General features: G+C 38.0%; 7 protein-coding genes, 2 long non-coding RNA genes and 3 pseudogenes across 22 annotated transcripts; 5 read left to right on the top strand and 7 right to left on the bottom strand.

The window, feature by feature from the left end:
- The first annotated feature begins 12,106 nt into the window (after window positions 1–12,106).
- LOC147484482 (putative LRR receptor-like serine/threonine-protein kinase At3g47570) lies at window positions 12,107–18,393 on the top strand. 10 transcript variants are annotated; one of them, XM_086581089.1, is made up of 4 exons: window positions 12,119–12,263; window positions 14,710–15,241; window positions 15,851–16,267; window positions 17,019–17,253. In XM_086581089.1, exons 2-3 carry the CDS (start codon window positions 14,827–14,829, stop codon window positions 16,252–16,254), a joined length of 819 nt encoding a protein of 272 aa, XP_086437215.1. In that variant the 5' UTR covers window positions 12,119–12,263; window positions 14,710–14,826; the 3' UTR covers window positions 16,255–16,267; window positions 17,019–17,253. The 10 variants fall into 10 exon arrangements, 7 of the variants coding, with proteins under 7 accessions (XP_086437215.1, XP_086437214.1, XP_086437212.1 ...); XM_086581088.1 differs by lacking the exon at window positions 12,119–12,263 and adding an exon at window positions 12,437–13,128; XM_086581090.1 differs by lacking the exon at window positions 12,119–12,263 and adding an exon at window positions 12,989–13,128 and having other exon boundaries at window positions 15,929–16,267.
- A 4,169-nt stretch (window positions 18,394–22,562) lies between these two features.
- On the bottom strand, window positions 22,563–23,708 carry LOC147484481 (uncharacterized). Its single transcript, XM_086581094.1, has 2 exons — window positions 23,570–23,708; window positions 22,563–23,511 (listed from the first exon to the last, which is right to left on the bottom strand). Exon 2 carries the CDS (start codon window positions 23,434–23,436, stop codon window positions 22,633–22,635), a length of 804 nt encoding a protein of 267 aa, XP_086437220.1. The 5' UTR covers window positions 23,437–23,511; window positions 23,570–23,708; the 3' UTR covers window positions 22,563–22,632.
- A 5,420-nt stretch (window positions 23,709–29,128) lies between these two features.
- LOC147484480 (protein CLT1, chloroplastic-like) lies at window positions 29,129–34,876 on the top strand. Its single transcript, XM_086581081.1, has 10 exons — window positions 29,129–29,644; window positions 31,383–31,528; window positions 31,963–32,000; window positions 32,171–32,286; window positions 33,040–33,139; window positions 33,223–33,258; window positions 33,404–33,454; window positions 33,579–33,702; window positions 34,148–34,273; window positions 34,436–34,876. Exons 1-10 carry the CDS (start codon window positions 29,247–29,249, stop codon window positions 34,600–34,602), a joined length of 1,302 nt encoding a protein of 433 aa, XP_086437207.1. The 5' UTR covers window positions 29,129–29,246; the 3' UTR covers window positions 34,603–34,876.
- On the bottom strand, window positions 34,717–43,790 carry LOC147484479 (uncharacterized). Of its 2 annotated transcripts, XM_086581083.1 has the most exons (5): window positions 43,705–43,790; window positions 36,247–36,290; window positions 36,040–36,169; window positions 35,762–35,834; window positions 34,717–35,160 (listed from the first exon to the last, which is right to left on the bottom strand). In XM_086581083.1, exons 2-5 carry the CDS (start codon window positions 36,275–36,277, stop codon window positions 34,912–34,914), a joined length of 483 nt encoding a protein of 160 aa, XP_086437209.1. In that variant the 5' UTR covers window positions 36,278–36,290; window positions 43,705–43,790; the 3' UTR covers window positions 34,717–34,911. The 2 variants fall into 2 exon arrangements, with proteins under 2 accessions (XP_086437209.1, XP_086437208.1); XM_086581082.1 differs by lacking the exon at window positions 43,705–43,790 and having other exon boundaries at window positions 36,247–36,426.
- Window positions 43,791–43,899: 109 nt separating this feature from the next.
- On the top strand, window positions 43,900–47,797 carry LOC147484478 (uncharacterized). Its single transcript, XM_086579755.1, has 2 exons — window positions 43,900–44,606; window positions 47,370–47,797. Exons 1-2 carry the CDS (start codon window positions 44,030–44,032, stop codon window positions 47,795–47,797), a joined length of 1,005 nt encoding a protein of 334 aa, XP_086435881.1. The 5' UTR covers window positions 43,900–44,029.
- A 1,215-nt stretch (window positions 47,798–49,012) lies between these two features.
- On the top strand, window positions 49,013–52,615 carry LOC147484477 (uncharacterized; annotated as a pseudogene). The gene is made up of 3 exons (XR_015206554.1): window positions 49,013–49,617; window positions 51,433–51,597; window positions 51,724–52,615. The product of XR_015206554.1 is annotated as an uncharacterized LOC147484477 (transcript).
- Window positions 52,616–64,454: 11,839 nt separating this feature from the next.
- LOC147484476 (uncharacterized) lies at window positions 64,455–71,366 on the bottom strand. 2 transcript variants are annotated; one of them, XR_015205066.1, is made up of 3 exons: window positions 71,031–71,366; window positions 70,488–70,574; window positions 64,455–64,783 (listed from the first exon to the last, which is right to left on the bottom strand). It is a non-coding gene; the product is annotated as an uncharacterized LOC147484476 (long non-coding RNA). The 2 variants fall into 2 exon arrangements; XR_015205065.1 differs by lacking the exon at window positions 64,455–64,783 and adding an exon at window positions 65,407–66,056.
- Window positions 71,367–72,810: 1,444 nt separating this feature from the next.
- On the bottom strand, window positions 72,811–75,790 carry LOC147484475 (uncharacterized; annotated as a pseudogene). The gene is made up of 7 exons (XR_015205554.1): window positions 75,758–75,790; window positions 75,331–75,508; window positions 74,706–74,924; window positions 74,399–74,496; window positions 73,620–73,795; window positions 73,211–73,299; window positions 72,811–72,998 (listed from the first exon to the last, which is right to left on the bottom strand). The product of XR_015205554.1 is annotated as an uncharacterized LOC147484475 (transcript).
- Window positions 75,791–94,826: 19,036 nt separating this feature from the next.
- On the top strand, window positions 94,827–99,343 carry LOC147484474 (nudix hydrolase 16, mitochondrial-like). The gene is made up of 4 exons (XM_086580361.1): window positions 94,827–95,288; window positions 95,589–95,703; window positions 97,185–97,268; window positions 98,855–99,343. The coding sequence occupies exons 1-4, from the start codon at window positions 95,218–95,220 to the stop codon at window positions 99,149–99,151; spliced, it is 567 nt and encodes a 188-aa protein (XP_086436487.1). The 5' UTR covers window positions 94,827–95,217; the 3' UTR covers window positions 99,152–99,343.
- Window positions 99,344–102,129: 2,786 nt separating this feature from the next.
- LOC147484473 (uncharacterized) lies at window positions 102,130–103,426 on the bottom strand. The gene is made up of 2 exons (XR_015205240.1): window positions 103,122–103,426; window positions 102,130–102,909 (listed from the first exon to the last, which is right to left on the bottom strand). It is a non-coding gene; the product is annotated as an uncharacterized LOC147484473 (long non-coding RNA).
- Window positions 103,427–103,584: 158 nt separating this feature from the next.
- On the bottom strand, window positions 103,585–104,929 carry LOC147484472 (sigma factor binding protein 1, chloroplastic-like). The gene is made up of 2 exons (XM_086579754.1): window positions 104,908–104,929; window positions 103,585–104,257 (listed from the first exon to the last, which is right to left on the bottom strand). Exons 1-2 carry the CDS (start codon window positions 104,927–104,929, stop codon window positions 103,821–103,823), a joined length of 459 nt encoding a protein of 152 aa, XP_086435880.1. The 3' UTR covers window positions 103,585–103,820.
- A 12,862-nt stretch (window positions 104,930–117,791) lies between these two features.
- On the bottom strand, window positions 117,792–118,773 carry LOC147484471 (nuclear transcription factor Y subunit B-2 pseudogene; annotated as a pseudogene).
- Between the last annotated feature and the right edge of the window lie 11,531 nt (window positions 118,774–130,304).

Here is a 130,304-nt window from a genome sequence, read left to right as displayed (position 1 = left end):
TGCTTCGCCTTGTAGAGACCACTTCACGAGAGCAACATCCTTCAGGTTAGTTTTCTGCCATTGTTGAACTCCTGTTTCTCGCATCGTGCTTAGTCTTTGGTCTAGAGCTTGTTAGGACGCTCAGCTAGTCAGTATTTGTTAGGTCTGTAAAAGATAAAAGAGAGATGTCTGACTCAGACGACACGCGATCTGATGAGGTTCGCGAAGTTTCTCTTGGTTGGGAAGATGAGGAAGATGAAGACGAGTCGGGTTGTAGGGTGAGTGAGGGTGATGATGGTAATGGTGGTGTTGATAGGGCTGAAAGTGGGGAAGATGATGCTCGATCTGCGTCTGTGGTTGCTGCCCCCAGCACTTCAGGTCGTGGTGAGGGGTCGTCGTCTAGCGGGTTACCCCCTAGAGCTGGCGACCGCCGTGCGTTGGTGGCATTCCCCCACCTGAGGGAGAGGTACGGTATAACCGTAAGCGGTCTGGAGATCCACGAGCCCGATCAGTACGCACGGGTCTTTAGCGATCTGTATACCCCTCCAAACTATGAGGTTATAATCTGTGAGGGGCAGCTGAGAGCGCACATGACAATCCCTTTTTCGAAGTTGGTCTGCCAGTTTCTGAACCGTTGTGGCATGGCGCCTGTTCAGTTTGTAGGTAACACCTGGTGCTTGTTTAAGGTGTTCGACCTGTTAAACGCAAGTGGTGAATACCAAATAGAGGTCGATGATGTTATCGAGCACTATTTGTTAAAGCGGTCCCGGTCGTATAACTTTAGCTTGCAAACGCGACCTACACTTTCGAGTGTTATGACCGGTGTGAGTAACGAGTCTTGGGATAAAAGACCGTTGATGCTGGTTGGGAACTTCTGTGCTAGGGGGTTCAGTGTGGATAATACAAAATGTGACTTCACCGGTGGGTGTCCGTTCTGTACTTGGGTGTTTTGATTCTCCGTTGGGTGAACTTTGTATTAACGTCTTTATTCTTGTTTTTTTTTTTTTTTGTCAGCAGATCTCGCTTTGGAGAAGGAAACCGATCGTCAGGAGATCGAGAGGTTTCGTGCGGTTGAGTCGAGCTGAGAAACAAGCGAAATTGCCAGGGATCGCGCATTTCTTTGAGGAAAGGGGAGGCCCCGCCATCAGGGAGAAAAGGGTAGCGCAGAAGGCGAGAGCTCGAAGTAAGGTAAACAAGGGCGTGTCAAGGAGGCATGCCATGGACAAGCGTAAGAGTGACTTGGTGACCAGGGAAGATAGAGACCGAGGTCGTGCTGGGCCGAAGCGACCTACTGGTGGTGCTGGGTCGTCTGGAGTTGGGTTGGGGAGAGGTGAGGAGGACGCTCCCTACGACCTGGATGACAGCATCTTTGAGATCCCAGAGAGTCTCGCCCAAGAGAAGAGGCGGCGATGCCGAGGGGCCGGTCCTGCTAAAGGTCGCTGGGTCGGGGGTGACCGTTCTTGGGGGTGGTTCTGGAGCTGGTGGTGAGGGACGTACCGGGGGGAGAGCAGCTTCGCTTGGCTTCGAGGCCAATGCGACTTTAAGCGTTACGGGGAGGAGAAACCGCGGAGGTCGCTCCGCTTCGGTCGGCCGAAAGGGCTCAAACAAGATGAAGGGAAAAGCTGTGGTGAGAGGTCGCGGCAAAGGTCAATCCGATTGGTGGGAACGGTGAACCTGGGAGGCATGACGATATACGTGGATGAAGTGGTGGTAAAAACGCCTTGTGAGGAGGTCGGACTATAGCTACAAGTCCGCACCGATAGCTGCTTGCTTGCTTGCTTGAAGGGATGACGCTGGACGGTGATAGGAAAGACCTAGATTTGAAGGAGCTTGAGTCGAATCTGAGAGGGATGGATAAGGCGATATGTCTGGTAAGTAACGCTTATGCTACGATCTGTGCTGTTGTGTATTGTGGGTTGTTGTTTAACGCTGTTATAATATTCTGTGTGACTTGTCGCAGCTGATTGCTGGGTACTAGAAATTGAAGACGGCTGCCAGATCGCTGAACTCGAGAAGACGGAGGTTGAGTCGCTGAGGGACGAAGCTTTTCGGTCGCGGTACATGCAACAAATCGGAGAAGAAAAAGCTGAATCTTGTTGAAGCCCCAGCTCACTGCCTTGACTCTGGAGAAGACCTTTGCAGTGAACGAGTCGCTCGAGTTGAAGCATGAGGTGGAGGCGTTGAGGGGCCAGCTAGTCGCAGCGAACACCTATGCTGAACGATGCAAGACTTCGACACTGCAGGCGAAAGAGGCATTTCTCGCCATCCGTGCTGAGGTGGAGGAACTGGAAAGAAAATTGGACGACCTGCAGGAGGAGTGGGAACGCGGAACTTCGGGAGAACGCTAAGGCGGACTACCCGAAGATGCTAGCACGGTTCCTGCAGGCGTGTCTTCCCCCTTACTGATGTGGTGAGTGATCAGCTGCAGGGGTCTGGCGAGCTAAATGTAGTCGCTGTCGAGGCAGTTGTGGCTTCTGCTGGTGATCCGAGCTCTGCCCCAGAGTGGAATGTCACTCTTGCAGAAAATCTTGATGATGTTGTTTGAAAGTGTGTTGGTGTTTGCAGTTGTAATTGGCCTCCGGCGTAAAACAAAAGCCGGGTTTCTGGGTTGACTTCGGGCATTTCGCTTTTTGTTTGTTTTATATGATAACTAGCGGCTAGCTATCTTTGGATTTCGAGTACTCTCGCCAGCCTTAGTTAGTCGGTTAACCGAGTTGGATTGAGTGTGGTTGCGTTAGTTCGCTAGTTTTCTTGTGTGAAGAGCATGTTGCTAGCTTTGATTTATTATCCTTGCGTAATGTATGCCTCCTTGCATTGTATGAATTTGTGTTTGCTACTGTGGCTGGCTGTTAGAGTGACATAGGTTGTGCGACCTGTGCCTTTGTTGATCTGCCTTGCATGCTAGTTGATTTAAATGTTCTCGATTGAGATGGTTGCGGGACGCTTCGAACGTTCTGTAATCTATGGTCGCCTTAGCTATAGTGCGTGCTTGGCACGTGTGCGGATATGAGCGGTTGGGAGATATGAAATGATGGCTGCCAGGTGGGTTGGCATTTGGCGTCTCGATGCCATAATGGTTTGCCTTGGGAAGAGACGTTTCGTGGGCATAAATATGCATGGTCCTGGGAGAGCAACGACATTTTCTCTGTTTGTTCTTCCTGCTGTCGCTGCTTGTCTTCCCTCTTGTGTTTGCTTTGCTTTCCTTTCCCGTTCACTCAGGTATGTTTCTCCTTTCTTCTTTTGAATTATGAAGACGGTCACTGATCTCTCTAACCGGCTTCTTTTTGCTTTCTGTATGTAGCTTCTCTTATGGCCAGGTGCTTCCCGTACGTTAGGGGAGGAGGGAGTTTAAGAGAGAGTTCCCCTCTGCTAATGGAGGAGATGGAGTTCCGACCTCATGTGCACGGGGATCATGGCAAAAGAAAAGTTGTGGCGTCGGGGGCCAAGAAAAGCAAGAGATCCAGGAGATCAAGTCGCTCGACTGGCGGCGTTATGTTCAGGTCGCCTCAGCGAGCAGAAGGCACCCATCGAGCTGTTGATGAAAGCGACGGCCTGGGGCAAGGTCGTGACATCGTTGGTGAGAGTTCGCTCCCTCGTGTCGGGGACGTGGGGAGCGAATTCTACTACGTGGGGAAAACGGGGAAGAAGCGTGCTATAAAGCGTTCTGATTGCAGCTTCCACTCGGCCCCCATAGCAACTAGTCTTCTGAAGGGGATCGTGTTAGACGGGGACAAAGCTGAGGTCGAGGATGAAGATATGGAGACGCTGCTGGGGACCATGGACATGGCTAGTTATTTGGTGAGTGCTTGTCCATCAGCTTTGCCACTGTGCTTCTTAAGTGATTCTGATTCTTATCTTGTACTTGTAGTTTCTGGCTGGGTATGACAAGCTGAAGAACGCTGTTCAACATGCCGATACTGACGCCAACTCCCAAGTCGAGCTGGGATGTCTGCGAGCTGCATGGGGGGCTGACAAGAAGAAGTTGGATGCGATGACGAAGAAGTACCGTGCTGCTGCTGATGAGAACGCGAAATTGGTTGCAGCAATGGCTGAGCTGCAAATGGAGGTAGCAGAAGTCACTGAGTACGCCAAGCGATGTCAGGGGGTTGCCCGTAAAGCTCAAAGTGCGTATACCACGGCCTGTAGTGAGTATGCCAAGTTTGGGAGAAATATTGTCGACTAAAGAAGGCGCAGGACGGGGCTCGAGGGGACGGTACGCGAAGTTGTTCTAGCTGGCCGGGCGGGGGCACGTTCCTCGACCCGATCTTTGCTCCCCAGGATAAACACGTGGTTGCGGCTCCTTGATGATGATGTCTCTTCTTTGTCTTGATAACAACTAGGTTTATGTGATAGTTAGTTGTGTCTGTCCTTCTCCCCTATGAGGGTTAAACATTAGAGCTGTGTTGTCAGGCTTGCCTGACCAGTTCGCCTTTGTTGATGTTGAGAACTGGTGTCCACAAAAGTGGCAGTTCGTTAATTGTTTCCTCTTGTTCCCCTGCCCGATCTGGATTTTCTGGGTAAACCCAGCAGATCGGTGGGCTAGAACTGGTTTTGTGGAGCTGATCGTGGAGCTCTTGGTAAATACCTGCTTAATATTATCTTTTGCTTGACTGCTTGTAGATATTACTCTGTTTATGGGGCTTGCTTCTGAGATGTATTCTCGTGAAGCGTTATGTTTGTGTCGTATTGCTCGGAAAAGCGATCTGGGTGATGTAAGTGCCCGATTAGTTTAGACTTAGGGGGCTCATGACCCGGTAAGTCCCTTAGGGCATTCTGTTCGCAGAGATCGTGTATATCCCCGAGGTTGTTGCTGTTGGAGCGCATGTAGCCCCCGGAGGGTCTTCGCCTCCCCGAGAGCGCGTTCGGAGGGTGATCCTAGGAGTATAGGTCCTCACTCGCGAGGCTTGGAGAGGCTAAGAGCCTGTAAGCTCCTGAGAGCGTTCTGCTCGCTGAGAGCGTGTGTAGCCCCTGAGGGCATGCTGCCCCTGAGAGCATTCTCGCGGAGTTGATCCTAGGAGTATAGGTCCTCAACTTGCGAGACTCGGAGAGGCTACGAGCCTGTAAGCTCTTGAGAGCGTTCTGCTTGCTGAGAACGTATGGATCCCCTGAGGGTGTGGTGCTCCTGAGAGCGTTCTCGCGGAGTTGGTCCTAGGAGTATAGGTCCTCAACTTGCGAGACTTGGAGAGGCTATGAGCCTGTTCGCAGTGCATATGTACTGACGGTGCTTGCGGTGCGAGTGGCTTGGCTTTGGAGATGCGAGTAAATGCCGTAGATTTATAATAACAATCTTAATTAACCTACACTTGAATTTACAGCAAATGGGAACATAATTACACAACATGCTGATACTACTGATAGAACTTTTTTAACAAGTACGTGTTCCAAGGTCGTGGTAATAATTTCCCCTCTTAGGTTCTGATCCAGTACGCTCCATTGCCTCCACTATGTAGGGGCCTTCCCACGTTGGTGCTAGTTTAGAGTCATCTTGGGTCTTTTTCAAGACTAGATCCCCAGGTTGAAAAGATCGAGGATGTACTCGTTTGTTGTAGGACCGCTTTAGGATTTGTTGGTAAGACACTACTCTGATAGCTGCTAGGTCGCGTCGCTCTTCCAGCAGATCGACTTCTCGAGCTAGTACTGAGTCATTATGTCCTGACTCGACAAGTTCAGAACAAGTTGTCGTGATTGTCAGCTCGGTGGGGATAACAACTTCTGTACCATAACATAAGGAGAATGGTGATTCGCCTGTGCTGGAGCGAGCTGTGGTGCGGTGAGCCCATAGAATGTTCTCGAGCTGGTTTGGCCATTGGGTCTTGTTCTTTTCAATCTTTTTTTTCAAATTCTCTAAAATGGCTTTATTGCTGGCCTCCGCCTGGCCATTGCTTTGAGCGTACTGGGGGGTGGAGAATGCATGAACGATCTTCCATTTAGCTAGGAACTCTCTGACTGTTTTGCCCTTGAACTGGGAACCATTGTCCATCACCAGTGTGTGTGGTAAGCCAAATCTGGTGATGATATGAGTCCAAATGAAATTCCTGACATGTGACTCTTTGACGTGTGCCAATGGAACTGCTTCGACCCACTTAGTAAAGTAATCGGTGGCAGCCAGGACAAAGCGGAAGCCGGTGCTCTTCTTCGAGGGATGAATGGTCCCATAATGTCCATGCCCCACATGTGGAACGCCAAGGGCTCGCGATGTTGATCAATTCGGGGTGGGTTGAATGATGTTAGGCCCAAATGTTTGACATTTTACACACTTGAGGACATATGTTTTGGCATCGACCGCATTCGGCCGAAGTATCCTTGGGAGATCGCTTTATGGGCCAACGGCGACCTCCAAAGATGGTTCCCACACTCTCCTTCATGAATCTCAAATAAAAATTAATTGACTTTGTCCCGGACTAATGCATCTCGGATGAGGTCCTCCTACTGACGGCGAAATAACCCGTTATTTACCAAACAATAGCTACGTGCGGTGTGGAATCCTCCGGCCTTGATACGCTTCGTCACGGGAGTGTACCGCGGTTGGATATCTTGTATAATTGGCTGCATCCATGTTTGACTCATCGATCTCCGAGAGAGTGGGGCGCAGTCATCGATCTCTAAGACATGGTCCGCTTGGTAAAATTTGGTTGGTCGACCACTTCAATGGTCGGTTGTCTAGGGGCCGCGATTCGATGTCTGAGTGGCCAGGTATGCTAAGCTATATGCGTGACGGTTCTCTTCCCGCAAAAAATGGTGTATCGTAGTTCTGCTGAAAGAAAGAAGTAAATCATTAACAACTTGAAGGTACTTGGAGAGGTTACCTTCGTGGGTAGTGTACTCTTTTGCAATCTGGCGAACAACCAGTTGCGAGTCACTAAAGATTTGGAGCTCCTTTACACCGAGCTGGATTGCCGCACGTAACCTCATTATTAATGCCTCGTACTCCGCTTCGTTATTGGAGGTCGCGAAGTCTATGCGAACTGCCTTCTCTACCATAGCTCCGTCGGGGGATACTAAAACAATTCCGATACCACTGCCTCCTGGGTTACTGGAACCATCGACGTAGAGGGACCAGACTGTTTTGATGTTTGCTTTTGTGGGTACGACCTCTGCTTCTGACTCCCAACTGGGGTCGACGACTGGAAAATCTGCTAGGAACTCTGCGACGACCTGGCCTTTCTGAGATATGCGGGGGACGAATTCGATGTGGTGCTCGCCCACATCTTCGGCCCATACCGCCATCCTCGTAGTCTTATTCTCCTTGTGAAGGATCCGCTTCAATGGAAGATCGCTAAGTACTTTGATTGGATGAGCTTGGAAGTAAGGTCTGAATTTGCGTGCTGAGTATAATAAAGCAAGCACTGTTCTTTCAATGTAGGAATAATTCTTCTCGACTGGAGTGAGCGTCTTACTGGTAAAGTAGATCGGTTTTTCTAAGTTGTTTTCCTCTTTGAAGAGAACTGAACTGATGGCGAAGTCTGATACTGCCAGGTAGAGCCCCAGTGTTTCTCCGTCTGTTGGTTTGGCTAAGACGGGAGGCGTTGTGAGGTATTCTTTGAGAGTGGAGAATGCTTGGTGACATTGATCGTTTCATGAGAACTGCTCGCCTTTTTTTAGGATCTGTAGGAACGGTCGGCACTTGTCTGACGCTCTCAATATGAATCGGTTGAGTGCAGCGACCATGCCTGACAGCTTCTGTATCTGTTTCTTTGTTTGTGGATCGGCCATGTCTAAGAACGCCCGGATTTGGTCTGGATTTGCTTCGATACCTCGCTGTGAAACCTGATCAACCTAGAAATTTTCCGAAGGACGCTCCAAAGAGGCATTTCTTTGGGTTCAGCTTCATTCCAGCTCGGCGTAACCTGGAGAACGCTTGCTCAAGGTAGGTAAGGTGGTCGCCTGCCTGTTTGCTTTTGACGACCATGTCGTCGATGTAGACCTCCATGGTATCTCCTAACATGTCCTAGAACATGTCAGTTACCAGTCGTTGATATGTTGCCCCAGCGTTCTTGAGTCCGAACGGGAGAACGTTGTAGCAATAAATTCCTTGCTTTCGATGATGAATGGTCTTTTCCCCGATCTTCCTCGGCCGAAAGTGGTATTTGGTTGTACCCACTGTATGCATCCATGAATGATAACAGCTCGTGTCCGCAAGTCTGGTCGACAAGTCGGTCGATCCTAGGTAGTGAGAAGTTGTCTTTAGGTGTTTCTTGGTTGACGTTGGTGAAGTCGACGCACAGGCGGACTGTACCATTCTTCTTCGGAACTGCCACTATGTTTGCTATCCACTCTGGGTAATCGACCTTCCGGATAAAACCGACTTGCTTGAGTTTATCGACCTCATCGTTGACTGCTTTTTGAAAACGTAATGACAATCTCCTAGGTCGTTGTCGAACCGGTTTGGCGCCAGGGTTGACGTTTACCCTATGGCATGCAACGCTAGGATCTATACCAGGCACGTCGATATACGACCAAGCGAACACATCTTTATTCATGGATAAAAAGTTTACAAGATGAGCTTTGAGTGTGGGGTCGAGGTTAGCCCCGACATAGACGATTTTAGGGTCGTCTTCTGTTCCTAGATTCACTCATTTGCCTTTCTTGGTTGGTTTATGCGGACTTGTCTTTGTTTGAAGCGTTCTCTGGAGGATTGCACCTTGTAGATGTTGTGCTGGTCTATTGAGTGTCTGGAGTAGCTGTAGGAGTTGGAACATCTTCTATGGTTATGACAACAGGGTCAGAGGTGACTTCTGTGGTTGTGACAACGAAAATTTGGGATAGTTTACTGCATCTTGGTTGTATGGGTTGGCCGGCGATTATCAGGCTCTCGCTTTACGCGGGATGCTCTCTACTGGGGCGACCTCTAAGATTTGTAAAGCTGGGACAACTGTTGCCTTAGTGGAGCTCGGTATCTGGGCTGGTGAGAGGAACTTGTTGCTGGAGCCCCCAGCGTTCTAATTTGGTGCGGTGGCTTTGACCTCGGCCACTAAGTCTTTGGCCATTGTATAACTGGTGGGCTCATTCCTGACGTCGACGGGAGTTTCAGCGATCTTGTTTGCTGCGAGGACCTGGTTACAATGATAGGCCTCGAGCTGGTTGCTCCGCAGCTCCAGCATTCCCCTCGGGCCTGGAAAACGGATCACTTGATGCAATGTGGAAGGCACTGCCTGCATTTGATGAATCCATCGTCGTCCTAGAATGGCGTTGTAGGACGACTTGGTGTCGAGGACGCTAAAGCGCGTGTTGAAGCTGACCTTGTCTTCTCGGGATCTCCTATTGGGTCGGCCCTGGAGCCATTGAACCCAAAGAGAGGTGCGATCGGGTCGATGAAGACCGATTTTGGCAGGTTCATTCCTTGGATGGTATGGTAGAAGAAAATATCACACGAGGTGCCAGGATACATCAAAACTCGCTTGACGGTCCAGTCGCTGATTTTGACGTGGACCATGAGTGCATCGTTGTGCGGGAGGCAAACCTTGTTGAGGTCGGCCTCTGAGAGGGTAATATCTCCTGACTGGCATTCTGAACTGCGTGGTGCGGGTGCGGCCTGCGAAGAAAAGTTGTAAACTTCATGAAGGGTGCCAACGCGCCTTCTCTTTTCTTTAGAGGTTGGAACGGAACCATCCTGAAGTGTGATCATGTGAATGGTTCTGTCGTATTCTCGACTTGCTGACTGCGGACGACGATCTTGACGAGAGCGGTCTCGGGGACGTCCTCTGCTGTTAGAGCGATCTTGGGCCCTCCGATCGTCGAGTCGAGGTGGGAACCTACTTCGTTCTCTGCGGGCCATGAGCTTGTGGCGCAGGTCGCCATCGGCTATATTGGTGTATTGCTTGATGTGCCCTGCTTCTATAAGATCCTGCAAGTAATGTTTGACCCCCCAGCATGCGTCGGTTTCATGGCACTTAGCTCGGTGGAAAGCGCAGTAGGGTCGGGTCGGGCGATCTGGCCGGGTCACGACCTCGTCGGTAGTAGGCAGGTCGTTTGATCTTCTCTAGTATGTAACTAGGAGATCGGGTAAGTATGGCGAACTCTCGGTCGTTGCGCGCTTTGAGTTTGGAGGGCTAGCCTTGTTGTCGGGATCGTTTTTTAGAGGACGATGTTACCTCATAAACTTTTCCTTCTTCTTCTTCTTCTTCTTCTTGGTTCTGATTTTTCAATCCTTCTTGTAATTTGATGTACCTATCAACTCGAGCATCTGACTCGGCCCGCGTTCGGCCGCTCTTCGGGAGTGATCGGGGCGAGTGGCCGGTGTTGGGTCGCGGCGTTTTGAAAGCTATCCGCGGCAAATGACTCTTTGAGGCCGCTCTCCATGTCTAATAGTTCGGTTTTGAACCGACTTAAGGAACGGAAGGTTTCCTCCTTGAGGGGCAAGCTGAAAAAGTGAATTGAGATCGCCCTTCTTACGCACGTTGTGGACGATGGCTTTGTAACAGTCGGTGAAGTGTTCGAAATTCTTTATCGAGTCGGCCTCGAGGGAGAAGAACCAGTCGAATGGACCATCTTTTAGACTAGCCGGAAATAGTCTGCAATGAAGGTGGTCGAACTCTGGTGCACTGTAGAGTGCTAGACTTTGAACATACCGCTATATGCCGACTGGACATAATGCGGCCATCGCATTAGGGAACCGTGGCTGGATGAAATCTGGAGGAGAGACTTTGCTGAGGAGCTCAGCAGCAAATGGAGATGCGCGGTAGGTTTTCAGCATATTTTGCACGATCTGGGTGGAGTCTCTCTTTACTGCATTTTTGTCGAGCCTTTGGCTCAGCTCGTTGATCTGTTGACTGACGTTGATGACATCGTCTTCTGCGGTGGCACCTAGTGGGTTATGTGTGTCCACTTGTGCGCGTAGTATAACGTTCTCCTGCCTGAGTTGAGCGATTTGCTCGTTTACTGTCCCTAACTGTCCTGCTAAAATGTGGAGTTGAGCTTCGAGGCTTGCTATGCTTCGTGGGCTTGAGAGCTTTGGTTATTGACTTGTTTGGAAGTGGTTTCTCAAGTAATCGAGACCACAGACGGCGCCAATATAAATGTGTGGTTTAGCTTTCCCTTACACACAGTCGATTGGGGGACTGGAATGGGTTGTTTGGATGGACCGAGTTCGTCTTAGGAGCGAACTGCCTACTTATCTTGCTCTGGATTTTGTGTGTGAGAGTAGAATCAGGTCTGGCGTAGTTCATAGGAGAGGTATTTATAGATGTTGAGAGTGTATCCTTGCCCACCACGTGTAAAGGGTGTTACAAACGAGGGGTGGAGATCAGGAGAGCATGTGGGGGGACCGGCCCTCATGGTCCGCCGCGTGATGATGTGGAGTGGCGGTCATGACAAGTAGCTTGGCGGCGATGGTCGATGGTCGATGGCGGGATCTGTGCAAGTGTACCTTTATTCATGATTGCTTCTGGAAGGGGTGTCTGGGTCGCTTCCTTGCGTAGTTCGCGTGATACTGCGAACTGTCTAGAGCATTCTCCTAGCTCGCAGGTGTGACCTGCGTTCCTAGGTCGATGCGTTATATCCACCATGCGGGACACGTGCTGGATAGAGAATATCACTCTCCTATAGGGCATTAACAAAAGTGACAGAGACAGGCAAGACCAAATTTCAAGACCAAATTTCAAGAGGGCATTAACAAAAGTGACAGAGACAGGCAAGACCAAATTTCAAGAGGGCATTAACAAAAGTGATAGAGACAGGCAAGACCAAATTTCAAGTCTGATAGAGGATTCACCAAATTTCAAGTCTGATAGAGGATTCACATTTGTAAATCAACCAAGTACACGTCGCCAACTCGCAATACTCCTATATAATTAGAAAAGTAGTCGCACTGGTTTTCTATATATATTTATTTTTCCGATAAATGCATTTTTTTTGGGATACAACTAGGCAAAGACATTCCGTCGGACATTGCCAAAAGAATAATAAGTACGAAAACGGTTGTCTAATCTGGTTTTCTATATCTATTTTCACTTAATTATCAAAAGATTATATCCATGTGAATGTCATCTTAAAAAACTATATGCACTTCATTTTCGGTCAGGGCTACCTTGACATCACTACTAAATGACATCACTCCGCGCAATCTTAACGGTTGTGGCTTTTTTCACCAAATAAATACCCCAAAAGAAAAACGGGCCTGAATGGTAATTTGACGTACTAACTAAGCCCAAAGCCAAAACCCAAAACCCAAGCTTCCTCTTTCTGTTCTAACCAATGAACACGTAGAGACAGTTATCTCCGTTGTCTTGTTTCACTCAAGTGCGAAGAACAAAAATTGCTTGAAACAACGCGAAGAAAGTCACTGGGTACGTTTTTTGTTCACATCCCTTCGATATCAATTTTTTTTTTCTTCGTTAAATTTTTGAACAAAGTTATGGAGTGGGGTTAAGCAGACCCCTACCTGCATTAGAAAATCAATATCTTACATAAATATTTCCACGCGCAATGCCTCCTTGTATATATATTTTATGTTTTTTGATGAACAAAGTTGTGGGGTTAGGCAGACCCCTACCTGCACTAGAAAATCATAGATTTTTCCATGCGCAATGCTCCTATATAATACTACACCACATACCTTAGTTTCTACAATTGCAAAGATGATTTCAAACCAGGCATTTACATTACTTAACTTTTACATCATCTTCCTACTCTTTAACCAGTTGATGTCCCAAACAAAACCTTGTATGGCCACCCCAGGAAATGAGACTGATCTCCAGTCTCTAATGGCTATTAGAGATGGAATTCAAGGCGGCTTAAGCTCCTGGAACCAATCTTTTCATTTCTGTCAGTGGCAAGGCATTACATGCGGCAAGCGTCATCAAAGAGTCATAAGTTTGAATCTTTCCAACCAGAGTTTCGTTGGATCGTTATCGCCTCATGTTGGAAACCTCAGTTTCCTAAGGGTCATTGACTTAAAGCACAATAATATCTACGGTGAGATCCCACAAGAAACCGGTCGGTTGTTTCGTCTTCAAAAACTCGATCTGTTGGATAACACTTTCGAAGGAGAAATTCCTGTCAATCTAACACAATGTACTGAGCTCAGGTACATTGATTTAAGTTGGAACAAATTGTCAGGGAATATTCCGGCAAAGATTGGCTCATTGTCAAAGCTTGTATTCTTGAAAATTGGAAGAAGCAATCTGACAGGAGTGCTACCCCCTTCTTTAGGTAATCTTTCGTCGCTTCAAATCTTCTCTACACTTCAAAATAAATTGGTTGGAAGTATTCCGGCCACCTTTGATAGACTGTCAAGCTTAATATACTTCAATGTTGGAGTTAATAGACTGTCTGGTGAGGTCCCGTTAACAATTTTCAACATATCATCCTTGAATCTCTTAGGAATTGCAGGTAACCAATTTAGTGGTAGTCTTCCATTAGACATGGGCATCACCCTTCCTAATCTCTTTGCTTTCATTGGTGGTGGAAATCAACTTTCTGGACTACTCCCAGTTTCATTATCTAATGCTTCTAAACTTCAAACATTTGATATTTCAACAAACAATTTTGAAGGACAAGTTCCTAAGGATTTTCAATTCCCTCAAACTATTGAAGATATAAGTTTTGGACGCAATCATCTAGGAACGGGAGAAGCTCATGATTTGAGTTTTATCACTTATTTGACCAACTCTAGTAATCTAAAGATGTTGGCCTTGCACCAAAACAATTTTGGAGGTGTTCTCCCGAACTCTATTACCAATCTCTCCAACCAAATTGAGAAGTTGTATCTAGGATACAATCAAATATCTGGAATCATCCCAGAAGGGATTGGGAACCTGGTCAATTTGTTTCTATTATCTCTTGCTACTAATAACTTTTCCGGTAGTATTCCATCTTCAATTGGAAAACTCCGTAGTTTACAGGGGTTAGCTCTTGACGTAAACAAATTGTCTGGACCGATCCCATCTTCTCTAGCAAACAATACTAAATTGAGTGAATTGTATTTAGGAAGCAATAGACTGGAAGGAAACATTCCTTCAGGTCTTGGTGCTCTTAGCCAATTGCAAAATCTGAATCTGGAACAAAACAACCTAAATGGTACCCTACCTAAAGAGATCTTTAATATTCCCACTCTGCTTTATCTTAGCTTCTCTATGAACTCCTTAATTGGTTCCCTACCCTTAGAAGTAGGAAAACTAAAAAATCTTGTTGATATCAAGGTGTCTGGAAATAAGTTGTCTGGTTTAATACCTAGTACTCTTGGTGAGTGTTTGAGTTTGGAAAATGTATACTTGGACGGAAATTTGTTTGAAGGGATAGTTCCTCAATCTTTAAGTTCTTTAAAGAATGTCCAAGGGTTGGATCTATCAAGGAACAACTTGTCTGGTGGAATTCCAAAGTATTTAGAGGGCTTTCCATATCTCCGGCGGTTGAATCTATCCTTCAATAAACTTGAAGGTGAGGTGCCAGTGAACGGGATCTTTAAAAGTGCAAGCAAATTTTCAGTAGCTGGAAATTCTAATCTCTGTGGGGGTATACATGAACTGCAATTGCCGTCATGCCGAATTAATAAATCTGAAAAGCCAGGTGTAAAAAAGCATGGAAGGTCCGATCCTTCCAAAATGGCAATTATGATTAGTGTGGCCGTGTTCATTCTTTTGGCATCTTGTTCTCTAATATTTTACCTGAGAAGAAAAAGTAAACTTAAAACGGCTTCTTCACAAACGTTCAGTGATCAACATGTTAAGGTCTCTTATGGAGATCTTTCTCACGCGACTGGTGGATTTTCTCCAACTAATTTTGTTGGTTCAGGTGGTTTTGGCAGTGTGTATAAGGGACTGCTCAACCAATTTGAAACCATTGTTTTATTAAGGTGTTCAAACTTCAATTGAGAGGAGCATTAAAGAGTTTCGGTGGCGAGTGTGAATCATGCGTAATATCCGCCATCGAAATCTTGTTAAGATTCTAACCTCTTGCTCTAGCGTGGATTACGAAGGAAATGAATTTAAAGCACTAGTCTTTGAGTTCATGCCAAATGGAAGTTTAGAGAAGTGGTTGCATCAAGAGATCAGTGAACAAGATGAAGAATCGAATTTGAACCTACTTCAAAGACTAAATGTCACCATTGATGTTGCTTTTGCGCTTATCTATCTTCATCACGAGTGCCACATTTTGGTTATTCATCGTGATTTAAAGCCAAGCAATGTGCTTCTTGATAATGATATGGTAGCTCATGTTGGTGATTTTGGTTTAGCAAAGCTTCTTTCGGGATCAATAGAGAACTTGCATGATGGTCAAAGTACCTCAACAGGGGTAAAGGGATCTATTGGCTATGCCGCTCCAGGTAGGAATTTCAATATCGACATATTTTGATTTCAGTCCTTTTTCCAATCCATAAATGCATGAAATCAATATCTGGTATACTGCATTAGTTATAATCTTTCTGTGTAGCCACATATTAGTGAAACTCAAATCCTTTTGCCTCTTTTTTCCCGTGTTAAGTTCCACGCCATTAACACCCCAGTTGGACAAGCTAATTTCGGTACAGGAGGGCCTTGGATTGTTGGATGTTTATCATAGTTATTTAGATATCTTAAAAGAGGAAAAATGAATTGTTAGTGCGAATAAAAAGCTATTAGAGAGAATAAAAACTAGCAACTTGATTTAATTTCTTTTCAGTCCATGTTAGTTGAGTTAAAATTCAAAAGATCGAGGATGAACGAATTGTGGATGTGGTGGTAATTAAGCTAGTTTGGTTACTTTTATTAATATCTTAATTGACGATTGTGAGGACCTTTTCAATCTCTCTATAGTATAATGGATGTAAAGCATTACGGTATTACTATTATATTTCTTTTTCTTTTTGCTGGCCAATGGCTCTTAATATACATATATATATATTTTTTCATTTAAATGGTTTACTAAAAACTAGTGATTGATGTATATATTGCAGAATATGGTATGGGAGCTGATGCATCCATACAAGGTGATGTGTATAGTTATGGAATTCTTGTGTTGGAAATGTCCACAGGAAGGAGACCAACCGATGAGATGTTTAAAGACGGTTTAAACCTCCATAACTATGCTAGCAACGGTTTGCAGGATCAACTTATAAAGATTGTAGATCCAATACTTCTATCTGAAGGAGATGACACTTTAGGAGATACTAATACCATGAGAATCAGCAGTCACAGAAGAGCAAAACTGCTAGAGTGCTTGACTGCAATAGTCAGAATTGGGGTTGCATGTTCTGTGGAATCACCGTCAGAGAGAATGGATATTAGAGATGTCAGTAGAGAATTGAACGCTATAAGAGACACATTTCTTGGTACTAGGATTCACGGAGAACGTAATTGAATGTAAATGAAAGGTAAAATCACATCTTATACAAATCAGTGTTTTGCTATGCAATTTTTCCTTCATTTATGTTCTTCTAAGATTTATAAGTCACTGTTTAGAAACATTTATAACTTGAGTAAAAAGGAAATTGAAGGCAGAATTTCTTCATACATGTGTTAGAGGGTGCTACTGACCAGTACATGATTCACAAGATAGCGGCCATATGTTATACTTTTGTGAGGTGAAAGTTACTGATTTTGTATCAATTTGGTTATGATGCAATCTTTGTTAAGAGTTAAGACCAACTCAAATGGTTCCTTTATCCCTGTAAAACCCTGAAAATCTCCTTCCAATGGCCCCCCATACCTGTATTCCTCTATCTACGATTGAATTTCTCACCGTGCATATGCAACTAAATATGCAGGGTGGCTCAGGTCTGGCCCCAGAGGTGAGCAGACACCACTCCCATTGGAACACAGTCCCTATCCGGCCACTAGCACTTTAGTTCGAATAAAAGCTTATCGTTTGAAACTTTGACTACGCTAGGCACCACTCGCACTGGCCTGGCGCCCAATACAAGAAGCCATACTCAGAACCATTCTAGCGCTCATTATTGCATCCCTATCCACTGTAGACTGAGAATATAGGGATGTATCCACTAAAGCCACTGGAGTTGGTCTAATTGTTTGCAGATACTAAATTGATCTTCCTACTTGTTGGAAACATGAGCCTTGCCCCTAAGGAAAAAGACCTAAACATTCTACTTTTTTCTTGAATCACAGGGCGGCGTAGGACATCCTCGAATTGGACTGCATACTTATTGGCTAAGCTCCTTCCGAAACTATTGTTATGGACACTATGTGTATAGACTTTTAGGATTATGATGACTTTTATTTCCTGCTATCTTGTGTGTAAATCTCTAGTTTTTCTTTTCATAAAATGCTTGTTCACCAAGGATGCTTTCCTTGATAATAATGAGAAATGAGCAGTGACAATGAGACTTGTGTTTGTTGAAAAGTTGTAAAGTTGTGTCAAAAGTTTGCAATTAATGTATGGTCTTAATTTCAGACACCTCATTTAGTTGTAGCGAATATCCGAAGATTGTGTCATTGAATATGACACACTGTAATTCTGTTATTCTATGGTTTTAGCTCTTGTGGAGTTGCGGTCTTGTTTCAAAGTCCAACTCTTCGGTTAGAACTTAGAAGTTTTAAAACCAGGATAACCGAAAGAAGAGCCCAAAAGGTTAAAGAGAAAATTTGAGGAATGGTTAGATATTCGATATGTGCAAATTAATTGAAATATTTATGTAAAGAGAAATTGGAATTTGATTAAGCATGCAATGCATACGAATTGAATATGTGAACCTGTAGTTCTACTCGACATTATATTGAATAAGACCTTCGCTAGCAAATTATTCTACACGGTAGGTAAATAATTCACCAATGCATGAGAAAACTTCAATGTAACATAAATTTTTATGATGGCTAGTTTGTGGGAGTTTTAGGTCTGTGTGCGTGTGGTGCAATTTTCAAATTCTTATGTTTCGTTTACTGGATCCGATCTCTGCCAAATATATCCGATCTTTGCCACTGAAATGGAGACCTTGACACATAAGCCAACAAAGTCAGTCATTAACTGAAGTTCAGAACTTCAGATACACAGTCAAAACCACTGGATATCTGAAACAAGGGATTCACATTTGGAAAACAACCTAGTACTTATCATGGGCTAATTAGCATGTCCATGTTGCTTTGTTTTGCATTTTTGTTTGTAAACTCCTCTATGCTCATTTCTGGTGTATAACAACAATCTGTGTACTTTAGAAATCAGGATCAATTGACTGAATGCCGGAGATGCCTCCATTTGCAGAGCGGGTCCTATAAGTCAAAAACTTGGGCAGTACAGAGACCTCAATCATGATCAAGAGGTGGAGGGTCGTTAAAATCAACAAAAAGACGTGTGGATGATTGAATCTTAGAATAACCTCCGAAGGTGTAAATCTTAGTGCCTAAGACCACACTGGAAGAGAAATATTCGTATGATACTGGTTTTCCAAAAGGTCTGGATGTAACTAGGGAGAGGCGGCCTTGCAGTTGCATATATGTAGCTGATAGGTGCTAAACTCATGGTTGGGTATGTTGTACCAAATTCTCTTAAACGGACATGTTAATATAGTGTCTTGAGCATCTTATATAGTGTCCTGCACATGTTATATAGCGTCGTTTGTTAAATAAGTTAATAAGTGTAAATTAAAAAAATTGGTCAAGACACTATATAAGTTGTTCAAGACATTATATAAGATGCCCAGGAACATGTCCGTTACGTTTAAGAGAAAATCTGAGGGTGTGGTACCTTTATTTATTTTCCCTCTCTTCTTTGCTTTGCCCTTTAACAATTTTCAACATCTCATCCCTGAATGGCATAGGAATTCCCGTTAACCAATTTAGTGGTAGTCTTCCACCAGACATGGGCGTCACTCTTCCTAATCTCCTCGGTATCTATGGTGGTGGAAATCAACTTTCTGGATTACTCCCAGTTTCTCTAGCTAATGCTTCTAAACTTCAACGATTTGATATTCTAGAAAACAATTTCAAAGGACAAGTTTCTAAGGATTTTCAATTCCCACGCAGTCAGCTAGGAATAGGAGAAGCTCATGATTTGAGTTTTATCACTTATTTGACCAACTCCAGTAATATAAAGATATTGGCCTTGCACCAAAACAATTTTGGAGGTGTTTTCCCGAACTCTATTACCAATCTCTCCAACCAAATGGAGGAGTTGTATCTAGGAGACAATCAAATATCTGGAGTCATCCCAGAAGGAATTGGGAACCTGGTCGGTTTGTTTATATTATCTCTTTGTTCTAATAAATTTTACGGTAGTATTCCATCTTCTATTGGAAAACTTCATAGTTTACAGCTGTTAATTCTCTCCGGAAACAAATTGTTTGGACCGATCCCATCTTCTCTAGCAAACAATACTAAATTAATTAAATTGTTTTTAGGAATGAACAGACTGGAAGGAAACATTCCTTCAAGTCTTGGTGCTCTTAGCCGATTGCAATTTCTGGGTCTGGAACAAAACAACCTAAATGGTTCCCTATTCCCGTAATTGATGAGCTACTTGATGAGTTACATGGTGCTTATATTTTTTCTAAACTAGATCTCAGATTGGGATTTTACCAGATAAGGGTATATGCGCCAGGCATTCCGAAGACCGCATTTCGTACTCATGACGACACTATGAGTTTTTAGTCATGCCATTTGGGTTGACGAATGCTCCTACCTCGTTTCAAGCATTAATGAATTCTGTTTTCAAGCCTCATCTCAGAAAGTTCATCCTTGTCTCTTTTGATGACATACTAATATATAGTACTTCTATGGATGAGCACAAGGAACATTTGCGTATTACACTAGATTTGCTGCGACAACATCAACTATATGCCAAGAGTTCGAAATGTTCTTTTGGGCAAGATAAGCTGGAATATCTTGGGCATATTATTTCTAAGCAAGGTGTATCTGCTGATAAGTCTAAAGTGGAAGCTATGGTCAATTGGCCTTTACCTAAGACTCTAAAAGGATTGAGGGGATTTTTGGGTCTGACCGGATATTATAGGAAGTTTGTTCGAGGGTATGGTATCATCAGTAAACCACTAACTGAGATGTTGAGGAAGGACCGGTTTAAATGGAATCCAGCAGCCGTAGATGCCTTCAACTGTTTGAAACAAGCAATGGTTCCTACACCTGTCCTCACTCTCCCAAATTTCAACAGGCCATTTGTGTTAGAAACTGATGCGAGCAAAGATGGTATAGGCGCAGTTCTTATGCAAGATGGTAGACCCTTAGCATTTTTGAGCAAGGTTCTTGCCCCTTGCAAGTTGGGTCTCTCGACATATGAAAATGAATTGTGTGCAATAGTTTTTGCAGTAGAAAATTGGAGGACCTATCTGTTTGATAACCACTTTGTGATCAAAACAGACCACCAAAGCTTAAAGTATTTGCTCGAGCAGCGACTCTTTTCTATGTTGCAGCAAAAATGGTTGACAAAACTATTGGGCCTTGACTATGAAATAGTCTACAAAAAAGGGGTTGATAATAAGGTGGCAGAAGCTTTATCAAGAATACTAGAAGAAGAAGGTAGTTTCCACAATCTTTCTACACTCCAATCATCTTGGTTAACCGAAGTACAAAAGAGTTTGGAAGGGAACGAATTAGCTGAATAGTTGGTAACTCAATTAGTAAGCAACCCTCACGATGTCTCTGATTATTCTTTTTAGGGGGGCGGAACATTGCGATTTCAAGGAAAGTTGTTTATTGGGGATAATGGAAGTTTGAGGCGAATTATAGAGGAATTACATTACAGATGCAGGTGGACACTCGGCATAAAAGCAACCATTAAAAGGGTAGAGTAGTTTTTCTTTTGGCCTACTCTCAAACGGGATGTGGTGAATATCTTTGCAGCTTGCATATGTGTGTGTCAATGCGTAATAAAGGTGAACATATCCCATACCCTAGCCTTTTACAACCTCTACCTATCCCTACCCAACCATGGCAAGATATCTCCATGGACTTCATTGAAGGTCTTCCAAATTCAACCTCCAAGAATACTATTTTTGTGGTAATCGACCGAATGACGAAATATGGCCATTTTATAGCTATCGCTCATCCTTATACTGCTAACACAATCGCCCAAAATTTCTTTGATTAGATCCATAAGTTTCATGGCCTTCCTACCACCATAGTTTCATATCGAGATACCATCTTCCTTGGCCAATTTTGGACTCACTTGTTCAAGTTAGTTGGTACTAAATTACATCATTCCACTGCCTATCATCCCCAATCCGATGGCCAAACAAAACACTTAAACCAATGCCTTGAGAATTACCTTCGTTGCATGACTAGTGATCACCTTACCCAATGGGCAAAATGGTTGTCCTTAGCAGAATGGTGGTACAACACAAGTTACCACACCACTCTACTGACTACTCCATTTGAAGCTCTCTATGGCTATCCACCCCTCATTTAGCTATTCCCCAACAATTAGCTACCCGTAACCCAGAAGTTCATCAGTTTTTGGAGGAGCGAAATTCTACAATACAGTTACTACGGGAACGACTTCAGCAAGCCCAACAACGAATGAATTTTTATGCCGATAAGCACAGAAATGAACAAGTTTTTGCAGTAGGGGAATGAGTGTATTTGAGGTTGCAGCCTTATAGACAAACTACGTTAGCCATGCGACAAAACCTCAAACTTGCACCAAAATATTTTGGCCCATACAAAATTATTGAGAAAATTGGTTCAATAGCATACAAGTTAGACTTGCCTGCAACTTCAGCTGTTCATCCAGTTTTCCATGTGTCCTTGTTGAAGAAAAAAATTGGTGATGATGTTAACCCTGTGCTACAATTACCTCCCACCAATGATCAAGGTCAGTTCTTGGTGGAACCTATTGCTGTATTGGATCAAAGGATGGTTCAAAGAAGGGATCGAGGGGTTGAGAAAAGGAGAAACAATGACATGTAACCAAATATATATGTCTACTAATTTATACCTTGATCTAATAGTGGGAGGGCATGGAGGAATATAACTGCAATCCCCTTGGCCATCATTATCTCTGTCTTTAGATACTAGATTTCGGGTCTACTAACCGTGTTTACTGTTCAAATGCATGATATAATTGCAAGGGAGGGGTTCTAGGGACATATTTTATCTTGACACGTAAACAAACTCAAAATCGTTAGGAGATTTATAAATTTTGGATTAGACTAATTTTTTGTAGATATGATCTCATAACTATTCTAAACATTGTTACAAATAATCAAAAAAATCAAAAAATTCCAAACTTGCCAAATGTAGTTAACAATTATACAAAATTTGGCTAATTGTAGACCGTTCATTTTCACCATTTTTGATACTATATTTAGCAAGTTTAGAAATTTTTTATTTTTTTTATTATTTGTGCCAATGTTTAGAATAGTTAGGAGATCATATCTACAAAATATTAGCCTAATACGAAACTTATAAATGCCCTAACGATTTTGAGTTTGTTTACGTATCAAGATAAAATATGTCTCTAGAACCCCTCCCTAATTGCAATAAGAAACAATATTGAAAATTGATTAGCTGCACAACATGAAAAACAATTTCTGCGACAAGCCTAGTTCAATCAATCTGATTTGTACAAATTTAAGATTTTTCTAGTTCTCCCCTCTCAGAATGTCCAACTCCAATCATTTACGTCTTTACTATAGATTGCATTCGATTATTTTGTGGTGTAGTGACTGAGATGGAAGGTCTACATTCATAGAGGTCGGACATCCATTTTGCAAGTAAATTTTTTCCATTCAGAAAACCAGTAGCAATAAATAAATATATCTGTATAATACAATACTCAAATTCCAGTTTCTGTTTTCTTACCTAGAACAAGCATCACAACACGACTACTGCAATAATCTGGATCCCACTGCTCCTGATATACACGACCAACTACAAATTCATTCATTGCCAGTTCTAAAAAGTATTCGAGAACAACATCATTTCGAAGTTCTCCAGTCAGTATAACAGTTGTTTGCATTCCACAAAGTTGTTCAAGCGTCTCCAACAAATCTGCAACTGCTCCTTCACTATAAATTACATCGGACGCAAGTACATAATCAGGTTGAGGGTCAATCAAGTCGGCATCAAGATCATCGCCCCATATAAGCTCCCTCACTGAAGCAGAACCACCAGCAATTACATTGGCTTCAACATTCTTCCTAAGGAGCCTCAGCCGATCAGGCAGATCAGTAAGAATAACTTGAGCACCAAGAAGAGCTGCAACACATCCAACTAGTCCACATCCGGAACCAAGTTCAACAATCTTCTTCGACTGAAGGAGAAGATATCCAGAGTCGACAGCGTGCTCTAAGAACTTGGCCAAGATGACTCCACTGTCCCACATGACGGCTCCAGTGACACCAGGTGTTCCCATGGACGATGGGGATTGGGTGATGGACAGACGTTGACCGCAAGCCTCGAGATTCAGTTGCAGAGAGGACTGACCGACCAACGCATTCTGCTTGGAGAGCGTGGGCTGTTGGAGACCCCATAACAGCATTATCTCTTCAGCCGGATCACGGACAAGTCGAATTGGTACTCCAAACGATCCAACTTCCACAAGCTGCTCCTCTTCCTCAGATTCGGAGTTTCCATCCATGGCAAATAATCAAGTCCCAGTGACTTTATATTTCACTTCTTTGCTCCAACATAGTAAGATAATCAGTAGTCCTTCCTGAAAATAAAAATAAACTTTAATATTGAGAAAACAGGGTAAAAGATCGAAAGGCTACCTTTAAACAATCAGAAAAATTAGCGCGTGCCGCATTTTTAGATGTGAAGACTCGGGAGTAGTGGCAGAGTGAAGAAGAAGAGGGAGGGCTTGAAAATTGAGTTTATTGAGTCGGGCTTGATCAGAGCCCACTGCAACCCATAACCCAGTACAATAGCATATACGGGGCCTCAGCTTGCTATAAATATTATAGGTGATTTAATCGGGCACTAATCAAATTGCATTGGGCAGCCTTCGGCCCAAGCCCGATAACTAAGTCCAACAACAATAGCCCAATACTCTCTTCCCCCTGGTCCCCCTCAACGCATATCACTACCATTTTTTTCAAACCTTTTTAGCCGGTATCATCTCTCTCGCAAGACTGAACCAAAAAAAAAAAAACAAAACAAAACAAACAAACAAACAAACCTTCGAGTGTTGAGTTGTGAATCAACAATGGGAATTGAAGTTGGCAATTTTACCCAATTCGAGTCGTGTCCCATTTGAGTATATATTCAAACTTAGTTGGGTTGATTAAACTTGATTAGGTTGATTAAACTTGATTGGGGTGGAAAATTGGGTTGATTAAACTTGATGATTTCAAACTTGATATTTTTTTGGAGTTTGGGTGGAAAATTGGGTTGATTAAACTTGAGTTCAAGTTTGCCCAAGCTTGATGAAGTCGTTTCGAGTTTGGGTTGATTAAGTGGAAGTTGATTTTTAAAATAAACATCGTGACAAACAAACCGAATTTTTTAAATCCAAACGACCTAGCCATGTCGCCCAAGAGAGTCCCCAAACGACTCCGCCATGTTGTTCTGGAGACTGCCCAAACGACCCCACTATATCGTCTAACTAAAAATCAAGAGTTTTGTCTCAAACGACACGCGCAGACCACTTGAGTGTACACTCAAACTACATGGCGAGATCATTTGAGTGTACACTCAAACGACCCAAGTGTTTCGTTATGGCGAGACCGGTTGGATTAGGTGTTGGCCCTAGACTTTGCTGGCAAATTTGTAATATGACAAATTTGTATATATATATATATATATATATATATATATATATATATATATATATATATATATATATATATTTTTTTTTTTTGTGGAGTGCCCAATCCAATTTGATGAGTACCTAATACAGGGCCCATATTATAATGTTGAGGTGCTAATCTGCTTTGTCTGTTTCTTTTTCTTTTTCGGACATTGAGTGGGGATTAGATTATTATTAGTACAGCATCCCCAGCTTCTCGTTGATAGATAATTTCTGAAGTACATTTTCTCTTGTCTATCCTCCATTACGATTAGTACTTTTTAAGTTTATCACCACATAATTCTCTAGCAAACTACGTAGTGCACTCTGCAGCCCAATGTGGGGAATTGTCTGAGAACAAGTTATTTGCTTTGGAATCTTGTACTTTTGCCTGTCTATGGAATGTTAGTTATAGAAGATTGCAATTCCTTGTTTCCCAGGGGAATTTAGAAAAACATCGAAGTAGTGCGTTCGGGTGTACATGTGAAATTAACTCTTCATAGTATGAGTGGTCGGTACTTCCATTATTGGTATTTCAATTTGTATATTTATCGTCCATATTTAAAGTCATGTATGATCTTTTGAAGTAGCGTTAAGTGTTGCCAATAAGCATTTCAATTTTGGAAAGGCATGATGAAAAGAGATAAAAGATGTGGGGAATCGATTGAGTTGGTGGAAGAGGAAAAAATCATTGGTTTTGGAATCTTATTTTTGCTTTTCTGTGGATCCGAAATAAAAGCCTATCGATTTCATGAGTAGAGTAGACAATGCAACTTTGGATACGCGGTTGAGCGTTTTAGACTTGGAATCATCAATCTCAATCTCTCCGTTGCGTGTCGTGCAACCCTTTTCTCCGCAAGCATATAAAGATCAGTAGGACAATATATCACCAATTATTGGGAGGATTTTAAAATTCAGGTTTAATTGCAGAAATATGCAACGTACTATGGTCCTATAGTCCATTTAACATTTGCATCAACATGGTATTATTTGTAACAATTGTATCAATGTACTATTTTCGAGTTTACAATTATATCAACCTGGTTAGCTTCCGTCAGTTAAATGATGATGTATTATGTTTTTTTCATTTTCATTTTATTTATATTTTCATTATTTGTAACAATTGTGCTCCTAGAAATGGACGAACGATATCAACATTTTCAACATTTTGTTAAGTGGCTCTTATAGTCTTATCATTCTCAAATGTATGGTCCTAAACCTTAAACCTTGGACACTAATTTGATATTCTTGTTAAAACAAAGTGTTTTAGCTTAACAAAAAGTACTAATTGTCTTGTTTGGAAGAAAATTTGACATATTTCGAATAAATTAGTAGTACGGTGACTTCTAAATGGAGAATGAACCAAATAACGAATGCCCAAAACTGGAACTGGAATGTCGAGACTACAAGGATCAAACATTTTTAGTAGGTGTTTTAGTCACGGAAGAAAATATCATCGATATTTTCGATATATCAGTGACATATATCAAAAAATCTGGTACACGACATGAAAATATTTGAAATATCACGGCTGAATATTGGAGCCTCGGAGGTTTTTGAAGGCGAGATATATCCTAACTTTTCGATATATAACTAATATATCATCGATATATATCGTTTGAATTTTTTTATGATTTAACCATTTCCTTTTTACTGTTTGACCGATATTTCCAATATATATCGTTAGATATCGGTGATATTTTGATTTTTTACTAGTTCAACAAAAAATTGAAATATCTCCAATATATATTGGTTTTTAGGGTGTTCGATATATCTGTCAACATGGAAATATTGGGCCTTGGTTTTAATCAGTCATAAAAATCTCCGATTTTTTCAATAAAATGTAAAAAGTCTCCGAATTGATTGGTTACCAATTTTCTAAACGAATAAACGGTAAAAGTTTCCAAATTATCAATGTTTATTGTTTTTAGCAATTTTTTCCGATTTTTATAATGATGGATACCTTTCTATACATTTATTTTGATATTTCACATTCTAAATTGCAAATATTTGTAGATTATTACAAGGAATAACAAGATTATATATATATATTCGCAAATTTTGAATTTGTTATATGTTCAAAGTAGCCCTGACATGACATGATGCACAATCACACACAACATAATATTTTATATATGTTTTAATTATTTATGGTTTTTCCGATTTCTTATTGAATTTTAAGTTTTCATTCTTGCCGAATTAACACCGAATTCCGAATTTGTGACTGATTTTAATGAGCGTAAGTAATAAGTTAATAAAATTTGCGTAGGAGTGGTCATATACCTTTTTATTATTTTGATAAGGAGTGATCATATACCTTAACAGGTGATTAATATGTAATGGAATGACATATTTAGCCTGAAGTCATCGATTTAGAGCAAGTCTAATGGAGGGCTGCTAAACCCTTGCCACATAGGATTTTAAGGATTTTTACCTTGCGGGCCAAATATGGCAGGCCAAAACTTTGAATTTCATTCCAATTGTCCTTTTTTGTTTTGAAGTGCAAAATGATATGGATGACACAATTTATGCCGTCCGTCTATTATTTTGTAACTTAAGTTGAATATATTTTGACAGACGACATAGTTTTTATTGTCTGTCGAAATTCAACACACAAATGGCAAAAACTGTTTCGTCCGTCTCCCGAAACTTATTATGTCAGCTGCTGGACAAGGCTACAATTTTTGCTGGATTTATCATACCAGCCAAATTTATAACCCTTCTGGCAGCCCTATTGAAATGACATTTTGGTTGGATGGCTATATCCATTGGACTTATATCGGTATCAGTGTCTCTTTCCATGATAAAAATGAGCAAAAGCCAAAATGTTATGCACTTCTTCGATTTCTCTCAAGAATTGCTAGTGTCCTGCCCCTTTAAATGGTTGGACCATTCTACCTCTAATTAGACAAAATAAAATGACAGGACAATGGTTGAACAAGTTAACTCACATTTGTGTATTTATTAAAGTAAACATATAAGATAAAAACTCCTTCCATCTTCTCCACCCCACCGCCACCTTTAACTCAAGCACTTGCACCACCACTCCACCATCCACCCCCTTCTTACTCTTTATTTCTCTCTCGTCTATCCTTCTTATACAATCTTTTCAGTTATTGCAAAAGACACCATAGCGTGGAGAAACTAGTTTCCCTTTGAATTGCCATATTTTTCCTTTATATAGAAATTTTGGGATAAGAAAATCTCCTTGATATATTCGAAAAGTGTAGAGTTTTTGCTCTTTTATATTGTCCCATTCCTAAATCAATGGGTTCATGTTCATGATGTGCATTTACATTTTGTATTGTCTGTACAGAAATTCAAAACTGAGATAAAATTTTGGAGCATCTAATTTCAATGTTATTATGTTGGTTCTGTGTGTAACCACAAAATAAAATCATTGGCTCAAATGTAATTGTGTTAGTGAATTGTATCTCTCTCCTTTAAAGAACGCGCCCCCACCTACATTTATTTTTCATCCGTTGTTTTTTTGTTTTACCGATTTTGCTATCGCCAAATACTATTATTACAATCCATGTCACAGCCCATGCCATCCGAAATTTTGACAATTTCATCAGAAATTTCGGACAAATTTTCACACTATTATTACAACCAATACCACAACCTATCCTATTTGAACTTTCGACAATATCACCCGAAATTTCAACAATTTCATTAGAAATTCTAGTCAAATTTTCATAAATTATTTTCCCAACAAATTTAACATATTTAGTCTAAATTAGTGGGTTAGTAGTATAGTTAGCAATTCGTAATACGACAAAAATTCGAATAAAATTCAAGTTTCGATAAGAATTTGTTTTTTCAATTCGGATTAAAAAAAATAGAAACGGCAAAAGTTCGGGTTAGTAAGTAATTAAGTATAATGCTAAAAAAAAAAAAAAAAAATACGGTAAAATTTGATAACATACTCAACAAACTTATGGTGAAAATACGAATAATTCGCGAATTAATGATTTCTTGCTGAATTAACGAATTATTCTGTATCATTGATAAATACGACATTTTTAAACGTTTTCTGAATTAAACGAATAATTCGCTGAATTGCTAACTATGGTTAGTGGGACCTCTTTACATCTAGATCAACGAATCGGGTCGGAAATTAAAATTTTTAATGATCGATTCAAATTCGAATTTTGAAATCGGATTTTTTTTATTAACCTGATTGATTTCGGTTTCAGATAAATAACATAAAATAAGTGTGAAAAACAACTGGCGCACACGTGCCAGATTAGGTTTCACGCTCCTCATCCAGCGTGCACAGAATGCTAGTTTGTGTTAAAATTTGAAGAAAAGAAAGAATGAGAAAGTGAGTCAACTCACTCGTTTGTTCTTGTTTTCATTTAGAAAATTGAACCCCCACAATTGTCAACAAGTTAACTTTTTCTTGTCATTTCAGAGGTAGAATGGTCCCTATCCCACCTTAAACAATCCTCCTTTCTCTCACCCTCACAAGTCCAAATCCAACACTTTTTCGACTTTGGAAAAAGAAACAAAAACTAGCCAACCAATACGACTGCCACCTGTCTCCACTTCTCTCCTATATAGAAAACCATCTTCATATTTCCCATCATGCCCTCTCAACAATAAATCTCCCCACAATTTTCAACTAACTCATCATTTCTAGCCTTGCACTAGCTGCCATGTTTTCATATTACCACCAGATCACTCCCACTTCCTCCATTTCCAATCCTTTATTCAACCACCACCGTTTGATAATTAATCATTCTTTTCCCATCTCTATATCTCCAGCAATTAATCAACGGCAGAAAATCCTACTTCTTAATCGATCATCTAAGACATGGATCATAGAATCACTCAGTCAAGAAAAAGGAAATACAATCATCCAATCAGATGGAGAAGAAAATAGTAATCACAATGTGAATACAAATAATGAACGTGAACGTGAACGTAAGGTGGAGGTATTGGTTGCAGCAGCAGCTACAGTAATACTTGGAGTAGGGAATCGTGTACTCTATAAACTTGCACTTGTTCCTCTTAAGCACTACCCTTTCTTCCTTGCTCAGCTTGCTACTTTCGGGTATTTTTTTCTTTCTTTCTTTCATTTATTTATTTTTATTATTCAATGTTCAGGTGTTTTTCTCACGAGCTCGCACGTGGTGATTACGTGAACAAATTGTTTTCAGTTATTATTACGAGTATAGCGTATGAGAAATGATGCATGTTGTCGTAGTTTGTGGCACAACAGAAAATGTCGGAAATTCTAGTGTCGAAATATATATATTGGGCTTGGGTACTGTAATTATGTAGTTTGTCTCATGAACCAAAATATCACCGATATATCGATGATATATATCGGTATTTTGGTACACCGATATCGATATTTCCGATATATATCTACTGAATATAAAACTCTTTTTTTCCCGATATATATTTCCAATATAAAATTTTATATTGCCGATATAATCGATATTTACGATATATATCAGTTGATTTTTTGACTATTTTTTAATATAAATCCGATATTTATGATATTATATTTCTGATAAATCTGATATTTTAAATAGTTTGGACTGGTCACCAAAAAAATAGATATATCCAATATATCTGATATATATCGGTTTTTGGATACACCGATATATTCATCGATGTCGATATTTTGGGCCTTGGTTTGTCTATAGTGGGGTTAAGTGGCCTGTAATTCTATCCATCTTAAGTGGTGGGCCAAAATGATGCATTAGAATCTAGACCCCGCTTGCATCAATGAGTGTAGTCCTTTGATGGTGATGGTAGCATGTTCTCAGGGGCCTTTATATGTTGGATGTGGACGTTGGTATCTAGGATGATCCTTTTTACTGCAACGGGAACATTAAAATGTATATGTTCTGTATAATGCTCAATGTAATAATAGTTTTGAAAACAAATAAGTAGCAGCCCCATAAAGAGTTCCACTTTGCAGCCCTTCTGTAAGTTGGTATATGCAACTCATTACTCATCTTCAATATCAAAAGCAGGCCACCCTTTGAAGTTATTGTTTACATGTTCTATAATCATGTCTGTGTGTCAGTCATGAAAGGCGGGCCCACAAATTTGTACATAATATTGTTGAAGGAACCACATTGTTAAATTATGCTAGCAACTACCACAATATGCCATGAAACTTTCGATTTTATGTGCGTGAAATCTTATACAATGGTCCACGTAATTGTTCCCTTGAATACCTATGTTAAAGTGCCTTATGCTCAGCGAGTTGCATGGTGGAACTCCCTAAAGGTGTTGAATAAAACTATCATTTATCTAAGAAGTGATTTTAATTAAAGTCCAGCTGAATACATTTATACAGCTACACATAATGCACATTGAGCACAGGTATTGAAGTACTAAAACGACAATAACTTTCAAATCTTTGACCTGTACCAAGATTACTGTATACACACATTGATACAATCATGGTTTGAGCTGACCTTTTGTGGTGATGATCTCCTTGCGACAATTTGTCCTTATTTAGTGGTAATAGATGGTTCTAGGTTATGCATTTTGTTAACTACTACAGAGTTAGATTTGAGACTCCACAGCTTCGGATATGTGTGTATGTGTGGAGAGAGAGGAGAGGGGGAAGGGGAGAAGGGGAGAAGGAGAAGGAGGTCGTCTTTTCTGCATTGTGTATAAATTCATTAAGAGACATATACCACGTAATTTTATATGGATCTTGTCCTCAATATTGGCACTCTACATGCATTTGACTTTAGTATCCATTATTTGCAAATTTTTAACCATATATTCATATATATTTTTGCTTACTTAGCTTCATATTCCAGATATGTGTTGGTATACTTCTCTATTTTGTATTTTCGCTACCATGCTGGCATTGTTACTGATGAGATGCTTTCCATGCCAAAAGCTCCATTTCTTGCTGTTGGTCTTTTAGAGGCTCTGGCTGCAGCTTCTGGAATGGCAGCTGGAGGTAATACATATACCCACCCTTTGTTAAATTCATTTGTGACTTGGACATATAAATATTCAGATACTATAAACTGTAAAGAATAATGGATGTTTGGTGCCAATCTGTCTTGACCAAAATCATATATGTATATCTTTTTTTATTTTAAGTAATTAAGTCTGTACCCTGGCGGTACTCATATGTCTTGGTATAAATCTCTCACTGAAGTCACTGCATGCCAAAATTTGACCAAACCTTTGTTGTTTGGTAGTGGCGGTAAAGTTTGCATTGGTTTTGGGTTTTGCTTAATCTGTGATTGTGACTTCCGCAGTGGGGACTAAATACCAAGACTCAACCAAAGCCCTTAAGGCACTTATCTAAACAGCTCTCTATATCTTGAGTACTACTATTACCACTTTCTGACTCGCCTTACTGGTTTCTGTATACCTTTGGAGCAGCTATTCTTTCTGGGACATCTATTCCAATACTATCTCAGGTAATGATCTCTCAGTCATCCTTCTTTCTATATAAATTCTTTCTTGGTCAGTAATTAATTGATGATGTTTACATCTAGTCTCGCTCATATCCTTGTATATTCTGCAAAGAAGTTTCATGAATGGGGATACCGGAGCTTTGAAGTTACCGTTGCTTCTTTATTCTTTGCAGACCTTTCTTGTTTGGCAGCTTCTCCTGTCAGCTATATTTCTTGGAAGACGATATCGACCTAATCAAATATTTGGATGCCTTCTTGTAGCCATTGGCGTGGTAATAACCGTCGCAAGGTAACTAAGCTCTGAATGAAGTTATCTTCCTACACCTATTGCTGCTTACTTAGTGTTCCTCTATGTTCATATTATGACAACTTACTGTTTGTAGGTGCATTTCATTTGAGGCCTCAGATATATCTGAAAACAAATCTTTTTTATATAGTTATCTTTAATCCCTGTATGACTTGGTATTACCAACAATTATTTTATAATCTTTTTAAAGCCTTTCATTGAAAGTTGGTGTTCGCTGTAAGCATGTAGTACTATACTCTTAGCTATGTGCCAGATCACAGCATCTTTGTGCTGAAAGTAGCAAAAAGTAGAACTTTGTCATTGTATATAAGTAATCTGTAATGTGCTAGATTCTTTCTATAATTTTCTCAAAGCATTTCTTCCATTTGTTGATATGGGGGAATTTCATTGCTTTTGTTGTATAGTGACCAACTGTACTAGATATTTGAAAGATTAAGACATAAGCTGAGTAACTCAGAATCGATTTATTCAAGTAGTTATCCACGAAAAATTCATGGGGTCCGTTGGATGCTCATTATAAATTACATTGTGCTTCTTCAGTTTGCATTTATGGTGTCTTTAAAATGACAAGCATAGTGCACTACTGCACTCTATGAGGCATGCAGTCTCTTTTATACTTCACCAAAACCTTTTACTTTTCTTTGAATATAATGTGAAAGTAAATACCAAGGATCTTACATTATATGTTATATTCTTATTAAGGTTCTTATTATTCATTCTGATAATTTTATGCAGTGGATCTAGTGGTGGACTTTCACTGAAAGATGCAGGTGTCTTTTGGACACTATTGATGATTACTTCATTTTTCCTCCAAGCGGGCGACACAGTGTTGAAGGTTGGTTGGTAATATTCTGAACGTAATGAACTTCAAATATTTATCACGAGATATCTTTCTCTTATGAAGTCAGTATCTTGCAGGAAATAATATTCTTGGATGCTGCTCGGCATCTAAAGGTATGATATTCAAGTTTACATATTAATATTCATAAGAGTTTAATTAAATAAAACCAGTTTTGCCTCTAAAATTTCTGGTGACAGAGGTGGCAACTCTATTTAAGGTATCATAGAACTTAAACCTAATGGTCTAAATTCAATGCAGGGAGGTTCAGTTGACCTTTTTGTTCTAAACTCCTACGGCTCTGCTTTTCAAGTAAGCATGCGATAGTTCTACTGAATGTAAACATTTCATGGGATTACTTGCACTTGAATTCAGCTAGATTCTTTAAATAACTATATACGTGAAATTTGATGCACTTGAAATTACCTGGTGTTAGGCATTTTTCATATGTCTCCTACTACCCTTTCTATCGAAGCTGTGGGGTGTTCCATTTAGTCAGTTGCCGAGTTACCTTAAAGATGGTGCTGCATGCTTTTTGAATATTGGTTCTTTATCAAAAGGTGAGTACCCATGTTTTAATTATATTTTGCTTTTGACTGGGCCTGCATCACACTTAAACCTCGATCAAACAGTTTTGTTAACTATATTAGCCGTATGTAATTACAAATAGACGGGAACACCAAACAACAAGAAACATAACGGCAGTGGGGGGGAGAGAAAGAAGTTCGCATAATGGCTTAGAATATTACTCAGTTACCTTGCTGATATATTTATAAGCAAGTGCCCGTATCGAACAGATTCTATCTGAAAAACATTGTTGGAGCTTCATGCGAAAGTATATGAGCTTGGAACAGATGTTAAGATACTCCACCGTTCAACAAATGCAAAAGAAAGAGCCACATGACCTGAAATCCAATCATTAACACATGACTGCATTATCACGCCAATCAAATACTTTGAACCGCAATGAAGTACATATGATGATTTTGGTCTTCATGTCTGTAGGATGCCAAGGTGCCCCTATGCTGCCTTTGCTGTTTATTATAGTGAACATGGCCTACAATATATCACTGCTGCACCTTCTCAAGATCTCATCTGCGGTGGTCTCTTGCCTTGCATCCACATTTTCAGGTTTTGTTTTCTTTACAGTATTTAATTTATAAGGATCATTTTGCATATTCGTACATATGAAACCAATCTATTGGGTGGTGATATTTGGGTTATACTTCTTCCAGTAGGTCATATTTATCATTGCTCTTTGGGTTTTGTCCTCATGCTTGTGTTCTTGTGCAGTACCATTGTCTGTTTACGCATTTACACTCCCTCTACCCTACATTGGTGTGGCATCCTCCTTGCCTGCTGGCTTTGTTTCGGGAGTAGTTGTCCTCGTTGCAGGACTACTTGTATATTCATGGACACCTCCAGTATCGACCACCTCACTCGATCATCAAATCACATGACTGACAACACCTCAAGAAGGAAGTACTCCACTGTAGCCATAGTATAGTTTTGTATTGGAAAATTATTTCTAGTGTTATAGAGAGAAAAGAGAACAAGCGAAAAGATTTGTTGTGCGGAGTAACAAGAATTGTCATTGTCATTACAAATAAAAACAAATAATTTAGAGGAAACACTCGTTTCTCTCTGTAAGTACTGATGTGAAAAAACCAGCTCGTATCAGTTGATCAGTTCTCTAACATATGAACTACAAATAACAAGAGATGATTCCCGTAAGCGCCAAATATTATAGAATTTGTTTAACCACGTTTTCATATCTTATTCAATTTCGCAAGAACAAACACAGTGGCAGAAGTAACACCAGGAATGAAAACATCATTTGGTATTGCTTTTGGAGCCAACCTTTGCTTAATAAGAAGTGCTGCCATAGGAACACCAAAGATATAGAAGAGTACGTCCTTTGCTCCTGTGCCCAACAATCCTGTATCAAATATCACATCTTTGAGAATCTTTCCAAACTCTTCCTTTGTCAACGAGTTTCCTTTGCCTTCATGATGCTCCTGAAAACCAATTATAGAGAAAATATTGTCTAGGGATCGGATGTTTCTTCTTCGTGAAAGTAGTTTAGGAAAATTAAAAACTAAGGAATATAACAATTCCCTTTTAGCTTCAGCACAAGGTTACAACTAGAAATATTATTCCCCCCAAATTCAATTTAATACCTGTTTATATTCGTGTGGAACCATACTAAAGCTGCGTTTTGACCAGAAATATAATCCTCGACCATCTTTCTTCTCCATTGGCTACTTAGAGAAATTTAAAAATAGTGATGGGTACTGGGTAGACCCTAATGAAACATATTTTAAGAAAACAAGTTCGAACAATCTAACTAATCTAAGGTATCATTTTCAGTCTCCCTCACCAACTAGCATATATCCACCAGAATGAAGTCAGAATGGACAGAAGCAGTGAATACATAATTTGGTAGACTATTGCCGAATACAGAGATCATTCTTATTTGCTAAACCATCGATTTAGAACAAATGCCGTAGTAGTGACAATCAATGATTACGAAGACATCAGTGCAGAGATATAAACATACAAACGCAAAAACATATAGATGGCGGTAAATGAATGGCTTGAGGAAGAATTGATTCTTACTTTGAATGCTTTTACCAGAACTTCTTTGCTTGGTACTCGGAATTGTGTGCCACCAATCCTTTTGTTAAGTTCTCTGGCCAGAAGTAAAATTCAACACATCATCAATGTAGAGTGAACAAGTTTACGTTGATCATTTTCGGTGACTATTAGTCTATACTCTATAGTACATATATAAGACCATATTGTTACAAGAGCATGTGGAATTCAACATCTTCAACTCATTGATAAATGACAGACATGCTTTAAAAAAAAAATAGAGCAACAAATAGATGATATACTCGACGGTTTGGCAAACTGCACGATAAAAGTCAGCCATGGTCTGAACCTTGCTAGGATCAGCGAAGTACGTATTGTAACACTCTTCAATTATGGGGCCAATTTCTTTTGCCTTCGTCTCGTCAGTACCTCCTACACGTACGCACGCAAAAATATCAAACTCAATTGCTGTCACATAAAATTTAATATGAAGGGGTGAAAGTTGATACCAGTTGCTAATTTCTTCATGGATTGCCCCATATATACTTGTTGGCTGTTGCTTTCAAAGGTTAGTTGCCTTAATGTTATTAGAATGAATGATATGCACAGAACGTAATGAAAGCAATATGTTTCTCATTTCTTGAAATAAAGCAAAGAGGTTTGGTTAGGGAGGAGAATCTGTAGGATATCTTTGAACATGAGCAAAGTCTGGAACTATGAGTGAAACTGGGACTTGATGAAATAGAATAAGTAGTCCAGCTCCTCAAGTAAAGATTAGATGCGCATCCTCTGATGATACACATTTCAAAAGTGGACCTCCAGTATTTTTCTGATATAACTCATTTTCGAGCAATACATATCTCTGCGCTCCAGACTTAATCCTTCTGTCTTCATTTTTATCCTTTGGTAATTCATCATTGGATAAGTATGAGATATACGCTTCCATCCATTATGCCCCTAGTGTATCGATCTCCATAACCTCCAATTCATCGATATCGATGCTTGGCCTTTGTTGAACACCAATATTCAAAGTGCCCTCGGTGTTTTCCAACATTCTTTGCTACATATGCTAGGTCGTAAGCATGCCTGTTTTCATTTCTATTGAGGACACACCATTTCGGCATAAAGCACTGTTTCGAACCAGTGCCTATTTCGAAAGGTCACACCTTTTCGGCATAATGCACTGTTTCGAACCAGTGCACATTTCGAAAGGTTGCACCTTTTCGGCATAATCTTGTTGTTTGAACCAGTGAACCCTTTCGAAAAGGTTTTTCTCACTTTACGTACTGTGTCAAGAGAAACCCATTTCATCTCAATGTGGGATAACTTGGGAAACAAATTACTCATTCATATCTCAATGGATTTGAGCAAATCCATTTTTCTAACAATCCCCCACATGAATAAAAATTTGGCTTCTTCTATCATAAACATCGGATTTCTGTTCTTTTACAAATGAAAAGATACCGCATCAGGTCAAGTAGCATGGGAGGCCTTGAACTTGCCTTAGTGAAAGACGATCGGATTTAATTGGACGATCAGTAGACTTCAATTAATGTCCTTGAACTGTCAGCCGTTTGTATAAACCTAGACAATCATCTTCACGCAGTACCTTCTCGAATACTGTTGGTTCTCACGTTTGTGTTCATTTTGGCCTTGAACACTTCTTGGTTTCAGATAGTGCTTTTGAGACATTTGTCTTTAAAATTCTCATAGAAGCGGCCCCACTTCGCACTAACATAGGTTATTTCTATAAAGAGTATCTTGCAATACTCCATTTGGATAACATAACTTTCCAAGATATAGTAAATCATTAAAAGCGTGACTTATCCTGGTTCTCGCGGCAGATATGCACTGTCTTATATAAGAATAGGTTAGAGTATAATATTACTCTCCAGTGCTAAATGAGTCACAGACATAATTCAGTTGGCCCATTGAACCTAGATCTTGGGATCTCCAGTCAACTAGGTTGGTTTTTCCATTATGAGGACTCTTTGTTGATTATCTCAAAGGCTTTAAGCCCATTCCCCTTGATAATCTTTCCACTTGCTCTCTTGTTAAATCTTTTTGTAAGTGGATCCGCAATGTTATCTTTTGACCTTACATAGTCGATTGAGATAACTCCATTTAAGAGCAATTGTCTAACGGTGTTATGTCTACGACGTATGTGTCGAGACTTCCCGTTATACATGCTACTCTGTGCTCTACCAATAGCAGATTGGCTGTCACAGTGTATACACACCGGGCGCGAGTGTTTAGCCAGTTTAGAATATCCTCTAAGAAATTTCGAAGCCACTCTATTTCTTCTCCAGCCTTGTCCAATGCTATGAATTCTGATTCCATAGTGGACCTCGCTATGCACGTTTGTTTTGAGGATTTCCAAGAAATAGATGCACCTCCAAGTGTAAAGACACATCCACTTGTGGACTTTGAGTCTTTAGTATCAGATATCCAATTAGCATCGCAGCACCCTTCTGGAACGGCTGGATATCTTGTATAGTGCAGACAAAATTTCGAGTATACTTTAAGTATCCCAAAACTCTCAGTATGCCAGTCCAATAATCTCTGTTAGGATTACTCGTATATCGACTTAGCTTGCTCACAGAGTATACTATGTCAGGCCTTGTACAATTCATGACATACATTAAACTGCCAAGTATACGAGAGTATTCTAGTTGAGATATGCTATCTCCAGTTTGGCTAAATGAAGATTTACGTCAACTGGTGACCTTTTTGGTGTGATGTTATATTTCTTGAACTTTTCAAGAATCGTCTCAATGTAATGAGATTGTGATAGAACAAATCCATCATCCGTCCTAAAGATCTTAATTCCTAGGATAACATCAGCGACACCTAAATCTTTCATGTCAAACTTACTAGACAACATTTGTTTGGTAGATTTTATGACATCCATATTACTACCCAAAATTAGCATATCGTCTACATAGAGACAAACAATGACACATCCCTTTTGAGTGCTTTTGACATAGACGCACTTGTCACATTCGTTTATTTTGAAACCGTTTGACAACATTGCATTGTCAAATTTCTCATGTCATTGCTTAGGTGCTTGCTTTAATCCATATAAGGATTTAACAAGCTTGCAAACTTTCCTTTTTTGTCCAGGAGCAATAAACCCTTCGGGTTGTTCCATGTATATTTCTTCATCTAACTCATCATTCAAGAATGTCGTCTTTACATCCATTTGATGTATCTCAAATCCATGTATTGATGATATTGCTATTAGCATCCTTATGGAAGTTATTCTTGTAACTGGAGAGTAAGTGTCAAAATAATCCAATCCTTCCTTTTGTCTAAAGCCTTTGACCACAAGTTTAGCTTTATACTTGTCGATTGATCCATCAGTCTTAAATTTCTTTGTGAATATCCACTTATATCCCAAAGTCTTGGAACCTGGTGGTAAATCCACCAATTCCCATGTATGATTGTGCATTATGGATTCAATCTCGCTATTTATTGCTTTTTTCCAATAAGTAGCTTCTGGAGATGACATTGCCTCCTTGAACGTTTGAGGATTATTTTCCAACAAGTATGTTAGAAAATCAGGTCCAAAAGACGTTGACGTCCTTGACCTTTTGCTACGTCTAGGTTCCTCCTCAATTTCACTTTGTGTAGGATGGTTACTAGTTGTAGCGTCTAAAGTTCTTTTTGTTGAACTTGGCTCTATACACATGTTATACGGAAACGTATTTTCAAAGAATAAAACATTCCTTGACTCAATAATCGTATATATTAACATGTATATCTTGAATCTCTGATTTATGAACCAAAAAAAGGATATGCACTACTATTGTTTGCATATCCAATGAATACACAATCAATAGTCTTGGGTCCTATCTTAACCTTCTTAGGTTTAGGGACTTCTTCTTTAGCAAGACACCCCCACACTTTTAAGAATTCGTAGGAAGTTTGATGACGTTTCCACAATTCGTATGGTGTTTTAAGCGTCTTCTTGTTAGGAATCTTATTGAGAATGTAATTGGTAGAAAGCAAAGCTTCTCCCCCACAAATTCTGAGGTAAACCAGAACTTAACAACATAGCATTCATCATCTCTTTTAGAGTTCGGTTTTTACGTTCCGTAATACCATTTGATTGAGGTGAATAAGGAGCCGTAGTTTGATGAATGATTCCATGTTCAGAACAGAAACCTTCAAAAGGTAATTCATATTCACCTCCTCTATCACTCCTTATAACCTTAATCTTTTTGCTTAGTTGATTTTCAACTTCATTTTTATAGTGTTTGAACACTTTAATTGCCTCATCTTTACTTCTCAACAAGTAAACATAACTATATCTAGTGCTATCGTCAATAAAAGTAATGAAATACTTTTTACCACCTTTAGTTTGCACGTACTTAAGATCACATATATCTGTGTGTATTAAGTTTAGAGGTTCAGTACTTCTTTCAATGGAATGGAAGGATGATCTGGTCAACTTGGATTCTACACAAGTTTCACATTTATGGTGTGGGTCTATTTTTATCTTTGGTATATAGTCCAAATTAATTAATCTATACAAAGTATCATAATTAACATGTCCTAATCTACCATGCCATACATGTGAAGACTCAATCAAGTAAACAGAAGATTCAACTTTATTGGCGCTCTTTGGCGCAATAGTAAAACAAGACATCCTAAAGAGCCCATCCTGAAGATATCCCTTTCCCACGAATACATCATTCTTAGTTAGTACAAATTCATCAGAAACAAAGACTAACTTAAAGCCATTCTTACTCAAAGAAATGACCGAAACCAAGTTCTTGCAAATGTCAGGCACATAGAGCACCTCATTCAGAGTTAGTTCCTTCCCAGAAGTCAACCTCATCCCCACCTTTCTTTTGCCTTCAACCTTGGACGTAGAAGAGTTTCCCATAAAAAGTTGTTATTTCTTTTCCACAAAGATGATAAGTGGTGAACATCGACTTGTTGGAGAATATGTGGCTTTTAGTAGCACCAAAGATCCACCCACCATTCCCTTTCATTTCCAATCATGAGACATTCAAAAACCACAGCAAATAGGTTCATGTCATTAACATTATCAGAAAGCATGTCCATTGTCACATTTGCTTCAGTCTTTTGCTTTTGTACTTCTTTTGGCTTTTGCGACATTCACTTGCCTTATGTCCGGCCTTCCCACGTTTGTAGCACTTGCCTTTGAACTTAGTAAAAGCGTGCTACTCTCTCTTCACCTTGAGCTTTGTCTTGGCGCTTCCTCTTTCCCCGTAGCACTTGATCCTTCCACAATATTGGCCTTTGCTACCATGGGATCCTTGCCCTTCTTCTCAGATAGGCGGTTATCTTCCTCTATCCTTAGACGGACAATTAGTTCTTCAAGATTCATATATTTGCGTTTATGCTTAAGATAGTTCTTAAAATCCTTCCAAGATGGTGGTAATTTCTCAATCATAGCAGCCACTTGGAAAGATTCTCCTAGGGTCATTCTTTCAGCAATGACATCATGGAGGATTACTTGAAGTTCTTGGACTTGGCTTATGACGGTCTTACTATCCGTCATTTTGAAATCAAGAAATCTACCAACTATGAATTTCTTCATGCCAGCATCTTCACTCTTGTATTTCTTGTTCAGCGAATCCCAAAGTTCCTTAGCAGGTCTTGAACACACTATACACATTGTATAATGAGTCACCTAACCCGCTTAAGGACATAATTTCTACACAAGAAATCAAAGATGAAACCAAACATCTTTGGCCAAAACCTTCTTCTTGTCGGTTTCGGGGGGGCTTACATCGAGCCTTATCCCATAGAAACCTTGCCAAATTAAGGGTGGTCGGATAGAAGAGCATCTTCACATTTGCAAAGACTTGAAATCAGTTCCATTGAACTTTTCAGGGTTTCTCCCCATGAGGAAGCAGAATGGGGAAGCGAATGTTAGGAGAGTGGCGGTGGTGTTGCCATATTCTGAAATACAACTACACTTTGTTATTCCTTTAAACCAAAAAGAAAAGAAAAAGCGAAACAAATTATGTTGGTGAAAGAAGAAGAAGAAAAAATCTATCTTAAGTTGTTAGGAATATACAACTTAATTGTACTTACTCTTTACCAATTACCAAACTATACAAACTTTTTGTCTTGTACTTCTTAGTTAAATCCGAGCCTAGTGTAGATACACTATATCCTTAAGACATATTTTCCCCTCATGGTGCTTGAAGGTTGATGGGAAACTGTCTCCCAAGATAGAACGAATTTCCTTCTATAGAAAGCTAGCACTTCAATTCTATAGAATCAGCAAACACAACATAGTATTTGACTAAGAACAGAGGGAGAAGAGAGATCAGAACTCTGTGTGATCCGGTGTGTCTTTCTCTCCAAATTCATCCACTATTTATAGGTGAGTGGTGCCTTTTCGAAACAACACAGTGACTCTTGGGAAAAAGTAAGCAACTCTTTGAAAAGTCACATGTTTCGAAAGGACACACCATTTCGGCATAAAGCACTGTTTCGAACCAGTGCCTATTTCGAAAGGTCACACCTTTTCGACATGATGCACTGTTTCGAACCAGTGCACATTTCAAAACATCGCACCTTTTTGGCATAATGCACAGTTTCGAACCAGTGCACCCTTTCAAAAAGGTTTTTCTCACTTTACGTACTATTTCAAGAGAAACTCATTTCATCTCAATGTGGGATAACTCGGGAGACAAATTACTCATTCATATCTCAATGGATTTGAGCAAATCCATTTTTCTAACAATATTCGCATCATCAAGAATAATAATAATAGAAAAATGTACAGTACGCAGGCTGTAGGTGTGAGAATCGAGGCCACTCATCACGGCAAGAGGTGCGTGTGTATTGCATCACGAAGTACTTTGCAAGGGCCCAGATTCATGCGTATCGGTGCGCAGGCGTACTCTAGAAGCTCTATAGTAATAATGGGACTGCATTTTTCCACGCCTAGGTTTTACACTTACCCGGATTTATAAGTTGTGTGATATAAATACCCTTCCAAACAGTTGTATATGCTTAATTGGGAAACAACTCAAACAAGTTTAAATTCTATTCATCCTTGTCAGCATCTTCAACTCTTCTTGCACCATTAACCACTTTGATTACCTTAATCACTCAATATCGTTGTAAATGATGTTTTTGGTGATCCTTACAAATGTAGGCTTGATCAAGGGATTAGATTGTTTGAAGGGAATTGACCGAGTTCGTATGGACGAACTTCCTACGTATCAAGTTCTCTCTTTGGAGGAAGACTTGAATCAGGTCAGACGTAGTTCCTCATCCTCTTTATATATGCAAGGGGCTCGCACCTCCTACTCTCGCGCGTCGAGTAAGATCCAGGTCTTCAGGTCACTCGCGAGTCGTGATGGCGAGTTAATGACATTTATTGTGACGCGTGCCTGAAGCTACGGTCTTGATGGTAGTAATAAAGACATACATTACTAACCGTTGAGGCGAGCGAGAGTCTGAGAGATCGTTGCTAAGAGAGGTCATTCGTGTGTAGCGAGTCACTATGTAGCAAGCTCGTGTGACGAAGACTGCAGGTCGATCGACGATTGTGTAGCCAGTCTGATTGAGTTGAGTCGCTATGAACTATGTTCTCAAAAAAAAGATACCCAACGCTAGAGTTTACTACTTCTATGCCAAAAAAAAAAAAAAAAAAACACCAATTGACGCATTTGATCAAATAAATTAACTACAACTCAAGTCACACAAACAAAACATTAATAACGACTAGAAAAAAAAAAGTATGTTATGCACACATACAATGAATGGATTACAGTTGTAAATTTTGATGTTTAATATTGCAGTGGTATAAACGTAGGAGAACTCCAATGTCCAAACATTTTTGAGTTTTGAGTTTGTAAAACATCTTACGATTAGGGAAGAAAATGAGGTTACCAAAAAATAAGAAAAAGAGAAACAAACAAACAAAAAAAAACAAAAAAACAGCGAATGTGGGGTAAAAGAAGAGGCGCTACCATTTTTTAAAGGAGATCAAAGTGGATCCGGCGAGCTTTTTTAAAATTTTGAAGACTGAAACGGAGGATTCACATTTGTAAGTCAATCAAGTACACGCCGCAATGGTCCTATATATTACTACACCACGTACCTTAGTTTATACATTTCGCAAAGATGATTTCAAACCTGCAGGCATTTACATTATTAAACCCTGTCGTTCTCAACCCTTCAACTTCTTCTTCTAGTTTATTACTACACCACATATATTACTAATGGAGATCTTGACAAGCAATGCTCCTATATATTACTACACCACATACCTTCTAGTTTATACAATCCGCAAAGATGATTTCAAACCTGCAGGCATTTACAGTATTTAACTTTTACATCATCTTCCTACTCTTTAACCAATTGATGTCACTAACAAAACCTTCTATGGCCACCTCTGGAAATGAGACTGATCTTCACTCTCTAATCGCTATTAGAGATGGAATTCAAGGCGGCTTAAGCTCGTGGAACCAATCTTTCCATTTCTGTCAGTGGCAAGGCATTACATGCGGCAAGCGTCATCAAAGAGTCATAAGTTTGAATATTTCCAGCCAGAGTTTGGTTGGATCGTTATCGCCTCATATTGGAAACCTCACTTTCCTAAGGCTCATCAACCTAACACACAATATATTCTATGGTGAGATCCCACAAGAAATTGGTCGGTTGTTTCGTCTTCAAAGACTCAATATGTGGGATAACAATTTCGAAGGAGAAATTCCAGTCAATCTAACCCAATGTACTGAACTCAGGGTCATAGATTTAACTAAGAACAAATTGTCAGGGAATATTCCGGCAGAGCTTGGCTTATTGTCAAAACTTGAAATCTTGCTTATTCAAAGAAGCAATCTGACAGGAGTGCTACCCCCTTCTTTAGGTAATCTTTCCTCGCTTCAAACCTTCTCTATATTTGAAAACAAAATGGTTGGAAGTATTCCATTCAGCTTTGGTAGACTGTCAAGCTTACAACAATTCAGTGTTGGAAGTAATTTACTATCTGGTGAGGTCCCGTTACCAATTTTCAACAGCTCATCCCTGAATAAATTAGCAATTTCCGTTAACCAATTTAGTGGTAGTCTTCCATTAGACATGGGCATCACTCTTCCTAATCTCGTCTATTTCTATGGAGGTGGAAATCAACTTTCTGGACTACTCCCAGTTTCATTAGCTAATGCTTCTAAACTTCAAAAATTTGATATTGGAGAAAACAATTTTAAAGGACCAGTTCCTAAGGATTTTCAATTCCCTCAAACTATTGAACAGCTAAATCTTGAACGCAATCATCTAGGAACAGGAGAAGCTCATGATTTGAGTTTTATCACATATTTGACCAACTCCAGTAATCTAAGGGCATTGGGCTTGGGCGGAAACAATTTCGGAGGTGTTTTCCCGAACTCTATTACCAATCTCTCCCACCGAATGGAGTTGTCTCTAGTAGACAATCATATATCTGGAATTATCCCAGAAGGGATTGGGAACCTGGTCAATTTGTTTAAATTAGGTCTCCACTCTAATAACTTTTACGGTAGTATTCCATCTTCTATTGGAAAACTCCAGAGGTTACAGGGGTTAAGTCTGTTAGGAAACAAATTGTCTGGACCGATTCCATCTTCTCTAGCAAACAATACTAAATTGAGTCTGTTGTTGTTAGGAAGGAACAGACTGGAAGGAAACATTCCTTCAGGTCTTGGTGCTCTTAGCCAATTGCAATTTTTCTCGGTGCGGAACAAAAAGCCCTAAATGGTACCCTACCAAAAGAGATCTTTACTATTACCTCTTTGTCGAACTTTCCTTCTCTCTCGAACTCCTTAAACTGGTTCCCTACCTTTAGAAATAGGAAAACTAACAAATCTTGTTACATTGGATGTCCGAAATAAGTTATCTAGTTTATTGCCTAGTACTCTTGGTGAGTGTTTGGTTTTGGATAATTTATACTTGAGTTTAAAATTTGTTTGAAGGGACCATTCCTCAATCTTTGAGTTCTTTAAAGAGTGTCCAAGAGTTAGATCTATCAAGGAACAAATTTTGCGGTGGAATTCCAAAATATTTGGAAGACTTTTCCAGATCTCCACCTATTGAATCTATCATTCAATAAACTTGAAGGTGAGGTACCAAATGAACGGAATATTTAGAATTGCAAGCAATTTTTTCAAGAGCTGGAAATTCTAATCTCTGTGGAGGGTATCGTGAACTCGCAATTTCGCCATGCCGATTTAACAAATCTGAAAAGCAAGGTGAAAAAAGCATGGAAGGTCCGATCCTTCCAAAATGGCAATTATGATTAGTGTGGCCGTGTTCATTCTGTTGGCATCGTGTTCTCTTATATTTTACCTGAGAAGAAAAAGTAAACTTAAAATGGCTTCTTCAAGAATCATTCAGTTGATCAACATGTTCAGTCACTTATGGAGATCTTTCTCGCGACTTAGTGGATTTTCTCCAAATAATTTTGTTGGATCAGGTGGTTTTGGCAGTGTATATAAGGGAATGCTCAACCAATATGAATCTGTTGTTGCTATCAAGGTGTTCAAACTTCAATTGAGAGGAGCACTAAAGAGTTTCATGGCAGAGTGTGAATCATTGCGTAATATCCGCCATCGAAATCTTGTTAAGATTCTAACCTCTTGCTCTAGCGTGGATTATGAAGGAAATGAATTTAAAGCACTAGTCTTTGAGTTCATGCCAAATAGAGGTTTAGATAAGTGGTTGCATCAAGAGATTAGCGAACAAAATGAAGAATCGAATTTGAACCTACTTCAAAGACTAAATGTCGCCATTGATGTTGCTTCTGCGCTTAGCTATCTTCATCATGAGTGCCACATTTTGGTTATTCATCGTGATCTAAAGCCAAGCAATGTGCTTCTTGATAATGATATGGTAGCTCATGTTGGTGATTTTGGTTTAGCAAAACTTATTTCGGAATCAATAGAGAACTTGCATGATAATCAGAGTACCACAACAAGGGTAAAGGGATCTATTGGCTATGCGCCCGAGGTTGGAATTTAAAATATCGACATATGTTGATTTCAATCTTTTTCCAATTCATAAATGCATGAATTTAATATCTAGTATACCACATCATTAGTTATCATTTTTCATGCGACCTCATTTTAGTGAAACTCAATTCTTTTTTACTTTTTTTCTCTAGTTAAGTTCGACGCCATTAACACCCCGATTCTGGGGAGGGCCTTGGATAGTTGGATGTTTTAAGCTCCAAAGCTTATAGCATAGTTATTTAGATAGTCAAAAAAAAATAGTTATGTAGATATCTTAAAAGAGGAAAAAGGAATTGGACGTTAGTGCAAATGAAAAATTGTCAAAGAATCTATTAACTTGATCTAATTACTTTTCAGTCCATGTTAGTTGAATTAAAATTCAAAAGATCGATGATGAACAAACTGTGGATGTGGTGGTAATTAAGCTAGTTTAGTTTGTTACTTTTATTAATATCTTAACCGCGATTGTGAGGACCTTTTTAATCTCTCTATTGTAGAATGGATGTAAAACATTATGGTATTACTATTATATTTCTTTTTCTTTTTTTTGTTTTCTTTTTGCTGGCCAATGGCTCTTAATATCCATATATATATTTTTTTCATTTAAATGGTTTACTAAAAACTAGTGATTGATGTATATATTGCAGAATATGGTATGGGAGCTGATGCATCCATACAAGGTGACGTGTACAGTTATGGAATTCTAGTGTTAGAAATGTCCACAGGAAGGAGACCAACCGATGAGATGTTTAAAGACGGTTTATGCCTCCATAACTATGCTAGCAACGGTTTACAAGATCAACTTATAAAGATTGTAGATCCAATACTTTTATTTGAAGGAGATGACACTTTAGGAGAGACTAACAGCATCAGAATCGGCAGTCATAGAAGAACAAAACTGTTAGAGTGCATGACTGCAATAGTCAGAATTGGGGTTGCATGTTCTGTGGAATCACCATCAGAGAGAATGGATATTAGAGATGTCTGCATAGGAATTGCACGCTATCGAGACACATTTCTTGGACTACGATTTATGGATTTTATGAGAAACGAATCGACTCTAACGACGGTTTAATTGAAAGGTAAAGTCACATCTATTACAAAATAAATGAATATGAAAGAGATAGAGAGCAGAAGAAATTAAATCGGTGTTTTTCTATGTAATTTTTCCTTCATTTATGTTCTTCTGAAACATTCATAACTTGGTTATTATGCAATCTTTGTTCAGACCAACTCAAATGGTCCCTTATCCCTGAAAAAACTATGAAAATCTTCCTCCAGTGGCCCACCATACCGTATTCCTCTATCTGCAACGGAATTTTGCACCGTGTATATGCAACTAAAGATGCAGGGTGACTTAGGTCTAGCCCCATAGGCAAGCTGACGCCACTCCCAATGGAGCACAATCCTTATCCGGCCACTGGCACTTTAGTTCGAAAAGTTTATCATTTGAAACTTTGACTACACTAGACGCCACTCTCACTGACCTGGCATTTAACACCAGTAGCCACATAGTAAACATGAGCGTTGCCCCTAAGTAAAAACCTAAACATTCTACTTTTTTCTTGAATCACTGGGCAGCATTGGACTCCCTTGAATTGGATTGCAGACTTATTGGTTGAGCTCTTTCCGAAACTATTGTTCTGAACACTAAGAGGTGCCCAAAAGAGGATATATTTACTTTCCAGATTGCAAATATTTTTTGACTGTTTGGTGTGCACTTGTTTCTCTGTCTTTTTTTTTTGTTTTCCCCCAATTCACACACACACGCAGACACAAGTAACTTATAATAGATAAACCAGCAACAAGATTGGGATTCACAGTTGTGGAGTGTCTAACTTTTACACCCTTCAGCCCCTAGTTTCCTGCCTCAGTTGCGTAGGAGCAATTGCATGAGTGGCCTGAATGAAACACAAAGACTATCATGTAGGGGCAAGACATACCAAGACGGAGGACAAAAAGGACATTGCAAAATAGTTGTGGAAGAAATGGAAGGACATATTCCAAAGACTAATACCATAGCTTTATGTCTTCTATTTCACTTGGGAGTTGGGGAATATGTGTTTTGAGTTTTAACGGCAATAACTGGTGGTGTAAATGGATTTGAGGGGCTGATAATTAATATTGGCCTCATAACAACAGTTGCAAAACAGTTGTATCTTTAAAAAAGACTTAGGGTCCTTGTTTAATGTTAAAATTTTCAATTATGTAATGTTAATGATCAAATACTATCATACCTTTTTTATATTCTTGATCTCATGTTCTTGTGTTTTCTGTAATTTCTCGCAGAAACATGGAAAAGAATCTATGCTTACAGACTAAGGCATATCCTTACAAACTGCAAGATAATGGAAACTCTGTTTAAGACGTTCCTGAGCTCAAGAATGGAGCAATTGCCAATCCAGGAAATGGTGCTGTGGAGCCTGCTAGTCTATTGAACAATGAGTCGTTTGCACCTCCAAATGAAGGTTATTATAGACCTATCTACCAGCAAGTTATTTGCATGTGGTCGAACTTCCATCCTGATTTTCACAAAGTGTAGCAGAACCAGTGGAATGGCTTTGAGAGCTTTAGTTCGCTGAATCGGGAGTATAATTTTCCTGTTGGAGGCAGAGTTCAGTATCTGCCCTTCCGGATGTTCTCTCAATGGTATCCGCAAGAGTTCCAATTTCAAGAGTTCCATTATTTTGTGGTTATGGACTTTGAGGCAACATGTGACAAGGATAGGAATCCCCATCCCCAGGAGATCATTGAGTTTCCATCTATTTTAGTGAATAGTATGACTGGACAACTAAAAGCTTCTTTTCAAACATATGTGCGGCCTGTATATCATCAACACTTGAGTGATTTCTGCAAGGAGCTTACTGGTATCCAGCAACTTCAGGTTAGTTCGGAGTTTATTTTGCAAACTTCATTCTATTATATTGCATGGAAGGGAAGTTATAGTTCTAGCCCGCTCCTAACAAAAAGAAATTTAAGTAGCCTTTGGTGTGATGTGAGCACGTCCATTAATTTATAGTGCACATTTTACTATATGACTGGGTCATTGGCATTGGCATTGGCCAAGAAGATGATCCATGTGAGGGTACTTTACAGTGAATTATTAATATGTTTCATTATATGAGGAGAAAATATTTTTTGAATGAAATATTAAGTAGTTGACACAGTGACACCTCGTCAATTATATGTATGTTAAAGAGGGTTAGATGAACCAATAAGGAAGGCCATGGATAAGAGAAGGTTGATTCAGGATATTCTAACACTTGAGAAGACTCTGAAAAGTCCGAGGTTGCTTAAGCTTTTAACAAATTAAACAACTTCTATCGATTTTTTAATAAATCTTGCAGAATTGTTCTTTAGTTTCATTTGCGGTTGGTTGTGACAAAAAGTAAAATAAAAGTGCATCAATCAAGTTACTTGCTTTGGAATCTGGGTGGGCCCTTTCATTAGAATCTACTACTTCAATAGGCTGCAACATGGCTTTAATTAGGTCAATGATGCTTGTGGCGCATGTATGTTTTATAGAAGAAAGTGATAGAATATGGTCAAGATATGTAGGTTTTCGATTAAGAGCCTCTTCACCTGAAATCAGAATATGATTAAGATATGTAGGTTCTCGATTAAGAGCCTAGTGAAATTCAATGGAATGGTTATAGCTAGTACATTTTGGGTTCCATGTCCTGCACCTGATTCCCTACAACCGTAGGAATAATACCCCACTTATCGTGTCACGCGATGCAGATCTATCACATTTACAAACATCTGTCAGTTGGTGGGTCTCATGGCATCTTAAAATGATTGCATGTTTAAAGTCCTGAGAAAAGGTTGGCTACCAAGATCTCTTTCACAGGTTTCTTTGTGTTTTCATGTGTGGTGAAAGTTTGATAAAGAATTTAGTGCTCCCCACATGTCCTCTAACATATGATAACATTCTTCCTGGGTGAGCAGGTGTGTTTGCAATAATTGATAGTTTATGGAAAAGCAGTGGTAATGTTTTATTAGGATGTTTATTGCTTGGAAATCTAAGATAATGTTCTTCATGTTCGCCATTTTCCCATTTTCCCATCTTCATCGTCATTCTGTTATCTATGGAACTGCTAAGGACATATTGTTAATGTTGTCGATAGTTGAGTTTTTGCTTGCAGTTTTTAGTGTTCTGTTCCTTGAACCTTCATTTCTGATTTTCTGAAACCAGTATCTATTTATTAGGGTCTGTTGATTTTGTTCCCCTTGGATTTTACGTGATTGCCATACTTCAGTTTGCCAATGGAGTATTCACTGCTTCATAGAAGGATACTCTGTGTTCCGAAGCTCTTGTTTATTGTCAGTCTCAAGCAGAAGTGTGGAACAGTAAACATGATATGATTTTTAAGAGTAGGATATAGTTTCTACAAATTGCCATCTTACTTCAATTTCACATTGTTGCAGAATCATTGAATACATGTAACTGAAATTCACCACATATTCTGACTTATTTTGTTTAGTTAATACAAATGATGACTGATTACCAAGTCATCAATATATCAGATATTTTGTCCCCTAATCAGCTATTCTGTCTTCTCTGATTACAATGAATCTGAGTGATCTATACCCATTCCATACAGTAGTTCTTATCGTGCTCATTCTGATAATTGAACCATACTATTGATGCATCAGTCTGTAATGCTAATAATAATCCTGTAATGATTGGGTGTGGTGCCAGGTAGAAAGCGTTCCTCTTAGTGAAGCTTTACTGATGCATGATAAGTGGTTGGAAGACAAGGGAATTAAGCACACAAATTTTGCTGTTGTTACATGGTCTAACTGGGATTGTTGTGTGATGTTAGAATCAGAGTGTCGTTTTAAGAGGATCCGGAGACCTCCCTACTTCAACAGGTAATTCTAGTGAATTCTTTAATCCCATCTATGAATTATCTAATTTTGGAGAATGCTTTTTCACGACGATAAAGAAGCACAATCATAAAAGCTTCTGACTTGGTTCTCGTTTGAACTCTGGCTCAGATGGATCAACTTGAGAGTTCCATTCAATGAGGTATTTTGGTGGAGTCCGCTGCAATCTCAAAGAGGCAGTTCAGCTGGATGGGTTAGCATGGGAGGGACGTGCACACTGTGGCCTTGATGATGCCAGGAACACTGCTCGTCTGCGTACCACATCGTGCACCAGGGCTCAGGTTTTCTATAACAAATTCACTGATGTGGCATACTGCTGAGAGTCAGTTTGCATGGCACCAGTCCCCTGATCGCCAAATTGTACCCTCCCCCTCTCCTCACAAGCCGAAGTCACTCACATTTCCCTTTATCCAGTTTTATCCTGCTCATATGGACCATAGCAAGGAGCGGCGCATGTATTGCCACTGTGGGGTGAAAAGCAGCAAGAGCATGGTCCGGAAGCCAGGCCCGAATCATGGAAGCTTCTTCTTTGGCTGTGGTAACTGGTCTGCAGCGAGGGGTGCTGCATGTCATTATTTCGAATGGGCTTCTCCTTAAATGAGGGAATAAGGTTTAGTCACTTTCCGTGATTATTATCCTGGATTGCTCAGATGTCTTCTATGTAATAAAAAAAAAAAAAAAAAAATGGTTGATTGCCGCTGGGAGCAAATAGCCCTCAAATGCTTTTCTGGGGTTTTTGCTTCTACAAATACATATAGGTCTCAAAAGTGAATCCCTGGTCTCTATTCCTGAAAGAAGTCCTCTAGGAGGCTCTAACCCTGTGAAAACTGACTTGTTGAAAATAGAGGGAAGATAGGGAGATGTGAGAAATGCCCACTTAGGAGGATTTCCTATATGCTCAGACATGCGCAATTATTCTTGAATAATCTGTTGTGACGTAAAGACACTTTTTTTTCTCCCCAATTTTTTATAATGAGAATCAGCAAGTGCTTGCATTTTTCTCCGATTGGTCTCAATTATTTGGAGCATAAACTTTCTATTTTATATCATTTAAAGAACTATATAGCAGCCTCTTCACGTGGTTATGTCCATCAAATATGTGATTATCCGGGCGCTCTGTTGAAGTATAATTATTGCTTGATTTGGTAAGTTAATCATCATCTCTCCAGACCAGGACAACCCCTAGCCTAGTAGCTTATACCATACTGTTACCAACAGAGTAATTAGAAGACTTCAGCTTCTGTAACAAAAGTAGAACCAGTCAGTCTTTGTTGTAGTTAGTGTATATATTAATTAATTCTTGCTTAGTGCTTCGTTCTTGTAGCATGCCAAATTTACAGGCAAACGTCCTCCAGTTCACAAGCTTTGTATATGCGTAATATCCAACGACCTGTCGAAAGCTGAGCATTTTTACTCGTCGGTATAGCAGTTCGCAGAGATTTCCATAGAAGACATTTTGCTTACAAACTGCAAACTGCAAGTGCTCAAAAAATCCAAAACACCACACTTTTACGTCCAAGTCTAAGGACTTAGAAGAGAACCCCATGATTCAACACATTAAAGATCAGGGTTATCACACAAATTTAGCAACGCCATTAAAGTGTAAAACTCATCGTAGGTTCCTGTACTCCTAGGTGTACCAGATACAACACATGCAAACTATACTAGAATTACTGTATAGCAGTGGGGAAGTGAACGTCTCAAAAGATGAGAGGAGGAGGAAGATGAAGGAGGGAGATGAAGAGAAGGGCGGAGAACAAAGCTAGAGAGTGGGAGGAGGAAGATGAATAAGAAGAGAGAAACTATGGGGGCAATAGACCACACAAACTATGCTTATAAACCAAAGGTAATATACACAAAATAAAATAAAAATCCGCCAACTTGTTAACACACTCAAAATAGGACAAAGGCTAAACTGGACATAAATAATAACAAATTGAGTGTTTCAAAGTACTAATCCATCTCCATCTCTTACTATCTACTATCTATATACTAAAAGCAGACCTCTAATAGAGGATTTTTCTCTCCTATGTGGCACTCTAATATGAGAGTTAGTTTTTCTATCTCATCTGTGTATCTAATGTCACAGTCTAATATGAAAGGTAGTCTTTTCTAATAGCGCTAGAGAGTTTGAGTGTATTTTAATTCTTATATTGAGAGAGTTTTAGTGTATTTCCAATTCTTATATATTTGATCAAAAAAAAAAAATTACTAAAAATAGGTGATTTGTAAAAGGTAATTTACAATTATGAATCAAATACTTTTAGTGTTTCAATTCTTATATATTTGATCAAATAAAAACCGCTAAAAAATAGGTGATTTTTAGAAACTAATTCCTATTACAAATTATACAATTTTAGTGTCTATGATAAAACACCGACTTATTTGAATATATCTTTAACACGGCCTCAAAACATAGCTAAAACAATTATACACAAAATAACATCACAAAAATATATAAAAGAAAAAAAAATAAATAACAACAAAGCAATAATGACAAATATTTTAAAAAATATATAATCTTGAATGAAACTAGATGCAAATACAACTTTATCAAAATAATAAATGTTAAATCTAAACTGGATGCAAATACATTAAACTAATCTCATAGAATAATTAACGGAAATCGAACTGGATGCAAATGCATTGAACCCGACCTCAAAAAGAACAATTAATGAGAAATTGGTAATTGGATGCAAATGTATTGAACTAATCGAAAAGAATAATTAACGAAAAATCAGAAACTGGATGCAACTGCATTGAACTGATCTTAAAAAATAAATGACGGGAATTGGAAATTGGATCCAACTGCATTGAACTAACCTCAAAATATAAATAACGGAAAAATCAGAAACTGGATGCAAATGCATTGAACTAACCTCAAAACATAGTTAGCTTTAATATATATGAACTTCACTTTATTATTAGGCAATCTCACAAAACTTCAATTAAACTTCTATTATTAAACAACAAAATGAAGTTGAAAGGTTTTATCAAAGGCGAGTTTTTTTTTTAATGGAGAGTGAGGTTTTCACGTTATAAGAAATTTGGTTGAGTGATCAATATAATATTAATATATAATAGTTTTGCATATTTGCAAATATTTTTCAGAATAATTAATATAACAACACCCGTTCGTAGATAATCTTTGAAGATTTTACATAGTGAGTCATGCATAATTTAAAAAATAATTAATGGGAAATCGGGAACTGGATAATCTTCGATGATCCCACATAGTAAATCAAGCATAATTTACTTTTTATGTTATGTTTGCAAGGACACTACAGATGGATCAGTAGAAGTTGGTATTACACACCACATGGATAATTAAAAAGAAATCGGAAACTGGATTCAAATACATAACTGAGCTCAAAAAGTAATTAACGGGAAATCGAAAACTTTACGCAAATGCAATAAACTAAACTCAAAAAGTAATTAACTAGCAATCAGAAATTGGGTGCAATTGCATTAAACTGACGTCAGATAATAACTAACGGGAAATTAGAAATTGGATGCAAATCCTTGAAAAATATTTAACGAGAAATCGGAAACAGTGTGCAAATACATCAAACAAACTTCAGATAATAATTAATGGGAAATCGGAAACTAGATGCAAATGCATTGAACTAAACTCAAAAATAATTAACAAAAATAAAAACCGGATGCAAATGCATTGAACTAACCTCATAGAATAATTGTGGGAAATCGAAACTAAATGCAAATGTATTGAAATAATCTCAAAGAATAATTAACGGAAATCGAAACCGGATATAATTGCATTGAAAAACATAAATAATCGTAAAACTAGATGCGAGATGTATTGAACTAACCTTAAAGAGTTATTAACGAAATCGAAATTGGATCCAAATGCAATGAACTAATCTTAAAGACTAATTAACTAAACATTGAAAAATGGATGAAACCTGACTTTGAACTAGCCTAAATGAATAATTAACGGAAATTATAAATTTGATGTAAGCGCATTGAACTAACCTCAAAAAATAATTAACGGAAAATCGAAAACTTGATGCAAATGCATTGAACTAACCTCAAAGAACAATTAACATAAAATCAGAAATTGGATGCAGCTGCATTGAACTAACCTTAAAGAATAATTTACGGAAAACCAAAAACTGGATGCAACTACATTAAACTAAAATCAGAGATTAATTAAAGGTAAATCAGAAATTGGATGCAAATGTATTGAAATAACCTCAAAAAACTATGCTTATAAACCAAAGGTAATATACACAAAATAAAATAAAAATCCGCCAACTTGTTAACACACTCAAAATAGGACAAAGGCTAAACTGGACATAAATAATAACAAATTGAGTGTTTCAAAGTACCCTAATCCATCTACTTCTACTATCTACTATCTATATACTAAAGCAGAGACCTCTAATAGAGGATTTTCTCTCTCCTATGTGGCACTCTAATATGAGAGTTAGTTTTCTCTCTATCTCATGTGTATCTAATGTCACAGTCTAATATGAAAGGTAGTCTTTTCTAATAGCAGCCTAGAGTTTGAGTGTATTTCTAATTCTTATATTCAGAGAGTTTTAGTGTATTTCCAATTCTTATATATTTGATCAAATAAAAAAAAAATTACTAAAAAATAGGTGATTTGTAAAAGGTAATTTACAATTATGAATCAAATACTTTTAGTGTTTCAATTCTTATATATTTGATCAAATAAAAAAAACTGCTAAAATATAGGTGATTTTTAAAAACTAATTCCCTATTACAAATTATACAATTTTAGTGTCTATGATAAAACACTGACTTATTTCAAATATATCTTTAACACGGCCTCAAAACATAGCTAAAAACAATTATACACAAAATAACATCACAAAATATATAATAGAAAATGAAAAAAATAAATAACGACAAAGCAATAATGACAAATATTTTAAAAAATATATAATACTGAATGAAACTAGATGCAAATACAACTTTATCAAATAATAAACAAGAAATCGGAAACTGGATGCAAATACATTAAACTAATCTCATAGAATAATTAACGGGAAATCAGAAACTGGATGCAAATGCATTGAACTGACCTCAAAGAACAATTAACAGGAAATTGGTAATTGGATGCAAATGTATTGAACTAATCGAAAAGAATAATTAACGAAAAATCAGAAACTGGATGCAACTGCATTGAACTGATCTTAAAAAATAAATGACGGGAATTGGAAATTGGATCCAACTGCATTGAACTAACCTCAAAATATAAATAACGGAAAAATCAGAAACTGGATGCAAATGCATTGAACTAACCTCAAAACATAGTTAGCTTTAATATATATGAACTTCACTTTATTATTAGGCAATCTCACAAAACTTCAATTAAACTTCTATTATTAAACAACAAAATGAAGTTGAAAGGTTTTATCAAAGGCGAGTTTTTTTTTTTTTTTTAATGGAGAGTGAGGTTTTCACGTTATAAGAAATTTGGTTGAGTGATCAATATAATATTAATATATAATAGTTTTGCATATTTGCAAATATTTTTCAGAATAATTAATATAACAACACCCGTTTCGTAGATAATCTTTGAAGATTTTACATAGTGAGTCATGCATAATTTAAAAAATAATTAATGGGAAATCGAGCTGGATAATCTTCGATGATCCCACATAGTAAATCAAGCATAATTTACTTTTTTATGTTATGTTTGCAAAAGGACACTTCTGAGATGGATCAAGTAGAAGTTGGTATTACACACCACATGGATAATTAAAAAGAAATCGGAAACTGGATTCAAATACATAACTGAGCTCAAAAAGTAATTAACGGGAAATCGAAAACTTTACGCAAATGCAATAAACTAAACTCAAAAAGTAATTAACTAGCAATCAGAAATTGGGTGCAATTGCATTAAACTGACGTCAGATAATAACTAACGGGAAATTAGAAATTGGATGCAAATCCTTGAAAAATATTTAACGAGAAATCGGAAACAGTGTGCAAATACATCAAACAAACTTCAGATAATAATTAATGGGAAATCGGAAACTAGATGCAAATGCATTGAACTAAACTCAAAAAATAATTAACAAAAAATAAAAAACCGGATGCAAATGCATTGAACTAACCTCATAGAATAATTGGTGGGAAATCGGAAACTAAATGCAAATGTATTGAAATAATCTCAAAGAATAATTAACGGGAAATCAGAAACCGGATATAATTGCATTGAAAAACATAAATAATCAGAAACTAGATGCAGATGTATTGAACTAACCTTAAAGAGTTATTAACGAGAAATCGGAAATTGGATCCAAATGCAATGAACTAATCTTAAAGACTAATTAACGAAACATTGAAAAATGGATGAAACTGCACTGAACTAGCCTAAATGAATAATTAACGGGAAATTATAAATTTGATGTAACTGCATTGAACTAACCTCAAAAAATAATTAACGGAAAATCGAAAACTTGATGCAAATGCATTGAACTAACCTCAAAGAACAATTAACATAAAATCAGAAATTGGATGCAGCTGCATTGAACTAACCTTAAAGAATAATTTACGGAAAACCAAAAACTGGATGCAACTACATTAAACTAAAATCAGAGATTAATTAAAGGTAAATCAGAAATTGGATGCAAATGTATTGAAATAACCTCAAAAAACTATGCTTATAAACCAAAGGTAATATACACAAAATAAAATAAAAATCCGCCAACTTGTTAACACACTCAAAATAGGACAAAGGCTAAACTGGACATAAATAATAACAAATTGAGTGTTTCAAAGTACCCTAATCCATCTACTTCTACTATCTACTATCTATATACTAAAGCAGAGACCTCTAATAGAGGATTTTCTCTCTCCTATGTGGCACTCTAATATGAGAGTTAGTTTTCTCTCTATCTCATGTGTATCTAATGTCACAGTCTAATATGAAAGGTAGTCTTTTCTAATAGCAGCCTAGAGTTTGAGTGTATTTCTAATTCTTATATTCAGAGAGTTTTAGTGTATTTCCAATTCTTATATATTTGATCAAATAAAAAAAAATTACTAAAAAATAGGTGATTTGTAAAAGGTAATTTACAATTATGAATCAAATACTTTTAGTGTTTCAATTCTTATATATTTGATCAAATAAAAAAAACTGCTAAAATATAGGTGATTTTTAGAAACTAATTCCCTATTACAAATTATACAATTTTAGTGTCTATGATAAAACACTGACTTATTTCAAATATATCTTTAACACGGCCTCAAAACATAGCTAAAAACAATTATACACAAAATAACATCACAAAATATATAATAGAAAATGAAAGAAAAAAATAAATAACGACAAAGCAATAATGACAAATATTTTAAAAAATATATAATACTGAATGAAACTAGATGCAAATACAACTTTATCAAATAATAAACAAGAAATCGGAAACTGGATGCAAATACATTAAACTAATCTCATAGAATAATTAACGGGAAATCAGAAACTGGATGCAAATGCATTGAACTGACCTCAAAGAACAATTAACAGGAAATTGGTAATTGGATGCAAATGTATTGAACTAATCGAAAAGAATAATTAACGAAAAATCAGAAACTGGATGCAACTGCATTGAACTGATCTTAAAAAATAAATGACGGGAATTGGAAATTGGATCCAACTGCATTGAACTAACCTCAAAATATAAATAACGGAAAAATCAGAAACTGGATGCAAATGCATTGAACTAACCTCAAAACATAGTTAGCTTTAATATATATGAACTTCACTTTATTATTAGGCAATCTCACAAAACTTTAATTAAACTTCTATTATTAAACAACAAAATGAAGTTGAAAGGTTTTATCAAAGGCGAGTTTTTTTTTTAATGGAGAGTGAGGTTTTCACGTTATAAGAAATTTGGTTGAGTGATCAATATAATATTAATATATAATAGTTTTGCATATTTGCAAATATTTTTCAGAATAATTAATATAACAACACCCGTTCGTAGATAATCTTTGAAGATTTTACATAGTGAGTCATGCATAATTTAAAAAATAATTAATGGGAAATCGGGAACTGGATAATCTTCGATGATCCCACATAGTAAATCAAGCATAATTTACTTTTTATGTTATGTTTGCAAGGACACTACAGATGGATCAGTAGAAGTTGGTATTACACACCACATGGATAATTAAAAAGAAATCGGAAACTGGATTCAAATACATAACTGAGCTCAAAAAGTAATTAACGGGAAATCGAAAACTTTACGCAAATGCAATAAACTAAACTCAAAAAGTAATTAACTAGCAATCAGAAATTGGGTGCAATTGCATTAAACTGACGTCAGATAATAACTAACGGGAAATTAGAAATTGAATGCAAATCCTTGAAAAATATTTAACGAGAAATCGGAAACAGTGTGCAAATACATCAAACAAACTTCAGATAATAATTAATGGGAAATCGGAAACTAGATGCAAATGCATTGAACTAAACTCAAAAAATAATTAACAAAAAATAAAAAACCGGATGCAAATGCATTGAACTAACCTCATAGAATAATTGGTGGGAAATCGGAAACTAAATGCAAATGTATTGAAATAATCTCAAAGAATAATTAACGGGAAATCAGAAACCGGATATAATTGCATTGAAAAACATAAATAATCAGAAACTAGATGCAGATGTATTGAACTAACCTTAAAGAGTTATTAACGAGAAATCGGAAATTGGATCCAAATGCAATGAACTAATCTTAAAGACTAATTAACGAAACATTGAAAAATGGATGAAACTGCACTGAACTAGCCTAAATGAATAATTAACGGGAAATTATAAATTTGATGTAACTGCATTGAACTAACCTCAAAAAATAATTAACGGAAAATCGAAAACTTGATGCAAATGCATTGAACTAACCTCAAAGAACAATTAACATAAAATCGGAAATTGGATGCAGCTGCATTGAACTAACCTTAAAGAATAATTTACGGAAAACCAAAAACTGGATGCAACTACATTAAACTAAAATCAGAGATTAATTAAAGGTAAATCAGAAATTGGATGCAAATGTATTGAAATAACCTCAAAAAATAGTTAACTGAAAATCGGAAGTCGGATGTAACCGCATCGCACTGACCTCAAAGCATAAATGTCCGTTTTTTTTAACCTTCTCACATGAATAATTACGAGTAATTAGGAACCCAAAACGAAAGTGAGTTTATAAAAACAAACTCTTACATGTATACAAACTGTATAGAAATTGTAAACTATTAAACTAACCTAGAAAAACAATTATAATTAACAGAAAAACAGAAACTGGATGCAGATGTATTGAACTAACCTCAAAGAGTAATTAACGGGAGATTGGAATCTGGATGCAAATGCAATGAACTAATCTCAAATACTAATTAACTAAACATTGAAAATTGGATGCAACTATATATATTGAATTAACCTTAATGAATAACTAACGGGAAATCATAAATTAGATGCAATTGAACTGAACTAACCTTAAATAATAACTAGCATTCTGGGCACGCTCGATGAGCGTGAAACCTATTCTAACACGTGCGATACACCTGTTGTTTTTCACACTTATTTTATGCGATCTATCTGAAACCGAAATCAATCGGGTTAATAAAAAAATCTGATTTCAAAATTCAAATTTGAATCGATCATTAAAAATTTAAATTCCCGACCCGATTTGTTGCTCTAGCTGTAAGGAGGTCATACTAACCATAGTTAGCAATTTGGCGTATTATTCGCGAATTATTTGTTTAATTCGGAAAACGCTTAAAAATGTCGTATTTTTCAATGATATGGAATAATTCATTAATTCGGCAAGAAATCATTAATTCGCGAATTTCTCGTATTGTCACTATAAGTTTGCTGAGTTTGTTGTCAAATTTTATCGTTTTTTTTTTTTTTTTTTTTAGCTTCGTATTATACTCAAATTACTTACAAACCCGAATTGAAAAAACGAATTACTTACTTACTCGTATTGTCAAATTTTATCGTATTATTTTTAATCCAAATTGAAAAAACGAATTCTTATCGAAACTCGAATTTTATTTGAATATTTTCCGTATCGAATTTTTGCCGTATTACGAATTGCTAACCATGCTACTAACCCACTAATTTTAACTAAATTTATTAAATTTGTCGGGATGAAATTGTCAAAATTTCGGATGGAATTGTCGAAAGTTCGGATGGCATAGGTTGTGGCATGGGTTGTAATAATAGTGTGAAAATTTGTCTGAAATTTCCAATGAAATTGTTGAAATTTCGGATGGCATGAGCTGTGGTATGAATTGTAATAATAGTGTTTGGGGAGGGCAAAATCAGAAAAACAAAAAAATGACGTATGAAAAACCACTGTAGGTGAGGGCGCGCTCTTTAAAGTAGTTAGATTAATGGGAAATCGAAAACTTGATGCAACTGTATTAAACTAACCTCAAAGAATAATTAATGAGAATTTGGAAACTGGATGCAACGTACTATATTAAACTAACCTCAAAGAATAATTAATGGAAAATCAGAAACTTGATTCAAATGCATTGAACTAATAGCCCTAAAACATTTTTAGTATATATTGGGGGAATAAATGTCTAGACAAATATAGTTTTGCATTTTAAGTAGTGTTTATCATAATTCTTTTATTGTGATTGAGAATGCCTTGCTATTCAAGTAATTTCAATATTATCTTCGCCACATTGGGCATTTTCACAAAACTTCAATCAAACTTCTATTATTAAACCTAACAATAAAAAAAAGTCGATGAATTTTATCAAGGTTTGATGCTTCCTTTTTATAGAGAGTGGTGCAAAAAATTTAAATAAGTAATTAATATAATTTTCATATCTCATAGCTATGCATAGTTGCTAATATTTTTTAGAATAATTTAATATAACGGCACCCGTTCGCAGGACACGTTCATGTGATAAATCTTTTCAAGTGGGAGTAGTGTATTCTTTGAGGATATGGAAAAAATCAATCTGTTTAAGTGATTTATACACATTAGTACGTAAGCTGAGCGGTGATGATTTACCGCTAAATCACCATAAATCTAATAAAACTATTATACAAGTTAGATCGAGTTTAAGATAATTTCATTTGAAAATTAAGGATTAATATCCTAAACCACAAAGTGAATAGGCTATCTCAATTTGATCTCTTAGTTTCCAAGTACTTATGCACCATAATCACTGCTCATTAACGTATTCCGGTTTATTTTCAATAAAAATGTATTCTGATTCGAAAATTTGCCGCTAAATCACTATAAATCTAAGAAAACTATTATACAAACTAGATCGAGTTTAAGATAATTCTATTTGAAAATTATGGATTAATATCCTAAACCACAAAGTGAAGAGCTCAATTTGATCCCTTGGTTTCCAAGTACTCATGTACCATAATTGCTGCTCATTAACGTATTTTGGTTTATTTTCAATAAAAATATATTCTGATTTGAAAATTTGTGTGAGACATTTTGTAAAGCCTTTTCAGCACACAAAATATTTAATAGATCCCGGGCGTATGCCCGGGTCCAAAATCTAGTCTATATACTAAAGCAGAGACCTCTAGGTGAGATTTTTCTCTCTCCTAGGTGGCACTCTAATATCAAAGTTTTTGAGTCTGCTATGCCATGTGGCACTCTAATATCAAAGCTTTTGGGTCTGCTATGCCACGTGGATCTCTAATTGAAACCCTTCCTACTCTAATTGAAACACTTCCTACGTGTAATTAAGGAATAATACTACTCTAATTGAAACACTTCCCACGTGTACTTAAAAGTTTACAATCAAATCGAACTTCTGAGGAAGCAGCAAACATCAATACCTTACTGGATCAAGATAAAATTGTCTGGACTCTGGACACCTCATCAGAGTGGCCTATTCACTTCAAGTAGTGATCACTCAGCTCTACTCGAGTACATTTGGAACTAAACTCAGAAGTGCATAGAAGTACATAAGGTCTGGAGCAGTGGATGCAATATGGAAAGAGAGATGCCCGTAGGTTTCAAATGATTTCCAAACCCTCACAATGGCGTACAATAAGTTGGTCAGGGATATGAGAATTTTTCTGCAAGTGTTAAATCCCAATTAAGGTCCAAGATTCCACAACAGCAAAAAAGACAATTTGATTCTCTATGTATCACAGTACAATTCAAGTCTAGCTTCAAGATCCTTGTCAGCACTTAGTATTCATAGCTACGCCCACAAGACAATAGAGTAAGGCTCAACATTGACAGAGCTCTTAATAGTAAGGGCATAGTGGAAGAGAGCTTAAAAACCATTGAAATTGCTCTTCGATGGTGTGTAGATGAAGAAGGAAGTAGAAAAGATGATTGATTCATTGAGGGCAATTGAAGCCATAAACAAACTTGAGAAACCACCTTCGTATTGTTTAGACTTGGTCACTGCCATACAAAGGATGAGTGTGCACTTTCTTTACAGTTCCTTTTCTGCTTTTAAGAGACCAATACATTTTAAGAAACTATGAAAATGATTGTTTGGAAAAACAACCGGAGAATTAAAGAATATTGTGGATAACGGAAAATGTGGCCAATGAAGAGCCCCTAACTTATAGAACTGATCTCAATTATAACATATGAAAGAATGTTAACATTATTGGTGGGCGCTGATTGCATTGTCAAGACGTAACTCTTTCTGCAACCAATTCCACATCACTTACCTAACAACAGCTTATCTCTAATAATCACTATAAATAATTTAAGTTACCAAAACTTTGTACTAAAGAAAAAAGAAAGTTGTACAAACTCTGAAGCATGTGAGGTACTAGTTTCTGATCCCACCGACAAAGCAAAGAACACTAAAATAAGTATGCCTAGGAACCTCACATTTGGTGATCCATGTGGGGTTTTACATTAAAAAAAAAAACTACTTTACTGCCTTGAAGATTGACTGCATGAATGCGCGCTTTGCCACCTGATCCACAATGAAATTGGCCTCCCTCCATCTTGGAGTTAAGCTGTAGTTCTTTAGTCCTTCTGTGCATCCATGCCATCTTTGCTTCGTTCACCTTGGCACATTTGAACCACCAAGTGCATGAATTGCTGCGGTAAAATCCGATCCCACCCATAACTTCTTCCAATTTCTATGCAGAATATACTCCACACATTCCAATATAGCTAGACATTCAGCTATGAAGTTAGTCCCATGACCTACATGTCTGCACACAATAGCTCAGAACTCACAATTCTTATTTTGGAAACAAGTTGAAACAAGCACCATAACCCGGGGGCCAACGTTACCTTGCGGTGCACCATCCACATTTTAAAAAAATTACTAATTCTATGCTTAATTTCCTTCATAAATAGAACACTGAAAATGTCAACTTCAGTACTTTACCAAGATAAACCATATTTGTAGATATATAGAATCCAATAGGTTAGCTGTGGCTAATAGAACAATGTATTTCTGTCCTTTTATTAGCATAATATAGTAGGGTCTAGCTAACCCTCCTTCCTTTAAGAATGAGAAAATTTAGCCAAAAGTCCAAAATTTCATATCAATAATTGCGTGTCAAGCCCAACTAATCTAAGTTGATCTCGATCATGACACAACCCAAGAACTGGCAAATACGAAAAGAGAAATATGATTTGCAACAAAAAAAAGAAAATTAATTAAACAGTCAAAAGGGCAAATTAAGTAAGGGCTTTCTCAATTAATACGGGCAAGGGTCTGCCCAATCCCCACCCCCAACATGCACACACAAACACATACACAAAAAAAAACCAAAAAAAAAAAATTGGGTTGGTTTTTATGGTGTACTTCAATGAAAATTTACTATACTAAAGCAAATAGGGAAAACTTGAACAATTAACTGGATGCTTCAGCCTTAGGCCAAAGAAGATGTTCACAAATTTAAATCTAAACTACTTCACAAGCTTATAATAAGACCCAAATCAGTCAGGACATGTGCCTCTTACAGTTATCCTTCCCATGTATATGCCTACTTCTTTAACTATTCAATGTGTGGTCAAAGAATTTATTGCGATAACCCTATTTTGTAACCAGAATTACCCAACAGATAAGCTACCAGACATCCCAATATAGCACCCGCAACAACTTGCAACAATGCCCAATGATGATGTGATCAATAAACTATTACCAACTTACCACCCCCAAAATAATTTCAATCCATCTTATGCTGATAAATTTTCTATTTAAAAAGTAAAAAGAAATCAAACATTTAATACAGCAAAATAAATCAATACACACCATGTACTATATATACGCACATGCACATCTCATTGAGAACCCATATGGAAGAAAATATGAAGACAACTCGAGACGTACCCCGACCTAATTCCTGAAACAGATGGTCCCCATTTGGAAGAAAACTACTCACGTAATATAAGCTTACTATAGAGTACAGATACTCCGACAAAGGTCATTTGAAACTTCAAAAACTGCTGCAACAGTGTCCTCTTGCAAAACACCTGGAGATTGTTAGAGGGAGGTACCTAGAAGAGTTCATTTACTATTTTATGACATGGATTAAGTACCCAAGCACTAAACAAAGTATGAAACAACCAAAAAAGCAATAAGAAAAGCAAACTGTCTCGCCCCAGATCATGGTGATAGTCTAGAACAACGAGTTTTTAGTTTTTAAATGCATCAATCAGTTGTGTATGTACAAGAGAGAAACTAAGTTTCCAGGCCACGCCCATTATTCAAAAATTTGCAAAATGTGCACTGTAATGTACTAATGTGAGCGGGCGTGAAGTGTAGTTAAAACTTCAAAAATGTCATACTAAAGCGCGATTCAAACAATGTCACAAAATATAGAGTCCAACAATGTCAGACTAAAATCATGTCAAAAAATGGATATGAAACGTAGACTTCCAACACTTCTAACCAATCAAAACCACAATAGCGTCTTAAGAGGATGATTATGTAATCACAGCACAAGCCTTAACTTCAATTTCAGAGACAAACTAAATGAATAAAATCAAGTATTGATATACCATTAAGCAAGGAATAATAGATGAAACACCTATCGTGCTTGGTACAATATGGAGGTACTTTACAACTATGCCTGTTTGCGGATTTTCCTTGCAATGCATGTTTTCCAGGAATTACACGTATATATATCCAGTTTGCTACTAGAACTAGGTATGTTGGTACTTTACAAAAATAAAAAAGGCATACAAGCATACAACTACTTAAAAATTCAACAGAGATGAAAGACTCAACACTTGCAGTTCAGATAGTGAGGGGAGCTAAGGGGTTAATCCACCTTGGTACATCCTAAACACAGTGTTCTCCATTAGGAACAAGGTGCTCATGCTAGAGCAATGGTTTTTTTTTTCCAAGTATTTAGAGGCTTAGCCTGACCTCAACCTACAGTACTACTACGTACCACACAACACAAAGCACTTGAAATTGACCAAACTCTATGGGGGAGATACAAAATGTAAAAACGGACAAAAATATAAGAAACTCACGGAGTTTGGCAGTGTAGGTAACATACTTGGATATCAAGACTTACAGAGTTTGGCAAAATTGTACCAACCCTATTAGTGTATACTCACAGTTCACCTAGATCTAGACAGATATGCAAAGAGTTGGTATCATAGTCAAACAATCAAACTCTTTCAACCATATATAAAAAACCCGAGAGTTTGATTGTATTTCTATTTCCGCAAGAGAGTCTAATTTGTATGATCTATAGAACCGACCTGCTAAAATATATAACATATTCTTTAGGGAATTATCCAATAAACAGCGAGTAATTGATCCACAGCTTCTACGTATATATAACTCTGTAGCATCAAGTAAAGGAAGCATTTGAAAGTTTGAAACCTTGCAATAGGCATACAGTACTACGTACCACACAACACAGAGCACTTGAAATTGACCAAACTCAATGGGGGAGATACAAAATGTAAAAACAGACAAAAATATAACAAACTCACGGAGTTTGGCAGTGTAAGTAAAAGACTTGGATATCAAAACTTACAGAGTTTGGAAAAATTGTACCAACCCTGTTAGTGTATACTCACAGTTCACCTAGATCTAGACAGATATACAAAGAGGTTGTAACTAATCCAGAAATAAAATTAGTCGAGGTGCGCGTAAGCTGGCCCGGACACCCGGTTAGCAAAAAAAAAAACTAATCCAGAAATAAAATTTACGCTTCTGTAACCGAAGTGAGCCAAACTACCAATATAGTTTAGGCTCAAATCTTCAATGGTATTGTAAATCCACTAACACAATAAATCCAATTGGTGATAAACTCGGTGTTGATTAGGTGATGTTTCACATGGTTTTCGGATTGATCTGATAGAAAGCAATAAAACTCAAATGCCAATCCCTATTTCAGACGTACTTATTACATGCTTTGTTTTTCCTTATACATGAATATTGTTTTTTAAACAGGTAGCCATTTGGACTGCACAATGATTTTAATGGACTGTTTTCTTACAACGTAATATATGCCAGAGAAGTTTCTTCAGTGATTCGAGTGTTCAATGATCAAATGATCATCACCTTGGAAGTTTTGCTCCATCGACTATAGGGGTTTCCTCAATCGTACAAGATAACGCTCTTCAACTCAAAACTTAAATGGATGTCGCACCCTCTGTTCTACCTTTAATGTATTCCCTTGGAATTGATTGTCATTTTCCATCAAGTTATATTCGAGTATTCAAGAATCTAAATGGTGCTGACCTATGAGTTTATGACCAGAGTGATCCTAAAGGCTGCTTCATCGCGTAGATGCCAATTTCAAGGCGACTATAGGGGTTTCCTCAAACATGATAACGCTCTTCAACTCAAAAGTTAAATGGAAGGCAAATCTTTAGGATCTAACGATCTAAGTGAGTGGGTACCTAGATGATAGGAAGGGTGTGATTAAGACGAATATAAGAACTATATGTATTTTTGTTTTCTTTATTTATTTTTTCTGATAAATAATAGAAGAACTGTATAGACATTTGAGGGTTACTTTCAAAAACATTTTGTTAGTAATTGTAAAGTAACTTTTGTAATCCCATTTAAAGTATACTTGCATATTTTCTAAAACAGATTTGCTCGGCAACCTTGATTCTCGATCTAACAGTCCAAGAGATGTAGATCTTACCAACTGTTCATGTGTTATTGTAATTCCAAGATATTAGCACATCGTGGAATTTGTAAAAGTAATGTATATCTATTAAGGTGTAGCACTTGAGTTCTCTCTAAAAGCTGAAGGTAGCTCGGTAGGGGTGACCTGTAAAACGACTTTTTAGTGAAGTAGCCATTGATTTCAGAACAATTAAAGAACTCAATTGTTTAAATGGTTATTCTGGCATGTGTTGAAGATTGGTTCCATAAGAGAAATCTAGCAAGGACCGTCATAAGCACACACTCCGGAAGTTATCATGGCCCTCAAAGAACTCAGTTATTTTAATGGTTACTCTGGCCTGTGATAAAGATCCATATGGGAAATCTAGGAAAAACCGTCATAAGCACAACGCGCGCTCTGAAAGTTACCGTGGTGGCTGGGTAATTGGGTATGCATTGTTTCTTTTAAAAGCTTCTCACATATGAATATATGTGATCAAAAGATATATGTTAGTACAACTTGATTTATTGATTTCATTATTGGGGTGTTAGGAGTTATTAGGAAGTCTATATTATAAGGTGTTATATGAAGTCCTATGAAGCACTGATATGTCCCTAAGGGTGAAGTATCCGTGTCCGATACGTGTCGACACGGATATGCCCCGATACGCATCCGATACGTGTCGGATACGCGATTTGGAGTATCCGATTTTATAATTAATTTTTTAATTTCCGACACGCGGTGGATACACAGGGGATACGCAGGGGACAGTAATCTCACACACACAAGAATTTTTTTTGGAATTTTAACAAAAAAAAACAAGTGAAATAAAAATCCAAGTTAAGAAGAGATGCAAGAGAAGAAAGATGAAGTGAATCCAAGTTATACATGTAAGTTGTTACTTAATGTGTTTGAATTGGCCATTTTATGAAGTAGAATTGTCATTTTAATTTGAATTTGGTGAAAAATGCTCAATTATATATATATATATTATTCAAACGTGTCCATGACGTATCCGTGTCCTATATTTTTGAAAAGTGTCGTGTCCGTGTATCCGTGTCGTGTCGTATCCGTGTCGCGTATCGGTATCCGTGCTTCATAGATGAAGTCTATATTACAAGGTGTTAGTTATATGAGTAGAATTGAAAAGCAGTTGATTACCGCGTTTATTGGTGTACGTAGTATTAAAGTATTACTTGGTCATGTAATACTACACATACGTTTAATGGCGATATAGCACTTGAAGATTAACACTATATGGAAGCTTAAAAAGGATTAAACGTCACATATGGTGAGGTTAATCATATAGATGGTCATCTCATTAAAAAAAATTCATGAAGGTGTATAGAGACTCAGGTTGTCTCTAAAACGGACCTTCAAAAGTATTTAGTACGAATTTGTTTATTTTTATCTCTTGAAAATAGATCAATTATCATCTAATCAAACTTCAAAAACCATCTGTTTCACATGTGATTTGTATTTTAATCCGTAACCTATCAAAGTTTACAAATGATTAATCTCATTTGTATATCAAGTTTCCATACAAAGAGTGATTTGGTCAGACAGATAGGACTAGAAAATGGGTTGATCAATACAGTTACATTTCAACTCAATTTTCATAAGGAAAACGTTCACTTTTGTCCATATCTCCATCCAACCAAAGCAAATTGAATATACAGAGGACGTATCTCAACCAATTCACAAGGAAAAAAAAATGGAAGTCAAAACAAAGATTATATGGCAATACAAAAAACAACGTAATTCAAATCAGGGAATATGGCCAGACAGATTGGTTTGGAAATGAAAGTATCAATACACTTACATTTCAATTGAAATTCATAAGATGAGGTATCCAGCTAACTAACGTTCACTTTTGTCCATTTCTCCAATGCAGCTCTCCCCAGCTATGCTGTCAAAGGCGTTATCAAGGATTAGCGGAGTGGGCATCAGATTAGCGGGTATATAATTGTCGGGATGCCCCAAAACATTAGGAGCATAAAAAATCCAAATGGAAAAAAAGATAGCAGAAGCTACCCGACCTACTAGATCCTTTACATAAAAATAAGGGTAAGAAGCAATATTATCCATCTCTGAATGTACACCCAATGGATTATTTGTTCCATATATATTGATGCAATGTGGCCAGATGAAGAAGACTGGCGCCTACTAAAACAAGGGGGAGTAAATGATGGAGACTAAAAAAACGATTTAAAATGTAATAGAGTAGTTACCTGGAAAAAATCTCAAAAAACTTCATATTTAATCTAAAAATTTGTGTGTCATCAAGACTCCCAAGTAAAATAGTTGTACCAAAAAGGTGGAGGTCTAGAGCAAAAAAAAAACACTTTACAGGGATTGGTTCTACCTGAATCGAATCTGTGCGGAGAAAATTCAGTTGTAGCCTCTGCCTATCAGGAAGACGAACTCCTACCTTGCAGAGTAGGCTCTTATCAACCTCAGGTTCTTCAGGAAGAGGAGGATATGAAGGCTTACTATCTGATAATGATTCTGGCTCCTCAATTGTGGGTTCAGCACTAGAAAAGACTAGAGGTAGGGGTTTATTCTTCAATTAATGGAGCACTTGAATGTAAAGCTCAATTGATAAACAACTAAATTGGAAACGAATTGGTAATCAAAAGGATTATTTCGCGGTAAGTGATCAAAACCTTCAATGAATTAGAGGAAAGTACAAATCATGCAAAATATAATGGGCTTGAAGCCCAAGTTAAAGACACAAAACTATATTTGGGACCTTAGCCCAATACTACTAGTAAACTGCATAGCAGTGGAGCGTGAGCGGAGAGGGAGAGGGAGAGGGAGGAGTGGAGTGGGGAGAGGGAGAGGGAGAGGGAGAGATTGAGAGGAGAAATCAGTTTGTGCGGACAGACAGAAACCAACCAAAAGCTTTTTTGGGCCACCTACCCCCGGCCCAAGATTGTTCGCTCCGCTCACTTGACAAATAGAAATTTCAAAACACATGTGATCTACCTTACTTTCCAAATTTAGATATATAGGAAGTCCTCTAGGAGGCTCTAACCCTGTGAAAACTGACTTATTGAAAATAGAGGGAAGATAGGGAGATGTGAGAAATGCCCACTTAGGAGGATTTCCTATATGCTCAGACATGCTCAATTATTCTTGAATAATCTGTTGTGACGTAAAGACACTTTTTTATCTCCCCAATTTTTTATAATGAGAATCAGCAAGTGTGCTTGCATTTTTCTCCGTTTGGTCTCAACTCTTTGGTGCATAAACTTTCTATCTTATATCATTTAAAGAAACTATATAGCAGCCTCTTCACGTGGTTATGTCCATCAAATATGTGATTATCCGGGCATTCTGTTGAAGTATAATTATTGCTTGATTTGGTAAGTTAATCATCATCTCTCCAGACCAGGACAACCCCTAGCTTATTAGTTTATACCATACTGTTACCAACAGAGTAATTAGAAGACTTTAGCTTCTGTAACCAAAGTAGAACCAGTCAGTCTTTGTTGTAATTAGTGTATATATTAATTAATTCTTGCTTAGTGCTTCGTTCTTGTAGCATGCCAAATTTACAGGAAAACGTCCTCCAGTTCACAAGCTTTGCATATGCGTAATACCCAACGACCTGTCGAAAGCTGAGCATTTTTACACGTCGGTATAGCAGTTCGCAGAGATTTCCATAGAAGACATTTTGCTTACAAACTGCAAACTGCAAGTGCTCAAAAAGTCCAAAACACCACACTTTTACGTCCAAGTCTAAGGACTTAGAAGAGAACCCCATGATTCAACACATTGAAGATCAGGGTTATCACACAAATTTAGCAACGCCGTTAAAGTGTAAAACTCATCGTAGGTTCCTGTACTCCCAGGTGTACCAGATACAACACATGCAAACTATACTAGAATTACTGTATAGCAATAGAGAAGTGAGCATAGCAAGAGATGAGAGGAGGAGAAAGATGAAGGAGGGAGATGAAGAGAAGGGCGGAGAAGAAAGAGAGTGGGATATGGTAAATATATATATATTTTTTCATGCCCCAGACACCCTGAACCTACACAAATGACAGGTTGCATATAGAAACAAATATATTAACTTATCCATTTTTCCTTTTCATACCATTTGATAGGTATATAATGGCAAATAAACACAAGCAAAAAACTGAAAAAGTACGATATTCATTGAACTATAAATATAACTTCAAAAGAGTTTCGAGAGTTACAAATTCTGATTTACTAAGGGTTACAAATTTTCATACGATTTTCCAAACAATCTTGAATCTTCAAAATGCAATACCAAGCATTAGTAATGGCTTCACTAATCCTAGTGCAGCTCCACAAAGTCCATCTAATTTCAAAAAATGGTCACAAAACAAATAATGAACTCAAAAATACAATCATACTAATTAATTAAATCTTTGAACCCCCCTAAAGATAGAGCATCCCATATCTCTAGAACAAAAACAATGATTACATAAAATAATATCAGTGCATAAAAAGAAAACTTAATAGTAACAAGTTAAAAAATAATAAAATGGAAAGTGGGGTCTAAGTTTTTACCTTGACGAGGAGCTTGAGGTGAGCATGATTCATCAGATTGGAGAGCAGTTCTTTTGGTATTCTTGTTTTTCCATCCATAAAATCGATACCTACACACCGAACAACAACAAAATGATCTATCACGTTTAGAAAGAATTTGCCCAACGTGAAAAGATTAATTAATTGAGCTATTCTCGAAGGCTTTAAAATACTTTAGAAACAAAAACACCACTTCTACAATCAATATGTGTATCTCATGCCTTATAATTAACACTATATATCCACATAATCGTATGACATTGACATGGCATGCATTTTCATGGATAAAAAGTAGTATACAAGATGAGACTATTGCCTACAACAATGGAAACAAAGAAACTTCTTCATATCAGTAACACACATAATAATAGTGCGTGAGCATAGAAATTACCTTGCCTTCAAACAGATCTCTACCAACAAGCCACATATATGAAGAATTCTTCCAACCAAACACCTTGGAAAACCCTCAACCAATTGAGTCTTTATGCTCATCTTCTTCAACTTGCAATAATTAGCAACATCTCAACAATGAAAGCTCATAGAAAAATCTATGTCAACCCACAATACCTTAACAAGATGAATAAAACTATTAGAACCCGAAGAAAACTATAAAACCATATAAGCATAATTGTCAATCTATTAGAACTCGAAGAAAACTAACTAACATTTCCTTTCAGCTGAACTCGAATGAAATAATTAATCGTTAATTATTTGAACTACTAAAGTAATTAATTAATGTTCTACCCTTCTAGTTAATAAAATCAGCTCTAATGACCGTGGTTTATATATCAATAACTTCTCCTAGTTTCTTGCTGCCTTTGGTGACTGAGAAAGTGCGAGACTTTTGTGTCTGTGCCCTTGTGCAAAAACAAAGAAAAATGGATGCATGGCACAGGTTCTTTAAATTAGGGTCTTTTAGACATACCCCTCCCCCAACCCCCCCACAGAACGACAGTGAAATTGGACACGCCCCATGTCCCCCCAAATCCAATATCCAACAGTTAAGCTACTTCAGAAAGTTAAAATTCATCTTGTAGCAGTTGGATTGGGGGAGGGGGGCGTATCTCACTTTGAAACGTTATGAATGTCAGAGTGGAATATATGTATACAGTATACTCGTGAATAGGTAGTGATGGGATCATAATGTGTCGTATTGTGCCAAGTTTTTACCTGGATCAATAAGCCACCCCAAAGGAAGCATGTCTAAGTCAGGCCATGAGTTTCCCCACAAGCCCGTTGATCCTATCATATTAGCTGCAACGAAGTTGCTGACGCACAAGTTTGTATAAGTTCCTTTGAAATTCTTGGCAATTATAAGCAAAAGTAATGAACATGCAATCCGCATCAAAATTAATGTTTGGGATTTGGTAGTTCCAAAACTGAAATTAATGAGCTAGTAGAACATTGATTTATATACCTTGTAAAGAATGACAAGAGGTGCTAAATATCTTTAGCATATATCCATATCTTCACATACCTTGATACATTAAAATGAGAAGCTACATCACTCCATGAATCCCAATCATCTCCTGTAACCCTATACATGTTCACAAGAGGGCTCACATCCTTGGCCATAGCTGGTGTCGACCGACTCCAGGAGAGAGAGAATACACGATAGGGCAGTCAATCTCCTTCAGTACCTGCATAAAGATCTTTATGTCATCTCTTCCCTTTACATGAATCCTTCCTTGAAACCCTGCAAGACATCCTAGCCAGCTGAAAACCAGTTTGGTAGAAGAATAGTGTGTGACTTCTCTGAAACTACGGTTATTTCATTGAGGTCCAAGTCATCACCAAAGATACAGTCGTGCTTCACTGTGTCAATGCAAACATGGGTTAAAAAGAAATTAAAGAAGAATATGTTAGAAGAAAATCTTAAGTAATTCGGTTGAACTACAAGGATCATATGGTATTCCAAAATTCCAAGAGTACATTTTTTAAGTAATTGGTTGTGAACACCAGTAGTGGTGTTCATCATGAGAAAATAGGAGCACAAAATATATTACAAAAAACATCGCAGAACAGGATTTCATCTGTAAATCTCTGTTGCGTGAATATTTCATCATGAAAAAATATGTTTCAACCGCAAGAAATTTTATTACCGAAATCCACACCACACTCGGCATACTGTTGATGCAGTGACCTCAAGAAAGCTCTTCCTGCTCCCAACTTAGTATTCACGCTCATGAAACCTTGTGGCATCCATGCACATTTTCTGTCTGTCAGGCCTATATCTTTTGCAGTCCAGAGTCTTCCAGACTCATTATAAGCAACTCCTGGCTTAAAATATAAAAAGTCAAACAAATTTATTAATAGTAATGAAAAGTACAAAGTGAAAACCAAAAGTTCAATCTTGATTCAAGCCATTCAATTTACAGTTAATTTAAACACAAATTAAATAACTTTGGTTTAATTTTTGAAATTTGTTGATGGGAAATTTTATTTTACCAAATTGGAATTTACGAAGCATTTCAACAAACAAACATCATGGGCATCGGATAGGTGTCAGAACGTTTTTATTCACCAAACGTTTTTATCCGGTGAAAACCATATGACAACCATCAATTTCTAATAAACCGATGGTTGTTTAGACACATAAATTCACCAAACTTAAGAAGAAAACTATCGCGTTTCTTAAAAGTCCTAATACAAGTAAAGTAAAAAATAAAATCGAACCTGAATATGGCTATATAGATGAAGGGAGAGTGGAGAGGCGAGATAGCTGGGAGAACAACGGCGGTTGCCATCGTGAGTTCGTGAGAAAGAGAGGTTTTTTTTCCCGATTTATGTTTTCTTTGGAGGTTTTCTATTTTGACATACGAGCGCGATTTCCTTTTTGTTTCCCTCTTTTCGAAATTGCGAAGTGGTTTGGTTTTTTGAATTTCTAACACTTATCACACGGTTTTCAAGTGTTAGAAATTAATTCTTAAAATTCATCCGAATTGAAGTAACACTTTACTGCATTCCCAACGTTTACAAAGCATTGGCAAATTATCAACTACTAAAAACTGTTACAAAACAAAAAAAGTGTGTGTTACAAATATCCTGTTATGGTGTAGTGGAAAGAACTAGAAGAAGCGAGCTCGGGGGGTAATTGATAGTGAATCGTCAACTGAATCTTTGATGGAGAAGGGGAACGGTGGTCTTGTTACGAGGGAGGACAGAACACAAGAACCATTCTGGGACTCACGAGCGTCTTATGGGGGGAGGTGGGACGTCTGGTTCCTGAGGAGGGTCTGTGAGGCGACCTGTCCAGGGTGGTGGTAGTGGCAACCAAGTCGCTCCACAGAAGAGGATGAGGGAGAGCTCTCCCCTGGATCTGGAGGAAATCGGGTTTGTGGCTCGCCGGCCCGGCCTGGCAAAGCGGAAGGCTGATGAACCTGATCTTTGGGTCACCAAGCTGGCGAAGATCGTGGACCTGTCCACTGGGGGAGGTTCTGGTACCCAACCCGAGCAAACTAGGGGAAAGGGGTGAGGAGCTCGCGCTTGAGGACCATTCTCGATCTTGGCATCCCTAATCTGGAAAGTTTTGAGAAGGGATCTTCTTTAGCTGGAATTGGTGCTGGTGGAAAAGGGAAGGGGAAGGTCGGTGCCCGCGAAGCGGAACAAAGACGACCTCGAGAAAGGTGGTGGGGACGAACTGGAGAGGAACTGGGTGTACGTCAATCCCAGGTCGGGCAAGAAGCATATGGTGAAGAGGTCAGATTGTAGTTACAAATATGCGCCTATTGCTACATGCTTGCTGGACGGGATTGTTCTTGACGGTGACCGTAAGGAACTTGATGAAAACTTGAGGGCGATGGATTTGGCCGCATGTTTGGTAAGTGTTTAAGCTCTTGTTGTAGTTGTTTTTTTTTTTTTTTTTTTTTTGTAAGTAGTTGTGTAACCTTTGTTGCTATTGTGTAGCTTCTAGTGGGTTATCAGAAGTTGAAACAGATGGCTCAGATAGGCGAGTCTGAAAAGGGTGAGTTGGAAAAGCTCAAGGAAGAACTGGCAAATGTTAGGCAGGTTCAGATGGCGGAGCAGAGAGAGTTGGAGGAGCTGAAGAGGGTGCACAACAACGTCTTGCCAGAGAAGCTGACTCTGGGTAGCTCGAATGCGGAGCTCGAGGAAAAGTTGTCTGCTGTGACTGAATACACCAAGACGTGTAAGATGGTTTCTCAGAGAGCTCGGCAGACCTATGAAGGTTTGGGTCAAGACTTTGACGAACTGGAGCAGATGTATCTTCAACTGAAGGAAGACCATGATCGAACATGGGGCTCCAGGTACACCTATGATCGACGTACCTGGAGATGCTAGTAATGCTCCATCTGCCAGTCATGTCGTCCCTGCTGAGCGATCTGAGGATGTTGTCACTGCTCTCGATGTTGCTGCTCCTACCTTTGATGTTGAAGTTGATGTTGCTACGCCCGAAGAACTGGAACCGTTGTAGGTTGAATCGTTGACGAATGTTGTTTGATTCCTTCTTTGTAAGTCAGTTATGTTCCTGGTCTCTTTGTAAGTTGTTTGGAAGTGGTGAAGATATAATAGAGCTGGTTTCCTGGGCTTGCCTGGGCAGTTCACTTTTTAAAATGGTTGTGGCGTGGGCCAGATACATTAAGAGCTGATAACCTGGGGAAACCTGGGCAGTTCGCTTCTACTAAGAGTAGTGATAAGCACCCCAAAGTGTATTATGAAACCCCATTGAGACATATAAATTTGGTTAATTATGTGTTTAATAATCATGAAATAAATATGTTTTCATACTTTTGCAGGTATTTGCAGTAAACATGGAAATATTGGTTAAACCTGCAATAAAGCACGAGGAACGGCGTATATATGAATTCTCCCAAATCCACATAGAAGCATCAAACTTCCAAAGCTCCTACCTCGAACCGGGACTCGAATCGCGACAAGAGAGCCGCCGGATAATCGTAGGCGATGAACTCTACGCGATAGCGGGAAGTTGTAAAACCGCCCAAAAATACCGGATCGCCATCGATCGCATTACATGGACCCACTATCGGGGCCACAAGATTGATGAGTCATCAATCATGGAGCATGTCAAAACAAAGATAACAAATTATTGGTGCAAAGTTGACACCTTGCATGTAATAAATTAGATTAGGTGTTAATAGTGAAAAAAAAGGCAAGGTGTCACTTTGTTTTAATGTGGTGGATAAAAATGAATTAATGTGGTTTGATAATTCACGTGGGAGGAAATGAGATTTCTCTCAAATGGAGAAGAAATTAGACAAGGGTGGGGGACACTCCATTTACTCTCTTGACTTATTTTCCTCACATGGCATTATTTTAGTTCCTTAGTGAAAACAAGGAGAAGTTAGTTTTTAGTTTTTATTAGAAAGCTTGTAATAGTTTTAATGGAGGAACACTTGTTTCTTCTAGAAAATTAAATAGAAGTGAGTTTGAGTTTGATTGTTTCTCTCTCTCTCTCTCTCTCTCTCTCTCTCTCTCTCTCTCTCTCTCTCTCTCTCTCTCTTGTGTTTTTTTTAGTTTATAAATCCTTGTCCCAAGGATCATGAGCTAACTTCCCCTTTGGGGAGTTAATCCAACTCATGTGAGGGTAAATCAATTTTTGTTGGTTTGATAGGTTGTTAGGAAGAACAACTAGCTCTACACCCTATCCCAAAATGATAGTTGGTGTAGTGTCTAGTTAGGAATCAAAACAATGAGCTTAGAGATAAGTCATTGTTTAGTTCCACTTGCTAGCATGTGTGAGCTCTTAAGTGAGCCATACATGCTAGGGATCAAATCTTTTCTTCCATTAGGGGCTTGTCTATGAGTCTAGGAAGGATCAAATAATCTTTTTCAAATCAACAACTAATGATAGTTCACATGAGGAGGATTAACTCTCCACCTTTCTTTCAAATCTCTATTTTGGTATTAAGTGCATGTTTTCAACGTTAATGTCTTTCTTAATGTTTTGTAGGAAGGAAATCCTAGCTTTAATATTATAACCTTACTCCTTAGTTCCCTTAATTGTAACATCCAATTTGTAGTTGTTCTAAACTTTAGGTTAGTTCGAATCCTTATTCAAACTCTACGAAACGAAGATCGTGAGTAAGGAACCTTGAGTGCTTTTGCATCAATTTAGAGACATCAAAACTCTAAGTAGTAGTAAAGAGCATATATCAAAATGTACCGGGCCGTTTCTAAAGCCATAGAACTTGTGCTAAATATCGGAAGTTGCATCAAGGGGGAACCCCCATTCTCTTCATTCCTTTCCTTGTCGTTCGTTTGCGTTTTTGTAGTTCAAATTCGTATTTTTACTTTGAAATAGACCTGTAATCTCACAAATTTTTCGTTCCACTTCCAGGTACCAAAAGTTAGGACTGGGAAACAACAATACAGGCGATTATAAGACTTCTGAGAAAATTTGAAAGTATTCTGAATTATCGACAAGCGTCTTGTGAGGTGTGGAGTCACGTCTTGCTGAGTGGGATTCGCGATCCGGGTGAATTTCTTCAGTTTTTGCTCTGTTCAACCACCAAAGATCTCCGGATCTACCTTGATCCATTTCGGGCCTAAATATCCGCCCTCAGACGAAAAATTCGATAATCCTTTGGGATTAATCGCGACGACATTAATTCAAACGCGTTTGTTTCAAGGCGGCTTAAAACGCTGAAGGGAGGTCTATTTTCTTACATACTCATTTTTCCATTCGGTTGCGGTATCGTTACCAGTTCTTTACTTCATCCACCATGGCATCTTCATCAAACATTGCATCTTCATCATTCATGGTACCTCCCAAACTCATTCCCGAAAGCAATCCTTTTCGCCTATGATGGATTCCAATGCCTATGGCCATCTATTCCATGATTACATCACAAACATTGGGTGGTCTTCCCTAATTCTTCAACCGACCAAACTTATTCTCCGAAGTTTGGCTGCATACTTTTATGCTAATATGGAAGACACACCAGCATTCAACCATGCGCATGGTTTCTACTTTAGAGCGGGTTCATAATCCGAAGTTGGTGACACACCTCATATCTTTTTCGAACAACAACAACTTGCCCTAACTTTGGACCTTCCATACCACTTAACTCCTTTGCATCTTGGCATTACATCTATCAAAATTCATACCGTTCCTTTCGGTGGCAAGCGTTCGCGAACTCTTATGGTGATGGTCTTGAGATCAAACGAAGGAGATGGCCATGTGCCATGGGGCAACATCACCATTCCATTAGCAAGCATGACCATGAACATGGGGACCGCAATGCTATTTGTACTCCCGAACATTATGGGAGATTGGCATTTTTCTCCGCCAATGAGGCTGCGTCATATTGATTGTGCACTAGCTCAAGGTCATGCATTATTTAACATTTTAGGTTGTGTTGTCTCAACCCTGAAACGAGCTCTCGACTTTCAGGATCAAGATATACTTTTACCAACCACCGCTTGCGAATCATGAAGACACATTTCCCACGGTTTGCGGCTACTTTTCATGATCGGGTAAAGGTGGATTCCATGTGCCCACAAAGCGTAATCATTCGGCCTCGTTGAGGTTTCATTAATGGAAGGCGTCCTTCCGACGAGGCATGTTCGATGTTACCCAAAGGACTAAAAAAGATGAAGACCAATTTGAGGGAATCCAGGAGACAAAGAATGGGCAGAAATTTGGCAGACTATTATCTATTGGCGCGATGCTAAGGAAATGCATTTCCTTAAAGAGGACGCCAGACCTTCACATCCTGCTGGATGGTAAATTTGAGTTTGCCATTGTACATATATCTAGCTAAACCTTATGTTTGGTGTGCTATTGTTTTTCATGTTTCGTATGCTATGTTTTTTTTTTATTTCGTGTGCTATGTTTAGTGTGCCATTGAACATTTTCTTGTTCTTTCTGAATAATATATTATGATCTCCAACACTTCTGTTCCAGCAATCTAGTCCTAATTTTGCTCAAGGTTCTCAGGTACTTTCTCTCTTTAATTATTGATACTTCGAGGACTAAGCATCATTCAGTTTGGGGGTGCTTTAAACCTGTAGCAAAAATTAGGCATCTTGTAGCCTGTATATAGTTTTTATTTTCATATTAATAATTGTACTTAGTAACAAAGTCTTGTTTCCTTTTTCAATGATGAAAATTGTCTAGAAATCTTATATTAGTATCCGAATTAGGATTTGTTTTTAAGAAACTTTAGATAATATGTATGCAATAGTTTATACATCTTTTCATGAATATTCATGTACTGAGTATCATCGATTGTACATAACAGTAAGTTTCTGGAACCAACGGTTAGTTACTTAAACTATAAATCCTGTGAGAATCTAACCAAAAGCCTTGACATGAGTGATTTGTGTGTGATGACACAGAGGAGTAGTTTTTCCGATTAGAGGAAATCACGCATCTACTTACTTGATCACCATCCGAACCCTAGGCGAGAATTTAGGCCTTCTTTGGATCGACATAGCTAAAAATTCTTACCTATTACAAATATTACCGCTAGTCACTCCACTGAACCTTTCATCAAACCTTTCACTTTCACCACAAAAATTCCTTACCCATCTATTAAACCAAAATAAAAGAACCTACCTAAGTGATGAGTATGAGAAATAGGATGAAATGTGGAAGAATAAAGAGAAAAACTTGTCCTAAATATAAGTCGGTTATTTGCTTGAAGGAAAGGAAAATAGAATCATGTTCTTAAGCCATATATATATATATATATATATATATATATATATATATATATATATATATATATATATATATTAAAAAAAAAAAAATTCTTAGTATCCGGAGGCTTAAGAACAAGGTTGGAAAAACTCGGTTAGAAGAAGGAAAGGAAACAAAGATCTCTCTAGTGTAAATATATGAAGACCCTATTCTCTCATACTCAGTAAATTTTGATTATCCATTTCCATTTTCTTGTACACTACCACCTAAGCCCCCACAATACCTAATAAAGACCTCTAGCTCAATTAGGGTAGGGTGGTGTGATAATAAGTAGTAGGCGTGATTGATCGACATCGGCTCCTCCGATTCGACATTGTCATTGAGATGTGAGGAAACGTGTGCCCAGCATTACCGGAGTTAACAAAACCCGAGTGGTGGTAAAAATTTTGAGTGGAATTGTGTTTTGACACATACCGCGGAGAACCCATTTAGGTACGCTCTCAAGGGATCAAAGAAACAACCCCGCTAGTATATTTCAATGAAAAGTTCATCGCATGAATAATCGTATGTAGATGTTTTAATTATTGAATACATATTAACTTGAGTTTCAAAGAAATCAATCCTCGTTCCTCGCTAAGGAGATGTATGGATATCCGAGATTAATTTAGGAAACGAGTTTAAATCATTCGAAGTCGTTGTAGTATAAATGAAGTTTGTGAGTATCTTTTCTCGAAAACTCTCACGAGGTTATAACTTCGCCCACTAGGGAATTCCTAGTGGTTTAAGGCCTTGTTGCATATGGTCAATGCAACCGCGACTCTCTAAACGAGAATTAGTTTAGGACTACACATTTTTGCCACTTATCTATTTTAGTGTCTCTTCTTTGCTTGAGGACAAGCAAAGTGCTTTTTGGGGTAGTGTGATAAGCACCAAAAGTGTATTATGAAACCCCATTGAGACATATAAATTTGGTTAATTATGTGTTTAATAATCATGAAATAAATATGTTTTCATACTTTTGCGTGTATTTGCAGTAAACATGGAAATATTGGTTAAACCTGTAATAAAGCACGAGGAACGGCGTATATACGAATTCTCCCAAATCCACACAGAAGCATCAAACTTCCAAAGCTCCTACCTCTCAAACCGGGGACTCGAATCACGACAAGAGAGCTCGGACAATCAATGTGATGAACTCTACGATAGGGGGAAGTTGTAAAAACTGCCCAAAATACCGGACCGCCACTGGACTGCACATGGACCCACTATGCGGGGCCACAAGATTGGATGAGTCATCAATCATGGAGCATGTCAAGACAAAGATAACAAATTATTGGTGCAAAGTTGACACCTTGCATGTAATAAATTAGATTAGGTATTAATAGTGAAAAAAAGGCAAGGTGTCACTTTGTTTTAATATGGTGGATAAAAATGAATTAATGTGGTTTGATAATTCACGTGGGAGGAAATGAGATTTCTCTCAAATGGAGAAGAAATTAGACAAGGGTGGGGGACACTCCATTTACTCCCTTGACTTATTTTCCTCACATGGCATTATTTTAGTTCCTTAGTGAAAAAAAGGAGAAGTTAGTTTTTAGTTTTTATTAGAAAGCTTGTAATAGTTTTAATGGAGGAACACTTGTTTCTTCTAGAAAATTAAATAGAATTGAGTTTGATTGTTTAGCTCTCTCTCTCTCTTCTCTCTCTCTCTCTCTCTGTCTTTTTTTGTCTTTTTGTGTTTTTATAAATCCTTGTCCCAAGGATCATGAGCTAACTTCCCTTTGGGGAGTTAATCCAACTCATGTGAGGGTAAATCAATTTTTGTTGGTTTGATAGGTTGTTAGGAAGAACAATCCAGCTCTACACCCTATCCCAAAATGATAGTTGGTGTAGTGTCTAGTTAGGAATCAAAACAATGAGCTTAGAGATAAGTCATTGTTTAGTTCCACTTGCTAGCATGTGTGAGCTCTTAAGTGAGCCATACATGCTAGGGATCAAATCTTTTCTTCCATTAGGGGCTTGTCTATGAGTCTAGGAAGGATCAAATAACCTTTTTCAAATCAACAACTAATGATAGTTCACATGAGGAGGATTAACTCTCCACCTTTCTTTCAAATCTCTATTTTGGTATTAAGTGCATGTTTTCAACGTTAATGTCTTTCTTAATGTTTATGTAGAAAGGAAATCCTAGCTTTAATATTATAACCTTACTCCTTAGTTCCCTTAATTGTAACATCCAATTTGTAGTTGTTCTAAACTTTAGGTTAGTTCGAATCCTTATTCAAATTCTACGAAACGAAGATCGTGAGTAAGGAACCTTGAGTGCTTTTGCATCAATTTAGAGACATCAAAACTCTAAGTAGTAGTAAAGAGCATATATCAAGTAGTTTTTACTTAATTGAACTAACCGGTTTCCGGATTGTTACGCAGTTCGTTGATGTGACGACGCTTTGGCTAACCGAAGTTGGTTTTTAAGGATGTCCCAAATTTCGGTTAGTAGATCTAACTGGTTTCCTCGTGCCTATTCGACATCTGATTCGTTATTTTACATTTATGAAATGCATGTTTATTTTCCTTGCTTTTTTCTTGATGTCTTGAATGCAATTTGCCTGATGTTATTGCAATTGCCTAGCGTTGTAGGTTTCAACTGGTAAGAAGTGTTAAGGCTATGTAGCCTTTGAGCTCGAGTGAGCGTCTTGCTTTTAGAGAGCATTCTTCACTGAGTCGCTCGTAGCGTTGTATGTTTCAACTAGTGAGAAGTGTTAAGGCTATGTAGCCTGTGAGCTCAACTGAGCGTCTTGCTCTTAGAGAGCATTCTTCATTGAGTCACTTCTAGCGTTTGTAGGTTTCAATGTAAAAGCGATCTGCTGAGAAATGATGATAGCACGTGTTTAGCACATATGAGGATGCGAACCGTTTGTGAGCGGAGATAGTAACTGCCTTGTTTTGTGGAATTTGAAAAGACAGCGGGTCATGAGACACGTTGGTTAAGGTTTCGATGTAATAATGGTATGTATTGGGAAGTGAACGGTTTTTACCATAAAAACGTTATTAGAGAAGTGGTGGGGTACTAGCTCGTTTTTTGTTTGGACTTTTGCCAAAGCTCTTGAGCGCTTCAGGTTAGTTTCAAACTTCTTTTCTTTTCTCGTTTTCTCTGATATGTAGGTTTTGTATGCTTGTTGTTTTGTTCTTTGCTGAATGTTGAGTTGTCAATAGAGTGTAGAATGGTTAGGAAGACGGTGATGACGAAGGATTTTTGGTCCCTCCAATGGGAAGGGTGAGGGAGGCCTCTCCGCTCGTCTTGGAAGAGATTGGATTCATGGCTCGCTGTTCGCGCGATCCGGTAAGCGGAAGGCGCAGGCGGTTCGACTCTAGGGCCACTAAGTTGTCTAAGGTGCATGTTTAACCGAGGTGAGGTGCTCAAAGCCCGAAGTTCTAGTGGTGGGATCAACCCGAGCGTTCCGACCGTGATAGTATTGAGAAAAAAGTTGACTCACGGGTATTGGTGGTGGTGGGCAAGAAAAGCGATTGCTAGAAGGCGCCGCTTAGGTTCTCCGGGAACACCGGTGGCTTACCTAGGAAGCAACTTCGTCTATACTAGTAGGAAGACGGGGAAGAAGCGTGCTGTGAAAAGGTCTGATTGTAGCGTCAGGTCGGCACCCATTGCTAATTGTCTTTTGGAAGGGATTGTTTTGGAAGGTGACAGGGAAGAACTGGACGGCCAAGATTTGGACAAGAATTTGAGGACCATGGATATGGCTTGTTGTTTAGTAAGCTTTTAATCTTATCTGGTACTTTTATGTCTTATAGACGAACTACCTACGTATCAAGTTCTCTCTCTGAAGGGAGACTTGAATCAGGTCAGACGTAGTTCCTCATCCTCTTTATATAGGCAAGCGCCTCCTACTCTGGCGCGTCTGGTCAGATCCAGGTCTTCAGGTCACTCGTGAACCGTGATGGCGAGTTAAAGATATTTATTGTGACGCGTGCCTAAAGCTACAGTCTTGATGGTAGTAATAAAGACATACGTTATTAACCATTGAGGCGAGCGAGAGTCTGAGAGATCGTTGCTAAGAGAGGTCGTTCGTGTGTAGCGAGCTCGTGTGACGAAGACTGCAAGTCGATCGGCAATTATGTAGCCAGTCTGATTGCCATAGTTGAGTCGCTATAAACCGAGCTATGAGGACGAGTATCATAGGTCGGTTGGGATTGTGTTTATGCTGGACACGTGTTTGATATTCATTGGATGTGAATATTACTCCCCCACAATCGTCTACAAATCTCAAACAAAGTTACTGTATATTCGATAAAACCCTATCGAAAAGTTCCAGAAATTGAACCAATTCCATGTTTTGTAAAACATTCTTCCGTTCGAATAGTTAAATCCCCAGTTCTGGAAACCCCACATCATCTCATTGATACCCAAACTAAATTGAACTTAAACAATGAATACCCATTGAAGATTTAGGTAATATTTTGGATAGTGACGTAGTGTTACAATTTTCTTAATGCCTCCTCACTGAACATCAAGAAGAGCAAATTTATAAGAACAATTTGGATTTGGATCCCATGTTCATAAGACTCATATTTATATTTTACTCTCACGTTTTTTTAAATTATAACATTTCTAATGAATGGAACTCTCATCACCAAGTCACCAACAACAATTTAGCATTCATGCTTGCAAAACGAGATTGTGGAGGAGTTCTTGCCAGTCCTTTCTGAGTAAACGGTATCTTCCCATGAGCGCCTGAGTTTAAGGACCCCAACTTCCACCATTTTTGTATTTTCATATGAAATGACCGTCAAGGTGTATTTATGTCCAATGCACTAAGATTGCATGGAAGTGGTAAAAACTGTCGTGGAAAATTGTGTTCCCATAATAATAACAAGGTTTTTGACCCGGCCATTTGGCCAGACTCTTTTGTGAATCTGAATATTGAAAGCTAGCCATGAGCTCTGTTATGGTCTAGTTTGAACCTAATCGGCTTCATAGGTCCGGAGAACCTGATGGGCTTTGTAGGTCCGGAGGAATGAATGGGCCATTAGGACGAAGTCCAAAGAGGAGGAGTACACAAAAACCATAGAGCGGAGGATATTGAGTAATTGGCTAGGCGGTGGATCTGTATGTGCCATGTAGTAGAGGACACGTGAGAGTAGCACAATGGATGGATGAAAACAAGATCAATGGTTAAGCGTAGAGTGCGGAGGACCGAGTATAAGAGAGAAGGAAAAACCTAATAGAAGAAAGGAGGAAAAAAGAGAGAGAGGAAGGAACAGCCAAGGAAAAGGAGAGGAAAACCTAGGTTAAGAAATTAGGTCATAACATTGGCGCCGTCCAAGTGGACCGAACCCACGACTACGCCGGTTAAAAGCCACGGTGCTAAGAGAAGAGATGGCACCACCGAAAAGAAAAGCAAGAGAAGATACAAAAATAGAAGTCGTTAAAGCAAACAGTAGAGAAGTGGTTAATCAAACAGAGGTGGTAGGAAGAGAAGCAGATCTGGCGGCAGTGGAGAGAATGAGAGAGATGGATAGGCTGAGGGAAGAGAATGAGAAGTTTAGAAGAGAAAGAGAAGCGGCGGAGGCGAGAGTAGAAGGAAACGAAAAGGAAGGAGAGTCAGAGGAGGAAGAGTCATTTGGAGAACCTTTGCAGCCGGTAGACGGAGAGCCAGATCCACAAATGGAAGGCGGCGGAATAACAGATAGGGTTACTTTGCAGCAAGTTCAATACATGCTAGAGAAGGAGAAAGAGACCATCCGACCAACACATCAGGAGAACAGAGGAGTGGCGAACCAGATAATAGCAGGACTGAGTCATAATCCACTAGCACCTGGCGGTAAGAGCAACGGAGGTTCCAAGGCGATTTACACCGCCTCGGTTTGATGGAAAAGGGGATACAGTGCATCATGTCCAACACTTTCGCCAACAGTTGGCGTTATGGCAAGAAGATAAGTTCGATGGCTTATGGTGTATGCTTTTTCCGACGAGTTTGAAAGAAGGAGCTTCTGATTGGTTTTACCGACTACCGGCGGGAAGTATACACGATTCAGATGATATGGAGAAGCATTCGCCACTCACTATATCCACCAAAAGAAAAGGGCAAAGTGGATGTATCCGCTATTATATGTAAAGCAAGGAGAGGCGGAGACATTACGAGAATTTGTCTCTAGATTCAATGCGAGGCTATGAAGGTTGAGAATCTGGATGAGAAGATCATGCGGTGATAGCATTCAAAACGGAGTCCGCCAAGGGGAGTGAGGTGCACATGTCCATCGTTAGAAATGAAGAGAAAATATCGAGTCTCGCAGAGTTGTATCCGAAATTGGAAAAATACATCAGATGTGAAGATTATGTACTGCGGAACAGTAGAAGAGGGGGGAAAGGAGTTGGTGCGGTGGAAAGGGAAAGTGAAAGGAAAGGCAAAGGGGTCTACGAAAATAGGAGTTACAAGATGGAAAGACCCAAAGAAAGGGAGAGACAGGAGGATAGGGGCAGAAAACCATACGAAGAGAGGGTGTATACGCGGTTGAACAAACTGCTAGAAGACATCTTTAGAGTCATAAAGGATAGACAAGATTACATTCCACCGCGGAGCCATCCAGAAGAAAGACCGGACAAACCATATTGCAATCACCATCAGATAAGGAACCACGGAACAAACGAGTGTTATGCATTGCGATGGTTGGTCCAAAAAATGATAGATGAGGGGAACTTAAGAGAGTTCATTGCAGGCAATAGAGAAGAGGAAAGAATACCGGAGGACCGCCGCATTCTGGGAACCATAAATGTCGTATTCAGTGGTGAAATTCCAACGCAGAATGGACAAAGAGATAAGATGAGGAGGACTGCGCAGATGCAACAAACGTGCGAAGTAAGTCTTCTACCCAGGGCAATTCCGCGAAGTGTCACGGGGTACAATGACATAGCTTTCACAGAGGAGGACACTTATCAATCATAATCTAAGTAATATGCACACTTATCTATTGAATATCAAATATTAGTGCGACGTAAAGATCAGTTACCAAAAAAAGAGTTATGAAGATCATAAAATCAATTTACCTTTGACCTGAAGCTACGATCGTAGTCTGAAGCAGTAGGAGGTCAGAGATCAGCCTTTTCTTTATTTCCTTGGAGTCGTTTATACATTGTTGCAATTTGCATAATTATCAAACAAAGATAGTCTAGTTCCCCTAAAAGTGTACCAAGATGTTTTAAAGAGTACCAAGGTCGGGTGCTTACTCATTACCAAATCACAATGGACGAAAAGACCTGCGAAGAGAAAATACAACACATCTTGCCAAAACACTTTCTGAAGACTTTTGGACTCAGCCATAGTTTTGTTCATTGGTATACTACTCTTCTATTACAACTGCTCCATTGATTATCATCACCTTGTCGTTTAAACCTTAAACTTTGTCTTATAAATTGAAAATAGAATAATATATAGTAAATATATATAACACTTCTTCGTTCGAGAGTCAGGTCATTAATTATCTAATACTAACTTTCCACCAACAGATTCTAATTTCAACCAATAAATTCTATATGTTTCAGCAAATTAAACATACTACACACTATTATAGTCTAAAAAAGGTGTTGTAAAATAAACAAATTTGTACGGTCAAAATATTAGAATCAAATCATCTAAATATTAATATTATGAGACTTTCTAAATAATTTTAGGATCAGATCGATCATCTAAATATCAATCATAATATTTAGATTTAGATTTAATTTGGCAATTAATTATGGGTTAAAGTTCACATAGAATTGGCAAAAATTTGCATTGATCCCTTCTTTACTTCTATATCTATTGTTTATTATCATATCATATGCTCATTTCCTCACCCAATTCCGTGGAAGTGGTTAAGCCAACCAAATACATTTAAGTTTTGAGTTAACTTATACATAGCGGCATAGCGCATGTTTGGATTGAGCACCTTGCATGTGAAGCAGGTCTACCAGTATATTTCAAACAACTCTTTGATGATACCTTAACACAAAATAATTTTTCCAACTGTATGTTAAGTAGTCGTAGCAACTACGACATATAGTTCCTTTATCATTTGTTTATGTTAGGAAAATAAACATGTTTGGAGTCTCTTGGAGAAGAAGATTCCACGTCCAATCCGCAAAAAACTATTTGGAGTTACAATGTTAATGGAAATTTAAATTGAACGTAGTTGTGTGGTGACTGGTGGGGATTTGGAAAGTTAATGGAAATTAAAGACTGGAGGTCCATGTACGTTAGAGGTATGATCTGACCAACTATAGCTAATGTGAAACACATACTTATAATCCTTAGATATATATTATAGCTATACCCAGAGACTTCAGATTTTTCTAAACTCTATTACTAATTACGAACAAGTAGGATATAAATAAATAATCAATCCCATCTAGAGTTTCAGAGAGTCTCCAACTTTTCCATTGCTAAAAACAATATTTTAGCCAAAAACGATTTTCCTAAAACTTTTACGCCATAAGGAATAGTTTTCACACTAACCTCAGGTGAAGTTTAACATAATAAAGTTCTAGAAAATGACAATGAAACTATGAAAGAACAAATGAAAAAATAAATTGAGTTGTTTGAACATTTACTTTATGCATTTGTTAACCACACATGTGAATGAGAAAAATGAAAAAAAAAAAAAAAAAAAAAAAAAAAAAAAAAAAAAATAATCATAAAATAAGTAACAGTACGGATGTACACCCAAAACAAATAAAATTGTATTGTATACACTATATAAATAAGCCTAACAAATAAAGTTGGATCAATTTGATGTGTCATCCACTGTGGGATTTAGACATTTAGTCATAGTTAAGGATTTCAAAAACTACAATTCCAGTAATAATAATTACGACATATTCAAATTAAATTTCTGCATTTTATAATTTCCAATTTTAGTGGAATAACGATATTCAATTAAAGCGGACGTTGGCTTAAATAAATTATATAACTATTGATTTAATTAAAGTGGACGTTAGGCTTAAATAAATTATATACCAAACCAAACCAAAACAAAACAAATTACATGTGGAAAACTAAATTATACAAAAAATAATATCACAAAATATATAATAGAAAATTAAAAAAAATAAAATAACGGCAAACCAATAATGACAAATATTTTTAAAAATATATATATTTGCATGAAACTAACGTCAAAGAACAATTAACGGGAAACATAAAACTAGATGCAAATGCATCAAACTAACCTCAAATAATATTTAATGGGAAATCGGAAATTTGATGCACATGCAAGTATTAAACTAATCTTAAAAAGTAATTAATGGACAATCGGAATATGGATATAACTGCATTAAACTAACCTCAAAGAATAATTAACGGGAAATCAAAACTTGGATGTAAATACATCGAACTAACATCAAAAAATAATTGTCGGGAAATCGGAAACTGAATGCAAATGTATTGAAATAACCCTCATAGATTAAATTAATGGGAAATTGGAAAATGGATACAACTATATTGAACTAACCTAAAAAAAAATTAACAATTTAAACTGGTTGCAAATGCGTGAAACTAATCTTAAAAAATAATTAACAGAAAATTAGAAATCGGATGCAACTACACTGAACTAATTTCAAAAAATAAATTTGATGTAAATGTATTGAACTAATCTCAAGAAATAATTAACGACAAATCAGAAACTATATGCAAATTCATTGAACTAATCTCAAACAATAATTAACGGGAAATCAGAAACTAGATGCAAATGCAATCTCATTGAATAATAAACGAGAAATCGGAAACTGGATGCAAATGTATTAAACTAATCTCAAATAATGATTAACGAGAAATCGGAAACTGGATGCAAATGCATTGAACTGACCTCAAAGAACAATTAACAGGAAATTAGAAATTGGATGCAAATGCATTGAACTAACTGCAAAGAATAATTAACAAGAAATCGGAAACTGGATGCAACTGCATTAAACTAACCTCAAAAAATAAATAACAGAAAAATCAGAAACTGGATGCAAATGCATTGAACAAACCTCAAAATATAGTTGTGTTATATGTTGTGGGAATATCTCGATAAGTATATATAGTTTTGCATTTAAAACGGTATTTATCTTATCTTTTTTCTTATTATTGGGAACACCTTGCTATTCGAGTAGCATCAATATGAATTTCGTCTTATTAGACAATCTCACAAAACTTCAATCAAACCTCTATTATTAATTAAATAACAAAATAAAGTTGAAAGGTTTTATCAATGACGAGTTATTTTTTTTACTAGAGAGTACGTGAGGTTTTCATGTTATAAGAAATTTGGATGAGTAATCAATACAATATTTGCATATAATAGTTCTACATATATAGTTGCATATATTTTTCAGAATAATTAATGTGACAGGTCCCGTTCGTAGATAATATTTGAAGATCCCACATAGTGAGTCAAGTATAATTTAAAAAATAATTAACAGGAAATCAGGAACTGGATAATCTTTGGTGATCCCATATAGTAAATCAATCATAATTTATTTTTGTCATGTTTGCAAAGACACTATAAATGGATCAGTAGAAAGTTGGTATTACACTCCACATTGAATAATTAAAAGGAAATTGAAAACTTGATTCAAATACATTGAACTGAGCTCAAAGAGTAATTTATGCAAATACAATAAACTAAACTCAAAAAGTAATTAACTAGAAATCGGAAACTGACTGCAACTGCATTAAACTAATTTCAGATAATAACTAACGGATAATTAGAAATTGATGCAAATCCTTGAAAAATATTTAACGGAAAATCGGAGACGGTATGCAAAAATGCATCAAACAAACCTCAAATAATAATTAACAGGGAATCAGAAACTGGATGCAAATGCATTGAACTAATCTCAAAAAATAATTAACAGGAAATCAAAAACCGAATGCAACTGCATTGAACTAACCTCATAGAATAATTGGCGGGAAATCAGAAACTAGATGCAAATGCATTGAAATAACCACAAAGAATAGTTAACGAAAAATTAGAAACCGGATGAAATTGCATCGAACAAACCTTAAAGCATAAATAATAAGAAATAATAAACTATATGCAAATGTATTGAACTAACCTCAAATAGTTATTAATAAGAAATCGGAAACTGGATGCAAATGCAATAAACTAATCTAAAGACTAATTAACGAAACATCGAAAAATGGATGCAACTGCACTAAACTAACCTCAATGAATAATTAACGGGAAATAATAAATTTGATACAATTGCATTGAACAAATAAACCTAAAAAAATAATTAACGGGAAATTGGAAATTGGATGCAAATGCATTGAACTAACCTCAAAGAACAATTAACGGGAAATCGGAAATTGGATGCAACTGCATTGAACTAACCTCAAAGAACAATTAACGAGAAATCGGAAATTGGATGCAACTGCATTGAACTAACCTCAAAGAATAATTAACGGAAAATCAGGAACTTGATGCAAATGCATTGAAATAACCTCAAAGAATAGTTAACTGGAAATCGAAAACCAGATGTATAGTAACTGCATCGAACTACCATCAAAGCATAAATAACCAGAAATTGGAAACTAGATGCGAACTAACCTCGAGAAATAATTAACGGGAAATCATAAACTGGTTGCAGATGTATTGAACTAACCTCAAAGAGTAATTAACGGGAAATTGAAACCTGGATGCAAATGCAATAAACTAATCTCAAAGAATAATTAACGAAACATTGAAAACTAGATGCAACTGCACTGAATTAACTTTAATGAATAATTAATGGGAAATCAGAAACTTGATACAACTACATTGAATTAACCTCAAAGAATAATTAATGGAAAATCGAAAACTAGATGCAACTACATTAAACTAGCATCAAAGAATAATTAAAGTAAAATCGAAAATTTGATGCAAATGCATTAAACTAACCCCAAAACATAATTGTATTGTATGTAGGGAGAATATAATGTCTCGACAAGTATAGTTTTGCATTTTAAATAGTATTTATTATAATTATTTTATTATTATTGGGAATGTCTTGCTATTCAAGTAGCTTCAATATCATATTCGCCATATTGGGCATTCTCACAAAATTTCAATCAAACTTCTATTATTAAATAACCTAACAACAAAAATAAGTCGATGAGTTTTATCAAAGTTTGATGTTGTCTTTTTATAGAGAGTGATGCAAGAAAATTGAATGAGTGATCAATATAATTTCCACATCTCATAGTTGTGCATAGTTGCTAATATTTTTTAGAATAATTTAATATAACGACAGCCGTTCGTAGGACGGGTTCGGAAGCTAGTAAGATATTGATATCAACACACTTAATAAAAGGAAAATAAACAGGTGATCTAACCTTTTTCGCAAACACCGACTAAGACTTTTCCATTCAAGCCTTCTTCTCTAATTCCATATGCGAACTTTTCCTCGGTGGTTCTTCAATATATTGGAGATTTGGAGTTCACTCTACTATACAATAAACAAAAATATTACTAATTGATTCTTTGTATAATGCCCGGAGAGTCGATGATAGATCGTTCTTCACAAATAAACAGAGAAAAAAAATATATTTCACACGTAGAGATTGAAGTTTTAGAAGAAGTGAAATAGATGAGAGAGTTGCACATCTAATGGGAATCAGCCAGCCTTCCGATCTCAAAATTGCACTTGCACTAAATTGAAATTTAAGTGATCCACTTGGCAAAACCATGTACTTGGAAATTGCCACAGAGAAAAAAAATTGTCCACCACACATGTAATATAGAGAGGTGATAATAATAATAAGGCCTGGGCTACCACGAGAATATCCTCATAGGGATGAGGGTTCCGAGACCGTTATGAGATCCAACGGTCTAAAAAAAAAAAAAAAAAAAAAAAAAAAAAAAAAAAATTCCATTTGTCTGCCACGTGGACAAAGTTGCCACGGTGATAAACACAAAGTAAAAAAAAGTATAAAAAAGGTTCCAGCTGACTTCTTCTTCGAAGTCCACCAACAGAGTCTTCTTCTTTTTCTTTTCTTAATAATAATCCACATCACGTAATCCACGTGGCCCCACCACGATCTCTCTCCGTTCCCTACGCTCTTCTTATTAACCTAACAAAACAAGTCCCTTACTCAAAACTAATTCCAATCTAGGGTTTCTCTCTCTCTCTCTCTCTCTCTCCCACACTAACTTATTAACACACACTTTTTTTTATTATTATTACATTGAAAAAATCATGCAGTGGATACTACTCGATCAGATTAAATGCCACTTTGTGATGTGATGGAACAATGATGGTCATCATGATTTCAAGAAATGATGAATCAGAACAAGAAAATATTTGTTGATATTACAAGTATAATAAATTGTTGTTATTATTATTATTATTATGTCTGATTTGGTGGCCCGTACGGGTCGTCTTCATCAGCGTTACGAGGATGGTTATCGACTTGTGGCAGGGTATATTTCTCTTTTACATCTATTTATGTCATTTTCTATTATTTAATCGATCTGATTTTTTTTTTTTTATATGTAATATGAAAATGTCAATGTATGGTTGATAGGAATTTGAATAAAATAATGTTAAGTTTAGTAGTCCAATAGGATTATGATTACTATGCTTTGGGCAAGGCCCGCAATGGAGATTATAATAAAGATGGAGTGTGTGACACAATTGTTAACAACCTATAATATGTAGCTTAAGGAAATGTGCTAGAACTTAAAGGTGATTATCTTATCTATAGTTTGAAATTTTCGTAGGTGTATTCCGTTCAAGTACAGAGATTCTGGTGAAAATTGTGGTGGGAAGACTAAGCAAAATCTTCAGGTGCTAATGATCAATTCAACTAGTGGACCAGGTCTTTTGTTTCCGAAGGTATGGACCTTCCTGGATAATGCATTACTCGTATTATCAAAGTTTAGTTTACATTATGTACTTTAGTTCAAAAGTAGGCCGTTTTTATTTTCTATTGGGGCTTTTGTTTATATATGGTAATTTGTGCTGATGTTTAAGTTTTAATATTGATTGAAGCAATCAATGACATCAGAATTTTAAACTCTAAACAGCATAGGGTGGATGCATTAGTTTTGCAAGAAGACCATACCACATTATTGCGTCAATATGTGGTGCTCCTATATTGGACTAGTCGGTTCCAAGGCATCCAGGCAAATAGTGATTTAGGCAAGTTGTAACTAAGCTTATGGTATGTGGGGATACTGAGTGACATCTTTTGGGTTGGTGTGTGTGTGTGTGTGTGTGTGTAGGGTATTATTCCTTGTGGAATAGATGTCTCGGGTTGGGGTTATTCATATGCTAGGCTTTTCTGGATGGTTTATATGTGTATGAGGCATACTCTTGAAGTGAGTTGAACAACACAGAACATTTTACCATGGTCTGGATTTTGATGTTACCCATACAATCAGGGGATTTGAGGAGGTTGTGGGTCTAATGACTTGTTGATATGCATATGTGTGGGTAAAACTCATGTGGTCTGTTATGTAGGGTGAGTAGGTGACCATGTTCTCTGCATGGGGGATCACATTTTATTTGTATTTGTATCTTTAAGAGTAGTGTAGTATTAGTGTACTACTGTTAAGACTATTGCTATTACTATTACTCTGGATTCCATATATCAAATTGGATATCGTATGATATATCGTTTTCATTTTTAGCGTGTCGAGTATCGAATCATACGTGTATTGTATGATACAACTTAAAATAAATTTTGTAGTATTATATATGTTTTAGCATGTGTGTAATTTTCGTGTACAATATTACTAATGTATGGTAAAAATGTCATCATATTTAACCGCTAGGCCCAAATTAGTATTATACATAAAGGGTAAACTAGCTCTTAGTTGAGTAAGTAAAGATTACTTTGTATTATGGTTGTTTTTTTTATCAAAACTATAACCTAAGATGGCTTTGTAAAGCTTAGAAAAGAGAAGAAAAAGTTAAATGATTCTTGAAGACCCATTTTCGGATTGGAATTTCCATGATTTCACTTGTTAAAGTATATCGTCCGATAGAGGATGTATGTTGTATTGTATGGTATGATACGTTCCCCGTATTGTGCGATACTTCAAATTTCCTATACAGTAGTATGATACATATCCCTTTGCTTCGATACGATACATATCGTGTATCGTACGATATTGATAACTATACTGGATTCTGTGTAGCTGCTTTTCGCGTTATGCTTAGTTATCAGTTATGTAAGACTTAAATTGGTAATATATGCCAGTATCGTCGATTTTTATGATGAATGCACATATTTCTAGTTTTGTTTTCTTCTGAAGAAACAGAAGGGATTGGATTGTTCTTGGAGTCATGGAATCATTATGGTTTGCTTGTAGGGAGGATGGGAGAATGATGAAACTGTCGAGCAGGCAGCAACACGGGAGGCTATAGAAGAAGCTGGAGTCCGAGGAGAAATAATGGTGACAATACATTTTGTATAAATGCTTGTGTATTTTACTTATTTTTCATTTTTTATTTTGTGAAATATGTGCTCATGATCATAATAAATTTAAATCTTCATCTACGCCGTTGTTCTCCATTGACTTTGGAATTGCCTATGTAGGTTGTTACAGAAGTTGCATTATAGTCTTAGTCTTACTTTCACATCCCCTTTCCCTAGATCATCTTGGTAGTTAAAGCAGCTGTTTGAATTTTTGATATTGTGAGATCTGCTCGCTATTGTAGTTATAACTGATACGACATCTGTAAAGGTTCAAAATGGAAAAGATAAAACTACTGCAGAAAAAGTTCAGAAAGAAAAGAGGTCTTTAATCAAACAACTGCTGTGTTAAATTCCAGCAAAAGACTACACCAATAAAGACTTGGTCACACAGACATGACACGACCCTTATTGAAAACAAAACAACACTATGAGTTTGAGTTTAATCAAACTCCGACAGCCTCCCTTAAAACTCAAACTTTCAGAACTGCAAACCCCCATCTTCTGCTTCAACTTGTAGAAGGCGTCAGCCTTCAATGGCTTTGTGAGAATGTCGGCAACTTGATCTTCAGACTTGCAAAGCTCCATTGCAACATCCTGGTCTTTGACAAGCTTGCGTATATAATGAAATTTGATTTTGATGTGCTTGCTCCTCCCATGAAGCACCGGGTTTTTAATGCATCAAATGCGGTCTAAGTCTACAGTTTTCCCATGTCTAGTTCTAGTATCTTTCAAGGTCGTAGATATCCTTTCTCACCAAAGGCCAAAGAGGGTGTGAAGGAGTACTTTTTCTAGTATAGACCAACAGCGTCTCACATAATAGTTCCTGAGTGGATTATGCCCCCAATTTCCCAAATAGCATACAAACTAAGCCTAGTTGAATGTACTGCGTACCACTTCAGGTGCCATACCCTGTCCCACATAACGAAGGGACCCACATTCCAGGTATCATATGTGCGAGATCCCTTCCCTACGTACTGTTGTAGTTGGCGACGCTGGGCATGTAGTTCACACAGATCATAGCCAACCCTAGCACAATGAAATCGGGTCGAGTTATTCATTTCATTTTTCAGACGAATCTTTAGCGTAGACGGAAATAGTGCAGGTAGGGACAATGAATATTTACACTTGTTGCTAAGGCAATCAAGTATGGTCTGATTGTGGTCGGCAGTCTAGTGCAACATATCACTATGCAGGCAGAGTTTCATGGTAAGTATCAATGAAGATGGAAAGTCATTAAATGCAATCTTGATCCATTGCAGACTGCGATATGTGGTGATGTGATCATAGTAGAGTGTGATGCTTAGTAATGTGTGGTGGGCAGTGACATGTTAAAATTTGTAGTGGCAGTAGACTTTTATAAAACCATAAGCATAGAAATCTGATACTTGGTTCGACTTCTGTTTCTGTGTGCTGTCATGCTAGTCTTCATTTGTTCCCCACACAATAATTGTCAAACTTATATCCTCTTCTGGTCCATTTGTTTTAGTGTCGGTGACGTATTTCATCCTCTCTATTTTCCTTGTTGTTTGGATTGGGGCCTAACTTTCATATATACTGTGTCAGGATTGTTTGGGTCGTTACCGTTTCAAGAGCAAAACCCACCAGGATGAGTTTAGCCCAGAAGGCTTATGTGAAGCTGCAATGTTTCCTCTGTTTGTCAAGGAAGAGCTCAACTCATGGCCTGAACAGAACACACGTCAGCGGAGATGGCTTACCATCCCTGAAGCAGCAGAGAATTGTCGTCATGCTTGGATGCGAGAGGTCCTTGAAGAAGGTTTTTGCAAGTGGCATGAAGAGAAGTTGAGTGCTGGGAAGGGCAATAGTGCTTTCTCTGTATCTTCCTCTCCACCAGACCAGTAGTGGTGGGTTCACTGGCACATTTGAAAACTTGTAAGAAGTGTGTGCTTTCTGGTATCAGTGGTTGTTTAGTCTCTTCATTTACCTGCATTTATGTTTCTTTCACCGTTTTTTTTTGCCTGTGAATTCTCATGTTACTGACTCCAATGTAACTGTACTCAATTGAAAACTACAATTTAGGACACTTTTAGTTCAGCTCTTGACTCGAGTTCTTAATTGCTCTCTCTCTCTTTCTCTCTCATTTTTCCATAAACATAATTACTGGCTTCTATTCATAGCACAACTATCCCCAGAAAACTGTAGCCCCAACTGTGGGAGAGTTCTCTTATTTCAGAGGTTTGTTGTCTTGGCAGCCTTATCGGAAATTTGGAGGTGGTTGAAATTTGGGTTTAAACAGAACAAGTTAGTCGGTTCAAACTACCCATTGCAGAACATCACCGTAAACTGGTACAGGTCACAACCCCGCGATCGGAACTAGATGTGTAGTAACTAGATATGCGCTTATGAACTGTTAAGTGTCCTGTTGATTATGCATTTAGTTGATGATTGTAATGCTTTGAGCCTCATTGAATCCTTTAATGATATGAATGAATTCAGGTAGGAGTCCGCCTAACCGCAGAATCAATCAGAATAAAGATCGAGAAAAAATTGGATCCATGTGAGCTATCCATTCGTGCCATTTTTTCAGCGATAGCTCTTACTGATCATACTTAAGACAATAATTGGATCCATGTGAGAGAGTGTGAGACAAACAGTTTATACAATGATTAGGAAGAAAATACAAAATTGGCTCACAAACATCTGCATTGGTGGCGTGACAGCTATACATCGTACTTTGGTAGGCCTCCTTGGTCCGCTCAACGTGCTGTAGCGCATGAGCCCAGGCCCCAGGGTGATAACTGATAGAGAAGTCAGTACTTCCCCCAAACTCCCAAAGTATACCAATGGCCCAAAAACGAAGGAAACAGTTGACGATGTTCCCACATTACAATTTAGTGATTTACTAGTAACTTGTTTCTCCGAAAAAAGACCAAGCAAAGAAACAAGAAAAGAAAGCTACTGCTACCGTCTTGCCGACTAATTATCGATGAACAAGGTGTTCCATTTCACCATCACCGCATCACGTCTAGAAAAAGAATATAACATTTTTCCATGTTGACCCGCCCCGCCCAATTCAAACTATAAATGTTCACGTCAATAATGGAAACTCAGCTTCACCCCTAAATGCCTAAAAGTTGCGTCGTTCCTTGACTTCCAAAGCATCAATATCACAGCTTAAGATGGAAGTTTTCTTAGCTTTTCTCTGATAGAGCCCGCATGGCTGCATTGAACATCCAGTCACACCTAGTTAAGAGTCGTTAAAAGATGTGAATAAGAGTGAGCTCAGCATACATGTCTAGTGAATATTGCAACGGAGAAACAAATGATCAATAGTCTGTAAAGAAGAAAACATGCATCCATATATATATAGGGGATTAGGGGTAATGACAATTGAGTTATTGTTTGGTCGTACTTTGTAAGTTCCATATCGGTGCCTCACGTTCAATTGTTTTTCTATATGTAGGCACATGCGTGGTCAATCTTTCGACCTATGAGAAACTTGTAATTAGTGGGCAGGGTGGTCACTATTGTCAGATCTTTGAGAACAATGATATTATCTCTGAGCTTCACCAACGTATTTAATTTGGGATCCCATTTAGTTTTTGCAAACAAAACCGTATGAATTTTCCTTTTGTTTCTTTCCCATGAACTCTCTTTTGCTTTATTGTTATTATTTTATATTATAATTACTATTGGGATTAACAAGATTGTAGAGATTCGTTATGAAAAGTTAGAAGTATATGAGAAACATTCAAAAGGTAAATGGATAGTACTATGGTACTATTATGTGTCGTAGTCATGACCTTAAATATATGCTTATGTTAATTAACTAAATGATCTATGATGGTTCAAGTTTAGTATTATGTGCAAATCTATGATGCTTATGTTAAAGTCCACCCTATCGAGTTGTTTTCACCGGGACCAAACTGTTAGAAAAATGGATTTGCACCAATCCATTGAGATATGAATGAGTAATTTGTGTTTCAAATTATTCTAAATTGAGATGAAATGAGTTTCTCTAAAGTGAGAAAAACCTTTTTGAAAAGATGCACTGGTTCGAAATAATGATTATCTTAGAAAAGATCGATCTTTCAAAATGTCTTATTGGTTCAAACAACATATCGTGTCGAAAAGGTGTGACCTTTCGAAATAGACACTGATTCGAAATAATATTTTTTGCCGAAATAGTGTGTTTTTTCGAAACATGTGACTTTTCAAAGAATTGTCTACTTTTTTCTAAGAGTCATTTGTGTTGTTTTGAGAAGAGGCACTAACCTATAAAAATAGTAGATGAATTTGGAGAGAAAAGATACACCGGATCATCTGAGTTCGATCTTTCTCTTCTTTTCTCTGATTCTTAGTCCAAATATTATGTTGTGTTCATTTGAGTCATAGAATTGAAGTCTTTAGTTTTACATAGAAAGAAATGTTTCTATCTCGGAGACAATTTTCCATCAACCTTGGCTAAGTGAGGAAAAAAATCTTTAAGAACATAAGTAAATCTTCATTTAGTTCTCGGATTTAATCATTGGTAAATTAAGTTTATTAATTGAACTAAAAATTTGTTCATGATATATTTATTATATCAATTTGATTTTCTTGTCTATTTAACAATAAATATATTTTTAGAATAAATTTCCTACACAAACTACATTTTCAAGCGATTTGCAGTGACTAAGAAGAGACTCCAATTCTCATCAATATGAAGTTTGGAGGACACATACCCCATCATACAGGGGCGGATCTACATAGATAATGAGAATATTACGCGTAATAGTCAATCCAGATAAAGAAAAGATGGATACACAAATGCGCTATGACGTTACTCATGTATAGACTATAGACAACATGAAGTACTTTCGTACGGCAATAATATACAATTAACGTTAGCCCCATTGGCTCATCAATAATTATTTGAATGAAGAAATTGTTCTTCTAGAATACACAATCTTCCAAGGTGTCACAATGAAAGCTCAGTACAGCAAAAAAAATGATATTCCCTTAAGAAAGGATCATTTGATTAAGCAACGCGGGGATCACGTACGTAATTATTCGAAATGTCTATTCGAGTTGTATAGTTCCACACCACCTACTGAAACAAATTTCACCGGTTTATTAAGGCCTGTCCGCATTTAACGTTATAGCACCATTATCTCTGATTATTAGAGGACAAAACAATGCATCTGAGCTCTCTTTAATTTTTCATCTCATCGCTTGATTGAAGTGACTCGTGAAGTATTCAAGCATGTTTTAAATTAATAGGGATTGTGACTCCAAGTTTTAACGCCGAAACAGCTAGCACACAACTCGATCCAATTCCAAATTTCCAATCACATCATGGGTCAGGACTCAGGACCATTGAACCGGACCCCAAGACAGTTGCATCTGAAAGATTCTTCATTAATGGTAGTAATAACATATCTGAATCACATTAATATAATCTAACTGAGCCGATAAATGATTAAGATTGATTATCATCACATTTAAGAGAATGATCATGAAATGGAGTATCCAAACAATTCTACATTGCATATTTTGCGTCTCTTATTATTATCGATCAAAATGTAAGAAGTAGTTAGAGGAGAAATGGAGAATGTGAACATCTATAGTAAGGAAGTACTACTATATCAAAAGGCCAGCTTTATAGGTTACTACAATTCCTGCAGCAAATATAATGAAGAAGAATGATTTTAAGAAACTAGACTAACTCTCAACGTTATATTATCTCAGTTCACGGCAAAGAATTGAAAGTTGTTATGTAAATACAAAACATGACATCCCTGACCCATCCCAATAACAATTGATACTTGAACAGCAGTAAAAAGCGTAAGAGCTAGACTATAAGACTATGTGAGTCTGTCAGTCTGTATACCTTTTCATTTTTCAACAGGAGCTCATCCTGAAAACCTCCTGTTAATCACACCATGATCACTGTTATGCACGTTATATATGTAAACTATTGGGGCTTGTTTCCACCTCTAGGCTCTAGCTCGCCGGCTACATATTGTGCAGATTGGATCATCTACGTCTTGACAGCTGGGAGCGGTGACATAATTAATATGATGTAAGAAACTGGTGTCAGTGGTGTCACAAAGAGGGCCGGGACATAGTCCAGAGCTTGATTTAGGACTCAAATGTACTAAGCTTACTTAAAGTAATTCAAGCAAATAATAAAAATATAAAAATCAAGATACAACTTTGTTTAATTTCTCTTAAAATATAATGTGTTTTATTCTGTCGATCAGCACTCTCTAATATTGAAAAAAAAATCTCACATTTCATGGCGGATAGTGTCACTACTGTACTGTGTAATAAGTCGAGATAATATATTGTAATTAACAATTAAACACTATTGAAGTTGATCATTAACTCAACCAAGTGAAAACAAATAACTCCAGGAGAGTAATTGCATGCTCTTAGCATGAATTTTTGCAGCAATAGTGCTACCAATATATCCAAAGACAATAGTTAGATAAAAAAAAAAAGGCCTAGTAGAAACTAAAAAACATAACATGATAACAAAAGCAAATTAGACATAGTAGATACCCACTAATCACAGATATGTACATCTTCAAGGCTTCTCAACTGGTTGACAGATATCATGCAATAGACCAGAGGGAATAAGTCCATTGAAATTTTCTATCATGAATGGGCTAAAAACTCGATCAAATGGCTCAAACTGCTCGAACGTCGAATCCAAGGTCCTTATTGTCTCACCATAAGGTTCCACCCCTGGAACATGTTGGACAACTTCTTCTCTATCATTTGAAATTTCCATCCCTTCACTAGGAACTGTTCCAAGAACGACTCCTTCATTAATACCCTCCATCTCTGATGAATACCTTGAAGCGTCTCCTATATCAGAGTCTTGACCAGTTAATTCTTGTACTAATGCTCTAAAGTCTGATGCACTAGTCTTAACCTTCATGGGATTTGAGATGTACACAACTTTAATTGGTTTTTTTCTTGGACTTGGCTTGTTTTGATGAACCTTTTGTTTGGTGAACACTTAGTTTATCCATGAAAAAGTGGATCAAAGAGAGCAATGAGTGTTGTAAAAGTTGTCAAAAATAAAATAATAATGTGTGCAAGCAAGTGGTTTTCGGTAGTTTCTTGGAAGATAAGAGTGCAAGAAATAAAAGGGTGGTTTGATAGAAAATTGGAAACTAAGAAGAAATTAGATTTGAGGTTGAAAGAGGAAAGTTTTACAAATTCGTTGTTTGCAATGAATATTTCAATAATTTCTTCCCACGTGACCTTCTCTGAAAGGTGCAGCAGGACAATGGTGGGTTTTGTTTCTCCTTTAATATGTTGCCACGTGGCATACGATATGGACCCTAACGACACGATAATATTTTCGTACACCCTTGTGTAACGTTTCACTTCATGGATTGAGTTAGAGCCATTGATTAGATCATCAAAGACGTTATTGAAGTTTACAGCAAACACGTGGCAATCAAAAAGAATGGTGTGTATCTAAGATCTTATGATTTTGTCACATAACGAAAATACTTAATGGTATGATGACATCATTTGTTGATTCTGTGCTGACTTCAGTTACTGACGTGGTCCACTGGTCGTTAGTAGTTACTATGAGTTAGTCAGCTCGGCTTGGCTTCAAGAAGACTTAGAAGTTATGAGATACTGCTACCACACACCACAAAGTAAAATGGTCCACATATTTGTTCAACTCCGAGTGGACCACGTGTACCATATTAGAAGATGTTTCTATTTAACTGTTAGTATGGTTGATGATCAGATTTCAATTGATGGAGAAAATAGCAGGTGGAAATTTGTTTGGCAAATTTTCATATGCATGGTATCATAACCAGAAGATATTTAAATGTGTGGAACGTAAACCCTCCCCCGACCACACGTCCACACTGGACTACATTTACTAACCAAAAAGCGCTGTAATTGGAGAGGAGTACTCAAATTTCTCTTTCTGGTAATAAAGAGGAATTGTAAAATGAGAGACCAGGTGCAAACTTTCAAGGACTTACTGTGGAGTGTGAACCTTCAACCTTGAGCTATGTTTTCCAAGATACTTGGTTTGCAAGTAACTATCTCGAGATGGTACTATTCAAATTTTTTATTTTTAAAATTTGTTTTCATCCGAAATCAGAATTTTGTCAGTCAAATTTTTTAATTACAGTTCAGATTCTAATTTAACGGAAGAAAAAGCTAGTAAGCGTTTACAATTCAAATGGTTCGCAAAATAAAGTAAGAAAGGTATTGAATTAAAGTACAAAGTTACACCTTTGTTACTGACTCACGGGGTTACCCTATATATATTTTTTTAGAGCGAAAATTACTTGTAATGAAATTCTATTTTATCTATCCGGCCCATTCTATTTATCCGACACAGTGATGTGATAGATGATATATATTTTGTATCATCGTGCTATATCTTATATATCATCATGATATATGTCATGTATCATTGTGTAAAAAGGTGATAAATGTCATATATTATAATGATATATAATATGTATCATCCGCCATGTCACTGTGTCGGATGTAGACAAAAAATACGTAGGCTTACAATAAGACACATCAGCAATCCGGTACCTGAAATAGGCCGGATAGATAAAATAAAATTTCATTGCAAGTTTAAGATGGTTTGCGCTTTAAAAACTAAAAACAATATATGAAATAAAGTAGAATATTATAGTGAGTTAATAGGCTTAAGTGGTAGTATTGCCGAGTCGGGCAGATGTCGCTTCTTAAGCTTAAAATTGATTGGAAGAAGTAGTTGAAGACAACTTAAACTATGCAGATCTTGAGCCTTGTACCTTGAAACCTCTAAAACAGAAGACTTTATCATGGTACTGTTGGAGTTATCCCTCACATGAGGAGAGAAAAAAACGAGCCGACGTAAACGTGAATTCGGCATCGTGCATGTCGAGGCGTGCCAGCGTTGAGATAGATATGACGACTTCCGAGTTCAGTAACATAGGGCGACCCGGCCAGAGGAAGCCGCTTCAACTTCAGTCTTTAAGCGACCACCTTCAGTCTAATTTCGTGGGCCCTTGCTACAAGATACGCGAATTTGGTTTTGGAGATAAAACCAAAATCAAGGTTTTGAAAAACCGGAAGAACGAAAAACAAGTCGGAAGGTTGGAATCCGGACTAAAACAAAAAGAGAACCTTTGAGAGATACAACCACGTAAAGAGATAAGAGTGATCTAGTAAGGTGAGATCGTAGGAGAGATTGTAATCTTCCTTCCTACTTTATTAAGAGCCGGCTCTTGTGGAAGTAGGCATCATTGGCGAACCACGGTAAATCTTTGTGTTGTGGTTTGCTTTTACCGCTTTACATTATTATCTCATTGTTAATAGTTGTTTAGCGAGTTGGGCATGTTAGTATAGGTAGTTTGTGATATTTGAGATTTGTCCGGAGTTGAATTGAGTTCATATACAAGTTATCTGTGTAGTGGGGGAACCGATTGGTATTGGTATAATCCCCAACAAGTGGTATCAGAGCCTTGGTTAGAATAGCCTAGGGTGTTATCCGAATCTTGGTCAGAAAGCGTTTGACGAAATTCCTAAGAGAAGATTTGAGTTTACATAACTTGTAGAGATGGACCATTCCGTGAACACTCGTATGATGAGTCTGAATAGGAAGAACTACACCATCTGGAAAGCCAAGATGGAAGACTTGCTATATCGCAAGGACTTGACACTTCCGTTGAGAATGAGGGAGTAAAACCGAAAAGACCGAGAGGGCCGAAAGTGGAAAAAGTTTGATGAAAAAGCGATTGGATACATTCGACAGTGGATTGGACGATTGTCTTTCACCATGTGGCCTAAGAGACTACGACCTTAGATCTATGGAAGAAACTTCGAAGACCTTTATGAGAGGAAGTCGGGTGGAAACAAAGTGCTAGTCGTTAAGAAGTTTGCGGAACCGAAGTACCAAGAAGGTTCTTCAATGTCCGAACATCTTAATGAAGTACATTGAGAATATCATCAATCGATGCATTTGATGAAGATCAATTTGGGAGGCGAAGTTGAGGCTTTGTTTCTATTAGGCTCTCTACCCGAAAGTTGGGAGACATTAGCGGTTTTCTACATGGAGCGGCCAAAGGTTGGAATTGTTACCATGGAGATGGCTACCACGTCTTTGTTGAATGAGGAGACTAGAAGGAGTGCAAGAAGAAACTCTTCACTCGAGAGATCCTTTCACGCGAGAAACGGGGAGAGGTCAAAACAAAACCATCTCGTTCTAGAGGTGATGGCGTAAGTAAATCTAGGGGTGAAGCTAGAACTCCTAAGGCGGAGAGGCAATGTTACTATTGTGCCCGCCAAAAGGCCACTTCCGGATATGAGTAACGAGAACGAAGAGGGATGAGAAGAATAAGCTGTGTATATGAAGACATGGTGCGAGGAACGAAACTAAAGCGAGAGATACTACCGCACTAGTCGACGACCTAGTGGGAATTGTGTCGGTTGTGGTGTGTCTTTGTCTTAGTACCTCATGTCGGGATCTGAGTGGGTGATAGATCTGAGGAGCATCCTATCGCGTCACACCGCGCGGATTCTTCACTACCTACAAATTTGTGGTGAATATGGTGAAGTGAGGATGGGTAAATGATGGAGTCTCAAAGATTATAGGCATTGGAGATGTTCATGTAGAAACCAATGTCCGGCTACACCTTGACACTCAAGGATGTAAGACATGTCCCGACATATGGTTAAGCTAATTTCTACCGGGAAATTAGATGACGATGGCTTTGTAAACTTCGTTTGGTAGCGGGGTATGGAAACCGGCGAGGTTCCATCAGAAGCGATCGGAGGAAAGAAAAACTTGCTCTCTTTACAAAACACGGGCTAGTTTGTGTAAAGCGAATTTAATCTTGGCGAAGAAGAAGTTTCTTCATCCGAATCGTAGCCAAGAGATCAGGTCACGTGGGCATAAAAGGGATGGAAGTTCTTGCTAAGCAAAAGGCCAGTGCCGGACATTAAAGATACACATTTAAATACATGTACTTTCATTGTTTGGTAGAAAGCAACACGGTGTCTTTCCAAAGATTCCGATCTCCACGAAGGACACCAATCCTTGGAAGTCTTGACACGCACTTATGTGGTCCTATGAGAGTGAAGTCCCACCAGGGAGCTTCGTACTTCTTGACATTCATTGATGATGCGTCAAGAAAGATATGGGCCTATAGTTTGAAGGCCTATCATCGTGCTACACGTTATATATCATCATGATATATGTCATGTATCATTGTGTAAAAAGGTGATACATGTCATATATTATAATGATATATAATATGTATAATCCGCCACGTTACTATGTCGGATGTAGACAAAAAACACGTAGGCGTAAAATAAGACACATCAGCAATCCGGTATCTGAAATGGGCCGGATAGATAAAATGAAATTTCATTGCAAGTTTAAAATGGTCTGCGCTCTAAAAACTAAAAAATATATATGAAATAAAATAGAATATTGTAGTGAGTTCATAGGATTAAGTGGTAGTATTGCCGAGTTGGGCAGATGTCGCTTCTTAAGCTTAAAATTGATTGGAAGAAGTAGTTGAAGACAACTTAAACTATGCAGATCTTGAGCCTTGTACCTCGAAACCTCTAAAACAGAAGACTATATCATTTTTTTTTTTTTTTTTTTCGATAAACAGAAGACTATATCATGGTACAATATTTCCGTAGTTATCCTCTTCCTCTTAATTCATATAGCAATTAAAACTACTGTTCTGATATATTTTCTTTGGTCGGTAATCACCAGATATTAAGAGTTGGTTTGGACGTATGTGCGTCAAGTCACCAATAACAAATAAAATTGGATTCTCGCGTAAAGGATACGTTTGGTTAACCAAGTTGCCAACAGTGACCAATCAAATAAAAAATTAAATCCAATAAATAAAAGGCTATGTCTAATGCTAGCATTGACATATTGATTAGACAGTCCAGATCACTGCAAAGGTCCACCATATAGACTCCGAAGGAAGTGAATGCTAGTGTTTCAAAAACATTCATCCAGTAAAAAAATCAAGTATTAAATTTATATATAAAAGAGAACTAGAGAAGTACGATGAAAATAATATACAATTTGCAAGTTGAAGCCAATCAGCCATATGGTTCGAAAGCAGGAATGAAATCCACTGCTTCTTATCTTAAGGATACGGGGACAATTAATGTCTACAGACTAAAAGTAGGAAAGCCGAAAGCAACACAAGTAACTAATTTTAGGTGAGACAGAAACTCCTCTTTCTATTCCAAATTAAGCCAAACTGGTCTTTGTCTTCTAAATAAAAAGTTGCGAGTAAAGTTAGGTGGTCCTCAAAAGGGCTCATACCACAATACACATATGGTATGAACCATGAACTTAGAACAGGACGAAATTTACAGCTAGCTAAACGCCTAAACTTTATAATATTGGAGGGATTTTGGAAAGATGTTTTCCAGGAATGTCTTGCGTGCGAGGTGGGTAATCTAAGAAATCAAGGCTTTGTCTGAGTGTTTGTTGGGCTGAAAAGAGCATAATAAATATCCAATTTCCTGTATCATACAGATCTGCAAGAAAAAATAAATAAATTGAAACACTTTGCTTTAACATTTTCTAACAATAAGCCAATAAATCAAATTTGCTTAAGATTTCTCTAATCTACATTGCGCATACAATTTGTTACGTTCTGAAGTAAAATTCTAGTTCTGCAAAGGTTACCTTGATCGATTCCAACAAAATATCACGTCGGATATTCCCCTGTACAAAATTTCCGTATGGATTAAAGAACAATGATGTGTCACCAAGTAACCAACCACTGTATTTATATAGCAACCTCTGAAGCTATATAACAATCTTCCCCCAAAAAGAGCTCTGTACTTTCCTTTTCAAGAATAACCACGATCCAACCGAATTCATGCTCCAACTTTCCTCGACTTGATCTTCCAAAAGACATCATTCTTATTGAAACTTCCAATGATCACCAAGATGTGCTATCATTTGCCGATATGTGAACCAGGCAACAGCGACCTTTAAAAAGCCAGTGTTATGGGGCTCTTGCAAGTTACACCTCTCCACTTCCATGCAGCAGAGGTCATCAAACTTTGGTAAAACTGCCACAGATAATGCACCCAAAATTCTCTACACCTCAATCATAAGATTGGCTCATTTGTATTCGAAACCCATATTCTTAAATGGCAACGGAAGCCTCTTTTTATAAGGCCACCAAACACATCAAAGAGTCTAACAGGTAGATGCTTGATTCCGACGTCACATGCAAACACAATGCAAAGTCTTTCTCATACCATCATTCCTAATCATCTTCCTAAAGTCGGCTAGGTTGCTGTCTACAATTTAGCAATCAGGAGATGGTGTATTCAATCTTCTGGTCTCACCTCCAACATCTTAGTAGCCCAATCCATGATGGTTGTGTTCCCATAGATTCTAGATGCACTCACTAGAGTTGCTAACATAGCATGACTCGGTCGGTATGGCATCACTGTGATAATTTGCACTGCCTTTCTTAGCAAACCAGCATTCCCAAAGAGATCAACCATACAAGAAAAGTGCTCTATCCGAGGGTTTATCCTATATACATTGATCATCTTCGCAATCATTTGGCCCTCATCCACAAGCCCTGAATGGCTAAAAGCTGAAAGGACAGCAACCATGGTTATATGGTCAGCTTCGATCCCAGACATGTTCATCTCATCAAAAAGTTTTAATGCCCAATGCCCTCGACCTTGCATTCCATATCCAGCAATCAAAGAAGTGTATGTAACTTTGTCCTTCATGCTCATTGAGTCAAATACTCTTTGAGCTTCCAACATCTTCCCAGATTTTGAGTACAAGTCTAATAGAGAAATCCATAGTAACAGGTGATCCTTCAACTCTATCTTTTTCATAATGTAACAATGGATCTCTTTACCATGTAAAACGTTCATTCTTCGCCCACAGAATGGAAGGATGCTTGCAATTGTCACGTAATTTGGTTTAATCCCAGTCAATAGCTGTTGGAGTTATCCCTCACATGAGGAGAGAAAAAATTTGGAGAAGCGCAAAGGCGAATTCGGCGTTGGAAATGTCGATAGCGCGCGCTTTCGGATGAAGCGACTTAAGCTCGAGTTCGATAGAATAGGGCGACCCGCGCTCATAGAGGGGGCGACCCGCGCCGAACTCGGTACATGGAAGCGGCCTGCGCAAAAAGAGGGGCGCTTCAGCTTTCGAGTCTAATTTCTCGTGGGCCTTTGCTACAGTACCCGCGAATTTGGTTTTTGGAGATAAAAACCAAAATCAAGGTTTTGGAAAACCTAAGACTAAGAACCAAACAAGTCAGAAGGATTGGAATCCAGACTAAAACAAAGAGAGAGAACCTTTACAGAGATACAACCCTGTAAAGAGATAAGAGTGATCTAGTAAGGTGAGAGACTGAAAGGAGAGATTGTAATCTTTCTTCCCACGTTATTAAGAACTGACTCTTGTGGAAGTAGGCATCATTGGCCGAACCACGGTAAATCTTTGTGTTGTGGTTTGCTTTTACTGCTTTACATTATTATCTGTTGTTAATAGTTGTTTAGCGAGTTGGGCATGTTAGTACAGGTTGTAGTTGATATTTGAGATTTATCTGGAGTTGAAGTGTGTTCAAATACAAGTTATCTGTGTAGTGGGGGAACCGATTGGTATTGGTATAAACCCCAACAAGTGGTATCAGAGCCTTGGTTAGAATAGCCTAGGGTGTTATCCGAATCTTGGTCGGGAAGGTGTTTGACCGAAATTCGAGAGAAGATTTGAGGTTAAATAACTTGTAGAGATGGACCATTCCGTGAACACTGCATGATGATGAGTCCGAATAGGAAGAACTACACCATCTGGAAAGCCAAGATGGAAGACTTGCTATACCTTGCAAAGGACTTGGCACTTCCCATTGAGAATGAGGGAGTAAAACCGTAAAAGACCCGATGAGGCCGAGTGGAAAAAGCTTGACAAAAAGCGATTGGATACATTCGGCGATGGATTGACGACGATTATGTCTTTCACCATGTGGCCCAAAGAGACTACGACCTTGATCTATGGAAGAAACTTCAAAGACCTTTATGAGAGGAAGTCGGGTGGAAACAAAGTGCTAGTCGTTAAGAAGTTTGCGGAACACGAAGTACAAGAAGGTTCTTCAATGTCCGAGCATCTTAATGAAGTCTGAGAATATCATCAATCGGATGCATTTGATGAAGATCAATTTGGGAGGCGAAGTTGAGGCTTTGTTTCTATTAGGCTCTCCGAAAGTTGGGAGACACGTGCAGTTTCTCTACATGGAGCGACCAAGGATGGAATTGTTACCATGGAGATGGCTACCACGTCTTTGTTGAATGAGGAGACTAGAAGGAGTGCAAGAAGCGGCTCTTCTCACTCGAGAGATCCTTTTCCAGAGAAAGCGGGGAGAGGTCAAAACAGAAAACCATCTCGTTCTAGAGGTGATGATGAAGTAAATCTAGGGGTGAAGCTAGAACTCACAAAGCGCGAGAGAGGCAATGTTACTATTGTGCCACCAAAGGCCACTTCCGGATATGAGTGCGAGAATCAAGAGGGATGAGAAGAATAAGCGTGTACATGAAGACATGGTGCGAGGAAGCGGAAACTGGTGAGAGATACTACCGCGACTAGTCAATTACCTAGTGGGAATTGTGTCGATTGTGGTGTGTCTTTGCCTTAGTACCTCATGTCGAGGGGATCTGAGTGGGTGATAGATAGGGAGCATCCTATCGTCACAACGCGCATGGGATTCTTCACTACCTACAGGTGTGGTGAATATGGTGAAGTGAGGATGGGTAAATGATGGCGCCTCGAAGATTATAGGCATTGGAGATGTTCATATAGAAACCAATGTCGGCTACACCTTGACACTCAAGGATGTAAGACATGTCCCCGACATACGGCTAAACCTAATTTCGGTTTTGGGAAATTAGATGACGATGGCTTTGTAAACTCGTTTGGTAGCGGGGTATGGAAACCGAAAGAGGTTCCATTGTAGCAGCGTGAGGAGGAAAGAAAACTTGCTCTCTTTACAAAAACAGGCTAGTTTGTGTAAAGCGAAGCGAATCTTGAAGAAGAAGCTTCATCCGAACCTGTGGCACAAAGATCGTGGTCACACGGGCATAAAAGGGATGGAAGTTCTTGCTAAGCAAAAGGCCATGCCAAACATTAAAGGTACACATTTAAATACATGTACTCTTCGTTTGGTAGGAAAAGCAATGGGGTGTCTTTCCAAAGATTCCGATCTCACGAAAGGACATCGCCCGAGCTAGTGCATACGGACTTATGTGGTCCTATGAGAGTGAAGTCCTTTGAGGGGAGTTTACAGACTTGACATTCATTGATGATGATCGTCAAGAAAGATATGGGCCTATATAGTCGAAGACCGAGGATGAAGTACTTGGCGTGTTTGAGAAATTCCCAAAGATGGTGGAAAGAGAGACTGGGAAGTTGTTGAAGTGTATTCGCTCGGATAATGGGGGTGAGTACATAGGGCCATTTGAAGAGTATTGCGAGTCATGGGATTCATCATGAGCGGACCGTTCCCAAGACACCGCAATGAGAATGGAATAGCGAGAGAGAATGAACCGTACCATTGTAGAGAGGATGAGATGCATGCTATCTCACTCTAAGTCTGCCTAGAAGCTCTTGGGTAGAAGCACGCGTCTGGCCGTGCATGTGATCAACTTGTCACCAAAGAAAGCCTCGAATAGTGATTATCTAGAGAGAGTATGGTCGAGGCAGAGATGTTGATTATGGATACTTGAGGGTATTTGGGTGCGGGGGCATTTGTGCATATTCAGAAGGATGAGAGATCCAAGCTTGATGACAAAGCCAAGCAAAGTGCATTTTTATGGGTTATGGAGATGAAAAGTTTGGTTACAAACTCTATGATCCGATTAACAAGAAGGTAATCCGAAGTCGAGATGTTGTGTTCTTAGAAGACCAAACCATAGCAGACTTTGAGGAGGGTGAGAAGCTGAGGCTTTCACCAATGATCTTGTTGATTCGAGAACCGAAGTTCCCTACCGGGAACGCGCGTGAGAAGGCATTGAGAATCAGAGAACCATGAGTTTGAAGCTCATGATGAGAATCCTATTGCTCATGATGGGATAGAACCTATTGGTATAGAAGATGCAGAGATGAGATGCATGAACCACCACCGAGAAAGCGAAGTGCAACCTCCCGAGGCACCGCCAGATGGGGCAAGGAGGTCCGACGAAGGAGGAGAATAGCTTCAACAGGTATCCACCACATAACGACGCGTGCTACTATCGGATGGTGGAGAACCTATGTACTATCAAGAGGCACTTGAAGGTACGGACAAAGAAAAGTGGTTGAAGGCCACGATGATGAGATGGATTCTTTGCATAAGAATCACACTTATGAAGTTAGTTGAGAAACCCAGGGGAGAAAAGTTCTCAAGAATAAGTGGATATACAAAGTCAAGCATGAGGAGAACAATCCTCACCCAAGGCACAAAGCTTCGCCTTGTTGTCAGGAAGGAATTCGGTCAAAGGAAAGGAATTGACTTTGATGAGATTTTCTCTCCTGTAGTGAAGATGACTTCTATCCGGGTGGTATTGGGTATGGCCGCAAGTATGAATCTAGAGGTTGAAAGACTAGATGTTAAGGCGACTTTTCTTCATGGAGACCTTGAAGAAGATGTCTACATGGACCCCCGCAGGGTTTGAGGTCAAAGGCAAAAGGAGCACACCTAGTATGCAAGGCGATAAAAGAGCTTGTATGGGTGGAAGCAAGCACCGAGACAGTGGTACATAAAGTTTGACTCCTTTATGGCGAAGCAAGGATACAAGAAGTCTTCCGATCATTGTGTGTTTGTTCGAGAGATTTCGGATGGAGATTTCATTGTCTTATTCTTTGTATGTGGGATGATATGTTGATAGTTGGCTCAAACATCAACAAGATATCCAAGCTAAAGAAAGACTTGAGTAAGTCCTTTGAGATGAAGGATTTGGGTCAAGCAAAAGCAGATACTTGGGATCGCGTATCACCGTGATGAAAGAGTGGGAAGTTGTGGCTTTCAAGAAAGCTACATTGAGAAGGTGTTGAAGAGATTCAACATGGATCAAAGCGAAAGCGGATCGGTTAATCCGCTTGGTGGCCAGTTCCGCATGACCAAAGAGATGTGTCCAAAGGGTGAGCATGAGCAGAGTCGGATGGAAAAAGATTCCTTTATGCATCCGCGAAATGGGATTTGATGTATGTCATGGTGTGTACTAGGCCGGATATTGCTTTTCGCCGTTGGGGTTGTAAGCAGATTTACATCAAATCCGGGTAAAGAACATTGGGAAGGTGTTAAGTGGATATTGAGATATCTCAAAGGCACTTCCAAATCATGTTTGTGCTTTGGTGGAAGTAAGCCCCTTACTTGAAGGCTACATCGATGCGAACATGGCGGTGATGTTGACTTCGATGAAGTCCACCTCCGGTTATCCGGGTTACTTTTCCAAGCGGGGAGCGGTTTCTTGGCAATCAAAGTTGCAAAAGTGTGTTGCCCTCCCCACTATAGAAGCCGAAAGTATATTGCGACCATCGAGTGTTGCAAAGAGTTGCTATGGATGAAGAGGTTCTTCGACGAACTAGGGGCTAAAGCATAAACGGTTTGTAGTTCTATGTGATACCGGTCGGGCGCCATCCACTTGAGCAAGAATCCGAAGTTTTCATTCTAGATCCAAGCACATACACGTGCGTTATCATTGATTAGAGAAGTACTTTCGAGGACAAGCATTGCGGTATCGAGAAGATCCATACCGACAAGAGCGGGCCGGATATGATGACCAAAGTCTTACCGAAAGGTAAGTTTGATGTTTGTTGTGCTATTGCCGGAATGGCGCACACTCCTCCGTTGATTTGGAAATTGCATGGAGGAAGCCCCCCACCGCTCGGGAGGGGAGATTGTTGAGTTATCCCCCCACATGAGGAAAAAATTTGGAGCGGAGAGAGCGTTGGAATTCGGTCGAAATGGAAGGCCGCTCGGGCCAGATGGGCGACGACTTCGCCGAGTTCGATAGAATAGAGTGGATTCGGCCATAGAGGCGACCATCCCGCTCGAACTCCAAGACATGGAGCGCTGGCGCCAGTGTCTAATTCGTGGGCCTTTGCTACAGTACCCGCGAATTTGGTTTTTGGAGATAAAAACCAAAATCAAGGTTTTGGAAAACCTAAGACTAAGAACCAAACAAGTCAGAAGGATTGGAATCCAGACTAAAACAAAGAGAGAGAACATTTACAGAGATACAACCCTGTAAAGAGATAAGAGTGATCTAGTAAGGTGAGAGACTGAAAGGAGAGATTGTAATCTTCCTTCCCACGTTATTAAGAAGCCGACTCTTGTGGAAGTAGGCATCATTGGCCGAACCACGGTAAATCTTTGTGTTGTGGTTTGCTTTTACTGCTTTACATTATTATCTGTTGTTAATAGTTGTTTAGCGAGTTGGGCATGTTAGTATAGGTTGTAGTTGATATTTGAGATTTATCTGGAGTTGAAGTGTGTTCAAATACAAGTTATCTGTGTAGTGGGGGAACCGATTGGTATTGGTATAAATCCCAACAATAGCATCTCTCTAAAAATGAACGAGGCCTCATCATACAGATCCAAATAAGTACAACCTGCAATAATGGAGTTCCAAGTAACCAGGCTCTTATTTTCACTTGATCGGAACAGTAAATATGCAAGTCTAAGGTCATTGCACCTTGAATACATTGTGATCAATGCATTTTTACCAATATCAAATCCATCAAAACATCTATGAACAGCATAACCGTGAAGCTCTCTCCCCATTGTAATAAAACCAGTTTCAGAGCAAGCACCCAGACCAATTGTTAAAACCTTTTGATGGTATACACTGTCCACTCTAATTTTCTTAGGGTACCTCCAGACCCACTATAATTCCCCTCAAATTTAAGAACATATTTTGGTATGTACCTGTAGTTGAAGTGGGGAGTTGGAAGGCTTGTAATGTACATGTTTTAGTACAAATTAATTATTGTGTATCTCTGTGTGCATATATTTTGTAACCAGTTACAATGTATTTTTAGTCTCTTTGTGCATGTAGTTTCTGATTGTAGCTGTGAGAACATATTTTGGGCCTTTTGGCATTATTTTTGTAGTTGAAGTGAAAAGTTGGAAGACTGTAATCTTTATGTTTTATTCCGTTTGAAGTTCAACGATAGTGATAACTAATAGTTTATTTGTCATTTTGTTTTGTTTTATGTGTTTTAATTCTTAACTAACTCTCTGCTGTGGGGGTTCTGGTCTTGAACAAAATTTCTTACTCTCTCCTGTTGGAGTTCTGGTCTGGAACAAATTTCTTGGTTACTGGTTACCTGGATTAAGAAAGCAGTGTAAAAACAATGAGAACAACTGTTTTTGAGATATTCCGACTTCACCAGAAAAAAAATTGTTGAAACATGTTTCAATTTGTCAGAGCACAAGGTAGGGGTGTGGAGGCATAGCAGGAACTGTTGTTAGAGTTGTGCTTTTTGGCTGAAATTGCAGCACTAGCTAGTCGAGCACTGCACTGGACTGGCAAATTGGTATATTACAAATATCAACACAAGCATATCGCCGTAAAAATACAATATTACATACTATGGCTGGAGGCATCACAAAGACGCATACCATACCAAGTTTTCAAAACGATACAAGTCCAGTGCAAGTTTCTTTATAAGTTGCTAGCTATTGTGCTAGGCAGTCGTTGGGGGTAAATGTAAGAAAAGTTGATAGAGTAAGTTCTCTCTTTCAAGTTTCAACACGATCAAGTAGGACTCTCTATAGAAAACCAATGAATTCAGCGATTGAGAATTAGTGTATGCTTCTTTACATATTCTCAGTCAATACCATCCAGCACCATTGTGATGATTAGCACCTATAACTTTATTAGCAATTGCGTTACCATTTTCGTAAGTTGTACTCACATAAAAGGCGCCATTAATCTTGGACTTCTCTCCACAAGCCATGACCCTTTCTTGATCTCCGAAGCTATATGGAACTCCTGTTGCTCCAAGTGAGAAAAATCCGCTGTTAAAATCTGGAAGCTTTGCATTTACAGTATTACCATAATGATTAGTAGTAGTAGTAGCAGCAGTCATGATATTATTAGTCTGAGTCTCTTCAGTTGGAGAATGATCTCCTTGTCTTGCCATGGCTTCTGTCTCCCTATACTTGTTAAGATAGCCTTTTAAAGGCCCTACATAATTTTCGAAACCAAGAGTAGTCATAGCCCATAGAAGATCATCACCATTAATAGTCTTCCTCTTCTCTCTTTGACACTTATCAGATGCTTCACCAGTGATGAAACTGATGAACTCAGACACGCATTCTTGTGCAGTCTCCTTCGCTTCTTTTGATATCTTTGCATTGGCAGGGAGAGCTTTTTTCATTATGCGACTAACATTAGCAATAGGTAGAAATCGATCTTGATCCTTTAAAGAAGAGTTGTCCAACATACTCCCACCAGTATCAGTTTCGTCTGAAGGACTTCCCACAGGACTAATATTCATTTTTTTTTTCCTGCCAAAAGGGGACGTCGTATAATAAAAAAAAACAAGCTAAGGAAGCCAAGGAGGCTGTAGGAAGGTTTTGAGAGTGAGGGAGGAATGAATGAATGGAAAAGGTGGAACTAGGATGGGTTTTAAAGCTAAGAGAAAAGAATGGGAAGTCGGTTTGATGTGGACTGGAGGAACTATCTATTAGTTACTAAAAACAATTTGTCACATATTTTAGCTTGACCGTAATTGTAATACAACTCCTAGTGAGATCAGGCATAAAGGTTGTTGACATGTTATCATAAAGATTTATGAGAAAAGAAGGAAAAACTCAATGTTCGTCATAGTGGTCGTAACATCATGTATCACGGACACCAGCTAATATATGTTGAGAATTATTCCACCACTGGTTCCAACCCGTAGGTCACAAAGTTATTGGATGAGACAGCATGTTTATCGCGGTTGTGTTGGGGTTAATACCGATACTAATCGATCCCCCACTACATAGATAATTTGTAATATGAACTCACTGGTATTCTAAATATCCACTACAGCTAACCTAATATGTCCAACTCTCTAAACAACTATTAACAACATATAATAATACAAAGAAGAAGAACAAACATACCACAGGTTCGGCTAATGATGCCTACTTCCACAAGAGCTAATCATTTATAATGTAGGAAAGACGATTACAATCACTCCTTTCAGTCTCTCACCTTACTAGATCACTAATATATCTTTACAGACTTGTCTCTCTATAAAGGTTATCTCTCAATCTTGATTGTTTTCAAGATTGGGTTTTCTCATGTCTTTTTTCGTCTCTTGGGTTTGCCAAAAACCCCAAACCTATATTGCAAACTCGTGGTTTCACAAAAATAGAAATTCTGACGAAAATAGACATGGGCGCGGGCGCACTCTCGATAAGGCCAATGTCGAGCGCACACGCTCTCAACTTACTATTTCTTATTCACGGCATGGGCACGGGCGCGCCTTGGGCAAGACCAATTTGAGCGCGTGCACGCTTATACCTCTTTACACAAGCAGAGCTTCTTTCTCCTTCTTCCTCATGTGAGGGCTAACTCCAACAATCTCCCCCTCCCGAACAGTGAGGGGGGATACCTCCATATAATTTCCAAATCAACAGGAGGAGTGTGCTACCATTCCGGCGGTAGCAGAATAAACATCAAACTTACCTTTCGGGAAGACTTTAGTTATCATATCTGACCTATTCTTGTCGGTATGGATCTTCTCAATGCACAAATGTTTATCTTCGAGTACTTCTCTAATCCAATGATAACGCACATGTATGTGCTTGGATCAAGAATAAAAACTAAGATTCTTGCTCAAATGGATGGCGCTCTGACTGTTACATGCATAGAACTACAGTCTGTTTTTGCTTTAGTTTTAGTTCATCGAAGAACCTCTTCATCCATAGCATCTCTTTGCAACACTCAGTGGCTACAATATACTTTCGGCTTCTGTAGTGGAGAGGGCAACACACTTTTGCAACTTAGATTGCCAAGAAACTGCTCCCCCTGCAAAAGTAACCAGATAACCGGAGGTGGACTTCATCGAGTCAACATCACCTGCCATGTCTGCATTAATGTAACCTTCAAGTAAGGGCTTACTTCCACCAAAAAACAAACACGCTTTGGAAGTTCCCTTGAGATATCTCAATATCCACTTAACACCTTCCCAATGCTCCTTCCCCGGATTTGACAGAAAACGGCTTACAACGCCCGACGAAAGCAATATCCGGTACTGTATACATCATTGCATACATTAAATTGTCCCTTCGCGGATGCATAAGGAATCTTTTCCATCGACTCGCTTTCATGCTCACTCTTTGGACACATCTCTTTGGTCATGCGGGCTGGCCACCAAGCGGAACCGACCGACCCTTTTGATCCATGTTGAATCTCTTCAACACCTTCTCAATGTAGCTTTCTTGAGAAAGCCATAACTTCCCACTCTTTTCATCACAAGTGATCCGTGATCCCAGTATCTCGCTTTGCTTGACCTAAATCCTTCGTCTCAAAGGACTTACTCAAGTCTTTCTTCAGCTTGGATATCCTGTTGATATTCGGGTTAAGTATCAACATATCATCCACATACAACAAGAGCATTATGAAATCCTCATCTGAAAATTTCTAAACAAACATACAATGATCAGAAGCAGACTTTTTGTATCCTTACTTCGCCATAAAGGAATCAAACTTTATGTACCACTGCCTCAGTGCTTGCTTCAACCCATACAAGCTCTTTATCAGCTTGCATACTAGGTGCTCCTTGCCTTTGACATCAAAACCATCTGGCTGGTCCATGTAGACATCTTCTTCAAGGTCTCCATGAAGAAAATCTGTCTTGACATCTAGTTGTTCAACCTCTAGGTTAATACTTGCGGTCATACCCAATACCACACGGATAGAAGTCATCTTGACTACAGGAGAGAAAATCTCATCAAAGTCAATACCTTTTCTTTGACCAAATCCCTTCACAACAAGGCGAGCTTTGTGCACTGGGTGTGGATTATTCTCCCCATGCTTGACTTTATAGATCCACTTATTATTCTTGAGAATTTTTCTTCCTTCCAGTTTCTCAACTAACTCATAAGTGTGATTCTTATGCAAAGAATCCATCTTATCATGCATGACCTTCAACCACTTCTCTTTGTCTGTACCTTCAAGAGCCTCTTGATAGTACATAAGTTCTCCACCATCCGATAGTAGAACATACGTATGTGGTGGATACCTGGTCGAAGTTTGTCTCTCTCTGTTTGACCTCCTTGCCCCATCTGCTGGTGCCTTAGGAGGATGCACTTCTGCTTGCTCTGGTGGTGGTTCATGCACTTCATCTGCATCTTCTATATCAATAGGTTCTATCCCATCATGAGCAATATGATTCTCATCATGAGCTTTAAGCCCATGGTTTTCTACATTCTCAATGCCTTCTACACGTTCTATAGTAGGAACTTCTGGTTCTGAATCAATAAGATCATTAGTGAAAGCTTGTAGCTTCTCGCCCTCCTCTAAATCTGTTATGGTTTGGTCTTCCAAGAACACAATATCTCGACTTCGGATTACCTTCTTGTTAATTGGATCATAGAGTTTATAGCCAAACTTCTCATCCCCATAACCCAGAAAAATGCACTGCTTGGCTTTGTCATCAAACTTGGATCTCTCATCCTTTGGAATATGAACAAATGCCCTACACCCAAATACCCTCAAGTATCTATAATCAACATTTCTGCCTGACCATACTTTCTCTAGATAATCACTATTCAGAGGCTTTAACGGTGATAGGTTGATCACATGCACGGCTATACACATTATTTCTACGCAGTAGCTTCTAGGTAACTTAGAGTGAGACAGCATGCATCTCATCCTCTCTACAATAGTTCGGTTCATTCTCTCGGCTATTCCATTCTGTTGTGGTGTCTTGGGAATGGTCTACTCATGACGAATCTCATGACTCTTGCAATACTCTTCAAACGGCTATATGTACTCACCCCTATTATCTGAGCGAATACATTTCAAAGATTTTCCTATCTCTCTTTCCACCATACTATGAAAGTCTTGAACACGCCAAGTACTTCATCCTTGGTCTTCAGACTATATGCTCATATCTTTCTTGACGCATCATCAATGAGAGTCAAGAGGTACAAAGCTCCCCCGTGTGACTTTACTTTCATAGGACCACATAAGTCAGTGTGAACTAGCTCAAGGGCATTGTCCTTTCTGTGAGACAGGATTCTTTGGAAAGCCACCCTGTGTTGCTTTCTTACCAAATAATGAGTACATCTATTTAAATGTGTACCGTTGATGTCTGGCAAAGCCTTTTGCTTGGCAAAAACTTCCATGCCTTTTTCGCCCATATGACACAGTCTCTTGTGCCATAGTTCGGAGGAAGCTTCTTCTTCTGTCACATTTACTTATGCTTTACACAAACTAGCCTGTGTCTTGTAAAGAGATCAAGTTTTCTTCCTTTTGGCTGCTACAGTGGAACCTCTGCTCAGTTTCCATACCCCATTACCAAACGAGTTTAGAAAGCCATCATCATCTAACTTCCCAGCGGAAATTAGGTTTAGCCGAATGTCATGGATATGTCTTACATCCTTGAGTGTCAAGGTGTAGCCGACATTGGTTTCTACATGAGTATCACCAATGCCTACTATCTTTGAGACTCCAGTGTTACCCATATTTACTTCACTAAATTCACCACAGTTGTAGATAGTAAAGAATCTCCTGTGCGGTGTGACGTGATAGGATGCTCCTGTACCTATCACCTACTCTGTATCCTGACATGAGATACTAATACATCACACACCATAATCTGACATAATTCCCACTAGATCATCGTTGACTAGTACGGTAATATCTCTGCCTGTGTGTCCGTTCCTCTGTACCATGTCTTCATGTACATAGTTATTCTTCTCATCCCTTTTCAGTGTTCTGCACTTATACCTGAAGTGACTCTTGGTGGCATAATAGTAATATTGTCTCTCTGCCTTAGGAGTTATAGCTTCACCCCTAGATTTACTTCTGTCTCACCTCTAGAATGAGATGGTTTTCTGCTCTTACCTCTCCCCCGCTTCTCTGTGACAAGGATCTCTGAGTGAGAGGAGTTGCTTCGTGAACCCCTTCTTGTCTCCTCATTCAACAATGCCCCGGTAACCATCTCCATAGAAATGATTCCATCCTTGGCGGCTCCGTTTAGAGAAACTGCTAACGTCACCCAATTGTCGGGTAGAGAGGTTAATATGAACATAGCCTCAACTTCGTCTCCCATATTAATCTTCATCAAATGCAGCTAATTGATGGTATTCTGTACTTCATTAAGATTCTCATGCATTGAAGAACCTTCTTTGTACTTCGTGTTGGCAAACTTCTTAATGAGCAACACTTTGTTTCTGGCCGACTTCCTCTAATAGAGGTCTTCGAGTTTCTTCCACAAGCCAAAAACAGTAGTCTCTTGGGATACATGGTGGAAGACATTGTTGTAAATCCACTGTCTAATGTACCATATTGCTTTTCTGTCAATCTTGCTCCACTCAGCCAAACGAATCGCTTCTGGTTTTTCTCCTCCATTTTCAATGGGTTGTGCTAAGTCCTTGCAGTATAGCAAGTCTTCTATCTTGGCTTTCCAATGATGTAGTTTGCTCTATTCAGACTCATCATGTGAGTGTTTACGGAATGGTTCATCTCTACAAGCTATTTCAACTCAAACCTTCTCTCAGAAATTTTGTCAAACACCTCCCGAGCAAAATTTGGATAACAACCTAGATTAGTCTAACTTGGCTCCAATACCACTTGTTGGGGTTAATACCGATACCAATCGATCCCCCACTACACAGATAACTTGTAATATGAATTCACTGGTACTCCAGACAAATTCTAAATATTCACTACAACTAACCTAACATGCCCAACTCTCTAAACAACTATTAACAATAGATAATAATGCAAAGAAGAAAAATAAGCATACCACAACACAAAGATGTAACGTGGTTTGGCCAATGATGCCTACTTCCACAAGAGCTAATCCTTTATAAAGTGGGAAGGACGATTATTACAATCACTCCTTTCAGTCTCTCACCTTACTAGATCACTCTTCTCTCTTTACAGGCTTGTCTCTCTGTAAATGTTATCTCTAAATCTTGATTGCTTTCAAGATTGGGTTTTCTCTATCTTGTGTTGTTTTGGTTCGTTCGTCTCTTGGGTTTTGCTAAAAACCCCAAACTTATATTGCAAACTCGCGGTTTCGCAAAAATAGAAATTCAGACGAAAATAGGCATCGGCGCGGATGCGCTCTCGGCAAGGCCAATGTCGAGCGCACTCGCCCTTAACTTACTGTTTCTTGTTCATGGCATGGGCGTTGGCGTGCCTTGGGCAAGAGCAATCTGAGCGCGTGCGCGCTCAGACCTCTTTACACAAACAGAGCTTCTTTCTCATTCTTCCTCATGTGAGGGATAACTCCAACAAGTTGGTGATGTGTACTTGACACAAACACGAACTATGTTAGAATTGGATCATGACTTTGATCATTTGATGAGTTGAATATACATGACTTGAATATATTCTTAATAGTTACGAGATATTAAAAAAAAAATGTGGATTAATCTAATCATTTTAGGGAGTAATTTCATATGATAATATGCAAGTCAAGTTCGTTCGAACATGTATCAAGCTGACTCTTTTGAGTTTTCACACTAATAGTTGGTGCAAGTTGAGCAGGGAAAAAGTCGTCCTTATGCCAATGTCATACGGAAAGGAATGACAAATGAAGGGTGTGTCCAACATGTGACATTTTTGGAATCCATGAGATGGTAGAGCAATATCTACTATCCCTATACTAAAGCAGAGAGTTCTAGGTGAGATTTTTCTCTCTCTTAGGTGGTACTCTAATATGAGAGTTAGTTTTTTCTCTATCCTATGTGTCACTCTAATATGAGAGTTAGTTTTTTCTCTCCTATGTGGCACTTTAATATAAAAGATAGTCTTTTCTAAGAGCCTACAATCCCACGTACATAGAACCTCTTTAGATAGTTTGAGTGTATTTCTAATTCTTATATTTTGAGAGTTTGAGTGTATTTCCAATTCTTATATATTTGATCAAATAAAAAAAATTGCTAAAAAAATAGGTGATTTGTAAAAGGTAATTTTCTATTACGAATCAAACACTTTTAGTGTTCCAATTCTTATATATTTGATCAAATAAAAAAATTGCTAAAAAATATGTAATTTGTAGAAACCAATTCCCTATTACAAATCATACAATTTTAGTGTCTATGATAAATAACCGACTTATTTCGAATATATCCTTAACAAGGCCTCAAAACATAGTTAAAAACAATTATACAAAAAATAACATTACAAAATATATAATAGAAAATGAAGAAAAAAAAATAACGGCAAAGCAATAATGACAAATATTTTAAATATAGATATAATACTGAATGAAACTAACGTCAACAAATAATTAATGGGGAACCGAAAACTGGATACAAATGCATCGAACTAACATCAAATAATATTTAACAGGAAATCAGAAACTGGATGCAAATGCAAGCATTAAACTAATTTTAAAAAATATCTAATAGAAAATTGGAATATGGATACAACTGCATTAAACTAACCTCAAAAAATAAACTTGATGCAAATGCACCGAACTAACCTCAAGAAATAATTAATGGGAAATCGGAAACTGGATGCAAATTCATTGAACTAACCTCAAACAATAATTAACGGGAAATCGGAAACTAGATGGAAATGCAACTTTATCAAATAATAAACGAGAAATCGGAAACTGGATGCAAATGCATTAAACTAATCTCACAGAATAATTAACGGGAAATCAGAAACTGAATGCAAATGCATTGAACTGACCTAAAAGAACAATTAACAGGAAATTGGAAATTTGATGCAAATGTATTGAATTAATCGAAAAGAATAATTAACGAGAAATCAAAAATTGGATGCAACTGCATTAAACTGATCTCAAAAAATAAATAACAGGAATTCGAAATTGGATGCAACTACATTGAACTAACCTCAAAATATAAATAACGGAAAATCATAAATTGGATATGAATGCATTGAACTAACCTCAAAACATAGTTGGGCTATATGTTGTGGGAATGTCTCGATAGGTATAGTTTTGTATTTAAAATAGTGTTTATCTTATCTCTTTCCATATGATTGGGAACTCCTTACTATTCAAGTAGCTTCAATATATATGAACTTCACATTATTAGGCAATCTCACAAAACTTCAATCAAACTTCTTTTAATAAACAACAAACACTACTACAGAATGACACTTATACTATTGTTTTTAAGTGTGGTATAAATATATTTATCACTGTTATACAACCGTGACAATAGGTGGTGTGGTATATAATAATAGCAAAACTGTAGTATATATGTTTAACGGATACCACGGTTTTTCAAAGAACCGTGGTTTGTATGCCCATTATATACCACAGTTGTCAACAAAACCATGGCATATAAGCTATTGAAACCATGGTTTATATTAGTGTATGTGTTGTAATACCGTGGTATATAGTTATACTAAACACTACGATTTATGCCAAACCGTGGTATATATATATATATATATATATATTTAATAATAATGCTAGTAACAGTCTTCCACTTAAAACCGAACCACGTGATAACAAAATTTACGACTGTCTACATACAACATTTCCATCTTCCCAACAAATTCCAAAATGTACAATAAATTATCAAACATTGCAAAAAAGATAATAATAAAAAAACTTCCATTAATTTTTGAGTGCACTAAGAAAACAAACTTCAAGTTCCTTTTCATAAATTAAAATGTAAGACTCATAAATTAAATTTGGAGGGATCCGAACATAGCTAAAACTCATCCTCATTAAGCTTCGAGGCTTGAAACACCCCATTTTCCTAGATGAACTGAATTATTATTATTATTATTATTATTATTATTATTATTATTCAAGATACAACTAGCCCCTAGCCAAAGACCGGTTGCTATATGAACTAGCCAAGAGCCCAAGATACAACTCTTTTAAAAACAGTTCATTCCATAAAATACACAATCACACCATCAATCCCATTCAAGAATAAAACATTCATTCCATCACTCAAAATTATCAAGTCACTTGTAAACACCAAGTACTTCAATTTTCCAAGCGAAAAGTACAATACAAATCACTCGTAAATACCAAGTACTTCAATTTTTCCAAACGAAAAAAGTACATTACATTATGCTTACAACTAGCTAGAAAAAAGTCTTATTATTAGAAAGTGTCCAAGTGGCAATATCGACCACCTCTATCCTTCAAGATTCGGCAACAAACAAATGTCACGTGCATTACCTGTTTCATTTAACAAAAGAATTTAAATAGACTTTTACCTTAAAATGTAACGAGAGATATATACAACAATAGATTCACTTATACTAATTAAAACTAAGTGACATAGTTTCTAGTCTACCAAATTAGTAACATAGCAAGAAGGTAATCATGCCACTAGGATATCAAAGAAGCTATAGGCTATTACTATTTGATAACACAACACTAATACACCGTAAACCACTTATGGGAGCCTCTTTAGCCCTAGAAGCTATATGAATAACAAGGTGACATATATACAACTAAACGGGTACTGCCTCTACCTTCTAGTAATGTGTGAACAACTATTAAGGATAAATTCCAACCATTAAAGATATATACATCCTTAAGTGACAAAAAAGTAATGCGTGAACAACCATTAAGAATAAATTTCTGCTTGCCAAACATATTTAACACAACAACAACAGCAACAACAAATTGTTAGCTATTCTAGACACGGCCACTAAATGAAATGGAAATCTCCTTCTCTGTTAAATACTTGCTACTTGATTCACAAGCTTATTAATATCGCAAACTGAACAATACTAGTCCTAACACCGCAAAGACAGTCAAAATGATAATTCAACAAATTACTTGCACCTCAGAATCTATAACCATTATTACTGGATGTCTTTCAATGAATTCAGCTTCAAGTTCATAAGTTGCTTCTGATATCAGTCGAAAAAAGTATTTAATCTTTGAAGCATTTAAAGATACAAAATCATATATATACATTTAAAGCAGGCGTGTAACACTTAACTCAAGTCTAACTTTTAATTTAAAAATATACGGAAAATTATCATATATATACATACGCATACTGACGATAATAGAACAAAAAAATGTGTATAGATTGAATGCTCAAGGCATGTGTAGTTGCAGGTTTTAGTCAAGTAGATAACAGTATAACGTAAGGGAAACTACAAGACCATAACTTTCTTCTTCATTGTTTTCCTCCCCTTCTCGAAGGACCAAGTTTAATAGGTTGGAAAACCCTATCTAATTTCCATTTTATGCAATTATGCAATGAAGATGGTGATTAGTGAAGTACAAAGCGTCTATTGAAAAGAAGGTATAAAAAATGGTATGTTCTATTTTTGTTTTCTTTCTATTGGGAAGAGTTTGATTTTGGAGAAGGTGAATTGGTAGAATATATATGAACTCGTAGAGGAAACAAAAGATACAAGCTCATAATGATAGGTAACCCAACAAGCACACTCATCGGTCCAAGTGGTAAAACCTTGAGTAGACAAAAAGGAATTACATCACTTGGAATACCGGTTTGCTTCTTGGTTTCGAGGGGTAAGAAGAGTATTAAATTAGCTTAAAATGACTAGAATATACAGATGGCGACATGGGTAACATAGCATGAAGTGAAAATTTTTAGCAGACCAGTACCTAGTGTACAATTGCACAAATTTCTTAAGGTACCATATTCTCTTGGATAAACAAGATGTCTGGCGATCATCGCAACATCATTCCCCTTGGCCACCCCTCCTCCGGGCAAGATGCTTTCAGCAATAGTCTCCTTACAAACCCCGAGAAAGGAAAAAAAACAACGTCCAGAAATTCTCTCAAGAATGTAAGCAAGAACAGATAAAAGGATAACTAGATTACAAAAATGCCATAAGATGACTTTTAGTTTGGATCAGATGTATAGAGCATTACCACAAGAATGACTGACAAAGGACAAGTAATACATGAATGCCTTGAGCAATTCGTTTTCTTGATAAATGTGACAGATACACTTACCTTGCTAGTTTGTCTCGGGAGGATTGCAAGATATAGATCACAAGAATGAAAGATAGCACAAGTCCTGTTTCACATGCAAAAACAGAAACTTATTCAGCATTTGTTCACAGAAGCCTAACTCTACTCCTATTGATGCACAGTTCCGTTCCATCCCTGATTGTTTGTAGCTAAAAGGAAGCTTATATCACAAGAGTTAATCACCAAATTCCACTAATTCCAGTTTCTTGGAAACATCAATCCTGATTCTTAAATTGCCGTGAGAGTAGCAGAGGTATCACATATGTACTATAGTTTCAAAATGTCCATTTTCCTCAATAACTTGCTTTCTTTCTTTGCTATATAGAAAATACAATTATTAATAAGTTGATAAGCATGACACGTCTTTTACCTGATCCAAACAATACATAAAAAAGAAGAACATCTATCTCGATCGCTCACGCGTAATATTTGCCAAACCATCAACTTTGGAGAATGGAAATATAACACCATATTAACACCATAACAAGGCATGGCATGAAACACGGATCGCCTAACTTCTAAAATGCTGAGAATCAACTACTACTTAGAGAATACATAATGTATTTGGCTATTTGCAAAGCTAAAGGCATGTCTCGATATACTAACCATGTATATCGATAAGAACATGTTTTGGCCAGCGCTCGGATCCCAAAGCTGCGCGTCACGTAAGCCGGGATGTGTTTCAACAACCGCACAATCGATGAAGGTGAATAAATACTAGATTGATGCATCATAAACGAAGTTGAGAGCTTAAAATTTTATTTGAAGAGAGAGTGACAATATAGTCGGAAAAGTACTTCTCTCTGCCGGTTAGAGTAATGTGAGTCTTGCATGGAAGCAATACAAGATTAATCATCAATAGGATTTCAACATCAAAGCCATTCGACATAATAAACC

This window comes from Coptis chinensis, chromosome 8 (genome assembly GCF_015680905.1).
Source record: "Coptis chinensis isolate HL-2020 chromosome 8, ASM1568090v1, whole genome shotgun sequence".
In the NCBI taxonomy this organism is placed as follows: domain Eukaryota; kingdom Viridiplantae; phylum Streptophyta; class Magnoliopsida; order Ranunculales; family Ranunculaceae; genus Coptis; species Coptis chinensis.
This window is presented reverse-complemented; position numbering and strand designations above follow the sequence as displayed.

Excerpts from the sequence above, each read along its gene's own strand:
- LOC147484482 (XM_086581086.1), top strand. The coding sequence starts at position 12,504 with ATGCTCCTATATAATACTACACCACATACCTTAGTTTCTACAATTGCA. Across the intron at positions 13,129-15,850 it reads AGTGCTACCCCCTTCTTTAG|AATATGGTATGGGAGCTGAT; the intron begins GTAATCTTTCGT and ends TATATATTGCAG.
- LOC147484479 (XM_086581083.1), bottom strand. The coding sequence starts at position 36,277 with ATGGGGCAATCCATGAAGAAATTAGCAACTG. Across the intron at positions 35,835-36,039 it reads GCAGTTTGCCAAACCGTCGA|AGAACTTAACAAAAGGATTG; the intron begins GTATATCATCTA and ends ACTTCTGGCCAG. Across the intron at positions 35,161-35,761 it reads TTCTGGTAAAAGCATTCAAA|GAGCATCATGAAGGCAAAGG; the intron begins GTAAGAATCAAT and ends ATTGGTTTTCAG.
- LOC147484480 (XM_086581081.1), top strand. The coding sequence starts at position 29,247 with ATGTTTTCATATTACCACCAGATCACTCCCACTTCCTCCATTTCCAAT. Across the intron at positions 31,529-31,962 it reads TTCTGGAATGGCAGCTGGAG|CTATTCTTTCTGGGACATCT; the intron begins GTAATACATATA and ends CCTTTGGAGCAG. Across the intron at positions 32,001-32,170 it reads CTATTCCAATACTATCTCAG|ACCTTTCTTGTTTGGCAGCT; the intron begins GTAATGATCTCT and ends TATTCTTTGCAG.
- LOC147484474 (XM_086580361.1), top strand. The coding sequence starts at position 95,218 with ATGTCTGATTTGGTGGCCCGTACGGGTCGTCTTCATCAGCGTTACGAG. Across the intron at positions 95,704-97,184 it reads CAGGTCTTTTGTTTCCGAAG|GGAGGATGGGAGAATGATGA; the intron begins GTATGGACCTTC and ends GTTTGCTTGTAG. Across the intron at positions 97,269-98,854 it reads GAGTCCGAGGAGAAATAATG|GATTGTTTGGGTCGTTACCG; the intron begins GTGACAATACAT and ends ATACTGTGTCAG.
- LOC147484472 (XM_086579754.1), bottom strand. The coding sequence starts at position 104,929 with ATGTGGACCATTTTACTTTGTG. Across the intron at positions 104,258-104,907 it reads GTGGACCATTTTACTTTGTG|TGTTCACCAAACAAAAGGTT; the intron begins GTGTGTGGTAGC and ends GGATAAACTAAG.
- LOC147484481 (XM_086581094.1), bottom strand. The coding sequence starts at position 23,436 with ATGGATGGAAACTCCGAATCTGAGGAAGAGGAGCAGCTTGTGGAAGTT.
- LOC147484478 (XM_086579755.1), top strand. The coding sequence starts at position 44,030 with ATGATTTCAAACCTGCAGGCATTTACAGTATTTAACTTTTACATCATC. Across the intron at positions 44,607-47,369 it reads AGTGCTACCCCCTTCTTTAG|AATATGGTATGGGAGCTGAT; the intron begins GTAATCTTTCCT and ends TATATATTGCAG.